This window comes from Gossypium hirsutum, chromosome A05 (assembly GCF_007990345.1).
Source record: "Gossypium hirsutum isolate 1008001.06 chromosome A05, Gossypium_hirsutum_v2.1, whole genome shotgun sequence".
Classification (NCBI taxonomy): domain Eukaryota; kingdom Viridiplantae; phylum Streptophyta; class Magnoliopsida; order Malvales; family Malvaceae; genus Gossypium; species Gossypium hirsutum.
Genome location: NC_053428.1, coordinates 27,049,408 through 27,193,586, shown reverse-complemented (window position 1 = coordinate 27,193,586; position 144,179 = coordinate 27,049,408). Strand labels below are relative to the sequence as shown.

Sequence of the window (144,179 nt, the reverse complement as noted above, 5' to 3'; positions counted from 1 at the left end):
AGCATATAAGATATCCAAATTAAACAAAATTCAGAATTCTGCAAAAATGTCATTCATCAAGGCAACAAAGTCACAGCAATAAGTGCAGAGAAATTTATAGAACTTCATTGACAGGTGAAAGTGCATCTAGAAAAGAACATCAAGTAACTTTTACATTACTTAGGTAGGTAACATGTGATGTTTATAACCTAGGCAAATATTGTTCTACCTCCAGAAAGATTCCAATGCTTCACAAATGCAAGGCACCCCAAGATTCTAATATAGGCAAGGCAATGCATAGGAGAAAGGTATTATGAGAACTATGGAGAATTTACAGAACTAAACATTCAATGAAACCATATTAAAGACAATAATTTGATGTTCATGACTTATGGCAGTTTGCCAACTCCTAAATAATGAAACGATATAGAATGAGAGATTTTTGTTCTCATCACAGAACCCCGGGCCTAAGTTACTATTCCTTTAAAATGTAATCCTCAACCTGAAGAATTCAGTCAAACTACTTTCTACTCAACTTCCAAAGACCTTTACAAATATTTGGCCCCATCTTTCAACCTAAAGCTGATACTGCAATCTAGCTGGTACTTAGCAAAACTCATCCTACCCAACTGGTTCGGTTCAGACCCAAAGCGATTGAATCAAATTCAAAATATTAAAAACAAATTCAAGATTTTTGTTCTAGTCACAGAACCCCAGTTTTAAGTTACAATTCCTTTAAAATGTAATCCTCAACCTGAAGAATTTGGTCAAACTACTTTCCACTCGACTTCCAAAGGCCTTCTTCAAATATTTGGCCCCATCCTTCAACCTAAAGCTGATATCACAACCTAGCTGCTACATTACAAAATTCATCCTACCCAACTTGTTCAGTTCAGACCCAAAGCAATTGAATCAAATTCGAAATACTAAAAACATCAAGAAAGAAAAAAGATGAGAATCCAAAATTTTCAAGCAGTAACCTTTGAGTCTCTATGATCGGAAGCCGGACAGCAATAAGCTCACAGAACAGTTCAAGGATCTCCTGAGCAGCCATCATGTTCTCTTCCCTTATTATATGCTCCACCTGAAATGTAAACCCCCAACCATTGCCTCATAAGAAGCTATCGACTCATTTTTCAAGTAGTACCCAAAAGAATTAGAATACCTTCTAAAAACAGCAAATTTAGAATGTACCAGAAAACCTAAATCACTTCACAAAATGCCAAAAAAACAGCATATTTCGAGTATCAAATATATATATCTACTTCGATAAACGGTGAATTAAAACATATATGTATATATACACATACCCGAATTCGAGCAGTAGCTTCTTGGCCAGTCTCAAGAAGCTTGGCAATGTCGCGGCGCATCTGCTTTATCTGAATCTCTCTCCTATTCCTCAATAACTTTATCCGCGGAATCGTCAACTTCAGTAAAGTTTTGCTGCAATTTTTTCCCCCCAAAGAGAGAGAGAGAGAGAGAGAGAGAGAGAGAGATCAAACTTGAAACTAATTAAGCTAAATCATCAAACTGATCAAACTAATAATTATGAAAAAGAAGAAAGAAATTATTCATCAAACAAGATCAACAACAGAGAACAAGAAGCAGAAAAATCGATCAATTGAAAATTGAACGTAAACATGAAAATGAGAATACGGAGAAATTGACAAAAAAAGAATATACCGAGAACGAAAAAAAAAGAAAAAAAAGAAGTAAATACCATTTAGCAGCTTTGAAGCCTTTGTTGAAGAATGAATCCATGATGGTAAGACGAGATCGCACAAATTAAAAAATGGAGACCTAAATTTTAGGAAAAAGAAATATGGCTTGAAGGGTTTAGTATTTTATATGATTGGATTAGAACAGGAAAAAAAAAATAGATTTGTTTTTTTTTTATTTTACTTGTATTTTGGTTGCGGGGATAAGACGCGTCATCTCGTCGTTACAAAGCAGCTTGCTTATGTCCTAAGGCTTTCATTTAAGGTCAAATGTTGTTATTAGTCATTGTACTCTGTATAAATTATGAATTTAGTCCATATAATTTAATTTGATTCATTTTAGTCCTTTTCTTTTTGAGTTGATCAATTTTAATCTTTGTATCTTTTTAATTTCAAAATGTCAATCCTAAATTAAATTTAGTTCATGTTCTACACTTTAATTATTCTTAATCCCTATATTTTTCAAAATTTGAAATTCTATTTTTGACATAAATAATAATCGTTAAATCTATTAATTGATTTTTTAATAATATATAAAAATAACAAGTTGATATGGCATAACACATATAATAATATGTTTGTCACATAAGATTTTGAAAATAGAGTAATTTAACTTAATAAATTTAATGACTTCTTTTTTGTTGGGACTGACATTTTAAAATTTAAAATATATAGAGATTAAAAATATCAAATTAAGCTACAAAGATTAAATATATAATTTAACCTTTGTTTAACTCTTTTAAAATTAAATAAATAAGTTGACGGTAGCAGGTGGAATCGAGGAAGATACTAAACGCGGGGTGGCTGCCGTTTCGCGTCAGGATGGGGTCACAAAATGCTGGCATGTGTATTTACAAAAATATACTCTCTTTTTTAATTCAATTATTTAAAATATTATTATACACACTCATTCATATATAATATAATATACTCTTATATAAATTTACATAATTAAAATTTTTTAATTAGATTATTTAAAAGATAATTTGAAAAAACATGAATAAAAAAAAAACAAAGTTTTAATGGATAAAAATTTAAAAAGCTTAAACCAAAAACCATAATAATAATAGTAAAACTTAATAATGTTATCTCATTACTTTTTTAAAGACATTATTTTGCTTATATCAAGTTTTGTTTCAAATTATGTAATTAAGAAAATGATTCCATAGCCCATACCAGAACCACCTTAACTTTTCTAGTATTCATTTTGCTTCACAACAACATGCTAAACAAAGCATTAACCCCGGATAGAGGATATGATTACTTTTGATGAGATTTAAATTAATAGTGGTGATAAAATTAATTATTATAATAGTAAAATTAAAATTAATGATGGAATTTTTGTTTGGATCTAATTGCTACCCTAATGGTAAATTGAAAATGTAAAATGACTATTAAAAATATTATATTAATGTAGAAAATTGAAGAGTGAATCGTAATCTTTGAAAGTGAGATTTGATGGAGATTTTTTTTATGTCATCATACTTTTATTTTATATTATAAAGAAAATATTGACAAAATTTTATGGGCCCTTAGATTTGCTTAAATATAGAGAACCAATCTTAGTCGTAGATTAAAAAAAAGGTGATGGATAAATTATTATGTTATAATATTTTATATTGTTAAATTGAAATAACATAAATGTTATCAATATCTCAACCCTTAGATTTAACAAGAAATTGAGAATAAATTGTAATAATTGGATTAAAATCATTAAAGTTAGATTATTATATTATATTAGTATATTATATTTATTATTTTAATTAGATATTATTGTTAAGTATCACTTTTATTTTAGTCAAATTTGAGAAATAATCTTCTAGTTAAATTCTGCTTATTTGTTTCAATCAAACACTAATTAGTTTAGATTATTTTATTATTATTTGACCTATGAATTTTGCCTATAAATAGGCCCTTTTACAACCTTAGAAACATTTAAAGAATTTTGTGTTTACGTTTCGAAGGTTCTTTGTTTTCGGGGTTTAATTTTTATCTTCATCTTTTGTACTCTTCGTTCTTTTACCATTATAGCAAAATTATCTTTGCCCGTGGTTTTTTATCCTCTTTGGTGGGGTTTTTCCACATTAAATTTGTGTGTTCAATTTCTCAATTCATTCCGCTATTTTTTTTTACTTGTTGCTTAATTGGGTCTATCCTAACAAGTGGTATCAAAGCTAGTTCAATTTTTATAGATCAACACATTAAGATATGGCAGTAATAAGGTTTGAAATTGAGAAGTTCGATGGTGAGACAAATTTCAATCTATGGCAAGTTCGAATGATGGAAATTCTAGTTCAAACCAGCTTTAAAAAGGTAGTTACCGGAAAAAAGCCTGAGAATCTAGATCAAACAGAATGAGAAGAGCTTAATGAAATAGCCTTGTCTGCAATCCAGTTGTGCCTCGCAAATACAGTATTACAGGAGCTATTGATGGAGAACACCTCATCCGCCTTGTGAAAAAGGTTAGAAACTCTTTATGCGACTAAGTCTCTAGCTAACCATTTAGTGTTGAAACAACGTCTATTTAAATTTTGCATGAACGAATGTGAGCTTCCTAGAGATCACACCAGTCAATTCATTACTCTTTTAAATGATTTAAAGAATGTTGAGGTTCATATTGACCCAGAAGATCAAGCTATGCTATTATTGTGCTCTTTACCCTCTTTATACAAGTCTTTCAGGGAGACCTTAATTTATGACAGAGACAAACTCTCGTTCGAAGATGCGAAGGGTCATTTTTTGAGTAAAGACAAATTCGACAATGAGTTTGGTTTAGATAGCAAGGTAGATAAGCAAGCTTCTGTTTTGGTAGCAGCAAAGAAACGAGACAAATGGTGTTGCTATTGTAAAAAGTTAGGTCATGTCAAAGCAAATTGTTATAAACTGCGAAATAAAAGAGCTACTGAGAGTAACGAGGAAGATGTAGCTGATGCTAATTTGGCCGATGAAAGCTATGATAATTTCTTGTTAGTGCCAACGAGCGATAACTCCAAGCTCACGTCCGAGTGGATTCTAGATTCGGGATGTTCTTTCCACATGTGTCCCAATAGAGAATGGTTCTCCACATACAGTTTGGCTGAAGGTGGAGTTGTACGTATGGAAAATGATTCATCTAGTAAGGTAATTGGTATTGGTACTGTTAAAATTAGGGTACAAGATGGGACGATTAGGATACTCTAAGATGTCAGGCATGTACCTGATTTATGAAAGAATCTCATCTCATTGAATATTTTAGACTTGAAAGGATGCAGAATCAACATTGAGTCGAGTGGCATTAAAGTATCTCGTGAAGCTTTTGTTTTATTAAAAGGTAAAAGAACTGGCAATTTTTATATTCTGGAAGGTTCTACAGTGATCGGTGAAATTAGAAATCCCTCATCCGTTACAGAGTCAAAGTCAACTCGTTCGAAGTAAAAACAACTTGGTCATAGGAGGGAAAAATGTATGATCGTTTCGTTGAAAGGAGGTTCTCTTTTGGATGCAAGTTTTGAAAAGTTAGGGCACTGTGTTTGTGAAAATCAAACCCGGGTTAATTTTGATTTGGCAGTGTACAAGTTGAAGGCTAGAAGTCTTCTCGTTTCTAAGTATAGATTCGACTCAGTTAATTCCCTGCATAGTTCAAGATAGGCTCGTGGCGGGCTTTGGCAAAGATGGCGTTATGGAAATATGAGTCAAGGTGGAGATTTGTGATCGTGTGATGTGATACGTGCAATAAGTTTTATAATTTATGAATGTTCGTTCTTGAAAACTAACTATTATCATGACAAAGATCTAGACTTACAGCAAGAGAGAATCAAAGGTACGCAGGTGAGCCCCCGAGAAATAGACGTATAGCTTGGGATAGAGTTGGACCCTTTACTTCAACACTTAACAGATTTCATATCGCTTACAAAGCGCACATTATCGAACAGTAGTATAGCTTATAGCAAGACCGAGATGTTGAACCTAAAGGAACTAAAAGTACTAGTATTAACTTTCTTTTTATTATTTAGCCTAAAAATAAAGGGATTTGTTTTATCTAAACTAATTACTAAACTAAGAATGCATAGAAAGTAAATTGGGAAATAATTTTCGGGAAAACTGAATGATTTGGACAATACCTAAGGGAAAAATCTACCTAGACTTCACTTGTTATTGACTCTAAATCAGATGATTTATTCACTTGACTAGATCCGTAGAAATCCCTAAGTTATATTATTATCTCTCTCGAGACTGACAACATCTAACCCTAGGTTAATTAATTGAAATCTCTTTCTAATTAAAACCCCTAGTGTTGTATTAACTCGATCTATGGATTCCCTTATTAGGTTTCACCCTAATCTGACAAAATTATGTCACCCTATCTCTAGGCGTGCAATCAACTCCGCTTAATTATGTTAGATCTACTCTTAGACAGGGACTTTTGCTCCTCTAAATAAACACATCACTACTTGAATCAATATCCTGGAATATTAAAGCAAGAATTAAGAACTCATAATTAAGAACAAGTCAAATATTTATCATATAATTTAGATAATAATAACAAGATCCGTCTTAGGTTTCATTCTCCTTAGGTATTTAAGGGATTTAGTTCATATTTATAAAAGAAAACATCTCAAAAGAATAATGATAACAAAACATAAAGAAAACCCAAGAACTCTTGAAGGGAATTGAAGGGAGATCTTCAGTCTTGAAGGTGAATCTGGCTTCTGAGATGGATCAATTTGCTTTCTTCGAGTAATTCCTTACCTCCTACTCCGTGTGTCTTTTTGATACCTCTTGGGGTGTTTATATATGCTTTAGAATGCTTCTAAACCCTCAAGAGTGGCCTTTTCCGAATAGGACTAGACTTGGGCTCGACAGGGACACGCCCGTGTGCGATTGCTTCAAACCGTATTCAAGTCTGTTGAATGGACACGGGCGTGTGAACTACCCGAATGAGGAAGTCCAGGCCGTGTTGATTTCCAATGTTGACCCATTTTCTCTATTTTTGGCCCATTTTCACTCTTTTTACTCTCATATGCTCTCCTAAGTATAAAACATGAAATTAAAGGATTAGAAGCATTGAATTCACCAATTCTAAGGATAATTCATCCAAAATTATGCTAAGCATGGGATAAAAATATGTATAAATTACGGTTTATTAAATACCTCCACACTTAAGCGTTTGCTTGTCCTCAAGCAAAATCCTCAACTCACAATCAAAATAAATTCTTCTCAACTTATAATTCTCATCGATAGTATCTCAAAATAATCCATAAGTAATCATACATTGAAAATTCAACTCGAAGAACATCAAAGTTTCAAACATTCTAAGTTGAGCATTTTATCACGAAAACCTAGGTGTCTCCCCCCATTTAAGTAATCACCTTTGATTCAAAATATCACAGAGTTTCGCATCCTCACTTAAAGATTCACTCAAATCACCCGAGGTGTTTAAAGACAAGAAATTTAGCACTCAGCAGTCAATATGAAATGTTATTACCATAGGCTTGCGTGAAAATCAAATCTCCACCACTATATATTGACATGGTACATCAATCAACAAGTCTTTAGAGGGTTGTAACATGGGTTTGGTTAGGGGGTGTGGTTACAAGCTGAAAAAGAAGGTTAGAATTGAGATTGAATTGAAGAATTACCTAACTAGAAAAATACTACAACTTGATAAATTACATTTCTAATTAGAAAATCCTAGAATTGAACTTTTCTTCGTGGGATAAGGAATTTAAATACTTAAGCTCAAAAACAAAGAATTACTACTAATATGTATGTATGTTTTTTTTAAGAACAAGTCAAATAACATAGAACTTTGCTAATTATTACAACAAAAAAATAAAACATAGCTAAGCAATTAATTCAAATCAAATCTTGACAAAAATAGGGATCAAATTAGGGGATTTCAACAATAATTGGTTACGGGTTAATATTAAGGGTAAATCAATGAATGGCTTGTTAAGCTCAAAGGGGTTCATTGAGGGTTAGTTATGAGGGTAGGCTTTTATGGAATAAGTGGGTTAAACCTAAGTGCATTTATCATCTCGACATATCAAATCAATGGTGTGGTCTTGACATGCATAATCAAGCAAGTTCTAGAATAACGATTCGATATTGATGCACTCAAAGCAACAATAAAAGTGAGCATGAAAGAAATAATATATGCTCTAAAGGCTCAAGATCTCACAAAAATTATGGCTTTTTGATGTTTAACCTGTGAATTTCAACTCAAAATAATACCTAAACTTGGGGAACCAACCTAAAAATTTTTAATTCTCAAGAATCAACTTTTCATGTTTGATTCCTTAATTCCTTTAAAGTTTAAACAGTTAATGCATAAATGCCTATGTTTTAATTCAAGACATATCAATAAAAATAATAAATTAATCAAAATTCATTCTAATAGTGATATGAGAAGATTATTTGAGAACAAGACAAAATTCAGGGATTTTTCTGATAATGATATAAATATCCCCCCACACTTAAGATGTACATTGTCCTCAATGTACATAGTTAGCTTTACTGAAAAATATAGATATAAGATCATAAGATAGAGAGAGAAGTGAAACTTCCTGAATGATGAATGAAGTCCTTGACTTGGAGTTATGGAAAGTAATCGGCAAAGGCAATGATGGGATTGGAGAAGGATACTCCGGTGGTGGTAGAGGTTGGGTTCCATAACCACAGTGTCCAGCGAAGAGGTTATCATGGTGGTCGGGCAGAACATGGCAGTTGCGGAGAACCTTTTCCAGTGGAGTTTCAAGTTCCTTAGTAATAGTGAGCTTTGGAGCTTTTTATAACTGCGATAGAACCAATAACTCTTTAGGAAATGTAAAGAAGCAATATTACTCGTAAAGAAATGGCCGAAATTATAAATTGTTCAATATAAACTATAAAACCTAATGATGAAATAAAATTAAAAGAAAAGAAAAATAAAATAAAAATAAAATAAAAAGTAGTTTTAAAAAGATAAAAATAAAAACATAAAAATAATAAATAAAAGTCTTTAAACATCTTCATCGCTAGATGGTTCACGAGGTGGGGGCGACAATGAGATGTGAAGATGCTGATAAATCTGATGTAGAGTTGAATCAATGTGATCAAAACAGTGAAAACATTACTGCTCGAATTGAGTAAGGTGCTCAGAGATGTCAGAGAGTGAAGCCGCCGCATGAACTGGACGATGAATAGGTAGTGGCTAAGAGGCTGAATCCTCGTGAGGCGGAGGGACATCATCGGAAATGTCTTCTGGGTCCTCCTGCTCGGCTGACTGTAAAAAGCGGTACTGGGGAGGATCAAATCCACGTCGTTGCTCGATCATCCTCATATATAGCATACTTTGAATACCCTGTGGGGACATCTGACCGATGAGAGTGAGGGAGGATACTTGCACAGTCGTGTTGAGGAGACCGAAGTACCCTGCCAGGCGAGTCACACAAGGGCTGATGGATATGACTCACTTCCTGTACCGCTCTGTCTGATGGCGAATGGCGAGGGTGATGAAATAAGTAAGGTCGAAGACGTGTCCATTCGTCATGCTCCATAAGAAATAAGCGTCGTGAGTGTTGACGACACCAGTGCTCTCTCACTGTCTTGTCAGGATGTGGGCTAGGATGGCATGTAGGTATCGTAGAAATAGGGTGAGAGCCGAAGCCTTGTAGCGACTCGGGTCATAGGTGGCCGAAGTAGAGACGAGGGCCCTCTAGCAGTTTGAAGGAGAGTAGTGGATGTAGCGATAAAGGTTCGCGAAGTCGTCGTCGTCCATGAACTCCTACGTGTATAATCCTAACGCGACTCCGAACTCAGGTACGCTCAACTGACGGACTAAACCTTCGAGACGGAACTGGACCGTTCCAGGATCATCGAACTCTGTCATAACAACTTAAAGGTGAAAGGTTGAACAGAGTTCGAGTGTGAGTTCGAGGTACGTCGGCTCGACAATCTCGAAGAATAGCCCCCATGAGTTAGTCATTAAGAGTGCCCGGACTGCATCAGCCAATTGAATCTGCTCTAAAGCGGTCCAGTCAATGCAATGGTCCACACCTAGGGTTTGGGCCAGTAATATCTAAAAAAGTTCCTCCTGTGGTCCCGGTGAAAATTAGAGGAATGGGTGCCTGATCTCGGCAGTGGGACCCGAGGAGGATGCTGCTCCTTTTCATTTCTTTGAGGCGGGGACAACAGTCTTTTTTTCCTTTTGGGTTCGTCATTGTATTTGCAATGAAAAGACGATGTTATGAAAATAATCCCCAATAATAACATGAAAAAACTATACAAGTACATTAAAACTAAATGGAAATACTTTATAGGGGTTACTGACTAAATAGAAATATCAAATCATTATTATCATTAGGAATACTAGAATAGTGTCAACTAAATACCTAGTGAATGCATATGGGAATATGGAATATGGCATAAAATCTATGAAAACACAAGAAAGAATGAATGTATCACAATGCATTGACTAAAATGGCAATGAAAAACAAGCATAAGCATGACTATAGTTAGAACTATGAATATTAATAAAAAAGCAGCTAAATAAATAAAGAAATGGCATAGAATTAGTGAAAGAAATGAAGGTAATAGGGAGGAAAGAATAGACACACGCAATAGTTCTTGGTGAAGGGAGGAGTTAGTTGTCTGAGGAGTGTTGTCGGCTAGCTACAAGCGTAGGGGTGAGGGCGTGTGAAGAGGTTGTGGCGGCTATGGTAGGGTTTTTGGGGAAGGGGATGATGAATAGTGAGGGGTTTATATAGATATTGAGGCATACAGCCGTGGGGCACGCCCGTGTGCCCTTATTTCAGCCTGTGTATTTCGTGATTTTCAAATTTTGGCGCTTCTGAAATTCGGCACATGCCCTTGTTCTTTGGCCGTGTTGGTGCATACGGCCGTGTCGCACAGTCGTGTCCTGCTTCGTTCGCTTCTCCCACGCCTGTGTTAATTTTACAGTCTGGGTAGTGGGTACAGGCGTGTCGCACGCTAGTGTTAATTTTTCAGTTTCAACCACACCACTCCCGTGTTGTTTTGACAGTTTCGTCCACGGCCATGTCGTACGGTCGTGTCTCCGCCCGTGGTACGAGCACTGCCTAAGACACGCCCATGTGTCTGGCCATGTGGATTTGGACAATCTGTGTTCAAAGACTCAGTTAGTGAATTAGATGTTAAAAACTAAAATTAAAAGAAGTTAACACTGTTAGTGCTCGGCCTGCCTCCCGAAAAGCGCTTATTTATAGTCTAAGCTCCACTTACCTCAATTTCGTGTGATTATGGTGGATTGAGGAGTTGAAACTCCTCACCTCTGCTATCAATTTTATCAAAATAAGGTCTGAGTCAAGTATTATTTACCTTAAAAGTTCCGAATATAGTATGTTTTACCTCGACTGTACCATGTGGAAAATTACCATGAAGGGAGTCGTTCTGTCCGTATTGTGCTCTAGAGTAGCAATTCAGGGGTCATTTTTATCTAACAATACTTTGTCCCCAATTTTAATTTGTTTCGTTCCATCCCTATGTTCATTGTGGTGCCGCTTCGATTTTTCGTGCGCTTTTGGTTTTACTTGACAGGTGTTCGCCACTCATCTAGTTCTTCGATCTGTAGCCTTCGTTCTTCATAGATGGGTCCTTTGTTGTTACTTAAGCAAGGCTCATGTATGCTTTTCGAACATGTTTTCTGCAAAAGAAGGTTGCACCACATGATCAGTATTAGTAAAATTTCGAGCTTGAAGAGTGATTGTTTCATCACCCACACGAAGTGTGAGTTCACCTGTACCAACATCAATTGTAGTTCTAGTAGTTGCTAAAAAGGGTCTTCCTAAAATTAAAGTCACGTTACTTTTCTCTTATATGTCTATAACAACAAAATTGATTGGGAATATAAATTTGTCAATTTTAACGAGTACATCTTCAATAATGCCCCTAGGAAATCTAATTGTTTTATCTGCTAACTGAATGCTCATCCTAATTTGTTTGGGTTTCCTAAGACCTAGTTGTTTAAATATTTTGTAATACATTACATTAATACTGACCCCTAAATCAGCCAAAGCATTACTAGCGTCTAAGCTACCAATTAAACAAGGAATCATAAAACTCCCTGGATCTTTTAATTTGTTGGCCAGCTTATTCTGCAGAATGGCTGAGCAAACTGCATTCATCTCTGTATGCGACGCCTCATCCAACTTCCACTTATTTGCTAAAAGCTCTTTTAAAAATTTAACTGCGTTTGGCATCTGTAAAAGAGCTTCGATAAACGATAAGTTAATATGCAATTTCTTTAATAGTTTAAGAAATTTACCAAATTGTTCATCTGTGCGGTCTTTCCTTGTCGCATTGGGGTATGGCACCCATGGTTTGTACTCTTTACTTACTAGTTGTTGCTCACTGTGGACTACCTCGCCTTTACCTTTACTTACCACCATTCCTTGCCTTGGTTCTGGTTCAGGTTCAACTAACCCTTCCTCGCCTTGAGTGATAATCGCATTGAATTGTTCCTTTGGGTTAGATTCAGTATTACTTGTCAAGCTACCTTGTGGTCGTTCAGAAATTAGTTTGGCGATGTAATGACCCGAATTTTACCGTTACCGAAAAAGTGTATTTTTGGGTCTCCGTTTCTGAAAAATAGATTAGTAAATATTTATTAAAAATATTTACAAAGTTAATCGAGTGGTTAATTAGAGTTTAATTAAGTGAACTAGCTTAAATTAAGGATAATTGGATAAAAGGATTAAATTGAATGAAGTGTGAAAGTTTAATTATAGAATAAAGAAAATTGAAAGGACTAAATAAGTGTTTAATTATAGAATAAAGAAAACTGAAAGGACTAAATAAGTAAATAAACCAAAAAGAGTGCTAAGTATATGGCAAAAATAAAATACAAGTGTAATAAATATAATACACACATTTGTAATACATGTATGTATTTGCTTATTATTTAAGTAAATATTAGTGTATTTATTATTATTAAATTAATATTATATGATAAATAAATAAAAGTAAGACAAATGTGTGGTAATGATTGGGTACAAGTGTATTAATTAAAAAAATACATACACTTGTAATGCTTGTATTTAAGTATTAATAGATATTAATTATTTATAAAAGGTATTTATTAATTAAATAATTATATTATAAGATTTTTATGTGAAAAATAAATAAAAAGTTGACAAGTGTATGGTATGTATAGTGACATGTGTAATATTAGTATATGTACATTTGAAAAATACATGTATATTTACTTATTATATAAGTATATTATTAAATTATATATTATTATTAAGTAAAAGATATTTATATAATAAATACATTAGTGAAAGACAAGTGTAATATTATAAATGGATACAAATGTTAAAAGAATATTTGTTATTAAATAGATTTTTATAATAGATAATTATTAGGTTATTATATTATATATATATAATGGTTTAATGAAATAAAGAAAAAAAATAGAAATAGAAACGGAATAGGCAAAACGAAAAGCAGGGAAAGAAAGAAAGAAAGAAGAAAGGGAAAATTGAAAGTTTGATGCTTGAAGCTTAAATAGGTAAGTTAATTTAGCCCTTTTTACTTAATTTTTATGTTTTAGAAACTTTAGAACAAGGTTTTGATGAAGTTAAGTTGATATATTGTAAGATAGTTGATTATAAGACATTGTTCTTGTTGAACAAAAAGATGAATTAAGGGCTAAATTGATAGAAATTCAAGTTAGAAATGAAATAAGGATTGAATTGTAAAGTGATTCATAAGTTTTATGCTTTAAGGACTAAATTGAAAGAATTTCGAAATTATAGTTTTATGATGAAAAATAGATAATTATTTCTAAGTTTAGTTAAAAATTGAGTAGGAATAAAGTATGAATTAAGATAGAAAAGTAAGTGAATTTAGTTAGGATTAAATTGAAATTAAAGTAGAAAATCAACATTTTGTATTAAGACTGTTTGGGACAGCAGCAGTTGTCTAAGTTTGAAAAATCACCAAAAATAGTATAAATTGAATTAGAGGATGAATAAAATATGGCATTAAATCTTATTGAGTGTAATTTCTTATAGAAGAAACGGTGTAAGCAATTGAATTGTAAATTATGAGATACAATGAGTTTTGTAAGACAAGGTCAGAATGAATTCGGGTTCCCCTGTTCTGAATTTGGAAAATCACCAAAAATTGGAGAAAAATAATTAGAGGCTTAAAGTTATATTTTTAGAATCCCTAATGAGTCTATTTTCAGGAGAAATCAACAGGAATATTATCTGAGTTCTGCACTGTGAGATAATTAATTTTTAGTATAGAAGGGTGGAAACTGTCAAACAACAGAATAGGGGTGAATTTAAAGAATAAACTGTATTTAATGGCTAAACGAAAAATTCTGAAAATTTTATGATAATAAGATTTGTGAGTCTAGTTTCAGGAGAAATTAGCGGATCTTAATTTAGAATTCTGTAACTCAAGATATAAACTAGTAATGTATTAATGATTATGAATTGTATTACTTTCGTAGTTAATGTGGTACCGGAAATCTCGACTAAGAAAGGACAAGACAAAGTCAAAGGGAGTTAGCTCGAAAATTACGGTTTGTATTTCTATAACCCGAACTTAATATTTAATTATTGAATTTATTATTTATTATGTATGGTAGGTGCATTGATTAAATTATTTGAAATAAAATGAATATTGATTGAAATTGAAGGGTGAATTTAATTAATAATTGTTGTATTTTAATTGAATGTTATGGTAAATAATTAAAGTATGAATTATTGGTATTGTGTTTTTATTGAAATGCTTTGATTTGAAAATGTGGTGAAATAATTATGAACATGTGTTTATTGTGAACTTGAATATTTATTAGTGAAAAGTGAATAGAATTATATTGAATTGAAAAAAAATATAATTAATTAATTAAAATATGAATTAATTGAAAACTGAAAAGTGAATTAAATACCCTATTAACTAGTCGAGCTAGTCGGATATAGTTGGCATGCCATAAGATATGAAAGAGTACGGGTTTTTGCCGGCTTACTGATCAGGCACTTATGTCCGACTACTGTTACTGTTACCGTTACTGTTACCGATTCGGTATTTTGTGTGTCAGATATTGTTACTGTTACCGTTACTGTTACTATTTCGGATTTGTTCCGATGAGGTACTCTGTGTACCGTACTGTTACTGTTCCGGATTTGTTCCGATGAGGCACCCTGTGTACCGTACTGCTATTGTTACTGTTACTGTGCCGGCTTCGGCCGATAAGGCACTATGTGCCGTACTTGTGTGTTGGTTGGATCCGTGTATCCGTCTGAGTTCGAGTCATGTTAATAGGGGTAAATAAAAGTATAAAATAATTGATTATTACTGAATAATTGACTGTTACCAGATAATTAACTGTTACTGGATATTAGACTGTTACTGAATAACTGAATATTACTGAATAATTGATCATTACTGAATAACTGATTGTCACTGAATGAATGACTGCTACTGAATAACTTAATTGTTACTGAATATCTGATTTTACTGAATAATTGACTGTTACTGGATAACCGATCAATTGATCGATACTGAATAACTGGTTATTATTGAATAATTGATTGTTACCGAAGAACTGACTGTTACTGAATAAATAATTGTTCTGAGAGATAATGAACATTACTGATTGATTAATTGCTAATGAAAAATAATAAATGATTTTGAATTTAAAGTAGACCAAAACATTAGTTGGAAAGTGAATGTTTGAATTCTCATTGAGTTTGAATAGTTCAATATAAATATAAATTAATATGCTTTATAATTGTTTAAGTGTTTAGATTATAGAAATACCACTGGGTGTATACTCAGCGTATGGTTTGTTTCCGTGCGCAGGTTAAGTTAAGGCTAGACTATTGAATCAGCATCCCAGGCTGATCCCGAATTCAATGAGGTAAAGTATGTTGAGTATTGGTAATGGCATGTACCTAGGATGTTTTATAAGAGTCATTTAGGTTGTAGAAGTATTGATGAAATGAGTAAATTATGGTTGTCAACGGTATGTAGTATGAATTTTGAAATTTACTAAAAACTCGTAGTGATTCTAAATTAGTCCCGAATTGAATTCACTGTTCATATTGGACCGCGAGGGCCCATTAAAGGGACGACATCTTAAAACTAGGATGTGTGTGAATATTTATTTTAATTAATGATCGGAATTGGACTGTACTGACTGGTAATGTCTTGTAACCCTATTTCGGAGACGGTATAGGGTTAGGGGACGTTACAGGCGAGCTGTCCTATCTAAGTTTTGAGCCTTTAGATTGATGCTTGTTGATTCTTAAGTGCTGTTTCGATGTTCTGAAAGCGAGTTTCTTCCGAGATAAACTTTGTTAGTATCTCCTCAAGGTTCGGCTTCTTTTCCTGTTGGTAAGGTGGTTGTTGAAAACCAGAAAGATGTTATGGCCTTTGATTCCCTTGACCACCCCATGAGAAATTGGGATGGTTCCTCCAACCTGTATTATATGTGTTACTTTATGGGTTATCTTGAGATCTAGAATTATTATTACCCATATATTGAACTTGTTTCTCCTCCGTGCTAGGATTGAAAGGTTGATATTCTGTGTGTGCTCCTCCTTCATTTGAATCGCACCTCATCACTGGATGTACCTGAGTAGAACCATATAAATCATAAATCTTTTTGTTTAAAAGTTCTACATGGTTAGATAGCATAGTAACCGCGTCAAGGTTGAAAACATCGGCTGCTTTTTTCGGCTTTGTTCTCATGACTTGCCACAGATAGTTATTCAGTGACATCTCTTCAATAAATCCGTAAGTCACTTCAGGTGTTTTGTTATTGATAGTCCCACCAACAGTTGCATCGATAAGTTTCCTTGTTGAGGGGTTCACGCCGTTGTAAAATGTTTGAACCTGCAACCATAGTGGTAACCCATGGTGAGGGCACCTTCTCAATAAATCATTGTATCTCTCCCATGCATCATAGAGTGTCTCTAGATCCATCTGCACAAAAGAAGAGATATCATTCCTCAACTTAGCCGTTTTAGCCGACGGAAAATATTTAAGTAAAAATTTTCTGTCATTTGTTCCCAAGTAGTGATTGACCCTCGTGGTAACGAGTTCAACCACTATTTAGCTTTGTTCCTCAACGAAAAGGGAAACAACCGAAGGCAAATGACATCATTAGAAACGCCATTGATCTTAAAAATGTCGCAAAACTCTAAGAAATTCGCCAAATGAGCGTTTGGGTCCTCGTCCTGCAAACCATCAAATTGAACAAACTGTTTGATCATTTGAATTGTGTTAGGTTTCAGTTTAAAATTATTTGCAGCAACAGCAGGCCTAACTATACTTGACTCAGTTTCTGTTAAAGTAGGTTTAGCATAATCACACATAGTGCGTGGAGCAGGATTCTGATTTACTGGATTAGCAGCTATCGCAAGAGGTAGCGGGTTTTCCTGATTTTCTGCCATATCCTAGGCTGTGGTGTGAATATCGTCCTCTTACCCTTCCTCTATGTATCTTAAGCTTCACCTTATTTCTCTTCAGTTTCTGCGAGCAATGTGTTCAATCTCACTATCAAAAAGTAATAGTCCTGACGGGTTTCTTGTAGTCATAAAATATAAAAACCTGCCAGAAGAAAAAAGAAAATTTAGTAACAAAAATCAAAATCAAATTTAAATTGCAATAAAATAAATGGCTAAAGTAATAAAAATTAAGTGTTCCTAATATCTTAGTTCCCCGGCAACGGCGCCAAAAACTTGATCGTGTGATGTGATACGTGCAATAAGTTTTATAGTTTATGAATGTCCGTTCTTGAAAACTAACTATTATCACGACAAAGGCAAGCGCACCTTATCTAACAGTAGTATAGCTTATAGCAAGACCGAGATGTCGAACCCAAAGGAACTAAAAGTACTAATATTAACTTTCTTTTTATTATCTAGCTTAAAAATAAAAGGGGTTTGTTTTATCTAAACTAATTACTAAACTAAGAATGCACAGAAAGTAAATAGGGGAAATAACTTTCGGGAAAACTGAATGATTTGGACAATACCTAAGGGAAAATCCACCTAGACTTCACTTGTTATTGATGTAATACCCCTACCCTTATTCATTGCCGGAATAGGGTACGAGGCATTACCGGAGTTTACGAATTAATTTTTTTTTCAATTCAACATATTTTCATGATAGATTCATGCATTTATATAAGATAATGTCATCACATATCTATAATCAGGTTTGTTAACCGTACTAATGGCTAACTTTACATTCATTTCACGTTAACATTTACTTTGTTAGCTTATACATGCCATTGATTTCCAAAATAAAGTTTCTTTATATACCGAAATCCTGAGGTTGACAGTGTGATGTGTCTCCGACCAAATCTGACCTCCGAGCTCTTAACACTACAAAACAGGGAAAAAGGAAACGGGGTAAGCACTTTGTGCTTAGTAAGCTCATGTAACAAGAATTATACTTACCTAATATTTTCAATACAATATAATAAACATTCATATATCCATTCAATGCATTATTACCCTAACATGCACAAACTCAACATTCAAGTTAGTACAATAATTTCCATGTATCAATAATATATATATATACCATGATTGATGTACTCATCAATACCATGATTTTCATTCCCTTATTATTTTTCATATTTATCCCGTTGAATTTATCGGAATTTCGATGGATTTTCAGAGGTACACTTTTAGTGTACAATTCCGGGTCCGTCAATTCATATTCATGTGCGCACATTTCCATTTCAGAGAGCACACTCCCGCGAACCTCAACCTTGCAGCGGGATTACCAGTCCAGGCTAAATCCCCTGCAATATAAACTCATAGAGTATTGTCGGGATTACCAGTCCAGGCTAAATCCCCTGCAACGACAATTACTCTAATGAGCTTGGATCTGAATTACCAGTCCAAGCTAAATTCAGACCCTAATTCGGATTACCCATCCGGGCTAAATCCATTTTACACATATTCTTCGGGAGGGCTATATCAAGATAGGATCACCCGTCCGGGCTAGATCCTTTTTACCGTCGATTCCTTTTCAGAGATCCATCGAATTTTCCTTTCATTCAACCGGGATTTCTTCCCATTTTATCAAATATATCAATGTTTCATTAATTTTCATACAATGAACATTCAAATCATATTCACATCAATAACATACAATCTCAAGCAATTTATGAATATAATTCAAGTTACATGAACTTACCTTGATACTTGTTTGTAAACAGTAAAAATATAATAATCCCGAACTTTTTCCTTTCCTCGATCTAGCTTCGTATTTGAATCTTCTGGATCTAAATAAATAAATTTAATTATCAATTTAATACATTTCATGTTCATATGCAACATTCTCTATAATTCAACTATTATTTATAGTTCATTCAAAGCTGTCTACTTGAGTCATAGTCACTAAATTATTTATAACTTGAGCTACGGAACTCAAAATTAAGATCCGTTAATTTTTCCTGAAACTAGACTCATATATATTTTTACCATAAAATTTTCAGAATTTTTGGTTTAGCCAATCAGTACAGTTTATTCTTCAAAGTCACCCCTATTCTGTTGTCTAACAGTTCTGACCCTTCTTCACTAAAAATAAATTATCTCTTTATACAGAATTAAAATGATATTCTTGTTTGTTTATATTAAAAATAGACTCATTCAGAATTCTAGACATATAAATTTAAGTCCCTAATTATTTTTATTCAATTTTTTATAATTTTTCAAAGTCAGAACAGGGGAACCCGAATTCATTCTGACCTTGTCTCACAAAATTCATTATATCTAAAAATTTACAAATTCATTGCTTACAATATTTCTTCTATGAGAAACTAGACTCAATAAGCTTTAATTCCATATTTTTTTCATCTTCTAATTCGATTCCTACAATTTTTGGTGATTTTTCAAAGTTAGTCTACTGCTGCTGTCCAAACTGTTTTAGTGCAAGCTGTTTATTACCATTTTTCCCCTAAGCTTTTAATAAATGATAATTTCAACCCTACTCAATTAGCCTCTCAATTGAGCTGATTTTTCTCAATTAACATTTTATTCTATCACCTTAAACTAGTTTACAACCTTTATGAATCAGAATTTCAGAAATAGACTTTAATTCCAAACATTTTCACAATTAGGTCCCAAAAATCAATTTCCATTGAAATTGCCTAATAAAATCATCTCATAAACAAATTAAAGCTTTAATTTCATTCTATTTCATCATAAACTTACAGCACTCAACCATGGTGACTTTAAATTTCATCCATGAAATCAAAAACTAATGAATTTAATAGTAGGATCTAGTTGTAAAAGTCTTAGAAACAAAAAAATTACAAGAAAAAGGCAAGGATTAACTCACTTGGTGCAAAAATTATGAAATACCAGCTTAGAGAACTCTCCTATGGCGTTTTTAGCTGCTGGAATTGAAGAGAAATGAAGAGAAATCTAGATATTTCCTATTTAGTCCTAGTTTTATTTAGTTAATTTTGCAATATTCCAATTTTACCCTTAATTTATCAATTTTTCTGCTGATTTCATACCCTTGCCGTCCAGTCCAAATAACTTTTGGGTCTAATTCCTTTTATATCCTTTCTCATTAGACTAATAAGCTATTTAATCACTCTAGCAACTTTTACACCTATTACAATTCAGTCCTTTTCATTTAATTGACTACCAAACATTAAAATTTCCTAACGAAATTTTAATACCACATTAATAACATTTTATAAATATTTATAAAATTATTTTTGACTCGGTTTTACGAGATAGAGGTCCCGATACCTTATTTTACCCAATTTCTTCAATAATTTCTTTTTCTAACTAATCACTAAATTGATAAAATTTTCCTATCAATATTTTCATACGATTTTCCTATCATATAAATTTTCAAGCAAAAATATTGAAATAAATTTCTCTTTAAATCGGATTTGTGGTTACGAAACCACTGTTCCGATAACATTGAATTTACGCCATTACAATTGACTCTGAATCAGACGATTTATTCACTTGACTTGATCCGTAGAAATTCCTAAGTTATATTATTATCTCTCTCGAGACTAACAACATCTAACCCTAAGTTGATTAATTGAAATCTCTTTCTAATTAAAACCCCTAGTGTTGCATTAACTCGATTTATGGATTCCCTTATTAGGTTTCACCCTAATCTGGCAAAATTATGTCACCATATCTCTAGGCATGCAATCAACTCCGCTTAATTATGTTAGATCTACTCTTAGATAGGGACTTTTGCTCCTCTGAATAAGCACATCAATACTTGAGTCAATATCCTAGAATATTAAAATAAGAATTAAGAACTCATAATTAAGAACAAGTCAAATATTTATCATATAATTCAGATAATAATAGCAAGATCCGTCTTAGGTTTCGTTCCCCTTAGGTATTTAGGGGGTTTAGTTCATATTTATGAAAGAAAACATCTTAAAAGAATAATGATAACAAAACATAAAGAAAACCCAAGAACTCTTGAAGGGAATTGAAGGGAGATCTTCAGTCTTGAAGGTGAATCTGACTTCTGAGATGGATTAATCGGTTTTCTTTGAGTAATTCTGTAACACCCCTAACCCGAATCCGTTGCCGGAACAGGGTTACAAGATGTTACCGAAGTTTATAGAATAATTATACATAATTTCAAAAATTTTCCTATGTTCAGAACAAAACTGTCCACCTGAGTCATAGTCATTAAATTATTTATATCTTGAGCTACAGAACTCAAAATTAAGAGCCGCTAATTTTCCCTGAAACTATACTCACATATCTTCTTACCATAAATTTTTTAGAATTTTTTGTCTAGCCAATAAGTACAGTTTATTCTTTAAATTCACCTTTGTTTTACTGTCCAACAGTCTTGACCCCTCTTCACAAAAAAATAATTATCTCTTAGTACAAGATTTGAATGATTTTCTCGTTTATTTATTTTGAAAATAGACTCATCAAGGATTCTAAGTATATAAATTATAACTCATAATTATTTTTTTACAATTTTTAATGATTTTCTCAAATCAGAACGGGGGATTTCAAAATCATTCTGACTCTATCTTACACAAATTCAAATATCTCCTAATATGAAATTCTTTTGCTTACAACGTTTTCTTTATATGAAACTAGACTCAATAGTATTTAATTTCATATTTAATTCAACCTCTAATTCAATTTCCACAATTTTTGGTGGATTTTCAAAATCAGACTACAGCTATTATATAACACTGCTTTAGTGCAAAATATTAATGACTAAGTTTATAACACCTTTATTTCCTTTCACTACAATATTTCCTATCACTTCCTTTTATTTTCCTTCACTATCATATTATGAACATAGTTCCTCATGTAAGAAAACTCTACTTTAACATCACAAATACCTATTACATAATATTATATATCCTTAATTAATATACCATATGGCACATCAATATGCATATTTTTCCTTACCATATTTATACTATTTCATCCATGTGTGTATGAAAACCATTTATAACCTTATGAATTCATATGTTTATAAATATATATATATCATTGCTAGCCATACCAATGGCTAACTTCCAAACATTGTGTAACATTTATTATTTCACTAATTTAGCTATGCATGTCGTTTTCAAAATAAGTAAATCATTATACCAAAATTGACAGGATGATAGTGTGATGAAGTCTCCGACCCGCCTTCCACTTCTTCCAAGCTTTCAAGCACTATAAGACAAGGAAAATAAAATCTAATAAGCATATTTATGCTTAGTAAGTTCATATAACATGAATCAAACTTACCAATCATATTTAATATTTAAATCATATAAAAGCATAATTTCCATTCATTTTAGTTATTTGCCTATTCATAAACATTTCAATCAAACACGTTAGTAACAAACGTACCGATAGGCATAGATGAGCTCATCATGCTATTGTCTCATTCCATCTCATATTTCTCATATTTTGTTTTACTATCTCATCCGTTGAATCATTGGAATTATCGATGGATTTTCTAGTAGTACACACAAAGTGTACATTTTCATATTTCGTTAATTCATATCCAGGATTTAGCCCTTAGGATGTTAAATCATCAAACACTGTCTCGAGTTACATATGAAGTAACCGTAGCGAATCAGGATTACCATTTTAGGGAAAATCCTATTCACCTTGAGTTACCATAGTGAATCAGAAACAAATCCTATCCACTTTATATATTTCTAGTGAATCACGAATAAATCATATTCACTTTAATTTCTTTTAGTGAATTAGGAATAGATCCTATTCACTTTTAATTCTTGAGAAGGCTTTTGTCAGATTTTTCCATCCGAGCTCAATCCATTTCTACAACACATGCGAAACCTCATATATTTCGGGAAATTTCCATTATCCATCAATCACCAATATTCAAACGGAATTTCACCCATTTATTAACTTCCAAACATGTATCATTTCTTTCATTTCACATCTATATAATTCATATATTAAATTTCATACATCATATACAATATAATACAACATTTAAATTAACATATTTATATACTTATTCAAGTTATACGAACTTACCTCGATAGCAACTTGTAATCGAAATTCTTTTAATCCGATATCTTTTCTTTTCCACGATCACTTTCCTTTATCGATCTTTCCAGGTCTATAGAAATAAATTTAACATCAATTCAACATATTTCATACTCATTTGAATTCAACTCATGTTCTAGAAAAAAATACTATTTTGCCCCTAAACTTTTCATAAATTTCATTTTTATCCCTAGGCTCGGAAATTAATATCTATGCAAATTAATCCTTGTTCCAAGCCTATTTGATTTTTCCGTCTCACATTTACAGCACTTATATTTCATAAAATTTAGAATTTTTCTTTAAATTTCACAAGTTTACAAATTAGTCCCTTTTTACACAAAACTTTTAATTTATTCTTCAATTTAATCCTTTACCTAATTCTAACTTGAAATTCTATCAATTTAACCCCTAATTCATCAATTAATTCAATATAAACCATGTCCAAACATCTACTAACTTTCAAATTTTCAACATATATTAAGTAGTATTTTATTCTAGGATTCCAAAAACATAGAAGGAACTAAATTAGCTTACCAATTGAACTTGAAACCTTAAACCCTAATTTCTCCCTTTTCTTTCTTTCCCTTTTTCCTTTCCTTCTTTCTCCCCTGATTTTTTCATTTCTATTCTGTTCTTCCTTTTTTTTTTCTTTCTTTTGTTTACTTATTTAGTTTATGTTTATTATATTTTAGTTATATTATTATATTATAATATCTATAATAAATAAATACATATATGTATTACAAATGTACATATGTATTTATTACACATTTACATCATTATTACCACACAATTGTCATAATTTAATTTAATTATTTATTTTATTTAATTAATATAATATAATAATATAATAATTTTACTTAAATTATATGTAAATATATAATAATTACTAATATATGTATATTATTTATACATATGGAAATTATTTTTACCACACACATGTCAATTTATGGTGTAATGTCTTATTTAGTCCCTTGAATTTTCTCTATTCTATAATTCAACTTTCACCCTATGTTCAATCTAGTCCTTCCGCTCAATTGCTCCTAATTTAACAAATTCACTTATCTAAAACCTAATTAACCACACAACTAACTTCCTAAATATTTTAATAAATATTTACGAATCCGGTTTACTGGAACGGAGTCCCGAAAATGCATTTTTTCTTCAATTAACTACAAAGTCAATAAAATTTTCTTATCAAAATTTTCATGCAACATTTCTATCATAATATAGACCATGCCATAATTTTAAAATAAAATTTTCTTTTTAGCTCGAATTTGTGGTCACGAAACCACTGTTCTGATTTCACTGAAAATAGGCTGTTACAAATTCCTTGCCTCCTACTCCGTGTGTCTTTTTGGTACCTCTTGGGGTGTTTATATAGGCTTTAGAATGCTTCTAAACCCTCAAGAGTAGCCTTTTCTAAATAGGACTAAACTTGGGCTCGACAGGGACACGCCCGTGTGCGATTGCTTCAAACCGTGTTCGAGTCTGTTGAATGGACACGGGCGTGTGAACTACCCGTATGAGGAAGTCCAGGCCGTGTTGATTTCCCATGTTAACCCATTTTCTCCTTTTTTGGCCCGTTTTTCGCTCTTTTTACTCTTCTATGCTCTCCTAAGTATAAAACATGAAATTAAAGGATTAGGAGTATCGAATTCACCAATTCTAAGGATAATTCATCCAAAATTATGCTAAGCATGGGATAAGAATATGTATAAATTACGGTTTATCAATTTGTTAAGTATAACTCCTATTTCAATCAAATTTGAGAAATAATCTTCTAGTTAAACTCTGTTTATTTATTTCAATCAAACATTGATTAGTTTAGATTATTTTATTATTATTTGACATATGAATTTAACTTATAAATAGGCTCCTTTACAACATTAGCAACATTTAAAGAATTTTGCATTTACGTTTTGAGGGTTCTTTGTTTTCGAGTTTTTGGGGTTTAGTTTTTATCTCCATCTTTTGTACTTTTCGTTCTTTTGCCATTATAGTAAAATTATCTTTGCCCGTTGTTTTTTATCCTCTTTGGAGGGGGTTTTCCACGTTAAATTTATGTATTCAATTTCTCAATTTATTCCGCTATTTTTTTACTTGTTGCTTAATCGGGTCGATCCTAATAATTATATTAAGAAAGATGAAGAATTTTTTTCATCATTCATTTTCTTTCACACGCCACTTCTTTTCTTTACAAATTAGTCATCCCTCACCGTTAATGCCCCTCTAAGCCAAGAATCACCAAATTGGCATGAGAGTCCTTAGTGAAACCAAGATACCCACAACCTAGCTAGCTTAGTTTTTAAGATTGAACTGGTGTGCTCATGATAAAGGAGAGAGAAAATCAAATTTAAGTGAAACCCAAAGGATACAAGAGAGAGGTAAAAAAGTTGAATCAAATGGTGTAGACAAAGGTAAACAAGTAGCAAAAGATTGAAGAGAGGTAAGAGAAGGCATAATAAGCTCAATCAAGTAAGTACTCCTAGAGTTCTCTCTTACCAAAATAAATTTAAGCGTGAATTATGTTAAAATAGTTAAATTAATTTTTATATGTTTAGTTCATACATTATTATGATAATATTTAATGTGATAGAGATTAATAGAAGTGATAACATGATTTGAAAAATTAATTGCAAAGTGAAGATGTTATGTGTGAAAAATTTGTAGTAGAAAGGACTAAATTGTAAAGTTTATAACAATGACTATGTGAATTGAAATAAATATGTAAAAGGGTATAAGTGAAGTGTCTATATGAAAATGAATCAAGCACATAGTGTTGATGTATTGATTATTGAAATTAATGTTAATAAAGACTAAACTGAAGAGTGTGTAAAAGTTTTATTTGACATTGAATATATGAATGAATTTAATACAAATATTATTATCATTGCTCATATAGACAAGATAAGAACTTGTTGGATATAGATGACATGCCATTAGAAATTTTTAAGCACGGTAATGAAAATGACACTTCAGTGCAATTTCGTAGTTTCGACATTGTAATGCTTTGATGAGACCTTGCACTCTGGTGCTCTATCGTGATTAAACACATCTGTGCTTATATTTTCAGTGATATTCTGCATATCGTGCTTGTTCTATCAGTCTACTATGAGCCTACATTCAAATAGTAAGGAAATTGGCAAATGAAATAGTAAGCGGAATTTTACAAATAATTATGTGAAAGCTAAAGTTATAATGTATTTTTTAAAAATTGATTTATTATATTGTGTTAATTTTATTTACATGTTAAATTAAATAAAGTTAAAGTAAGCTTGAATTCTCCAAGTATTTACCAAGCTAATGCTATATTGTAACTTAACGCATTATTTTTTAATGCGTAGGTAAATACTCAAGTCGAAGCTCTAAAGTGAAGATATAATCTCAACTCGTCACATCACATCTCAAAGCTTGGAAGAGGGTATGGTTTTGATCTTTTGGCAATAGATTATGGCACGTAAATAGATTAAAATAAAACATGTGTACAAGATTTCTAGTGAAAATTTTTGAAAAATCTTGATCATTTTGTTAACCTTACAAACTTAGTTAAATTTTAATTGAGTTATATATAGAATTATGTAATGTTTTGATAGAGATATATTTTTTATAACGTTTAGAAATGATATGGAATTATTGATGATAGTTTAAACTTGGTTTCAGATGTTTCAAACATGTTTTGGGTAATCTAGTTCTAGGTGTCATGACATTGGACATGTAATTAGAGTAATCTGCCCCTAGTGTTGCAACATTGGACATGTAATTAGAGTAATTTTCCCCTAGTGTTTTGCACACTAGAAGCCAATGTTGTGACATCAGAAGCCAATGTCACAACATTAGAGCATTCTGCCCTCAATTTTGTGTCACCCATTTCCAGTGTCACGACATTGATCTTGTTTACCCTGTTTTAACCCGAATATACCCCGAACACTCCCAATTACAATCAAAATTTAAAGGTAGCTTAGAAATGCCTCAAGCTCCTTAATGTAAAACAAATTGTGTTAAAATGAAGTGTTTAATATGATGTTCAAGTTAAGTGGTCTTAGTGTCTAAATGTGACATTCGTTGCTCGAGTTATCAGTTCAACCCGGGTAAAATGTGTTACATTAAGCATTCAACAAAACATGCAACATCAACATAATTACATTAAATATTATAAGGACTCCAAATTATTTCCCAATGACTTGGGTACATGCTATACGTATTAAACATAGTAAAAACATTACAAAGATGGTTGAGCTAAATATTGATTGCTTGGATGCTAACGACTTACGATCATTATAGAAACCTACAAAACCTGCGGACGAGAACGAACAAATCCGTATGCTAAGTATTGATTACTCAATGGTACTAACATAATTTGATGTTAAACATAAAAGAAATTAAAATAACAAGATTATGATTATCACATTAAAACAAATCATTTTCTGAATGAATTGATATAATCAGAACCGAAATTATTCTTGTTTATCATAATTAGAATGACATTTATTCACAAATTAGAATAACGTATCATTTTCAGAATCAGGATGGCATAATAAATATTTTCTTATAACCCTTATTAATTGGAAGCTGACACTAGTATGAGTGCACGAATTTATCCCGTAAGACTCCACAATAAGCACCATAGTGTTGATCAGGCATTAACGAACTAATCCCCCTACATTCCACAGAATGTAATGCACCGAAGTGCTAGAATGAATCACACCATAGTACCAGAACAAATTGCAACAAAGTGCTAGAATGAATTGCATCGAAGTGTCAAATGCTCCCACCAATACATATACAAATCTTATGTCATGCCAACTATACCTTAACTATATCTAACATCATTTAATAGGGCAATCTTATACTTTTACAATATCAACTCATGCATTATCACATATTTCTCAATATGACGACAAGGTAGTTAATCATTTTAATACCATAAGGAATTTCATGAATTTCATATACATATACATACCTGTCAACTTACATATTAAGTCAACATATAATCCAATATATTCAAACACAGTTTGTAATTTCATATCACAAGCAATTCATCAAGATTAGTTAGTTATTTAGATTAACGAAATAAAAGCATATTATGATAGTACAAATTGATATCGCTAATCCTCAACGATTTTCGTCTTCCATTTATTTTTCAACGGACTGGTTTCGTTTTTAGTTACGTTCGATAAATTAAATACGAATAAAATGTTAAAATCTCATGTTCAAATAATTAAAAATTTAAATCAAACATGTTTTATATTTATTCAATTTAGTGCTTATAAACTCAGTTATTCGAAATGCTCATATTATATAATCTAGCCAATTGAATCACAATCCAACTTTGTAATTATACTAGAGGGACCTCCAACTAATAAATTGTAATAATTTCATTCAAATTTCTCACTCTTAATCTCTCTCTAAAGTTGATTTCTATCCGTTATATCTCAACAAAACTTTATTAATTGAAAAATCTACTAAGTGGGCTAGCTTAAACTAACACTCTTACTACCAAATCTAACAAAAATTGAAGTAAAAAGCTTACCTATCCCTTGTAGTAAGCACCGACAATGTAGGAAAAACTAAGTCAAATTTTTCTTTTCTTTGTTTCTTTGCTTGCCGTGCATGAAGAAGGAAGAAATAAATATCTCTCTCTTTCATGCTTTATTTTATTATAATTATTTAATAATTCTAATTAAAGGAAAATCAATGATCATTAACTCATTAGAAAAGTAATAGTGGAGATCTATGGCTATGGATGGTCTCATCCACTGTCTCAAATTTAATTATGGATTAATAAATTTTGAAGGCCATGCTAAAATTGCTACATCAACCCTTCCCATTTATCCTATCCTGTGATAATTTCTTAATTTAACCTCTGTACTATTTATAACAATCGATCTAATTAAACTATTCATTGATTCTACTTTCCAATTTTGCACTCATCTCACTAATTTATTGGTTTAAAATCTTGAACATTTCGGTTAAGAAAATTCAATCTTGAATTGAATTATTATACATCGAAAAAAAATTGAACCGTTACAAATCAAATTAAAATATAAGTACTGAATTCACAATTTAAATAGTATAATAGCAGAATTGGACTCGGGTTATCTGAAATGAACAAAATTTGAAACCACTTAAATGCCAACTCCTCTTTCTGCCTCTTGATTCCATGCCATATTACTCGTCTAATCGTCCAAAACTTCAATAAAATTTGCTTCTTTTTCTTTCTCCAATTAGAAGTAACCCTAATAAAATAAAGATTTTATAATGAAAGAGTAATATATATATAGTATTGGATTATTATAATATAATATCAGTGTTAGAATTAAATTTTGGTTGGAAGAGGTGGCTTAAGGTTAAACCCGCAGGACATCTATCTGCATTCTGCACTATTCACCTCACATGAATGGGCTTTGAGTGAATAACATCCACATAAAAGAGATGTGAGACTCAGATCAAATGCAAATATGCGACATAACATTTGAGATAGGACATGTTAAGACGTTATCCAAAACCCAAGCATGCAATCCACAAAGAGCAGCAGCATTTCATTCCACATCAGCACCATGATCTGCCACATCAGCAACGCCCTCCTATCAAATTCCAGCATCAGATTTCACGTCTTCCACTGCCCACCAATCAAAACACGCGAACCACAATCCTGAGTGGCCTCTCCACATCCACCAGCTCCTGCTTATAGTATCTATCCTCCCCATTCCCCCTTTCCCCACTACTATTAGATCATCACTCACCATTGTTCCAAGTTTGTTGTAAACCAAGTTAGAACCAGCAGCCAACATGGCCTCATTAGCAGCCTCCACCGCTGCCGCCTCCCTTGGCGTCTCTGAAATGCTTGGTAACCCTCTGAATTTCAGTGGTGGAGCTAGGTCATCGGCTCCAACACCATCCAACTCATCCACTTTCAAGACCGTTGCTCTTTTCTCCAAGAAGAAGGCCGCTCCTCCAAAGCCCAAGGCTGCTGCTGTCGCCCCGGCCGATGAAGAGCTGGCTAAGTGGTACGGTAAGTGCAGTGGACCTACCAATTTAGTTCAAGTTCATCAACATTCTTTTCATTTTGCCTACATAAATAACCAAATTCTAAAAGAGTAAACGCATGCATTATAATAATCTATGCGTAATCAGGTCCGGACAGAAGGATTTTCTTGCCTGAAGGTCTGTTAGACAGATCGGAGATCCCAGAGTACTTGAACGGAGAAGTTCCCGGAGAGTAAGTACAAATTATAATTCACATGACATGAAGACGACTGCAATGTTATTTATTTGCTAAAGATAATTAACTTCTTGTTGCTTTGCTTTTTTATGTTCATGTGTTCCATTTAGCTATGGATACGATCCGTTTGGTCTGAGCAAGAAGCCAGAAGACTTTGCAAAGTATGTTCTGTTTTATTGTGTTAATTAACATCTGATTCATTAGTGTACAACAACAATAATAATAACAATTACTTGATGATTGGAATGCAGATATCAAGCATATGAGTTGATACACGCAAGGTGGGCAATGCTTGGTGCTGCAGGGTTCATCATCCCTGAAGCCTTTAACAAATTTGGTGCCAACTGTGGCCCTGAAGCCGTTTGGTTCAAGGTTAAATTTTACTCACTTTTAATTAAATATTCACCGATATATAAAATGATTAATTTGATATGGTGATACGTGCAGACCGGAGCTCTTCTCTTGGACGGTAACACCTTGAACTACTTCGGGAAGAACATCCCCATCAACCTTGTGGTGGCTGTCGTTGCCGAAGTCGTCCTTGTTGGTGGTGCTGAATATTACAGAATCATCAATGGCTTGGTATGCCATGCATTTTATAAATTATAATAAAATACTACCAAAACCAGACATTGTATATTCTGATCCCTTCATTGGTATGTAAATAGGATTTGGAGGACAAGCTTCACCCTGGGGGACCATTTGACCCACTTGGGTTAGCCAAGGATCCAGACCAGGCTGCTTTGCTGAAGGTGAAAGAGATAAAAAACGGTAGACTCGCGATGTTCGCCATGCTCGGTTTCTTCTTACAAGCTTATGTGACCGGAGAAGGTCCGGTGGAGAACCTTTCGAAGCACCTGAGCGATCCTTTTGGCAACAACTTGCTCACGGTCATTGCTGGAACTGCTGAAAGAGCTCCCACCCTCTGATTTTAATATCTTTGTCTTCTGATTTTCGCCGCTACTTGTTATTGCGTTTATGCATTTTGTTGTACATCAAATCAAACTTATCGGATAATTCCCGAGAACTTTAATCTTGAAGGTCTCACCCTCGAATTTACTAATCTTTCTTGCAAATATTACGACGTATCGACCTAAAACACTTATATAACCTCTCAATGGCATTGCTTAAATCTATTGAGGTGATTTTTGCCTAATGAGCTTCAAGAAGAGAGAATTACTAGGACATCTAAACATTTCTAACAAATGTTGTTGAGATCGATCCTTCATTTAATCTTTGTTGGATGATGTTGAACTGAATTTCTAGATTTTGATTTGTATTTAAATTTTACCATGAAATCTTGATAGGTTAATTAGCTTGTATCTTTGGATTTATCTTTTCTCTCCTTTATGAAAAAAGATTGAGACATCAACATATGTTACTTCTATTCATATCATGCCATGTAATTATATATATTTAAAACAAATAACCATTTATACATATTAGATGTGATTATTAGATGATAAAAAATTAATTAAGCAAATAACTAATGATTGAATCAATAAATAGTTGAATTCCTTCTCTAAAAATGTAAATACATAGCATGATGTAAGTAGAGATAACATATATTGACATGATGTTTTTGCTTTATATAATTTTTTCTCACTTGGTTATTGTATGCCTAAAGTTATCTGATTAATTCCCCATCGGGAGCTAGACAACCTAAGTTAGGTTTATTAAGATAGAAAAAGTAATGGCAATTGGATCAAAAGATAAACTAATTATAGAGGTAATTAGTGAGAGTTAAGCTTAATTAACTAATTAAGGAGCAAGAGTTGAGAGAGGGGATTAGTGGTTAATAGCACGAGATTAAAATGTTATGATACTTTAAATCCAAGGATACTTCAATTTGCATTGAGATGTACATTGCCTATTGTGATATGGGTATACGATTTTTTGGATAGTCCCTTTTAGATTTATGTATTTTTATTTTTTAAAATTCCAATCCTCATTTGTTATTAAATTTATTAAATTAAATTATACTATTTTCAAAATTTTATATGGCCAACATATTATTATATGTATATTGTCATGTCGGCTTACTATTTCTAAATAATACTTTAAAAATCGCATTATTTTAGTTAATGAATTTAACAATTACTTGATTGAAATTTAAAAAATTCTAAAAGTAAAAAAAATTATAAATAATTAAACTAAAGAACATGGCCTAAATCCACCACTTACAAGTAGTATGTGACCAATGGTAGAATTTGACCTACCATATCATATTTGACTGTTACTATTTAGGACATGACTAAAATTTTAAAATTCGAAAAGTATAATGATTAAAATCGAAAAATTAAAGTATATAGATTAAATCTACAATTTACACAATATAACATGACGAATTTCAAAATTTGAAAAGAGGATAAAAAAATTCAATTGCCTTATGGGCTTGAAAGGTGTTGGCCTAAAAAAATTTTTCTTTTTTAAAGATTTACAATGGCCTAAAAGATTTTTATAATCAAGCCAATTTGACTTTTCATATGTAAAAGGAGTTTAGTGGTCCAAAAAGAAAAACAAATGAAGTATTACGGGCTTGACCAATTTGCATCCTTCAATGCTAATCTGACTTTTCACATGTAAAAGCAGTTTAGTGGTCCAAAAAGAAAAACAAATGAAGCATTGTGGGCTTGACCAATTTGTATCCTTCAATGCTTCCTCCACACCTTTAGGCTCAAACTGAAATGTATAATAGGCAAATCTCACCATATCTTAATAATTCTGTTTTGGTTTTTCTTTAGTTCGAATTCCATCATGAATGTCACCAATAATATCACTGGTAAAGTGATTCTTCCTAACTCTAGATGAAGGTTGAGGTAGCTCATTATCAACACTATGATCTTTTGTTAAAGTGTCAACATCAACTTGTTTTTCACCCTCTTTTGAAGTGTCAAAGGGAGTGGGCATTGAGGTTGCCCTTAAGGGTTTCACTACATCATCTTTAATTTTGTTATTTTTAATTGGTCATTTATAATTAACAAACGCGTTAAAGGAATCCATTACCATTTGAGTTAGTTTGTTGTAGACTCTAAAGGCTCTGTTGTTAGTGGTATACCTTAAGAATATTCCTTCATCCAATTTGGGATCAAATTTTCATCGGTACTCACGATCCTTTAAAATATAACAAGTACTTCTGAACATATGAAAGTATTTGGCACTTGGTTTTCTACCCTTCCATAACTTATATGGTGTCATTCAAGTCTTAGGCCTTATGATAACCCTGTTGATCACATATGTAGTAAGTATTTATTGCGTTGACGCAAAATTTATGAGCAATATCCTTGCTATTTAACATCACCCTTGCCATTTCTTGCATTATTTTATTCTTCCATTCCACAAACTCCATTCTGTTGTGGTGTCTTGGGGGTTGATAATTCATGTTTATTCCTTCCTCATCACAATAGTAATAAAATTCTTCATTCTCAAGCTTTTTGCCATGGTCACTTCTTACTTTTATGATCATGCCAATTACTCAACCTTGCTCATTCATCAAGTTCTTATATAGTTCCATGAATTCCTTAAATGTGTTACCTTTATCCCTGAGAAATTTCTATATCTCGAAAAGTCACCTACATAAATAAGCATATAACGTGTACCTCTAATGCTCTCTATTTGCATAAGGCCTATCAGATCCATGTGAAGGAGCTTAGGTGGCTCAGATGTCTGAACTTGAAACAGTTTTTGGTACTTTTCCTTATGTTGCTTACCATTCAAAAAATTATTGCAAACTTTGGGAACAACTCCACTATGCTTTAAGATACCTCTGACAACCTAATATCGAACTAATCTTTGCAATCATTTGTAATGGATATGACTGGCAGCGAATATTCCATCAAGTTTGTTATTGCTTGTGTTAAATTTCTCAAGCATCAATTTGGTTTCAACCAATTCCTTAATGTTAATAAGGTTGTCTAGTTCTTTGGTAAAAAAAGATTCCTTAGCCTCTATTTGCTTGGTTAGGTTCATGTTTTCTTCTTTTAGTTGAAATTTCTCGTGTTAGTTTGATATTAAAATCACATACTTACTCCCATTTTCCCAACATCATTTTGTATGTGTCAGAAAATCTTCCCTAGATCCTCTTTTAGAGTCTCCATCTGTTTCTTCTTCTAATTCAAAAATTACAGTTGAAGTAAAAGCTACATAAGCGTTTACCTAATCCTTATTAAATTTAGAAATGCTAGGAAAATCTTCATCACTCCAAGTAACGCACAAAGACTTCTTTTTCTTTTTTAGAGTGTTAGCACATTCAACCTGAATATGTCCATAGCTAAGGCATTCATGGCATTAGATTTCCTTTTTATTTTCTTACTCAGTCTTATTTTTTATAACCATACCTTTATTCTTGGCTTTTGGGTTGTTCTTGGATGCCTTAAACTTCTTGAGTCTCCTGGCTTACTTCTTAAAGGCTTTGTTGAAATTCTAAGCAAGCAAGACAATTTGCTCTTGAAGATCTTGTATTACAGTGAAATTGGGAGTGGGCACTTCATCAACCACTTGGATTACAATACTTCATTCTCCTTTCGACATGTTTCTTTTAGATTAATCGAGATTCATTTGAATGTTTGTAAGGACCTTACCAACTCATCTATCTTTATACTTTCTAGATCTTTTACTTCTTCAATATTTATAACTTTGATTGAGAATATTTCTAATAGTGATCTTTAAACTTTTCTTTCACAAGTTTTAAATTTTAATATTCCTCTTCTAAAGCAAATGCTTTATTTGACACATCACATAACTTTGCATAAAATTCACCAATAGTTTTTGAATCTTGCATTCTCAATGTCTCAAACTTGGTAGTTAACACTTGCATGTTAGATTGCTTGACAATATTTGTCCCCTCATGAGAAGTTTGAAGAATGTCTCATACTTCATTTGAAACAATACACTAGGAAACCCTTTTGAATTCCTGAAAATTAATACCATAAAATATGGCATATAGGGCCTTAAAGTTAGCATTGCCAACCTTCTATCCTTCAGTGGTCCATTCTACTTCAAGTTTAGGAACTTTCCCTTCTTCAAAATCAAGCATGAGAGCTTGTTAGGTAGTAAGTATAGAATGCCATGCCCTCTCATCAACTGAGTTGATATAAAATTTTATCCTAGCTTTCCAGTAGGGATAATTACCACTTTCCAACATAAGGGGATAAGTAATTGAAGATCCTTCCATTGCTAGCAACCAACGACACTAGGAATTACCATTAATTACATTAAGTGTTTAGCTTTGATGCCAATTGTTGGGACCTCAAGTTGTTAATTGCTTAAATTGTCAACTAGGAATGGAAGTACCTGACTATAGTGTCCATTATGACTTGGCACTGCGAAAATTGTGTAAATAAAATAACAAAGAACACCAATGTTTGTTTACGCAATTCGGTTTCCTTACGTTTGCAGCCAGCTAAGTGAGTAATTCCACTATCTTTAATCCACAATACAACAAGTAAATTGCACTCCATCACTCCCTAATTATAGAAATCTCACCTTTGTACCTAAAGACTAGGATACTCACCTCTAATTCCTCCATTGATAATTTAAACTGTAAACACTTAAGGTTTGCTATTCAATTACACTCACACAATCAACTCCTCAAAGAACAAATAAAGTGCTTTCAATATAATCTCTTTCATAACCTATATAAACCCTAATATATATATATTAATTTTGGCTTGCTAACATAATAGAGATTGAATACAAAGCAACTCCTTGAAATTAGTAGCTACAAGATAACAAGGAAAATATACTAATAATGTCCAATAAATCACAATTTGATGGAGATACAATCTTCTAGCAAAACATCAACTTGACCTGAATAAATCTCCATAATTCAAGGGTTGTATTAATTCAATCCACACCAATCCAATCTTCATAGGTAATGGATTGGTTTCCATAGATAGGGTTTCGTATCATCAAAATATCAACTCAATTAACAACCCAAATATTTTGTTTTCACGAAATTGCCAACATCATATATGGCAAGTTTTGTTTCATTGCCCCAACGATAGATGACAATAGGCACTACTAAGTGCCACTCATAATGGTGTTTCAAAACTTACCTCAACAAAAAAAGATGAAAATTGAGTGAATTTTAAGTGTTGGGAAATGTTGGGATGGTGAGGAGGAATTTGAACATGATTAAGGATGAATAAAAAATCGGCTATACAATTAAACCGAAGTAAACCAAACCATTTAACTAAAATAAGTTGATTAAGTCAATTTTTCTGTTTATTCTGTATAATTAATTAGTTTCAATAGTTTATTTTGTTGGTTTTATATTTTGAATTTACAAACTAAATAAATTGATTAAAAATTTTAATTAATAAATCATAAACCCTAAACATATCTAATATCGCAATACCCAATATCATATAATATCCAACTTTACTCAAAATATAAACCCAATTATCCAAATAATTAATTATTCAAGTAACCCAACCCAAAAATAAAAATAAAAATAAAAAACTTTTAATTAATCTAAAAGAAATATTTAGATTAACTCATGAAACTTTTAATAATTGCAATGATTATTTTTTGTATGAATCAATAAATCTTAAAAAGTAAAATAAAAAAAACCATAAAAAAACCTAAAATCGAAAAAAAAAGAATCAAAGAAGTTTAGTTCATTTATTTCAATTTTGGCTATAGAGTAAGTGTCTTCGGTTTAGTTTAAATAGGTTAGTTAATTTGGTTATTGGAATTGATATATAAAAGTCGAACAGATGAAATGTATACCCTAAATATGATTTGTCATCTATAGGTGGCAAGGTAAAGATAATATAATAAGAAAATGATTATACTAGATTATTGGTAGAATTTAAAAAAAATAAAAATAAACATTAGACCAAAAATGAGCTGGATCAATCTGAGTTGAAAGACTGTCCAACCTACAAACATGTCTATTCTAATCTAATCGAAAGAGGAGGAAAAGGTATTAAGGATAGAGGGAAGAAAAGGAGTTTAATGGACAGAAATGAAAACAATTAGAAACCAAAGGATATTCCTTGAAATATCCAAAAACACCCTTTCTTATTCTCCTTCTCAATCTCTATCTTATCTCTCTCTCAGCCTCATATTCATTAAACATCAAAATTAATTAACATATCGCCAATTGTGCCAGCCAACCCCATCTCCTTATTTCTCAATGCTTTCGATGTAACCTTCACGATTCCAATGTCCATACATTTTTATCTCTTCTCTTTTTTCTCTCCATTATGCTCTTTCATACCTTTTTTTGAACTCAAAATAATCAATCTCCTACTCCCCCAACTTTATCTCAACCTCTATCTATTCCTGGATTATTCGCCCTTGCATTCCCTTTTTTTTTTCACACACTTTCGGCACATGTCCAAGTTGGGCTAATATGCTAATTTCCATTAATATGCTTCCAAACTAATAATATTCTAAGTTAAATTTTTTTTATATAGAAGGATTTTTGTGAAAACAAATAAAAAAAACACAATTTTTTTTTAGTTTTATTTTATTTTGTTTCTCCATTTTCATATTTGTTTTCTCTATTTTATGTTTCTCTCCTAGAGCTATTCTCTCTTCTATCTCCTCGTCTCTTCTCCAATTCAAGTACCAAAATTTTCATAAAAAAGCCACACTCAACTTTCCATGAGTAGAGCTGCTTTACATTGAAGACAAATGAATAAAAAATAAAAAAAATTATATCTTATTATAAGGATTATTTTTTAACACATGTGTAGATTTTTTTTTTTAAATTTAGGAACAAAGTTAAGAAATAGTAATGTGTGACAATATCTTAATTTCATATGTGGAATTACAAACTCCACCAATGATAAAAATGTATTATTTCAAAATGCTAATATCTGTAATTATTTTGTTTGAATAAAGACTTTTAAAAGAAATTTTAAGTTTGTTGAGGGGGTTTTGATCTCATGGGATTGTCACACCTCCTCAATAGGTTTAGTATCGGGCACTAGGTGCCTATTTTCATTTTATCCTCAGGTTTTGCCTCTCACCTTTATCAAGAGCTTCACTGAGTTTATGAAGTAGAATGCTTTTATCTAATTGTTTAATAAGTAAGGTACCACTTGATCTAGTTAAATCTATAAATGAAACCGTAATGAGGTTTTTATTTATTGTTTTTTCTATTGTTATTATTACCAAAGATAGAAATTTATTAAAATTTTGTGTAACAAAAATAAGATGGAAATTTATTAACATAGTAAATAATTTATTTTTATTTTGAGTGATTTAATAGAAGAATAAAGAAAATTGATTTTAGTAGGTTTAAACTAAAAGTATGAAGAAATTTCAAAATACATCCCTGTAAAATCGTTACATTTTGATTTGCAGCTAGCGGCGGAGCTAAGAGGTTGGCAAGGGCCTTGGCTCCCCTAAAATGGAAAATTTTCCATTTAGAACTTTTATAATTTATCAAATTTAAATTAGTAATTGTAAAATTATACTTTGGCCCCCACAAAAATAATAAAAATTTGATTGAATCTTTTAAAAATTATAAAAATATAAACTATTAAAATGATGAAATTGTATTTTTACTATCATAAAAATATTCAATTTAATTCCGCCTAAAAGATACTTTCTGGCTCCGTCATTGTTTGCAATAGTTAATTTTTAAACCTATTGACAAAAATGTGTAAATATTTCAAACTTTATATATTTAAAATTAGAAATTTTAGTTAAAAAAATTTTCAAATTCAGGTACTTTGATTAAGAGAGAGAGTAGAGCCGTAAAACTGATGCCATGGTTAGTTAAAGAAGTTTTTGCCGTTTACTTCAAAAAGAAAAAAAAATCGGTTTTCTTTGTGTGTGTGTGCATTCATAGTGAAAGAATGTTGGATACATTAGTTATAAGTTAAAGAGGCTGTGCTAAATGAATTCTTGAGTTCCACCGTTTTCAAATAAACTCTCCCAATAATAACTATATAAGAGGCCTTTGGTATTTCAGTTTGCCAAGCTAGGTAGCTGATGATAGAGCAACGAAATCTCCTCATATTTATTTAGTGATTGAGAGAGAATTGAAATGGCAGGAAATGAGTGGATAAATAGCTACTTGGAAGCTATTCTGGATGCAGGAAGCAGCACTAAGAAGAGGGATGATTATGTGAAGCTGATCAAGGACGCCAAATTCCAACATGATAATAAGCAACACCAACAGCAACAGCAGCAGCTCCTGAAAGAAGAGAAGCCCTTTAGTACCACCAGGTACTTCGTGGAAGAAGTCATTACCAGCTTTGACGAATCTGACCTCTACCGGACATGGGTTAAGGTAATTCCTTCATTTCTTTCCTCGCATGTATAATTCAAACTCTTGTTCATCTCCACAAATCATCACAAGCAAAGAAGAGAAAATTTAATTCATCAGCCGGGGGACGGGGCGGTGAATAAATTAATGGTGGGCACGTACGTACGTAGTGCAGGTAATAGCAACAAGGAATAGCCGTGAACGCAATAACCGGCTTGAGAATATGTGCTGGCGCATTTGGCATCTTGCCCGCAAAAAGAAACAGGTCTCTCTCTCTCTCCCCTCCTTCCTTTCTACTTTTTTTTTTCTTTTTTACATTAATATTCTCACGCATTCGCTCTTCCTCTTTCCCTTTATTGCTTTTATTTCCACCAATTTCTACACCTATTCATATATTGCATTTTTTTTCATTAAAAAGAAAGGAGAAAATAATATTAGAAGTGTTTTCTTTTTTAAGAATTTAACTTAAAATTTAATCAAATTTCAATATAATTATCTAAAGTTGTTAGATTAAATATATATATAATATATACACTTAAGTCTCAACCTAATAACTATTGTAATTTAATAATTTTTTAATTTTACAGGTTTTTTCTTGTATTTATTTTTTCCTACTTGGACGAAATTATCAATATCAACCTAACAACATTGGATCTAATTGTATGCACAAGTCACCAAATATTCAATTTAAATGTTGGATAGTACACACTAAAATACCAATAAATTGATTCAATTTTAGTAATTAATGCTTAAAAATTCTAGGAAATCATGATATATAAGCTTAATTTATATAGTGTTTGAAATATTTGACTCTTTTATTCTAAATAAATTTATTGTTTTGACATTAACATGAGATATATTTAATTATTTATTTAAACTTCTTTATTAAATTATAACACTATTACTTATATAATTTAGGTAATAAGTCATTTAGTCAAGGCATAATGATAAAGTTGACTCTTAATGTTAGTCATTTTGATTATGAGTTCTTTGTTGAGCTAAATTTGATAATTAACCTTTTAAAAAGAGTTAAGTCAATTTTTTAATGAAAATGTTGATTAAAACATTAATTTTTTAATAATGTTGGCGTGACATATAATTATTTTTCTTACATGTCACATCAAAAATAATTTAAAAATTATAAAAATATTTAGAAAATAAAAAATTAATTTAAAAAAATATTTAAAAAAAACATGATTTACATAGGGCTGCTGTATTTAAAGATTTAAGCATTTTTGTCAGTATTTTTATTAAAAATACAATAATTTAATTTTTTTTAAGATTGAAAGTCAAATTTAATTAAAAAAATCATAAAAGTTAAATTAATAAAAAATAAATATTAAAAATTATATTTATTATTATACCTTTAATAAATTTGTAACTTTTAATTTAATTGCACATTCTCTAATAAACTTGATATATGAAATTACTTTTATTATTTTAGTGATTTTAAAAGCTACATGGGTGAATCTAAGGTGTACAGGACAGGGTTGTAACCCTCTCTACAAATGATTAAATTGTTTTTCTTTTTAAATATTTTTTTTCAGTAAATTGAATTATTAATTTTTTAAATTTATATATAGATATATCTTCTTCTTCTTTATATATATATATACACATATAAAATATTAGAAATCTTATCATACGCGTATGCTATGAAAATGACATATTTAAAATAGATATGTTTGAAATTAATATGCAATAAATAATGAAATATATGTTTTGAAACAAATTAATAATAACACATGAAATATGTACAATATTAAAATGAAAAAAAATTAAATTAAATTATGAGTAAAACGAAATTTAAACACATAAATGCATTAGATTAAAAAACTGTATCCTTCATTGATATTAAAAATAAAAATAAATGGGAAATATGATAGTTTTTTAACTTCATTTATAGAGTTAAAAGTCCTACCCAATATATCAAATAATAACATTTTTTAATATCTATACGTCTATTTAAGTTTTTTATTAAGTTAATGTCACGACTTAACCGGTCACTAATTTAATTAAAAAATTACTTAAATACCCTTCTATATATAATATAAGTTATATTATATGAGAGTACTTTTATTTTATTTTTTATATTTTATATAAAATCAATAAAAATGATAAAATTTAAATTCATGACGTAATGAATTTTAAACATACATTAAATATTCATTTAATTTTTATGAAATCTTTTAATAAATATATTTATTATATAAATTTTTAATATGCGAGTTTGTATTTAATATGGGGTTAGTGAATCACATAATAACACTTGGCGATTGATTTTTAAAATTATTAATAGACAACATTCGCAATCTATGTTCCTTTTTTCTCTGACATTGACAATCTAAAAACAGATAACATTAAAAATAAATGAAATGAGCATATAGTTTGTATAATTACAGATAGCATGGAATGATGCACGAAGGCTAGCGAAACGACGACTGGAACGCGAGCAAGGTCGTAACGACGCCGCGGATGACTTGTCGGAGCTGTCCGAAGGTGAGAAAGAAAAATGTGATCCCGATGTTTCGGAACCAATCAAGAACTTGTCGAGGATCAACTCCGACACCCAAATTTGGTTTGACACTGACAAGTCTAAACATCTCTACATTGTCTTGATCAGGTAACAACGCACCAAAGTTTATTCACTTGTCTTAACAATGGGAAAAAAGTCATTACATTAGCTGTGCTTAATGTTTGATTGGCTGGCTGCAGCATGCATGGGCTGGTCCGTGGAGAAAACATGGAACTTGGAAGGGATTCTGATACAGGTGGGCAGGTGAAATACGTAGTTGAACTTGCTCGTGCTTTAGCAAACACCAAAGGGGTTGATCGAGTGGATCTGCTGACCCGACAAATCACCTCACCCGAGGTTGATTCCAGCTATGGCGAGCCTATAGAGATGTTGTCCTGCCCCTCCCATGCTACTGGAAGTTGTGGAGCCTACATTATCCGCATTCCTAGTGGTCCTCGTGACAAGTAATTACATTACACTAGTCTAACAAAATAAAAATAAAAATTAATACAATATTGATACTTTTTCTTTGCAGGTACATAGCCAAAGAGTCTCTTTGGCCTCATATTCCTGAATTCGTTGATGGGGCTCTAAACCACATTGTGAATATGGCGAGGGCTCTGGGTGACCAACTCAATGGAGGGAAACCTACATGGCCTTACGTGATCCATGGCCATTATGCCGATGCTGGAGAGGTGGCAGCACACTTGTCCGGGGCCTTAAATGTACCTATGGTTCTAACAGGCCACTCTCTTGGCCGGAACAAGTTTGAACAACTGCTCAAACAAGGAAGGCTGTCTAAGGAAGCCATAAATGCCACATACAAGATAATGAGGAGGATCGAAGGGGAAGAGTTGGGGCTGGATGCTGCTGAAATGGTGGTAACTAGCACAATGCAAGAGATAGAAGAGCAATGGGGATTATATGATGGCTTTGATCTTAAGTTAGAAAGGAAGCTTAGAGTCAGGAGACGACGCGGAGTGAGTTGCCTCGGACGATACATGCCAAGGATGGTGGTATACCCCATATTCTATTGCTTAATTTCGAGTTCTACAAAACATATGATCACATTTATTTACAGAAAGACTGACCTGATAAGGGTTAATTAGTGGCAACATTATCTTACAAGCTTAATTTCTTTTATGGAATTAGGTAATACCTCCTGGCATGGACTTCAGCTACGTTACAACACAAGATTCGTTGGAAAATGATGGCGACCTCATGTCGTTGCTTGGATCCGACGACAGAGCTCAAAACAAAACACATCTACCTCAAATATGGTCCGAGGTCAAACACTATTCTCTTTCTCCAACCTGAATGTGATCCAATAACTTTAATCATTAATACATACAATTGTTACACAGATAACCATACTCGCATTGATGCAGATAATGCGTTTCTTCACAAATCCGCACAAGCCGACCATACTTGCATTGTCTCGTCCAGACCCCAAGAAAAACGTTACTACGTTACTCAAGGCTTTTGGAGAGTGCCAGCTCCTCCGAGAATTGGCCAACCTGGTAAAACTAAGCTTGACTTCAAAACAGGATCCAAGTGTATATGCATGATAATTATAAACACCAACTTAATCTGCTTACTGAAACTATATCCTATTGTTTACAGACATTGATACTTGGAAACAGAGATGATATTGAAGACATGTCCAATAGCAGCTCAGTAGTGCTGACGACTGTACTAAAACTCATCGATAGATTTGACCTGTACGGTCAAGTGGCCTATCCCAAGCATCACAAACAATCAGAAGTTCCTGAGATTTATCGCTTAGCTGCCAAGACCAAAGTATGTATATTGCTAAGAATTTCGTGTTTCTGCAACCATAAAACTGTTAAAATTGACCTTTTATGGCAACTTAAACTTGAAGGGAGTTTTCATCAACCCAGCTCTTGTGGAACCATTTGGTCTTACTCTCATTGAGGTAAATACAAAGCTTTGACTCACATGTGTAAGCTGGATCATAGTAACATTCAGATTTTCAGAATTTCAAGGTAACCATTAGATCTATAATTATTAATTCTCATTTCTGATTTCATCTTCGCAGGCAGCAGCTTATGGCCTACCTGTTGTTGCCACCAAAAATGGTGGACCAGTGGACATCTTGAAGGTGAGATGCAATATGTGCCTACAAGTTTGGTTTTTATCTTCCAGTCCAAGTGATATAGGTTACTGAGAAAATATGCAATTTCAGTGAAAATGATGTGTTTCCAACGCAATAACAAACGAGAGTTTATTCACAGGTACTTAACAATGGCCTCCTAGTTGACCCACATGATCAAAATGCCATAGCAGATGCCCTCCTCAAGCTTGTGGCCGACAAGAATCTATGGGCTGAATGCCGAAAAAATGGCCTGAGAAACATACACCGCTTTTCATGGACAGAACACTGTCGTAACTACCTCTCACGTGTCGAACATTGCAGGAATCGCCACCCTACTAACCGTCTTGAGATCATGACAATTCCTGAAGAACCAATGAGTGATTCTTTACGGGATGTGGAAGACATATCTCTTAGATTCTCCATAGAGGGAGATATCAAACTCAATGGAGAGATCGATGCAGCAGCTAGACAGAAGAAAATTGTTGAAGCCTTTACTCGAATGGCTTCTTTAAACAGCAACACCGGCATTGTTTACAGTCCTGGTAGAAGACAGATGCTATTCGTAATAGCAGCTGATTGCTATGATAGTAATGGAGAAACTACAGAGACCTTTCAAGCAATGATCATGAATGTGATGAAAGATGCAGGCTTATGTTTCGGCTTAGGAAAGATAGGCTTTGTATTGCTAACCGGGTCAAGTTTCAGAGAGACCATGCAAGCATTAAGTTGTTGTCCGGTTAACATTGAAGATTTTGATGCACTGGTCTGTAATAGTGGAAGTGAAATGTACTATCCATGGAAGGACATGGTGGCAGATACGGACTATGAAGCTCACATGGCGTACAGATGGCCAGGTGAAAACGTGAGGTCAATGGCAATGAGGCTTGCTAGGACCGAAGACGGAGCAGAGGATGACATCACAGAGTATGTAGCTGCATGTAGTTCCAGATGCTACTCTTATAGCATCAAACCTGGTGCAAAGGTGAAATATGCTTCATACTAAAATACTAATACTATAGAACTACCTACTCAACACATGCATTTCAAATGTAAATTAATGAATCCAAGTTGTGGCAGACTCGAAGAATAGATGACCTTCGCCAAAGGCTTCGTATGAGAGGCTTTCGATGCAACCTTGTCTACACTCGCGCAGCTTCAAGGCTAAATGTGGTGCCATTATTTGCATCAAGAATTCAAGCACTAAGGTCAGATGGATTCTTTTGTACCATTTGCACATAAAACATTGCTACAAATGGGTCCATCTTCTATGCAGGTATCTTTCAATAAGGTGGGCAATTGATGTTTCCAAAGTGGTCTTATTCGTTGGGGAGAAAGGGGATACAGACTATGAGGACCTGTTTGGTGGCCTACACAAGACCATTGTTTTGAAAGGTACCGTAGCGTACGGCAGCGGGAAGCTCCTTCGTAATGAAGACAATTTCAAAAGAGAAGATGCAGTGGATCAAGGCAACCCTAACATCAAGTTTGTAGAGACCAGTGAAGGCCAGAATATAGCAGGAGCTTTGGTCGCTATAGGGATCAAATAACACGCTCTCTCCCATTCATTGCATCTTAGAGCAAAAAATTCTATACATAACCCAGTAGAAAGAATGTGGTTAAAGTACATATATCAAAGCATATACACAACAACCAGCAAAATACATTGGAAAATTTATATATTTTTTAAAGTATAGAAATTGGTGCAACATGAAATATTATACATATGTAATATAAAAGCATATACACATCAAACAACAGTCTCACATCAATCTCTGAAATGAGCTAAATTTTACGTTTTACCTAGAAATTGAACTACTAGTTGAATTCTACCATACTTTGTTTCCTTCTTCAAAGAGAGGGCTTAGTGGTAATGGATTCATTGTTCTAAAGGTAGAAAGGACTGGTCATTATTTGTGACCAAAGCTTCCTCGTGATTTGGGTTTTGAGTAGGTGCCACGTCACCCTAGTTAAACTGACTTTGTTTTCATTTGTCTAATTATGAATTTCATCCTTCTATTTTGTTCAAACTGAAAAGTTATCCCTCTATTTTAATTTTCAAATTATAATTTACTGAGAAGTTAATCTAATTGGATAATATGGTTAAATATTCCCCTTAAATCAATAATTTGAAAAATCAGTAGTTTAATAATTTAGAATTAGAAAAAATCAACATTTTGGTAATTTATAGGTAACAAATTAACAAAAAATCAATGGTTCAAGTATTTGCCAAAACTAAATTCACTGAGACTATTTTAATTTTCTTAAAATAGAAGGATGAAATTCAATATTAGACCATTCTATTATGTAATTGGATTGGGCCTGCAGCCACATAGCCCAGAGCATATGTGTAAGCATAAAATAAGTTGGTGGGAATTGTAAGCGCTAATAATTGAAATGAAACAACCTGTGGGAAGAAGGCGCAGCCATGGAACCTCTCTCTTTAGATTTTCTTCCTTCTATACAAGACTTCGTTTCATCCTTATTCTTCTTGCTTTCGTCGCTCTTTTGCCTCCCGTTTTCTTCCACTTCAAGCTCCGCCGTTTGCATCAGGTTCCGATCCCAATCTTATATTTTCCTGAATTCCTTGGTTTCTACTTGTGATCAGAATAGGAGGTTTATCAATTGATTTTTTTTATGCACCTATAAGCTAAAGATGTGATTGTTTACGAGCAATTATTATTTGATTTGATTTTTTTGAACAAATTTGAAATTCCTCCCTAGATGACGTTGACGTTGGAGACGTAAAGGCTTTCTGAATTAATTGCATTATTTGATTTTTTTTTAACATGTTAAAACATTGTAGCGAATGTTGATAAACTTACACTATAATTTCAATCTAAAGATCTGTCTTTCAAATAAAGAAATATATATACAGATGGGTGTTATTTACTAGTAAAAGTTCCAAAAAAAAAAAAAAGGTAAGTCCAGGATGTTTCTCTAAATAATTTACATGTGATCATATTTGCTTGTAAAAATCAGAGCTTTTGTGATATCTTTCATTATGTTCCCTTGACATGTAGTTAATTTATTTTCTCTTTTTCGTTCTTTTATGACTTTGGCTTATTAATGATTTGAGTTATTGCTTGTGACTGAACCATCTGAAATGTTTCCCATGCTGTTTATATTTGATTTGATATTTGTTAATCCACTATGTGCTATAAATGAAACATATGAACATATAAATGTTTAATTGCTTTAGAACTTGGGTCTAAGTTTTGTCTTCCTTTCATTTAGTCATGGAGAAGATGGAGGTAGGTATTCTGGGTAGTTGGAAAGGAGTGTCTAGGAAACACAGGAAAAACTTAGTTTGGACAATGGTGCCACTTTATTTACTTTGTTGTTTGTGGGGTGAGAGATATATTATAGCATTTGATCGAGTGGAGTATTATGTTCTTAACTCAAAGGCCGAGGTTTAAGGAAATTTTTTCTTGTTTTTTATTTGCACTTTCCTAATTTTGCTGAATTCTTTTATTTCCTCTTTGGATTTCATTTAGTTAAATTTGAGGCATTGTTGCTGCTTTCCCTTTTAGTTTAAACTTGCCTTGCTCTCTCTCTCTCTCTCTCTATATATATATATATATAAAAAAATATATTTATGTAATTCTATGCACGTGTTTCTTTTTCTATATTTTCTTAAAAGACGATAACAAGGCAGTTTCCAAGGATTTTCGAGGTTATTCTACTTAAGTTGATATTCACCCTATGATATTATTGAATAGGCTCCTAAATGATTTAAATACATTTTTTTTCTTCTAAATGGTGAAGCATATGTGGCTTCTATGTCGAAGAAATTTTTTTCCTTTTAAATTCTAATCATGCCAATTTATTTTATTCATCAGTTAAATGGGATAATAGTCACATATATAGGTTCTCCGTTACTAGTATGATTTTATTTTCCATTTTGCAGACGAAATTAAGGAAGTGTGGTTGGCTGAACAATCCTCCCCTTGTGTGTGCTCATGGTGGTGACTCAACCAATGCTTTCCCAAACACTGTAGGCATCTCTTACTTTCTGTAATTGCTTTACCTGGCTATTATGCGTGACTTTCCAAAGAAACAAACACCAGCTATAAAATTTGATATATCTTATAGGGATGTAATGGCCTTGTTCTGTCCTGCACCTGGTTCTAGGTTTCCTTCGGTTTCTTCTGTCCAACTTCTGTTTTTGTACCTTAGAACTTGAACCTATGCTAAACTTTGGCCAAGGCTAAATTAGCAGAAGTTAAATCCTTATAACCCATGATGAACTGGTTATGTAGATTACAATGACCTGTAATTGGCCTAAATTAGCAGAAGTTAAATCCTTATAACCCATGGTGAACTGGTTATGTAGATTACAATGACCTGTAATTGAGCTAGCTTTTTCTTTACTTTTGGGCCTTTACTATTTTTGTTGGTTGATCTGTTCATTTGCTCTTTTTCTTTTTTTTCTGTTTTGACCAGATGTCTGCATATAGTATTGCTCTTCATTCTCAAGTAGACTGCATTGAGATTGATGTCTCTCGCTCATCAGATGGAGTTTTGTTTGCACTTCATGACAGGTATTTTCATCTCGTAATCATATAAGAACTCCCATAAAGGATGTGGTTTTCTAATTCATGTGTACTTTACTTCCTTGAATGGTTTGAGTGGTAATCTATGTTTTGTTTTTTAAATGCTTTATCAGTTTATTGAGTTATTGGCTTTATTCTCTTGTGTGTAATGTTATACTGATTTCAAAATTTTTTGATGAATCAGAATTATATAGAAATATTCAGATATCCAATGCATGCATTGAATTTTGACGTTTAAGTTGTAAGCAACACCATTTCATTTATTCTCAATATTCCTCTCAATCCAGGTCCTCTCATCATTTGATGTAATAAGATATTTATAACTTAGCTAAACGCCCAAGAAAAACGTAAAGATGTCCTAATTCAAGTTCTATGGCAATTATATATTAGTCAAACTTTTTGGAATGTTGATTCCAAGACTTCAGGCTATTCAAGCTTCATTCATTATCTTTCTTTTTTCTTTTTTTTTTTCTTAAATAAAATTAAGGATTGCCCATCATCTCTGCATTTAGTCTTATTGTTGATAATTTGACATATAGATATAAACCTGCTACCAATTGTCTTCATATGTTACCTAATATATCATATTGTATTATTTAAATTGTTGTACTGATAGTTAGTTTAATGCTATGTACATTCAGGACGTGGTTTTGGATCATTCATTAGAGTTGCACTGATTCTGTTTTATTAGATTTCTGCATGATATTGGTGGGTAGTTATACTGATGTTACTTGATTTGTTCCTATATTTGTAACATTATCACTCTTTGATCTTTTTGCCAACTCAAAAAATGGTCATCTTCACTGGTTTTCTAGATTGAGGTGTAAGGAAAACGTTACTAGAAAGGTAAGTGAGTTTTTAAGTGAGCTGATAATGCATTTTGTGTGTGGGTAGGACAAGGAGGCTTAACAAAATAACTAAATAAATCATGTGTAGTACTTGATACAATAACTCCTTGGTTGTGTTAGAGTACAAATCTGGTCTTTTGTCCTACATCTTTATTGCAAACTTATGTTGCAGCTGTTTGGAGACTTGATTTTTACATTACACAGGCAGGGATTTGCAGCGGATATCTGGTAACAGCACTTCTCAAGTTGGGCACTTTAGATCAAACGAGGTGAAAATATTTCTGACTGGATCTTCTCTTTCTCTGTTGAGTTCTAAGGAATCTATCTTTTACATGCATGACTTATGGAAGATAATTATTGTTCTTTGTGTATGCCATGCATATGGGGAGAGACACAGAAGCCAAATCAGAAAGAAAAGATGTTATCTGTTTAATTAAGATATTTTCATTTCTTTCTATCCAATTTGACAATTCAGTTTGATCTTGTTAATATGTTTATTTTCTGGCATGCAGTCTTCCCATCACTAATTATGATATTAAATTTTCTATGATTTTTCCTTGTAAAAAGATTGGATTGAAGAAAATGTGCTTGCCTTAAGCTTAAGCTAGGAAATATGAATTTCTTGATGAATTGCATGATAACCTAACATTCGAGTCTGAGCAAGAAGAATCAATATAACGTGTGGAAAACTCTATCCATATATGAGATCCTAATTGATCAGTTGATTTTTTTTGGGCATTAGTGTGTCTCAAGTATGTGCTTTTTATGGTAGTAAATAGTATCAAAATTTTGGTATTTTTGATGATATGAGTGTAGGAGGAGGATTTAACATGGTTTATTCTATAACATTTTCCTTTTCTGAAAACATAAATTTACTGGTGGAACTTTGTTAGTTTGTGTTTGCATCAGTGGCAACAAGCAATGGATGCTCGCATTGTTATCATTACAGCAGCAGGAATAGGCAGAATATAGTCTCTCTTTTTGTAGTTTCATTCTATTTAGCTATGTTGCGTAAGTGAAGGTATAATTTATTGGTTAGTGATGGTAAGTGATAGTTCAGTTCAGAACTTCAAATTTACAGGCTTGGTATCTTTTTCTTCCTATTCAGAAAAGAAAATGTGAATGGTGAATTTCTTTGGGATATCATTGGAAGTTAAAGGTGTTTTTGATGGTTGCTTTCTTTCCTTTGACAGCATTATTTGTCCTAAAGCATGAATAATCCTATTGATAGAAAGCATAGCATGTTGTTGTTTATGTTAAAACAATGGTAAGATTGTGAACCATAATGTGGCTCTTCTCCATTACTTGAAATTTCTAGTCTTTATTGTAGCCTCTCATTGGAGTTCCTTTTAATTTCAGGAATTGTTATACTTTTTCTTTTTTTTTTGGAGGGGGGGTGGGTGTCAGCAATAAATGATATATTGTATTACAATGTTTGATTTTCATTCATTTTGGGAAAAAGAAAAAGGAGGTATGGTTAAACATTTGAAAATTTATCTTGACAACCATAGGTGAAATTTTACCTTTCTACCTATGTTTGTTCCCATGTTTGTGTGGCCATACATATGTGTATGTATAGTCAAATAGATTATCTAGTTATGAAAGCAAAAAGGTAAAATAGCCTGTAAAATGAACTTGAAATACACCCCCCGCCCACACACTCTTTTTTAATTACTTGGTTTCTTCTTTTGAGCAAATTGGCTTTATTTATTTTATTTCCTCAATTTATTTTGCGGACTTACATGTCTTTTGAGTTGGAAATAAGCTAAGGACCTACTTGTCTGGGGAATACTTGGCATACCTGGTTACCAACACAGTAGCCCCAGTTTCCGTATAGTTGTTAATGTTGTAGGAAACAAGATACTATGCTTTTTGAGATTTAACAGTACACACTTCTTTTTGTATATCAAGGTTTTGTTTCCCTTCTTTGCACTCTTAATATATCATGTGCAAAATGATTAAATGGTCTGTAATTCTAACTTGGCTGAGGGTTACCCTCCCCTCCTAATTGGGCTCACTTTATTGAGTGTTTCTTGAACTTGCTCTATAAACTGACATGTTGTAGCTTAAACTGCGAAAGTGTTTTAAGAGATAGTTGTCTAAGAATGCTAGAGGTAACCTTTGTGAGCATCCCATAGACGATTGGCCCTTTTTCGTAGTTTTCTTATTGTTATAATTGTCTAGAGTTTATGTCATCTATGGGTTGCAAGTCCTTGTAAGGTAGGTCTCCATCTGCCAAAAAATGATCAATTCAGACAATTTACCAAGATGAAATGGTGCCGGAAACAAAAGACTTGATTTAGGTTAACAAGCTCTTTGGTGGATCCATTGTCTCTCCATCAGAATATTTGTTCAGTAGTTTTCAATACCTATCCAGATAAAAGACAGATGTCTAACTTTATTTTAAACCGTCACAATTTCTTGGTGGATTATAATAGTTGTTCTATTAACAATAAACTTTACCACTTATTTGGTCTTCAGCTTTCACTGTTTTAATATTTTGGAAATCCTTGAAAACAATGATCCATTCCTTTCTTTTTCTTCAGCCCCTTTTTTCACTCGAAATCCTACAGTTTTACATAAAATACCAAGCATGATATTTAGAAATGTGGATCTCCTAATTGGATTGAGTTTCTGCTGTTTATAGGACTTGGAGCCATAAAGATCTTGGCTGTTGCTTAAAGCTTTTGCTCTTTTGTGGGCACTATTTGTAAGGGTGAATCTCACCATGAGTTGATACACCAACATGCATGCAATCTGGGTGACTTCCAGACCTTGCCCAATGATTTTGAGAACTTGAAAGTATATTGGTGTGTGTAAATTTCATATTTTAAATACGATAAAAAAAACTTATTGTATTTTTCAGGGGAGTCCTTGAATTGGGACCCTATTTCCTCTTCTGTTAAGATATTGAAATAGAACTTCAAAAATTAATCTTAGTTAATGAAGAAGTTACAGCAAATTATTTCTCAATAGTTAATTCAATCTGAACCATTTATTATGAAGTGGATATATGTCTTTCACCTGAATTTGTATTGAAAATTACTAGGCAAATATTTCATTGCAGCGGAGCTGGACCTTGGTTGGGTTTCTTTATATTGACGATGTACCAATCCAAATGTCCTGGACCATTTTGTCTTTGCTTTAAAGTGCAACAAATTAAATAGTGTTGTATGGTATTTTAGCACTAACAGTTAATGTCATCTAACCTTTGCACCAATTTGGATTGTTCACTGACCCTTGTTAATTTTTATGGAGAAAAGCAAAACCTACAATACAGGGGAAGGGTTCTCTTATTTGTTGGTTAAATTCTTTTCCAACTTTAATTTTTTGTGATGTGGTAGAGTTAAGAGTAATGGTCTATTTGAGCTCAAAAAGTTTAACTTTTGGGGACTGAATATATTGTTTTCAGTGATGTTTATTTTCTCTAGTGTAGGTTATGTGTGATCTATTTTCGGAACTATAAAGAGTTAATCTTTAATTGAAAGGAAATTGCATAGTACCATTCTGAGTTTGATCATGTGAACTACGTTCTGGTTTTATCGCAAACATCTTATATCCATCTCATTTAAGGAAAGCTGTTTGCGAATAATGTTGATTGAGACTGTATGTTATTTGTTGTAGCTCAAAGAACTAGATGTCTATCATCAGTCGGATAATTCAAAGATTCCTACAATTGAAGATGCTTTGAAGGTATGTTCAGGATAGTGTTTCATCTAAATACTATATTCTATTATTGGTAGTTTCTTCTATCAAAAGGTAAATGGTCAATATCTGATTCTGCTTCATCTGAATATTCAGTTGATATCAGCATCAGTTCGGCAGGCGATTCTAGATGCCAAGGTGGGGCCTCCATCATATGAAAAGGGGCTTGCAAATGATATTCTTTCCACTGTGAGTTATTTTGCCTCTCTTCCCTTGTTTTGATTTCTTTTAAATTTTGATTTAGAAATGTGCTAATGAGGCATTAGGCAATACACTTATCTTTCTTCTAAAATTTCAGGTTGAGAAGATGCAATGTAAGAATTGCCTCATTTGGGCTAAAAGTGATAGTTTAGTAAGGGACATAATCAAGCTTTCATCAGATATTGCGGTGAGAAGATAACTGTCCTGAGCTCCTTTGGATTTTCTCTATAAAAATAAACTAGTGTTGAAAGGGTAATTGTGATGTCTGTCTGAATGACTGTCTTATACAATATCAGTTAGATTGTGTAGTCTGCATTCTTTTTAAGGGGAATGAAAATTTTATGTCTGGATGAATTGCAAATTGTCACATGCTACCTGATAGTAATATTTGCGCTATAGAGGTGGCAATAGCTGATATGATTTGAACAATCAAAATCAGACTTACCAAGAAGTTAGACCAGTTGTTTCAAACCCAGGATTCCCTAGCTGCCATAACGAAACACAAAGAACTGTTTACCTTCTGCAACATGTCCTTTCACATATGTGGCCTTGGAACTTTTTCCCCTCTCTTCTGCTTTCCTTTTCCTTCCCTTCCCTTTCCCTCCTTTTCTTACTGATCAATGCTTCAAATTCTAATAGATTTTCAAATTCTGAAAAAAATATGGCTAGGAATAGACTTGGACAACCTGGTAATTCATGTTGGCAAGTCGTGTTTCATGTTGCGTCTTTTTCCATCCTTGTAGGATCCTATTTTTGGCTTTAGAAAAATATTTATTTTGAATTATTATTCTTGAACTTAATATGGATACTGACTAGAGGTGCTTTTGCTCTAATAGTGTTCCATTTCAGCCAAGGCTATAATGTGGGAGTTGTTGAGGTTTTTCTTCTAACCACTTTGTAATGCATTTGATTGGTTTGTGGATGAACTCACAGGTAGGCTATGTTGTTATGGTGGATCCCCATACTGGCGCTCGAACTAACTTGTTGAGAATGAAAGGGCCCAAGGTGGCTGGCGTATACCATCAATTGATTGATGAAAGAATGGTTAAGATTCTGCATGGGTATGAAACTCAATTTTGAGCCTGATTATTGGTGTAATTGATGTGAATGCAGTATGCAATTGTGATCCATTGCATGATCTGTTGGTCTCAACAGGAGAGAGAAGAAGGTATATATGCCTGGACAGTTGATGATGTCGATTCCATGATGAGGATGCTGCATATGCGTGCAGATGCCATTGTTACTAGCAACCCCACTTTACTCCAACGGACTATGCAAGACAAAAGAACACAATGCCTTGAAGAAGGTTTTTCTTTAACACGATGACGATGCTTGATTTTTATCGAATTCAAGACCTTATTAGTGATATGATATTGTTGAACAGTTGCATGTTTTCAGTGCACCTGTCTTTATTTGTTGATTTGCGTTTTTTATCTTTTGAAATTTCGATCTTATAATTTATCTATTCAAGAATATACTTAACCTCGAAAGAAACAGGGAGCACTTAGTTGGGAAGATTACCTCCATTTAGACTACTTAGAATATTAGTGATAATGTCAAATTCTCTTGGTTCAGTTGATTGGAACGTGTAATTTTTGTAATATGCGTGTGTGTGTGGGAGGGCGCGCATGTATGCATATGTCCTATCATCATCTCTAAATGTGTATGCTGTGTATCCAGTCCCCATTTTCGATATAAAATATTAAAATTAATTATATATTAAATAAAAAAATCGGTTAAATTTTGGATAATCGTAATTTTTTAAAATACATTAGTTCGGATCGATTTTTGAGTTTTTTTTTCCACCTTACTTATAACCATTAAATCAGTCTCTTTGTTATGAAGTGGATCAATTTAATTTTTGTATTATTAAAAAAATTAAATAAAGTTAAATTGTAATAAAATTAACATTTACTATTTTAAAAATAATATAAATTTTTTTCATTTGAAGTTCAACTCTAATTAAAAGATTTCATTTGTAAAATCATAAAAAAATTCAAATATTAACTCTATTGAATAATATAAATGATACTTTTTTAAAAGGTCTAGTTATAATTTTTTTTAATTTTTAAATAGGAAGATAAACACATTTAAGTATAATCAAACCCATTATCTTGCATTGGTAACTCCAAGTATCATCTTTTAAAGTATATATATTATTTGTTGTTTAGTAATTTTCGGAAATTTAAATTTAGATTTTAGTATGTGGTGATGTGTATTTAATTCCATCAAAAGATTACATTTCATCACTTTTTTTTTATACAATATCTAAAACTACTTGTAATCCTTACTGAAGTCTTAAATAGCAAGATCAACATGCTTAAATCTACAATTCCCTGCATTAACAATTATACTGATGTTAATCGAGTTAAGACCCATAGTTATTCTTCAGCTCTTAATTCCATTAAAAGATCAGGCATCATCACTTTAACAATAACAATAAATAATGCTAGCATCTTGAACCCATTAATAACATTATAGAAGATTAAGTTTTAAATTTCAATATAAGGAGGGACTAAAATCAAAATTAGACATTAAAAGTTGGTGGCTAAAAACAATACTATACTGTTTAAAATAAACTTATTTTTAATTGAAAACAACACTAGAGTATTTTATAATTTTTTAAAAGGACAAATCTCAAAATTATATATTAACTTTGATTTAATGTGTAATTTGATATATAAATTTTGATTTAGTGTAATTATACACCTAAAACTTTAATTTTAATTTAGGTATACACATTTAAAGAACTAAATATATCAATTATTTTTATATTAAATAAATACAATTATTTGTGTATATAATATATAAATATTAAATGATGTTACATCTATAATTGTGTTAATAATTTATAAGAATTAGATCAAATTAAAATTTAATATATAAAATTAGACAAAATTAAAATTTATATATAGAATAACACATTAAACTAAAATTAATGTATAATTTTAAGATTTATTTTTTAATGAAATTGATAGTGTGCAATATTAAATTTATTTGAAAGACAAGTTGAAGTTAAGACAAGTGAGGTTTCAAAGACATTGGCTTCATTTTTGTTTTTACCATAATGAATTGCGTTCAAGTAATAACAATAAGACAATGGAAGAGACAAGTGTCGGGTGTTGTTGGAAGGTTAACAGATGGCTAACATTGCCATGTTACAACAGCAGGAGTTCGTGTATTCCATGGGCTAGTCGACAACAGAGTGATTTCTTTTACAATAAAATTAATCTGAATTATAGTTCAAGACACAATTTTAGTCGGAATTGAAGGGATTTTTAACCAAATATTTCCTCTTTTTTAAAATTCAAAAATATATTCTTTCTAATTTCTTTATTAATTTATAATAAAATAGTATAACTCTTGCGTTTAAATTAAAAATCTATTTTTGTATAAACAATGATAAGGGAAAGAAATAAAAGGAAATTAAAAATGATCAATGTTTATTTAAATAGTTAAAAGAATATATTATTAAATATCTGACTTTAATTTTAATGTTTAATTTAAAAATTAAAATGTTTCGAGTTTTTTTAATTTGATATTTAAATTTTTTCTAAGTATTTATATTCTTTTTATCAAAATACATTTTTCAAATATTCGTTAAGTCATACGATATTGTTTAATCTGATTACTACGTTAAACATTGAAAATAAACTCATGTATCAAATTAAGGTAAAAAAATTTAAATACTAAATTAAATATTAAAACTAAATTGAGGTACCAAATGATAAATTAACCCATAAAAAATTTATATTAGTAGCGATGGAGCAGACATGAAATAAATTGTTAGTTGTTGAAGGTTAGAGACAATAAGACCCGAGAGTTGGGATTATGCGTCTTATTTACTGGATCACGTGGTGGAATTTTCACAATCACCCTTCTCTCATAAAACCTAGCGAAGAAGAAAACGGTGGCTTGGCTTGTTCTTTTCTTCTTCACATTTTCCAGTTTTAATTCTCATCTCAAATTAATATTATTTAAAGATTTTTCAAAAAAAAAAAGTTTATCTGTCTCAAATCTAGGTCTAGGAAAGGAGAAGCAAATTTCCCCAAAAACCCAATTAAAGAATCCCAGGTTATTATTATTATTATTATTATTATTATCATTATGGCATTGACGCTCTGGTTCAACAAAAAGATCGTGGATCCCCTTATCCAGATCCTCCGCAAGTAAGCTTTAGCTTAGAATGTTATTCCTACATTTTATGTATAAATCTGATTGCTTTGCACTTCCAGGGGAGCAGAACCCAAGCAGTTGGCCTTCTCTTCAGCCTTGGGAATTACTTTGGGAATTTTCCCTATATGCGGTAATGTTGTTTTCTTCCTATTTCTTCTTTTCTTTTCTTTTCTTTTGATTGATTGAGAATTTGATCTGAACGGAAAAAGCCACTGCAGGGGTTACGGTGTTGCTTTGTGGGATGGCAATAGCGTTGCTTGGATCTCACTGCCATCCTCCAACTGTAATGCTTGTTAATTTCTTGGCTACTCCGATCGAGTTGAGGTGATTTACTCTTCTTCTTCTTTTTTTCATTCTGGATTTTTAGCTCTTTTTTTTTTTGCCCCTCCATTTTTTGTGTGCTAATTTACTTGCATTTCACTTTGTTTTATCTATGGATGTATCTATGTTGTCGTCTAGCTTGGTGGTGCCCTTCCTTCGCTTTGGGGAAGCGTTATCTGGTGGACCTCATTTTCCCTTAACTTCTGATGCCTTGAAGAAAGTTTTGACTGGCCAAGCTTCGAGTGAACTCCTCTTTAGTATTGCCCATGCTGTAAGTGCCCATTTTCTGCTCCTTCCTTATGTCACTTGTTACTCCTTGCTCTTTATTTGATTTCATCTTTTAGATTTGATTGTCATTTTATGGTAGATAGGGATAACAGTTTCAATATTGTTGAATAAATAAACTGTTAATTGAACCAATTTGACCTTAGAATGATGGTGTCTGGGTAATAAATAGTAGCACTTATGAATTACTGTTTCATCAATTAGCCATCTGAATTTGTTAAGTTTTTTTTCTCAACTTTGCCTTAACTTGTTAATATGTCTTCACCTATATCTTGTATTCTCAACAATCAGATAAAAAGCGTGTGTGCCTCCATGCAATGGTTTTCTTTTTTCAACTTGTATGAATGAAAATTTGCTTACAGCACACATGTTTAATACAAAACATGGAAACTTTCTTTGTAAAGATTTATTTATTTGATTTTCTTCTGAGTGAAATTCTTTGATCTCGTTGAACATCATCCATCGGGCATGTATCATAACATCATCTAGAATTAGAGATTGGGTGAGCTTGTAATACTGTTCATTTCTATGTAAGAACTTTAAAGATGAAAATCGAAAAACATTGTCTTCTACTTTTTGATGTGGCTAATATGTTCCTATGTAACATTATAGATATTATGATTTTGTATGATTAAATTGTATTTTACCACTAGTTAAATCTCCCATGTCTGCAGCTATCCTGTAGATACAGAGCATTGGTAAAACTCTATGCAAGACTGAACGCATTTTCTTAACATGTGTTTCCTTGTTCAGTTTATGCTAGGCTAGTCCTGAACATAAACCACTTCATCATACTTGATCTTCCACCTCATTGACTATACTTTTTCAAACAATGTTCATTGTTGATTCTGGCCAATGGCTTAGCATGATATATGTTGTTTAGGTTGCATAATATGTAGCTGATGTTGCATAATATAAAAAGGGTCAATTACATATTTTCTAGTTGAACTATAGTGAAATTATCTATTTGGTATCTGAAGAAAATAACTTTGCAACTAAGTACTTCAACTTTTATTCCCCTTGTGTAGATTGAACACCTTACAAACTCAGTTAAGAGTGTAATTCAGTTTCCCCATTCTTTTTATAGTGTAGTTTCAAACAAGCTGCTCTGTTCACTGAGTTGACATTAGTATATATATATTTCGAATAGTTGCTGACAGTAGTATAGTTTGAGGTGGAAAGGGTTCCTTTTTACCCTGTATGCTATAAATACGAGTATTTATGCTTAAGGTGATGGAATTTTATCAAAAGATGGGATTGTGGACTTTATGTAATTGTACATTAGTTGAAACATGCCTTCTCAATATGGAATTACATTTGAAAATCATCTTATGGAAATTGTTGCAGTTGTTGGGATGGCTTGTTGCGGCACCCTTTGTTTTGGTCACACTCTACATTCTATTTTTGCCAATTTTCAAGGTTGTCGTCCCCAAGTTTAGGAGTGTTCCTTTGAGCCCAAGGAAACATCTTCTTTCACCTTCAGAAGTTGGGCTTAAGGTGAGGCAGGTTTGATCGTTGTAATCTTGTATATTTCTTTCACGGAATGGTTTGACTGGAAACTGCAATTATACATGTTTCTCACCTAATGGCATTTGTTGTATATAAGTCATATCTGGACGCTTAATCCATCAATACAGAATGTGGTTTATGAGCCTTATTGTGTTGAGTATTGTTAGTGGGCTTGCATGCATCCAGATACGTATATTTATACATATATGTATATGTGTATTAAAATAGGGAAACTAATGGTTGAGCATAACTTTGAGTCTGAGTTTGAATGACTAATTTTATGCCTTACTTAGCAATGAACAATATCCGGATTCTAATGATTTGTTTTGTGTTGTGTCGTTTGCCATTTAATTTATAAAAGCACCCTCTACTTGAAATAGAATGTCCAATGCGGTTGATTTCTATTCATTAGGTTCTAAGCAAGGTTTTATGGTTTGTTTATTAAACCAACTGAACTCAAATATAATATGTTCAGGAGCATATTCAAAATTTTTTTTTTGTTGTTTTAGTGCTTGTAAACAGTTTTGTTTACTCTAATCAAAATGCGCTTAATTTAAAAACGAATTGGATTTAGACACAATATTGATAGTGATTTTTTAATTACGAATTGAACGCAAACAAATTGGAAAACAGATGAACATTGAATAGAGGACTGTTTGTTGAAACATTGTTCATTTAGAGGCCTACTCTTGTCTTTGGGGAGTGACACAGGCAGCGGCAGCCCAGCAAGAGGAAAGAATCTCACGCATCACCGCTCAACGTCTGATTTCTTGCTTAGAAAAACTATAAATTAGAACTAGAATACAATGTTAATGATCTTGGGATTAAGTTTTGGAGAGGACTAGTAAAATTTTCAAAAAATTATGGAATTTTTTCTTTTTAAAAATGGGAGTTTAACTGAAATTTTTGTGAGATTAATGAGAATTTTTAAAAAAATTAAGAAAGTTTAATTAAAATTTTTAAAGAAAAAGGTATAATAAAAAGTTTAAAAAATCTGAGGGCATCTAATTTAACATTTTCTAAAAACTTAAAAGGGAAAAATGAAAATTTTCAAAAATTTTGAGGGACCTAATTAATAGTAATCAAGATTTCCCCCAAAAAGATCTGCCCTTTGATGTTATTTTTTTGTGAATAATTATAATGACTTCAGAATTATTTCTTTTTTGTTAAATTTATGGATTTGTTTGAATTTAGATGATATATTATATTAAATATTCAATTGTTAGATAATTTTAATTTTGATTGATTAAGTTGAATTGCATACATTCTTTAAAATGTACGTAGTTGCTATGGATTTATTTATAGCATGAACAAGGAATACATCTTCTGTCAGTTCCAAATTATTAAAATGTTTCCATTCAAGAGAAGAGGCTCTACAGAACTGTGGTATCAATGAAATGAAATTAACTAAACTACAGCCAATGGTTTTACTTCAAATTTAATGATTAATTTCAAATATGATCCTTTTAATCCACCAAATAGCTCCAGAATTTTGATTGTCAGTGGAAGGCTGGTTAAAGTGAATTGAGAGGGAATTTGCAGAGCTCTACCAATATAGTAATTAATATATATATATTATATATAAATATACATATACTCACTCAAATTTTGTTGTGTGGAATGAGGTATGTTCAATTTTTATTTTCCTTCATATTTGAAGTGTTAAACACAGGTGTTTCAAATATATGTATAAACAAAGATTCAACCACTCCTAGCTCTAATAATTCAATCAAATATAGGCTTTTATAAGTAATAATTGTATGAAATTGTAATTGCCAACAGCAACAGCAGCTTGGGGTAGAGGTGTTGGGGTCCTTAGCACTGCCCTCCAACTTTTTTAATCTCATAATTCGTTTAAATTATTTTAAATATTTTTATATTAACATTGATGTATTTTGTAATTAAATTTCACCCATAATACTAATTTTATTATTCAAACTTTAGTTTAGACATGTCTGATTTAAATTAAAAATATCAATTTTTTATTAATTCATGTGTTATAATTTGTCCATTTTAATTTTTTATATTTTTTAAAATTTCAAATTTCAATCCTTAATCAACTAATAACAATTATATTTATTAGGTCAAATTCTACTATTAGTTTGTATACTTTTTCGAATATTAAAATTTCGATCTAGTAGTCAGCTTAATCCTTCAACTAAAACATGTTTTTTTGCAAGTATTATATTAAAAATAGTAAGTTGACATAGCATTATAATATGTTTGTCATATGAGATTTTGGAAATAATAAAATTTTATTAGTTTAATAGTTACCATTTGGATATACTAAAATTTCAAAATTCGAATAATAGAAAGATTAAAAATGATTAGATTAGAGTACAAAGATTAAGCCCATAACTTAAGCACGGTATAAAGATTAATAGTATAATTTGAACATTGCACAAGAGTAGATGAAGAACCATATCAGCTAAAGGTGTTGGATCATCCTCGTTATTTGCAGCAGCAAGATTAGGTTGCAGTGTCTGGGATTAACATATGATCACGAAAATCATCTTGGTTAAAACAGAGAGTGAGTGAAAGCGAAAAAGAAAGAAGATAGAGAAATATGATGGATGAGTTTTAGTCTTTATTGGTGAAGACAAAACATTGGATTAATAATTCAACGCTGAAATGTTTTGTTTCTCTTGTAACACCCACGTGAACCCCCCCTCTCTTTCCTTAATAGACCCTTCACCCCTTAGGTCCCTTTCCCTTGCTGTTTCTTTTAAATTACATAAGCCATGTTCAAGACAACTACTTATGCTCTGTTCTTTATTAAATCATATTGTTATACCTAATCACTTTATTTAGTAGTTTCCTCATTGCTAAGACTAACCACTTTTATTGAAAAGGATTCACTTATTAGATTTGTTAAATGTTCATGTGGACCATCACTGGGTTAATTGATTATTATAATTGTATCTTAGAAAATCATGTAGGTTTATATATTTGACTATATAAGAGATTTCTCAAATCACATCTTAGTAGAGCATTCCATGATCCTATTGATAACACTTTATATGACAAAACAACTATTTAATAAGGAACTGACGTCAAACTTCTCTATATAAATCCCTTCGTCTCCAAGAAGACTCCAAACACTCACTAATTACTTTAATTTTATTGAATTTCTTTCGTTATTCTCCACTATTCTCCAACCTCTACTAATAATTTCTTACATTACTATGTGAATCACTAGGGAAACTTGTATCAATATATATACATAATGAAGATATAAAACTAGAAAGAGGGGACAAATGGTGGTGGAGGAGCTTTGGATTGGTCGGTCTAAGAGTTTGGAAGTCTGAAATCCTAGTCGTCTCGGAAGCAAGCACAATGATGGGGGATGGGGCTCCCACATGTTTTCCCAATCCCTACTCCCTCACTTCCCTTCCAACAATAATTGTCAACATCATTTCCATTTAAAATCTCCTAATCTATAAATATATATATACATTAAATGTTCAACTCACTCATTTCCATTCCATCCTACATATATAGACATAGAGAGACATAGAAAAGTTCATTATTTCTGCAAATACACAATGAAGGCTAGGCCTGCATATTTCATCTTATTATGTCTCTTCACAGCTGCTTTCTATCTACTTTCTTCTTCTTCTTCTTCTTCCATCCTGCTTACAGGAAGGAGATCACTAGGGATGTCATTACCTCACCACAAATACATATATCCCAAAGCAAAGGTAACATTGTTTATTTATGAAATTATAGAAGTTTTGCGATTGAAGATGGCTAAGTTTTTCTTTTTTTCTTTCTGAAACGAAAGGAATTGAATGATGTGAATGCAGGTGGCTGATGGTTCATCATGGGAAGGTTCTAATGGGCATATGGATGATGAGATTGTTAATTACCACTTAGATTACCATGGAGTCACTACTCATCCAACTCCAACCCCCAAACATCCTAAGCCTTAATTTTTTTTTTGTTTATTTTTGCCTTTATTTCTCTCGTATAAGCAATGCAACACACTGCATTGATGCTTAATATGTACCTCATCTGAAATCAATACATGGTTTGATTTTTTCTCTTTTATTAGTTTTTTGAGTTTTTATTTACTGAGATTTCTATTACTTTCTTTACTAAGTCGAAGCAAATTCAAATAGTTCAACTTTTATTTTCAAAGTTCAAAATATGAAATACAATTAATCAGGAATCGGGTCTCTAAGCAATGGTTTTTGAATTTAACTCGACTTTCTCACTGTTTCGACTTGGCCCGACTAGGTTTACACATAAAGTGCGAAGAGAAAGATGGTTGATAACTTGAGACGAATGAGGAGATTTTTACAAGATAAGATGAAAAATCACTTCCATTGTATAACATAATATAGATCATATGCAGATGCAATCAAATAGAATGCAGAGATAACATTCCGTTCATATACTGCTTTCTAACCTCCTCATACTTTTCATGCAATAGCTTATAGTTTGCAGTAACGTCATCATATGATACCTCATTACAGAACTTCGATTTCACATCCATGAACACCCTTTCGGCCATCTCTTTGTATTCAACGTATACAGCAAATATATCTTTAATCTCTGTTGATCCAACATCCCAATCCAAATCCCAATCATGTCCTTCAACACTTTCCCTCTCTTGGTTCAGATATCGTAACCACTTGATCTGCTGAAACGGGTCTTCATTTCTCTCAATAGCTGCTTCAACACTCTTCAATGCTTCCTGGAACCTCGGTTCTCGGCTAATTTTGTTGATCAAATAGCTGAAAATGGTTCTTTGGCATTGATCAAGCCAGCTGTTCGTATTTGACTGCGAAGAAGCAGCAGCTACCAAGCATGCCTTACGGAAGGCAGGATCAGAATTACCAATTAAACCAATAACTATATGCAGAAGCCTGGTTGACATGACATTTAAAATTCCAGACAATGACTTTAACGAAGGATGACAATGGTGTTGAGTACGGTTCCAACAAAACAGTGCTATGTGCATAAACCCCTCCCACCTGCGTAAATGAAGGAAAGAGTGTATGAATTCTAATGTCGTATTATAAAAATTTACAACTGCCAAACCACGTAAAACTGAATTCTAATTTAAAGTAAAATAAATCATTATAAAGTAATACAATATGTATATGGCCAAGCATAGCATAGCATATGTTCCAGCCGGCATCCCCAATTAGGAGGGTCTGGAGTTCCCCTAACCCAAAGAAACAGAAAGTACCAAAAGAGAAATAAATTAAAATAGCATCCAAGTAAGATCCGTCATATTATAGAATTATGGCAAAAAAATCGAACTTAATGAATCCGATCCACTCAAAATCATCATAAACTCAATCATGACAAGATCAAATATACAAGAGATGCCCAGAGACATAGACCAAATAAATTGTCCTAATGTCCCACGGACAAATATGTCTGAAGTCTAAACTAAATAATTTTGTCAACAACATGGGTCATTCCACATGCAATGTTCAACTATCAACTTTTAAATGGTCACCACAATCAATCAAAATCATTTTTAATCTATGTAGGAATTTATATTAAAGAGAAGGAAAAAAGGACGTTATTTTCATATTAGCAAGAACCACCTATATTTATCATGGAAGTGTATAATTAATTTAGAAACAATGAAAACTGGAAAACGAAATGTAAATACAAACATCCTTTATTTTTTTTTCTTGATAGGGGTAGGGGTAGAGGTTGTTCAAAGATCGAACTCATGAATGGTCTAAACTAAAAACTCGAATACAAGTCCTTTGCCACTACCCATGTGGTTCAGTTGACAAAAGTCCAATTATTAATACCTGATAAAAACTAGAATTGCTAATCTTGTTAAAAGTGATGAGGTGCCTGCTTTAAAACCGAATTCAAACCTGACCTTAAAATAACTAAAAGAAGGGCGATCAAGTAAAAGAAATAGAACTTTGTCACAATAGCTAAGAAGGTATGCAAAAGAAAAATTGAAAAACTCCAAGAATTACCCAATGGTTTTTCATCATAGAAACCTAAGTTCTCCAAATTAAATGATATGGCAAACCAATACATACACTCATTTTGACCAAACATATCATCAGTCGTTTTCTATTGCTAAAAGCTTCAATATTGCTTCTTTTGCAGCAAAATGTCCAATCAGAAGGTAACTATCACCCGGGCACATGTTGCAATCAGTTGCTCATTCAATAAGAAAATAGATCCTTGCCATGTGCACAACAAGAGGAAAACTGAAGACAAGAAACAGGGACTACATCACATGCCAACTGTCTAATAAAGGAACCTAATCACCAACAAACTATTAAATGGTAATTTTTTCTATGAATTACTTCCCATACAAAATTTCCAAACAGATGAAGAAAAAGGATTTTGGAGTGGTGTGTGGTATATATGATATAAGATAGTTATTTGAAACATGAGATAAACAAGTTACAAGTGTTGTTCAAGTTTATATAAAACATGAAAGACCAAAAATTATCTTCGAGGCACATGATTACAATTTGGATGAGACAAGCAGTAAATGAAAATCTCGGCTTCAATTCAGAGAGTTTAAGTAATAACTTGTCATATCTTAAATGCTAACATTTTTCACTGTTTCTCCCACAAAGTAGACAAACTGCAAAAATTTTCCAAAAACGAGAAAAGCTATAAAACCTGTGTTAATTGAGTAAATTATTACCAGCAAAACTTCGTCTACAATTATAAATTATTCCCTCATTCTTTTAACACACTCTTTTCTCATGGATATATGGTAATCTTTAAGAAACTACAGCACAAAAAAATAGAAAACAAAATAAACAAAAAGTAAAGCAAAGAAAGAGAATACATATGGAACCTTTATGAAAATCTAACACAACATCATACAAGAAATTAAAGCTCTTAGGCCAAATTATCTGCCAAGCAGCAATAATGCCTATTGCATTTATTATGTATCTGATGATAAAGTGAATAATATTTTTCTAGCCAAATCACAATGAAACTAGTGGAGTGAGCTTCAGTCTGTCCTAGAATATACAGATAGCATGTGACACTAGTATCATGAGATAATCTCAGAAACCTAAAATGATTAATCTACATTAAGCACTAAAAAGTGAAGAGGCATTATTATTTAGGATGCAAAGCAAAATGGTTCATGGTAGTGAGCCTATACATTGACTACACAGAATTTAAGAAACACTTATCAAAAGTTAACTTACTCAAATGGAGGTTCAACCTCAACTCCAAGTGTTAAGTGCAGGGAAAACCCAACAGATCCATCTTGCTTATCACAATGTGTACATGCTTCATGAGGACAACCCCTGGGGATATATAGGACATCACCTTCATTAAGAAAAAAGTTATAACAGTCTCTTGTACTATCAATGGTTTCATTATTTAGAATGTTACAAGGGTCATATAATCGAGGTAACTGCCCATTTGGCTGAGAAAATATTTTCCACTGCTTAGATCCAAAAATTTGGCAGACAAATACAAAATGGTCATCATAATGACGAGCCAACCCTTGAGAATTAGGTGGAGTTAAGTACATATTGGCACCTGCCGAAGGTTGACCAAAGATTGAAGCTAATCTGTCTGCAATAAGGGCAACCCTTTCAAAGCGGAATTCCATTCCACGTAAAGCTACTGTATAACCATCATTATATGCTTCTTGACACTTTAACATATCATCTAAACATAAAACATGTGGAGTCTTGACACGGCAAGAATCTGAATTTTCTTGAAAAAAGTGCACTTCTTGTTTAAATTGGTTATCTGTTCTTAGAACCCGTATGTCTTGTTCATTGATAAGAGGACATCCCAATTTATTTCTAACCTCCATCAGGAAATTAAGGATGTCTAATTCATCTGAATCAATGGGCAAGTAGGAAATTAGATCTTGAAGGATAGAAGAAAGAACCGAAGGGAATGAATCTTTAAAATAAAGAGATTGCATAAAGGATGTGAATATTTCATCCACCTCCAATGAAGCACTTGAGAACCTTCTTACAACACAAGGTAAGACCTCCCACTGGTTTAATATGAAATGTTTGAAATCATCCTCACTAGACCAAAATATTCTTCTTTCAACAATATTACTGGACATAAGGGCTGGAAATTGATCAACATTAATGGAAAGCCTAAAAATGCTTTCCGCCAGATCACTGATGGTAATATTGCTGAAATATAAGTTCATCCCTTGACCAGCTCCCAAAATATCACTGTTTATCATTTTTTTGTGAGCTTCTCTCCACACTTCTTTCAAAGAGACAGAAAAACATTCAGATAGTTTGCTCGGGATCTTTCTTAGTTGCTCAATGTTGCATGTGTTTATGAGAATGATGGCAGCATTAAGAAGTAAAACTGGGAGTTTACCTTTCTGAAAGCCTATCCTGAGAGAAGCAATATTTACATCATCTCCAGTGCTTAAAGAAATCAGTGTTGATGATCCCTGAACCTCAAGGAATGCAAACCTAGCAATGATTTAGTACCTCAAGTTATAATTTTTAACAAACCTAAGAGCAATATATGCAAATACATATAGCCTATAACAACATCTTTTCAGGGGGAAAACGAAGGGACAAATTAATAATTGGAGTCTTCTTCTAACATATTGATAAAACATGCCATTCAAAATATAAATGTGAAACCATAAGGATTTTGGAAAAAGAAGTTAAATTGCTTTGTAACATTTCCATTCTGCAAGAATAAGAAGAAACTAAGTCCAAACAATGTATGTCTAAAATTTATTTATTATATGTTTTAGTCACTTAAATCTTACATTTCAGAGGAAATATAAAAAACACTTTGCTTATTATTGTACTCTTTAAGCTGAAGATACTTTACTTATTTTTGTGGCTATATAAGCCAGTGCATATGCCATTTATTCACTATATCACCCCCCCATTTTACAGTAAATGTAAAGTAATAAATACCAAATCAAAGGGCATTGTCCATTTCTATGAATTTAAATGGCTAATTCTAATTTCTCAACATCAGAATGAAGTTTTAAGCGAATATCTAACTACATGTTTACTGATTATTATGTGAATAAGCTATGCAACTGACTATATGAGTTTGTTTATGCACAATGCCAATGTAAAACAAGAAAATACATAATTGTGGTTCACGTTTCTTAGTTTCATCATCTATACCATACTGTTGCGCGGAAGCGTGTGAAAGAGTAAAATTATTGTACTGAAAAATCACACTAAGTTCAATTCCCAGGAAAGAGAGGTGGATCACGAGGATCGCTTACATACCAGATCTTTCCTAGCCAGAATATCCCTCTATCGTAATTTAATAGCACAATAAATCACTACAATGATACTTGCAAAATATGCAGAACAAAAAATAAAGAACACTAGAATTTTAACGAGGTTCAGCAAATTTTGCCTACGTCCTCGGGCACTATCAAATATATTTCACTCCAAAAATACAAGTGAAAGTTTACAAATAGGGAGAGAGAACAATTGCCTTAAGTAGAGAATGGCAAGTGTGGGATGAAGAAAGTAAGAGATGGTTAGGCCTATTTATAGTTGAGGTTTAAGGATCAACTTGCAATGTCCCTATACAATTAGGGACCAAAATTGCAATTATCCCATGCCAACTTTTAACCCAACTTGCCAACCAATCTTACTTTCTACTTTCGGTGCCAACTTTCTGCCACTATTCATCTTTGAAAAGTCAAAGATTGTTGGTATCCAATAATCTCCACCTTGAAGATTTGATTAGGATAATCTTATCTTCACACAATTCTTTCTTCCTTTGACAACAATACTTGATAGTGCCTTCTTCAACTGTTAAACTTGCAGGATATTGATCAAGTTCAAACAATGTTCGAACTTGGTTGTTGTTACCACCTTGGTCATCATATCTGCGGGATTATCTGCAGTCTTGATCTTCTGAAGACAAATTTTCCCCTCTTCAATAATTTCCCGCACAAAATGGAATCGTACGTCGATATGTTTTGTACATGCATGATAGACTTGATTCTTTGCTAAATGAATAGCACTTTGACTATCACAATACACGTTAATATGCTCCTGAACCAACCCCAAGGTTTTAGCCATACCTTGTAACCAAATAGCCTCCTTTACAGCCTCTGTTACAGCCATGTATTCGGCTTCTGTGGTTGACAATGCAACTGTAGACTGTAGTGTAGACTTCCAACTTATTGGTCCTCCAGCAAGTGTAAACACATAACCGGTGGTTGATCTTCGCTTGTCCAAATCACCGACATAGTCAGAATCAACGTACCCAATAACACCTTTACCAAGTGTATTATCCTGCTTGAACAGTAATCCAACATCCACGGTCTTCTGAATATACCGTAGAATCCATTTCACAGCTTGCCAATGTCCTTTTCCAGGATTATGCATATACCTGCTCACTATACTAACTGCCTGTGAAATGTCGGGTCTTGTACACACCATTGCATACATCAAGCTACCCACTGCATTAGAATACGGAACTTGCAACATGTATTCTCGTTCCGTATTCGTCGAAGGAGATAGTTGTGCAGAAAGCTTGAAATGAGAAGCCAACGGGGTACTTACAGGTTTGGTCTGCTCGTTCATGCCAAACTGCTGTAGTACTTTCTTCAAATACTGCTTCTGAGATAAGCTAACTCTGCCATGAGCTCTATCTCTACATATTTCCATGCCGAGAATCTTTTTAGCTTCTCCTAGATCTTTCATCTCAAACTCGAGATTGAGTTGAGTCTTCAATCTTTCAATCTCAACTTTGCTCTTAGATGCTATTAGCATATCATCAACATATAAGAGCAAGTATATGAAAGTTCCTTCTTGTAGCTTCTGAAAATATACGCAATGATCAAATTTACTTCTTGTGTACCTTTGCCCTTTCATGAACTGATCAAATCGCTTGTACCACTGCCTCGGAGATTGTTTCAATCCATAAAGCGACTTTGTCAGTTTGCAAACCCAATTTTCTTTATCAGCAACATTGAATCCATCAGGCTGAGTCATATAGATTTCCTCTTCCAAATCACCGTGTAAAAATGCTGTCTTCACATCAAGCTGAACTAGTTCAAGATCATATTGCGCAACCAAGGCTAGCAAAATTCGAATAGACGAATGCTTCACAACTGGAGAAAACACTTCATTGTAGTCTATTCCTTCTTTCTGAGCGTAACCCTTTGCTACCAATCTAGCCTTGTATCGAATTTCATTTTTACCAGGAAATCCTTCCTTCTTTGCATATACCCATTTGCATCCAATTGCCTTCTTTCCCTTGGGCAGTCTCACCAACTCCCAAGTCCTATTTTTATAAAGAGACTGCATTTCTTCATTCATAGCTTGCTTCCACTTTACACCATCAGAGTTACTTATTGCTTCTGTGTAAGTGGAAGGAACATCATCATCTGCAATTGGAAGTGCATAGGCCACCATATCATCAAAGCGAGCAGGCTTACGAATCTCTCTTCTTGGCCTCCTATATGCAATTGAATCTTGTTGCTGTAGAAGTTCTTGGGTCGAAACTTCTTCATCATTTGTTCTTTCAATATTAGCTGGATCATCATTAACCTTTTCAAACTCCACCTGCTGCAAAGTACTACTGGTTTTGTCATCCTTTTGTGAATCCTCGTTCTTCATCATGGTTGATTCATCAAAAGTTACATCTCTACTGAAAACAATCTTCCTTGTATCAGGACACCAGAGACGGTATCCTTTTACACCACCAGTTATACCCATGAATAATGCTTTCTTTGCTCTTGGGTCTAAATTAGATTCTTTTACATGATAATATGCAGTGGAACCAAAAACATGTAAAGAATCATAATCAGTAGCAGGTTTACCAGTCCACATCTCCATAGGAGTTTTTCCATTTATTGCAGCTGATGGCAATCGGTTAATTAGATGGCACGCATATGTAACTGCCTCAGCCCAAAATTCCTTGCCCAATCCAGCATTGGACAACATACATCGAACTTTCTCCAGTATAGTCCGATTCATGCGTTCTGCCACCCCATTCTGCTGTGGTGTATCTCGAACAGTGAAGTGTCGCACAATGCCCTCATCTTGACATACTTGTAGAAATGGATCATTTTTGTACTCAGTACCATTATCTGATCGAAGTCGTTTGACCTTTCGACCTGTCTGAGTCTCCACCATCTTCTTCCACTTCAGAAATGCATCCAAAACTTCATTTTTTCTTTTCATTAGATACACCCATAATTTTCTTGAATAATCATCAAGAAAAGTGACAAAATAGTGCATACCTCCCAAAGAAGCCACTTTGGTAGGTCCCCACACATCACTGTGAACATAGTCCAGAATTCTTTTCGTATTGTGAATTGCTGAACCAAATTTTACCCTCGTCTGCTTGCCCAGAACACAATGTTCACAGAATTCCAATTTGCAAGAATTTGTACCTTTCAACAAGCCTTGCTTCGCCAAAGTCTGCAAAGCTTTTTCACCAGCATGTCCCAATCGCCTATGCCATAACCTGGTAGCCTCTGAATCTGCATCTTTCGCAGAAGCTGTTGATGTTGATCCAATAACTGTACTTCCATTTAAATAGTACAAGTTATTTCTTCTAGTGCCTTTCATCACCGTCAATACCCCAGCTACTACCTTTAGTAATCCATCTCTCAAAGTGATTGTGAGCCCTTTAGATTCTAGGGCCCCTAATGAGATGAGATTTTTCTTCAAGCTGGGTACATAGCGAACATCTGTCAGAACTTGGATTGAGCCGTCATGGTTCTTCAATTTGATTGTACCTACACCCATTGTCTTACAGGCACTATCATTGCCCATAAAAACAACTCCACCTTCTAGTTCTTCAAGACTAGAAAACCAGTCCTTATTAGGACACATATGGTAAGTACATCCCGAATCCAATATCCACTCATCCGTTTGACATGCCATTGCCATGCCAACCAAGCTAAAGTCTGACTCCTCATCATGCTCCGCTACACATGCATTAGAAATAGACTTGCCCTTTTGTAACTTAGGACAATTCTTTTTCCAATGCCCTTTCTCACGACAAAAGGCACATTCATCTTTGGCGGGTCTCCCTTTGGACTTACCCCTTCTACCAGGTTTGCTGCTGTGTGAACGACCTCTTACTGTTAAGACTTCTGCAGTTGTATCTCTGTGATCTCTTTTATCTTTCTTTCGAGTCTCAGATCTATACAACGCACTACAGACTGCATCAAATGTGATTGAATCTTTCCCATGAAGCAATGTGGTGGTAAGATGATCATATTCATCAGGAAGGGAATTCAACAACAATAATGCATTGTCTTCATCTTCAAATTTCTCATCCAAATTTAGCAAGTCTGCTAAAATTTTATTGAATGAGTTCACATGGTCATTCATCGACATACCGGGTGCATACGTGAACCGAAAAAGTTTCTTTTTCATATAAAGCCTATTTTCAAGACTTTTCGTTAGAAACTTTTCTTCCAATGTATCCCACAGCTTCTTCGCTGATGTCTCCCTCATGACGGAGTACTTCTGCTCTTTGGCCAAACATAGGCGGATTGTACCACACGCCTGTCTATTGATCTTGGCCCACTCCTTGTCATCCATCTTGTCAGGTTTTTCTTCAAGGACTATATCCAGCTCTTGCTGACATAAGACATCCAGGATCTCACACTGCCACATACCAAAATTATTGGTACCGTCAAATTTCTCTACTTCAAATTTTGCATTTGTCACAGTAGTCCTTGCTGATGACGATGCTGCTGCCATTTTTCTCCTCAATCCTAACTACTGTATACGTGAACAGTACCGTATACATGAATAGTGCCGTATACGTGAATAGTACTGTATACGTGAATAGTACCGTAAACGGTCGTATTCCCCAAGTACGAACCTGGCTCTGATACCAATTGTTACGCGGAAGCGTGTGAAAGAGTAAAATTATTGTACTGAAAAATCACACTAAGTTCAATTCCCAGGAAAGAGAGGTGGATCACGAGGATCGCTTACATACCAGATCTTTCCTAGCCAGAATATCCCTCTATCGTAATTTAATAGCACAATAAATCACTACAATGACACTTGCAAAATATGCAGAACAAAAAATAAAGAACACTAGAATTTTAACGAGGTTCAGCAAATTTTGCCTACGTCCTCGGGCACTACCAAATATATTTCACTCCAAAAATACAAGTGAAAGTTTACAAATAGGGAGAGAGAACAATTGCCTTAAGTAGAGAATGGCAAGTGTGGGATGAAGAAAGTAAGAGATGGTTAGGCCTATTTATAGTTGAGGTTTAAGGATCAACTTGCAATGTCCCTATACAATTAGGGACCAAAATTGCAATTATCCCATGCCAACTTTTAACCCAACTTGCCAACCAATCTTACTTTCTACTTTCGGTGCCAACTTTCTGCCACTATTCATCTTTGAAAAGTCAAAGATTGTAGGTATCCAATACATACCATGCATCGTAAAACCCCTAAACAAAACTAAATATGCACTGCAACCACCCTCAATGGCATTCGTCAATTTATTGTTTTAGTTTATCACCAATATTTCTCCACATATTTGTATCTATCATCTAAAGGTTCAAAGTATTAAATATAGACATCCACTTACTTTATTTTTGTTTGCTCTCACGGTAAGTTTGCAGTAGTCTAAACAGCTGCTGATGTTCTTGAAGAAATACATGCTGAGGATGATCGTACTACAGATATGAATGAAGAGAGAAACACATTCTATGACTGCGAAGCTGACGTCTCTTTAGACGACATGGATGTTTCCGGTATGGATCTGCGAGGAGATAGAGATCAAGGGGGTTCCTCATCTTCAAACAAGAGAAAAAAGAAATATGATGCTCGTGATAATGTGTATGCTTCATTTGAGGAGGCTGCCACCTTGTTGGGGGAAAAAATCCAGGCCGTTGGCGATAGAATCAGTATGAGTATTGCCTCCGAGGTAGTAGTTCAGCAGAAGTCTGAAGAAAAGATGGAAGAGAAAGCTTCAAATTTATATTCAGCCTTATGGTCAATTGAAGGTTTAACCGACGATCAGCGGTATGATGCTTTGAGTAAAATTCCCGATCATCCAACTCAAATGATCGTTTTCTTCAGTTTACCTTCTGTTGCCCGATTGGAATGGGTCAGAAGATTTCTTTCTCACCATTAAATATCAATGTTCAAACTTTTTGATGTTGTAAAACTTTTGAACATATTGATTATGATGTACAATTTCATTTTCATCTAACTTTTTCTTAGTATAAGTTAATTATGTTTATGCAGAATATAATTTTCAAGTTATATATTTAATAATAATTATGTTAATTTATATTTTACAGTATCATATATTATGATTTCAGTAAATTAATATAAGAATATTAATTATTAAGAATTTTATTAAATTATATAGTTTAATTAAAATATATTTAATAATAATTATGTTAATTTATATTTTACAGTATCATATATTATGATTTCAGTAAATTAATATAAGAATATTAATTATTAAGAATTTCATTAAATTATATATTTTAATTAAAATATATTTAATAATAATTATGTTAATTTATATTTTACAGTATCATATATTATGATTTCAGTAAATTAATATAAGAATATTAATTATTAAGAATTTCATTAAATTATATATTTTAATTAAAATATATTTAATAATAATTATGTTAATTTATATTTTACAGTATCATAAATTATGATTTCAGTAAATTAATATAAGAATATTAATTATTAAGAATTTCATTAAATTATATATTTTAATTAAAATATATTTAATAATAATTATGTTAATTTATATTTTACAGTATCATATATTATGATTTCAGTAAATTAATATAAGAATATTAATTATTAAGAATTTTATTAAATTATATATTTTAATTAAAATATATTTAATAATAATTATGTTTAAATATGATTAAATTATTTATTATTGATAATAATAATCTTATTATAATTTAAATAACAATAACAATAATCATTTACAAAAACAAATTTATGCTAAGGGTATTCTAGTCATTTTAGTTTTTTCCATTATGCTATTACACCTCTATTCCATTCAACCAAACACAAGATTACTATTACGCCTCTATTCCATTACATTCAACCAAACAGTGGATTAGCTATTACACCTCTAATCCAATACACCTCTAATCCCAATACACCTCTAATCCAATACAGCGAACCAAACGCTACCTAAGTTTGCAGTGGTCTAAATAGGAGTGATAACATGAATGAGTGATACAAGCAAAGCAAAGTAAATAATTGCAATAAGATTACTCGTTGGGCAATTATAAAAGAAAGAAAGAAAGAAAATACTGACATGAGAGTTCCCAAAGCAGAGAAAAGGAGCAACCGTTGTCTTCCCAGACAAGTAGAGCAAATATCCAAAAGGCCATCGCAGGCAGCCATGGAGACGGCCTTTCGAGAAGTGGGTATCAAAGAAATCAAAGCCTTAAGCGTGTGAAAGTCAGAGACGACCTGGTGATTCATTTCAAAGGACAGGAGAGAAACCGCCCCAACAAATTGGGCGGTGAGGGTGGCGATGCGAGGGGATTTGGAGCGGAGAAGGAGAGGGCAAAGGGAGAGAATACAAGTGGCTTCGTGGGGTTGGATTGGATGGGAAAGGAATTTGGTTAAGCAATCCTTCACAACTGTACGAGTATTGGTATTAGTTTGAGAGTGAGAGAGAGCGGCAGCCATTAACAGAGGAAAGGTTAGTGTGTTACTCCTGCGATCAGTATTGCCTGCATTGGAATGGGATTGGGACTTTCTTTTGCGGTTTCCATTGTTGTTTTTCTTCTTAAACTCCTGCAAGTGTTCCATTTCCGCAACTCTAGAGTTTCAACTCACTGTGTATGTGATGTAAATGTTGGATGGTCGGAAGATTTCTTAAATTATAAGAATTCAGCTGCTCGCCTTGCTTCGCATCCGCTTCATTTTGGATTCCTTCCGTCATTTATTTGGGTTTTCATTGTTTTTTATTTGGATTATTCTCTTTTATTTTGAGGTAATTTTATCTATTAATGCTACTGAACTTTGCTAATTATTCTTCGTTGATATTAAACATGTGGCATTGACATCCAAATGTTAAACTTAATTCAAAATAATTTCAATTAAGTCATAAGTTAAGTGAGAGAATTTAGTTAAAAATGATCCATTTTCTAAATGATCCATTTATTTATTTAGCCTAGACCTGATTGGGCTCGAATTGATTAATTTTTTTTTAAAGTTGTTTGTTGTTATTTTAATATTATTTTATTGTTATGTGTTATTTAAGTATAAATTTTTTTTTAATATATTTTCAATATATTTATTTTAAAATTTGTAGTATATTTGATATATTTTATTTTTTAAATTTATTTTTATACAAAAGATAATATAAAAATATTTATATGAACATGCCAAATAAAGTTTAGATTTAATATTTTTTATTTAAGTTAAGTTTAGGTATTATTACACCGAATTCAAGCTTAAAAAATAATCTAAAATTTTAGATTAAGCCAGATCAAGTATCCTAATTTTCAGTATAGAGTAGCTACCAATGCCTACTAGATAGAATCATCAAGTTTTATGGACAGCACTAAAACTTTATTATCATTTAGAAATTAAATGTGAGTTGACTCCATACTTAATTGGAGTTTCACATTTGACTATCGAAACATCTCAATGAAAAAATTAAAAAGTATGGGCAGAAGAATGATAATTTGAATGACCAGCCACCTGGCCAACACAAGTAATAAGAAACCAACCGCACGGAAGCTTGAATGCTTGACAAATATAAACAATGATTCCAAACACGGCCACCATTTATTTTACTTTTTTTTGCTGTAACCATCTCTTTTACTTCTTTCTAGAGAAGGAAGCATAACCTTACTTGCTTTTTCTGGATAAATAAGTGAATATTACTTGTCTTTAATTTCATTTTCTTTTTTTGAACCATACTTTGTCTTTCATTTCAAGTAGACTTGGAACATAAACAGATAAAATTAACTTGGATCAGCTAGTATTATCATCACTCAATTACAGTTACAGTTTCAATATCAATTAGCATTACAATTTCCATAACAAAAGATAAGAATACAAGATGAATTTCTAGAAATTTGTAAAAGAAAAATGGTATCGAACATGTCAGCAGGAAATATCACAAGAGCTATCTTTCTACTGGAAATTCAAGTTCAGGCATGACCACTCTGAAAACTGCATAGTGATGATTTAAGCTTTTCTCACCCTGTAACCTATGAACGCTTCCCAATGCCCCAGTTTCAGGATTCGGTAATGCATAAAATATGCGCCTAATTCTTTGATGAACAAGAGCCATGGCACACCTTCAAAATGCGAAACCAAATGTCCACGTTTCAGATAATGGCATCACATCCAAAAGTAAAATGTCAGCAGTATAGGTAAACAAAAAAATTTTCTCTTGCACAAATAATCATTTCCTTCGGCAAAATTTACAGCTCGGATTAAAAGTTTGTTGATAGCCGCTAGTTAGTGATGCACCAATCAAAGCCTTAAGATGATTTTAATGATCTAAAGAAGAAATGATCAAAAGGTTTTACCAGCCAAGTTTAACCGAAGAGGCTCAAGTGTAAGAAATATTTTCCACCTTAGCTACCATATTTAGCATAATGACTATTTCAACTTATGTTACTTGGACGTGTGTGCAAATGTTGGCATGCGCCAAACATGAGGTATGTTCTTCTAAGTTTTTCCATGTATTGGACAGTCGAGAGGTCATATTTCCATAACCATGTCCAAAAATGTGTTAGACAATACTTCAGAAGGGGAAAAAAAGAGTTGGAGCAACATGCATTTCAACTCCTAAGGACGAGTACTTGGTCGAGATTCATCAAAAAGATTATAGCTAAAATTCAGAAGACACAAAACGGCAGGTAGTTCTTGTTGCTTAACCAACAAGAATGCTCTTGAAGAGAAAAATAGCCTAAAATATAAGGAAAAGCAGACCCCTGATCAAATCTGTTGTGCTTTTATCCAGACACAAGCAAGCAACCACAAAGCAAATCCCATCCATCAATAGAAATTATCAAGGGTTGGTGTTTGCAATTAAATATTTCTAATCTTAATCTCAAATGAGATTAAATTAGCTACATTTAATTTATTCAATTTAAAATTTCTTTGAAATTATTTTATATCAGGTAAAATGTAAAAAGGAAGAGAGATAAGTTCTGTTAACGACTTACATTGCACAAGGCTCCCAGATAAGATAGATGTCATAGCCAGTACACAGATACGGCCTTCCTAAGGAGTTTGAACCTTCAGTATTAGCATCCTGCTCCCCTCTATTTTTGACCTAAAACAAATCATTAGATATGACTTTCGATTTGTCTTGTTATGTAAATCTATATTTCAAATGGTATTCTTATGAAAAACTAGTAAAAACAAACCTTTCAAAGAGCAAACTTAACCTACTTCACGTACATTTGACAATTTGCTATTAATGATCAAAAAATTGTTCTTGTTTAGAAAACCCCAGTTGATATAATTTTTGTTAAAGCCTCAAAGTAAACTGCGAAGAAAAATGAGGAAAAACCATTACATTTGTTTTTGTTTGATAAAAGAAACCTAGAAAAATCATAACATATATATATTTGCATGCAGCAAACAGATACTTCACCAGAATTCTAAAACAAAATTGCAGGATATGCCCCCATCTTAACCTCTGTTTATAAGGATCACCAAGACAGAGGTTCAGAAGCAGAAGAATGTTAACTCACATTTTCAAGGTCGACCCTTTGTCTCTTTGCTAGAGAACCTGAGGAAGAAGAATTACAATCAACTCCATATGACTTCTCATTATGCCCAGAACCAGGGAACAAGTGTCTGTCCCTGGCAGCAGAAGCTTCTATAGCAACAATGGCAGCATGTCGTAATGGGTGACAATAACAAGGACTTGAATGGAATGATTGTTGTGCAAACCACCAAGGGTTTAAACAAGATACTGCCTTGTAACATTGTTGGAGATTGTTAGCAGACCCATTTGAAAGGAAAGTTATATCTTTTGCTGTGATGTTCGCATCATCATGAGAAGTGAATCCTTCTAACTGTTTAAAGTCACAGGTTTCAGTCTTTGCTTTGCTTGTTCCCATATGCCAAGAGCAGACTTCATCACATGCACTTGCAATTATCTGCCCAACTAATGGATCCACTATCATAGCAGCATTGACAATCTGCAGAAAAATGCAGAATTAGACAAGAATAACATACTATCCACAACCAAAAGAAACTAAGGAACGAAGCACCACCGAAAATGGATTACAAGGAAAAGTGACTGATTTCTACTTGGCCTTACTAATTTAGGTTGTACTGTATGTGGTTTATATTAGGGAAGAGCTCATATGCATAGCTTATTCTGCAACATCTGTTGCACTGATCATTGACAATTTGAACTACAGACTTAAGATTTAGACGTTTCCTTCGAGTTTATCCTTTTTCTTTAGCTTTCTTTGTTTTCTCAATCTTCTTTCAATTTTACTATTGACATGGCATTGCCAAGATTGCAATCAACCATGTTAAAATACTAATATTTGAAAAATGATAAATTCATATAAGTGACAAGGCAGGAACTAAAAGCACTTTAACGAAAGCTATCTCCTCAAAGGTGATTTCATAAGAAGCAATAGACAATTCATTAATAATCACATGCATCGAATCTATTTTCTAGTGAACTCTTAGGTCTTAGCAGAACAGCACATCATACCAAGAGATTCTACAAAAGCTAAATCGCACAAAAAAATTAAATCCTACTTAAAGATAAATAACACTAAGGTATAAGTAAAACAATTGTAGCCTTTATAAAGTCCTACATCAGCATAGGCTGAATAGACACCACAATACTACTTCTTTCTGACACTTGTCTTGTTTTACCTTGATACGCAACACAAAGCATTATAAAGACTGTAGCCCCTTGTTTAGGGTGCAAGGCACATTCTTGGTGCTAGAACCTTTATATTGCCTAATGCGCAAGGCACAAGAAAAGCATCCACTTGAGTGAGGCCAGGCACAATAAGTATGTGTGCGTTTTATATGATCTCCAGTTTATCCTACAAAGATGCAAAACTTTCCTTTCTCTTTTGTTGGTCAACACGCAGGATTTCTTTATAATCCTTTGTCTGCAATTGAATACTCAAATATGAGAAGGCAGAAAGTTTGGTACTGTCCTCTTTCTTACTAATAAAGGTGAAATTAATGAAAATAAAAGAAATTAGATATCATCTATGATCTATCATCTTACAAAAGCGTGCGTAGGCTCACCAAGCATGCATCTGACCAAATAAGACCTAGAAAGGGTCTTCAGGACTTTTGTTATTTGATCCTAAGGGACAATGCCTAACTTGTAACAACATTGGTCTAGTGTTACTAGCAGCCTCTGTAGAGTGAAGTGTCATGTCTTGGCCAATGTTGGTAATGAGTGGGGCTTGGGTACAGATTTTACATTCAAACCTTAGCACAATTCTCTCATATACATAGGCTATTTTAGATTTTATTTATATTTATTAGAATTTCACCTATTTTCCAAGTATTAGGACTGTAGGGTTTTATTTCCTAGTGTGCATTTTTTTACGTTTAGTGTTTAGTCAAAAATGTCCAGGTCATTCAGATTAATATATTTTGAGATACTGAGAGTTCAGATATTTTGATATCGAATTATTGGGACACTTGAGAATTTTAACTAAGATTTCAGATTACTGATTGAGTGTTTCGACTTGACAATACTTGTTCTAGGTCAAGCATCTTATGTTATCTTGAGGTCCACTTCAACGAAACAATCATAGGGTCCTACTATTGTTAGCCTACTAGAAATCACTACGAACTCTTATATTCTAAATTACTTATAGAAGCTATCCATTGTATAGGCTCTGTAATTGCAAATGGACTGGGATTCATGCATTCAAGTATCCCACACGTATCCTCAAACAATAAAGCTGGTGCATGAGAAAAGAATTGACATAATTACCAAATGATCACCAGATTTCGCCAACTCTACTGTAGACTTCATAAAATTGAAAACTGCTTTAGAATCCTCCTCACTAAATCCAGTAATGCCAGGAATATTGCTGCAAATGGAACAAAAGGGAGAGAAAAAGTAAGCATATAAGGAACATATTATAGCATGTGGCAGCTGCAAACGACAGACAAAATAATTTTAGCACCACGAATAATTAGAACTAAACATTTAAGAATCCAAGCACCATTTCCAACTCTAAATCCCACCAATTAAAGGTAATGGCCAATATGCAGTTCAAAATATTCCACCTGTAACCGAAGCCGGTACTTACATAATGATTATAATCCACTAAAATATCCCTTAGTTTGAATAAGCACATGAACACCATTTCCCATCCTTCTACATTTATTTTCTCAGGCAAAGCATTTTATGCATTAATATATCAAAAAAAGAAGAAAAATCAATAAAAAACTTTTTAGGCTATTGTTTCACACTATTAAAGTAAGAGCATATTTTGAGTACTAAATGATATTGCAGTTCACAACATTTAGATCTCAAGGGAGTTCCACTATGTAACAATTGCTATTTTTTTCCTCAAAGATTTGACACCATTTTAGCTTCTTATTAAAACTCAATAAACAGTTTTAGTCCTAATAGTGGAGTTGACTAGTCAATAGCCCAAACTTTAAAGCACACATTTAGACTATCGCAGCTTCGTAAGTTATATGATGTGTCTGACTATTGCCTCTTTTCTTTTTTGGTCATCCAACTATCAATTTTTTTTTTTAATTAGGTCACCCAAGTAATCAAGATTGTTTTTTTCGTCCATTTCTGTTAAGTGCTGTTAAATCTCTGATGGAAGGGTGACATGGCAGTTAAAAATTGGTATAATAACAAATTTAGCCCTCAAGTTTTACATATTATTTCGATTTAGTCATAATTTTAAATTATTAACCCTCAAAATTTACAAATGGTCTCAATTTGATCCTCAAATTTAAAAGAGTTTGGCGGACTTTTGTTAATAGCGATTTAGTTGAAGGAAACACAAAGCGAAAGAGTCTTGAGCATAACTGACATTTAGCCTTGTTTGATTCAGCCAACACCATTGTTGTTTTTCCCTCTTTTCTATACATAAAAGGGGTTCCTTTTTCCCTTTCATGCTTCCATCTTTTTGGGGGTTCTTCAAAGAAACAACAATCTAAGAACAAAAAAAAAAATGGAGTGGCATGCTTGTCTTGATGAATATGAAAAGCTTGTTATAAGGATGAGTACACCCTGGTTCGTATTATGTTTCATTTTGATTCTGGGTTTCAAAGCTTTTTTTTTTTTTTACTCATTCAAGCTCCTATTTTGGGCTTTTTTATTTTCATCAGGTTGATAGAGCTAGAAGACATGGAATTTTGTTGAATGCTGTTCAGGTTTTGACAGATCTGAATCTTTCAATTAAAAAGGCTTATATTTTATCTGATGGACAATGGTTCATGGATGGTAAGCTGAATTTTTTCATGATAAAGATTTTGAGGATGAAATTGAAACCATTTGTAAATTTTGAGGGTTGATTTTTTAAAATTATGACTAAATCGATATAATATGTAAAAGTTGAGGGCTAAATTTGTTATTATACCAATTTTTTAACTGCCACGTCACCCTTCCGTCAGAGATTTAACAGCACTTAACAGAAATGGACCAAAAAAAACATATCGATTAGTTGGGTGACCAAATTAAAAAAAAAATTGATAGTTGGGTGACCAAAAAAGAAAAGAGACACTAGTTGGGTGACCTGTGGTGTAGTTTACCCTATAACTTAAAGACCTTGAACCATAAAATTCTACACCTCAAATTTGCAACAGGTCACTAAATGGTTAAATATTTAAACTGAACACCGTTCACTTCTTCACAGTTCATACAATTTCTAAGTAATGGTTATCAGTTGCATACCCTTTCTCAGCTTCATATCAGTGTTTATAAAATTTATGATTAATGCCTACCAGACTTTAACTCAAAAAACTGTAAACCAAAGATGTAGGGCTTACTAGGTTGGCGGATGGTATGAGGTTGGCCATAGTTTGCACTGTTCTTCCCACTCTTCCTTTGATAATGCAGCATATTTGTTAACCTACAAGTCATTTAGGTAAATGTGAAATATAAACAATAGCTTAAAAGTAAATCCAAAAAGCCATGCCTTCAGTAGAGGAAGCTTCAAATAAAAACATTTGACAGGAAGATGTCAAGGAAAAGAACTGTTCAATAAAAAACTTCCAACTTCCCTTGATTTTAGCCATATGAAATTATTAACAAAAGAATGAGAAAATAAATGAGAGATTCCTACAGAATAACTTAGAAAAGCACAATGTGGCAATGGAGTAATAACAACAGCAGACAGTGACAAAGTGGGAGAGAGATAAATATAGAGGTGCACACACAAGCATAAGAGAAAGAATGGAACAAAATATAAAGGGTGCAAACTATGTCCTAAGTTTTGAAACAACAACCATTCCATAAAGAGCGCAAAAAGGGCAATGAAAAAAGCTATAAAAGAAACAAGTTAAAAGAATCAATTGTTGATGGCACCTCCATCGCACATAAAGCAACGGCAGTAAGCCATGGCTATTATTTGTTGTTACACGCAAACTTCAAAACTCTTTTGATTTTGTATTAGATGACCCACTGGTCAGAAATAAGATGAGTATTAGAGAAAATAGTATTACAAAATATAAAAAGAAGATAACCCACTTCAGTAATGAAAGGAGTCAAGTGGTAGGAATTGACGATATCTTCCACATCCGGTGGCATTCTATTAGATTGTGTTTCATTTTCAGAAGCTAAACATAATACGACATACAACTCTGGTTTTCCTGTCACATGAGGCAATTGTCACAAACATATACTCAAAAGAGAAACTTAGCTCCTCCAACAATTGAATACAGCTGGTATTAGTTATTATGAACATTTGAATGAAGGTCTGTTGATATGGAAATGAAATAAAAGGAGAAAATTTCAAATGTACACTTTTGTAAGAATAAAGAAAAGGGATAATATTAGCATTACTAACCCCCTTGAAGTTGCTTTTTCTGAATCCGCTTCAAATGCTGGAGATTTTGAAGGGGTGCAATCTGATTAAGCCGCCTACCATTCCCATTCCATCCAATTCCATTCAAGAAAAGTAATATTAGTAATTACTAATACAATCCATAATAAAAAAATAATTATAATAAAAGTAAAAGAGGTAGTATTATTACCTTACCTTATGATAGTATTGGCATGCTTCGGTTCAATTAAGGCAGCATAAACCTTTTCTGTATAGTGTATATATCAGTAAATAATCAGAAAAAAGAGAAAAAGAAATGAGAATTGATGATCTCACCGGTGGGTTGGTGGGTGGGGGAAACAGGGGGGTTGGGTGGAATATGGATGACTTGCTGCTGCTGCTTGTTCATTGTCAAGGAACCAATATGGGCTTCTCCAACAGAGCAGCTGGTTCCAAGATTTCAACTTCAGCAAAGTTGTGCTGCCCAAAATCCCTAGAACTTTGCTGTAACTGTAATGTAACGAAATAAAATAAAACAGGCTGCATTCACCAGATATAATAAAATAAGGGTTTTTTTTATTAAAGTATATTAGATTATACTGAAAATTTCATTTTAGTCATTGTACCTTACTAAAAAGCACCATTTTGACATTAAAATCGTTATCAAAATTGGTCATTTCTGAAATAGTTTAAAAAAATTATTGTATAAAGAGTGTTAAGATCAAAAACTCAAACTCAAACTTAACAAGTGAAGAAATATTGAATTTCACCAAACGCAACCATAGTAGCTATTTACAATAGACAGACTCAACAAACTAAATTCTCAAAAATCTAAAAATGGGTTCAAAGCTTCCGAATGAATGTTCTAAAAATCTAACGGGACTACAAGATCCCGAGGCTTCGCTTTCATTGCTTTCCGTGATAAGAAAGCTACAAGGGATACTACCGAAGGAATCACAGGTCAGAATATTGACGGAAGGAACATACCGCGGGAAACGGCGGTGTACTTCGAGGAGGAAACGGTGGGTACAACAGCAGTGGAGGAAGCGGAGGATTTGGTGGTCTCCAAGGAAGCTATGACGGCGGAGGCCGTGATGGTGATGGTTACTTAAGAGACGGCGCTGCGGCGGAAATCAAACAGGAAGGTCTTGAGTTTAGGGTTTAAGTGGGCTTGGACTTCAATGTCATGGGGTTTGGATTTAGCGGTTTTCAGGTTCTCTGGTTCCTCAACTGGCTGGCATCTGTTATAACATAAAAATGTATGTAGTATAATACCTTGTTTTAGAGGGGGAAACAAGCTAAAGAGACTTCAGCATGCGATAATGGGAGCTAAGAACTAAGAATTTCGTCAGCAATGGCTTTTCTCATTCTTCATCTGCCGTAACCCAGGCTCTGATTTGCATGGTATATCTGATGATATCAATTTCATTTTTTACCCGACCATATGTCTTAAAAGCATGATTTGTTCAAAGAGTGTACCATTTTCTGATCGTGGTACCTAAATATTTTCTTTTACATTGTCTAAACCAATTCAATCTAATGAAGTTTAAATAAGTTGATACGCCCCTCACGTAATCATCTCAATCAATAAGAATGTGAAATTGGTATCCTGAAATTAAATATATGTATATAAATTCTTAATAATTCTAAAAATAAAAAATTATATAATTTATAAAAATGTTGACCCAAGTTGGCCAACGAATATTAATTTGAATTGCTAATATTTTAAGAAAATTTTAAGAAACATATATTTTTATTTTTTTAAATATCGTCTAATTTTTTTCCTCTAAAATATATATTTTTCGGTATTCATATATTTAATTTTTGTTCTTTCTAATTTTCTTAGTTTTTTATTTGTGTTTTTTTTCAATATATTCTTTGGTATTTTAGCTAAAAAAAAATATTGCATTTTTCTAGAGTGTCTACATTAAATTTTGACATTTATTTTTTATAAAATTTTAACTAAATATTTACTTTTTTTATATTTTGTTTTGAATTTTATAATTTTCTAACATTTAATTTATTTAAAATAATTTTTCTATTTTCTAGAATTTTTCTATATTTATGTTTTTAGAATTTATATATAAATATTAAGGAGAATGTCATATCTCACTTTTTAATTAGCTTAAAATATCGCGTGGTGCATTCTAATTGGATCACATGTTAGCTGTTTTTTTAACACCGTTAACATTAGTGGACTAAACCAATTAATGAAATGTCATTTTAGGTACCAATTCAAGCAAAAGAAATTTATATACCAAAGTGAAAAAAGTTACATATATATATTGGTAACAAGGAAGGGAGTTAAAAAAAATTACCAATAGCTAACAGGTTCAAACACCCAAACATCCTATTCTGACAAGATGATTGAGTAAAGAGGGGGCATTATGAAATATAGGAATACCAACCGACGCTTCCTTCATCGTACCAGCCAACGAATGTGCGACGGAGTTTATCTCTTGTTGGATCTATTTAAAGACAACATTCCAATCAAAACTTAATAACGCCCGAATTATGATAATCAAATCTCTTTGAATACCCTTTTTCAAGTCACCAATGATCTCTTTAAAAATAAAAGTATAATCTATTTCTACAAAGATATCAAAATTATATATTTTAAGAGATGAATAATACTTTAAACTATTTTAGGAATGCTTTAAGCTTTTTTTCACTTCTATTATTTTAAATATTTTAATTAATTATATAAATATATGTTTAAAAACTAATTTCAAACTTCTAAGTTTTTTTTTTAATATATCGTAGAAATGATATCATTAGTTTTCTTATATAATTATAGATTAGTATTTGCTGTATATTCTTCTAATTTCACAAATAAGTTTAAAAATTTATTATATGTGTTATTTTTTAATTTATATTTATGTTTTTTAATACTTTACTATATCTTATGAAAATACTTATCATCATTCTAATTTTACTTGTAAATTTAAAAAACTCTATTAATAGTGTATCAAATATTTTTCCAATAAATATAATCATTAATTGATTTAAATGCTTCATTTGTTTTTGTAAACTCATAAATTTAAATTTTAAAGAGTTGAGATTTCATGAAGTGTCATATTAGAAATATTTTATAACTTTTAAATTTGATTTAAAATGATGTATGTATTACATTTAATTTTTTTAGAATTTACATATAAATATTAATAAAAATGTCATATCTCACTTTTTAATTAGTTTGAAATAAGAAATAACAGATTCGAACACTTAGACATGCTATCCACTCTGACAAGATGATTGACCAAAGAGGGGACACTATGAAATATCTGAGTACCAACCGATACTTCCTTCATTATACCAGCCAACGAGTATACAATGGAGTTTGCCTCTCGTAAGATTTGCTTAAAGACAACATTCCAATCACAACTTATTAGCTCTCCAACTATAAAATTCAAATCTCATTGAATACCCCCTTTCAAGTCGCCAATAATCTCTTTAAAAATAAAAGCACATAAAGATATAAAAAATTATACATTTTAAGAGATAAATAATGCTTTAAACTATTTTAAGAATGCTTTAAGCTTCTTCTTTTTTACTTCTATTATTTTAAGTATTTTAATTAATTATCTAAATATATGTTTAAAAACTAATTTCAACTTCAAAGTTTTTTTTAATATTTCATAGAAATGATATCATTAGGTTTTTTATATAATTATGGATTAGCATTGAGTACATTGACAATATATTTTTTTAATTCTACAAATAAATTTAAAATTTTATTATATGTCTTATTTTTTTATTTATATTTATATTTTTTAATATGTTATTATATCTTATAAAAAAACTTGTCATCATCCTAATCTTATTTATAAAGATTAAAAACGTTATTAACAATGCTACAAATATTTTCCCCATAATTATATCATTAATTGATTTAAATGCTTCGTATGTTTTTGTAAATTTATAAATTTAAATTTTAAAGAATTGAGATTTGATGAAGTGTTATGTTTGGAAATATTTTATAGTTTTTAAATTTGATTTAAAATGATCTATGTATTACATTTCAAACTTGTGAAAATCTATTATCGCATTAGCATATGATGAAATAGGGAAAGCTACATACACTAACAGAGGAGATGATTTCTTCCTCGCATTTTTACACTAATCAACAAAGCTACGTATACTTCAAACTATAATAACAATAATAATAATATTTTAGTGCAAAAGCATAGAAATTATATTCAATGGGGAAAAACAATGGGGGATCCCTTTCCCTTGGCATGGTCATCTGCTTCTAATTCATCCTCCATGCCATCCCCTTCATCCCATTCTACTTTGTTCTCGTTCTCAGTTGATCCAAAAGCCCAAATACATAGCAAGTAATAGAAGACATTAACCACGCTAAGAGCTGCAAGAAGCCAATAATAATAGTCATAATGACCCTTATTAAGGCTGTTTGACACCCAGCTCACTCTTCCATGTGTTTTGGTCACCTTATTCAATATACTAACAATTAGACTCCCAATCAAGTTCCCCACTGCCATGCCAAGGGTAAAAAGAGCCACTCCAATGCTGGCCATGCTCTTAGGGAACTGCGAGTAGTAGAACTCTATCTGCCCAATTGCGTTGAGTCCCTCGGCTAAACCAATCAGGCAGTGCTGTGGCACCAACCACATGGCACTCATGTGCACCACCCCATAGGGATTATCAGCCAATCCTTGTCTTATTGCCGCAGCTCGTCGCTTGCTCTCCACCAACCCTGCCACCGCGGTTGCCACGCAGGATATTACTAAGCCGAACCCCATTCGTTCTTTTAGGCTGAGTCCTTGTGACCGTTTAGTGAACTTGGATAGCAAGGGAACTATGATTCGATCATAGGCAGCGACCCATATCGTCAACGTGATCATTGCAAACACACCGAAGGAACCCGCGGGGACTTTTAATCCTCCAGGAATTAAGTGCCTGTCCATGGAATTAGCTTGGAGCACCGGGAATGACTGTTGGCTTATGGTTACGGCGATGATGATCCCACTAGACCAAATGGGGAGCACTTTGATCAATGCTTTCAACTCTTCCACTTGTTTGACGGTACATGGATTCCATGGATTTAAAGCCCTCCCATCCATGTCTATGTCCTCGGGGCTTCTAATCATACATGCTTTGTTAAGAAACCTGACATGAAATTTGACGTAATCAACTATCTGGTACAGTGTTCACAATATATGTATATGTGTGCGCGTGTGAATGTATGCGTATGGTACCTCAATTTTTCTGTGGGTGTAATAAGCTTGGAGCCTTTGTGAAAGTACCATATGGCTCCACCAGATTCCATTGGTGGCAAAACCAAGTCTCTATTGTTCCAAGCGGCTTCCGTGACTTGGGCAAAGCTTGTAAACAAACTCCTATTCGGCATCAACTTGATGTAAAGTGGTGAACCCAATAGGAACATGACTGTGGAGATGAACATGAGCCCCACAGGAACTCCGAAGCCCACAACCCACCCGGCTTTATCTTGAATATAGACAATAACAGTTATTGAAATCATGATCGCAAGTCCGACCGAAGCGTAATACCAGTTGAAGAAGCTCTGCATGACCCTCTTGTTCTTGGGATTGCTAGGATCATAGAGCTGATCAGCACCAAAGGCCAAGGAACACGGCCTAATGCCACCAGCTCCGATCGACATGAGAACAAATGACCCGAACAGATACGCCAACTGCGCTGAGTTCGCTTTCACACAACTTCCTGTCATGGGACTGTCGCAATGAGGAGGCCGTGCTTGTGGAAAGACTGCAGTTAACCATAATAAGCTCATTCCCTGCCCACAGCAATCATACATAATACGTTAATAAACCCGTCCTTTGTTCCCTTACGGATTTATAAGAAAATACTTCGCTTACAATAAGGCTGGTGACCGTCCCGAGTGCAATAACAAGAAAGCGGCCAAGGAAAGAATCGGAGAGAAAAGCCCCAAGGATTGGCATGAAATTGGAAATTGCAGACCAGATGAAGAGAACGTTAGCTCCTGTGGCAATGGACATGTGATATTCATTCGTTAAGTACAAAATCATATTTGGTAAAAGACCAAAGCTTGCAACTTTCTCAAACGTCTCATTTGCTGCACAAAAACAATCACGATTTAATCAGCATACAATACCCAAATCCCTTTACATCTTAAAAAAACCAAGAAACAAATCAATTCAAGCCTTACATATAACAAAAGGCATGGTCTTAAGACCACCCAGTTTCCTGGTGACATGCTTCTCTTCATCACCACTTTTCGTTTGATCAGGGTTCTCCATTGATGCCATCCCCTGCTGGTGCTGCTGGAAATGCAAAAGCCAGAGAATGAACTTGCATGTGTCTTGTAGGCATCAAATATAATCATCTTGGCTACCTAAGTTTCGTCTTATGCTATTAGGTATCAAGCGGCTCTGCCGTCTCTAGTAATTATTAACCAAGTATATTCAATATTATATTCCTATAAACTTCGTTGAAAATAAGTAGCTCGTTTTGTATTGAATTATTGGATGAAGTTCATGAGACGAAACAAAAGCTTTGTAATGAAATTGTAATAAATACGATATGTTACGTTTGTTGTAGCCAAGATGTTGATGCATTTTTTGTGTGTGCACAACTAATTTTTGCCAAGCACGTCATGAACGAATAGATTACCCGTAAAAATGATCTCGTAAATCTAAATATGAAAATGCTTTAGGATATGATTCATGTATATTATGTAGATTTACCATTACCTCAATCAATTAATAGATTCCAGAATTAACATATTATTTCCTTTAATATCTACCATCTACAAAATCTGTATTGATGATACATTTAAAATCTTACTGCGATCCTAAAGTTAAATAGTATACATAAATGGTTTTTTTTTCTCATTTAATATTTCATATTTTTTTCCTTCCTATTTTATATTATACTGAATATTGTCATTAACTGCTCCATTGTTTCCTAAACATTTATCTTTTTTAGATTTACCTGCCAAATATATCTATCTTAATAATTAATAATTACCTTAAAAATACGTAACACTTACTAATAATTTCTTCAATTCCTATTTATGTAAAATTATAGTTTTTTTTTGACAGATTACATCCTTTATTTGAAGGATTTATTATAATTTCGATAAATTACATTTTTAGTCCTTGCCTTTTTGTTTTTTTAAGGTATTTACTGCTTTTTGTTTAAAATTATTATATGCAAAATATAAAGTTAGATTTTAAATAAATTATCTATATATTAAGATTTTGTTTAATTGAATTAACTTTTAATGTTATGATATGAATATTAAATTGTTAAGTTTAAAATATCGTTTTGAAAAAAAACATATTAACAACATTAATCGAATTAATTTTATATTTTTTAAATATAATAAGAGTTAATTACATTTATTGATTAAAGTAGAGCAAAGATAATTACAAAAAATTAAATATTAACAATTTTAATATTAAAACTATAAAATAAACTCTGAGATATTATTAATAATATTATTTAAATTATTAATAATTAAGAGTCATCCTTCAGATAGTTGATCATACATGGGCGTATGACCACCCATCAAGGGGACATGAATGTCTTCACTCCTAATGGGGATTGAACCCGTGACTTATGGCTTATAGGTCATCACTTAAGAAAAGTGGTACCTTATATGTAAATGACCTATGTGCCTTAAGATTGAGCCTTTTGGTGTGCAGGTTAATGATTTGCATGATTAATGTTATGCCCTATGCTAACATCACTCCCACGAACTTCGTAGGTGATATCATCACCAAATGAGACACTCTCGATTCTATGAACTATGCATCTTTAGGTAGCCTCTTGAGGCACATTGGCTCTTAGTAGAGTACAAGAGGACAAAACCCTCACCAAAGGACAATACTTAACATTGTTAGGAGTCCGGCTGATTACATAATTGATATTACACACAATGTTAACACCTCTCCTGTAAGCTTTGCAGGTCATATCTCCATGATCTCCACCAAATTGAGGCGCTCCCGGCTCTGTAAACTAGGCCTCTTCAGGCAACCTCTTAAGGTTCACTGATTCTTGATAGAGTACGAGGGACAAAACTCTTACCGGGGGACAATATCTTACCATTGTCAGGGGTTCAACTGGCTGCCTAATGAGCAACACTTTGAAGACTTCTCTTGAAGGACTCGAGCCCCTCAATAATTAGCATTCAACATTTTGGAAGTTTCATTCAATTAGTAACAAAAATATCATAAAATAAGTTCCAACTTATTATTTATATTCAAATTTTAATTGTGATTTTGTTTTTATATTATGGTAACTTTAAAATATTTAATATATTATAATCATGTCCAATTTGTAACATCCCTAAAACCCCTTGAATCGTGAACATGGTTAATTCAGGAATATATGAATTAGAATTTTCAAAGTAAATAAAATAAGAATTAACAGTGTTAGTAGAGAAAGTAGATGAATACTAGAGGAAATTGAAAAGACTCATGTGTTTGAGAAAAATAAATCCAAGATATAGACTAAATCATAAGAGAGTGGAAATTGTTGGGGCCAAAATGTGAATAATCAGAAGTTGATAGGTTAAAGTGTAAATTTAGAAAAGTTGAAGGACCAAAAGTAAAAATTATCGAAACCATTTTTATTTATTTGGAAAAACGGGGATCGACTTTAAAAAAACAAAAGCCTGGAGTAGCCACCAATCCTTTTTATTTAGTTGTGATCGGGTCACCTTGTGATCGGTCATTTGAATAAAGCATTTTGGTTTATTAAAATAACGTTTTTGGTCTACGAAAAATAAGAAAAAGGATTCGGGAGTCAGTTACGCTCGAGGAAGGATTAGCACCCTCGCAACGCCCAAAATTGGTACCGTATTGATCAATTAATGTCCTAATGTTGAAAACTTAGAAAAAGATTTTAAACGCAATTCCTTTAAAAACGATTAGATATCTCGAATAGGATATTGAGATTCTCTCGCTCAGAAGGAATAAAGTATCATAACCAGCACGATAGGACACAACATTTCAAACCCTCGATATAAGATCATCTCATAATTTCCAAAACTCATACATTTGAAATTTCAAAAGGATATTTGGCTATCTAGTCAAACGGTAAGTTGAAACCCAGCAGGATTAGGTATGATTTCTCGAATTTCCAAACACAAAATATTGCCTTATTTTAATAATGTCGAAACCCAGCAGGATTAGGCACGATTTCTCAAATTTCCAAACACAAAATATTGCCTTATTTTAATTTAAGAAAACATGGATGAAATTTTAAAAGGATACTTGGTTATTTGGTCAAACGAAAAATCGAAACCTAGCTCGTTAGGGCACAATCCTCCCGAAGATGTCAAATACCAAGTATTGCCTTATTTTGAAAACTTTTGAATAAAATGATTTTAAACTTAAACGATATTAAAACACGACCTTTTAAACGAATAAAATGCGATGGAATAATAATGTACAATACAAAGTAATAACTCATAAACAAAATGTTATAATAATGAATCACAAATAACAAATAAATTTAAAGTAAGAGAATCTAAAATAAAATATAAAACAATTCTAAGCAAATAATACATAAAAAGGATTTAAAATGGATGTTATAAAAGCGATCTAAAGTATATAAAACAATTTTAAAAAAATTAATATCCATTCAAGATAAAATAATATATAAAAACTCTTTAAATATATAAACAACTCAAAATATAATGTGTAAAAAAAGTTTAAAATACATAATATATGAAAATATTAAAATAAATAATGTATAAAAATTTGAAATGAATGTTGTATAAAAAGTTAAAATAAATAATAACAAAAAAAATAGAATGTTAATAACAAGAGTAAAAAACATATATAAGAAAAATAATAATGAAAATAATATTAGTATATAAATAGAAATAGAAATATAATAAATAGAAATATAATAATAGTTGAAAAATAAATAGATAAATAAAAATTAGATAACTAATAATAGTATTAGAATAACAAAATAAATATAAATAGGAACATAATAATAATAGCAATAATATATTCAATTAGTTAATTTGATAATAAAATAGCGAAAAAAAAGGATTAAATCGAACCTTAAAGCAAAGTTCTGGGGCAAATAAAAAATAAATAAAAGGAAATAGACCAATTTGAATGTGCGAATAACAAGGAGGGATCAAAAGGGAAATAATCCCCACCCTCCAAAACACGCAGCTTCAAGGAAGACCAAAATGTAGTCAAAACAAACTTTAGGGCCAAAATTAAGAATAATGAAAACTTAATTGCAAAACAATAAAAAACGAAAGGACTGAAAACAATTGGACGAATTTAGAAAAAAATAAAGAAATTGAAATGAAATGGACAAAATTCTCACGTAATTGAAAGAGAAAATAAAATAATTCAATTCCGATGAAAATAGGAAGAGAGAGAATAATCTAATTCCAAATTGAAGTAGGAGTCCCCCCATTCAAAGAACAAAATACCCCTATTTATATACATGAGATTTACTAAAAATAGCCTAAATAATTTAATAATAAAATAAAATAAAATAAAAACAAAAAAATCATATATTCCTATTTTTAGCCTTTTACCAAGTCGACAAATTTTGAACTCCTTGGCTTTCTCCATCTTTTTTATTTGGCCACAATTTAATGATTGTCTTTCAATTTGGCCCTTTTTGGCTCGTTTTCAACCAATTGCATCATTTGGCTTTATTTATTCAGTTATTATTTTTTGGAGGCCCAGGCCAAAATTAGCCTATTACAAAAATAACTCAAAAGTCCTTGTGATACAAAATTGTTAAATGAGGACCAAATTGAATAAGTTGAGAAATACATTGGACTAAATTGTAATTTTACCAAAAGTAAATACTGATTCAATGATGGAATTGTAGAGAATTATGAAGGGAAAAGTGCTTATTTCTCAATTTGGATAATTATCAATTATTAAGGTGTAATAATTAAGGGTCATTTGGTGTTGAAAGATGACTGGCTGGAATAATTTACGATTATTTTATAATTATTTTATTATTAGATATTTTTATTTATTAATTAATTAATTAATGATTAAGTAATTAGAAAAGATCAAAAGAAATCATCTTCATCATCTCACGCCACTTTCCATGAAAGAAAAAAACTTTTGTTTTCTTTACAATTTGATCATTTTCTTGAAATTAAGATAGAAATCCTTGAAATGACACCAAAAATTTTTAGTAGAATCAAGCCTCCAACAATCTAGTGAACTTTGATTACAAGATAGAAGGTTGTATGTTCATGTTGGAGGAGATAGAAAAACAAACTAAGGTTTGAAATCAAGAGAACAAGGCATGAATATAAAGGTTTTATCATCTTTTCAAGTTCAATCTTGCTAGTAAAGTATAAAAATGATGTTAAACTAAAGATTTTTCATGGAAAGTTTTATGTTCTTGGCATGTTGTTGAATAATGAATTTGAGAAAGTGAATCGAGTTATAAGAAGAAGGGAAAAACAAGTGATGAGAGGTTGGTGATAGGTAAGTACCCTTGAATTCTCTTGTTATCAAGGACTAAATTGTAAACTTTGTAAACTTTATAATTGAAATAAGAGAAGTGAAGTGCCTGAAAAAAATTAGACATGTGAAATAAGATATTATGCAAAATGTTAATAACTAAATCGTAAGATATTTAGAAATGACTATAGGTATTAAAAATGTTGAAATGAATCATTCAAGTGTTACATGAAAGAGAATTTATTAAAGTGACTAAGTAGTGAATATTGAATTTCGTGTTAAAAAATGAGTAAATTAAAAAGCATGTAAAAATTTTACGTGTTATTATTTTATAAATAAAAATGATATAGTGAGTATGAAATATATGATGTATTATGGACCAAGGATTTAGTGAATAAAAATCTCATGATTATTGTAATTGAAATTACAATTATTCTTTAAATTGTGAAAATGAGGACTAAATTAAAGAACTACAAAAGTGTAGTTAAATTGTGAAAATCGTGAAATATCACATTTGTGTATAGATAATGTAAATCCAGTGATATTCGAGTGCTCTTGTAGACTAGTGTTGAACTTTGTGGATATAGTTGCCATGTCATAAGAGCCCGAGCACTCCCATGTTAATCATGATATTCATGATATTGCACTCTGATGCCATTCTATTCTGTTAATGCACTTCGTGCCCGTGTTTCTAACACTCATGTGCTATGTGTATCGTGTTATGTTCCGTGTATCTATCTTGTTCAACATGCCTAGCATGGGCTAAAAAGTTATGGTAAGTGATTTTTTTTATAATAATTCCTGTTAGGCCGTGAAATGATAAAATAGCGAATCAAATTATTAGTGAATTTTGTAAATATTGAATAACCTATTGATTAATATGATACATTCGTGAAATTATAATTGTAATGTTGTTAATATTGAATAAATTAAAGTAATGGTAAAAATTGAATTTATGGGTATTTATTAAGCTATAATGTAGTTTAACGCATTGTTGTTTAACACATAAGTAAAGATCCGATTGAAGCTCTCAATTGTAATAGTGACCTCAACACATCTCATTGCATCACCAAGGCTTGAAAGAGAGTATAAAATTCAGCTTTTGGTTTAAGTTAATGACATATACTTAAATGAAACAATAAAGTAGATGGGTGTTTAGTTGCACTTATACTTGTGATATACGCTATTTTGAATGGGTAATTAGGAGTTTTTGTTAATGTTTGGACTGATTTTGAACAAATTTGGTATGGTTTAGAAATGTTTGAAAGCAAAAATTTCAAGTCCCCTATCTTGAGTCTCGAGACATGCAAATTGCGTCTAAAGACATAAAAATTTTGAAACTAAAAATCTACACTAACAATGCCATGTCTTGAGACAAGTTGAATTTTGTCTCAAGACAATAGCTCATTCGTCTCGAGATAGGGCAATTTTGAAGCTAAATTTCTACATTGCTATGACAATCTCTTGAGGCAATTAGATATTGATCTTGAGACCTACAATTTAAAACTTTTATTTGGATTAAAAGATACCTAAAATAATTTTTATAAGCTATTAAACTTTACCATTAGTCTAATTATGCCCTTAAAAGTGTAATGATACTTTGGAATCATTAATAAAAAGCCCAATTTAGTAAATAAATGTTTAGTATAAAATGTAACATTACGCAATCATTTAAAAATGTTATTTTTAATTAATCATTTGAAATATGATTAATTAAAAAAATAAAGGCTTAACATATTATTTAGTATTTGAGTTCGACATTTTTTTTCTTATGTGGTATCTGTATTTTTTTTATTTAATTTAGTACTTATATTTGCCAAAAGTTACATATTTTGGTACTCAAAAATAACGGCGTTAACTTTTAGGCTTTAAATAATAAAATAGAAAGAAAATTAAAATGATGAAAAATTACCAGATTAATATACATGATTGGAATCAAAGTAAAGTAAAATTAAACTTGTATAAAAATATCAATAGTCGTAAATGAAAAATCCACTTAACCAACTACCTAAAAAAATCAAATACCATAAACATTAAGTAATTACCAAATAATCAAATATGGAGTCATATTAAGCAAACTTGTTGATGAAACAGAAAACATCCCACATGTTCAATCGACTTCATCCGAATTTCGCTGACTTCACAAGTAAGATTATAACCATGTACAACCTTAACAATTTTATTAAAAAATATCCTATTTATTTTTAATAAAAATACAAAAAATAGTATAAAGACTTTATCATTATGTCCGGACAAAAAAGGCCTTTAGTAAATATAAAATCCTTTATATATATATGGAGTTAAAATAATAAGTAATAATTATTATATTGTTTGAGATGTAATTAATATAGCGTAAGAGTTGCTTTAGAAGGCGACAACGAAGGTGGATAGAGAGGTGCATGAACATTAATTTCCACACACTAAAAGTCGGGCCAAAAAAACCATTTGCCATTGGAAATGGCACCTAAACTTCAAACAAATATGTCAACTGTCATTTACACATGCCTGAAAATGAAAACCACGTTGAACGGTTTGGCTAAACAATTAATATATGCCAATCTATTTCTTGCCTTCCTTCTTTTTAATTATGTCAGTAATGACGTCTAGTTTTTTAATTTATTGGTAAAGTTATGCCAGCTCTCCTATGTGTTTTCCTTTTCCATATTTATAAAAACATTAGATTAAATACCAATAAACAAACATTGTGAATATTGTTAATTTCCCAAGGAATGTAGGTCGACCCACTGTCCTTTGAAATTCCGAACAGATTCCACGCGCCAGCCTTTGGCAGCCAAGTTCCCCATGTACGGTGTTAGACCCTCTTCAAATGCAGCGAGTAACGGTGGGCAAAATACTTGCAATTTTATGGATAACCGAAGCAGGAAGGAATGTGGCAAACAGCTGCCGACTCTAATTTGCTGCTTCATCAGTCATGTCTGGGACTCCAGTTTCTCCTATAGCTTCATCCAATGACCAAAAATTATTACACTTTAGATCGTCCCAAGTTCTTGAAATACAACCCCCAACATATGAGTATATTCTCTAGACATTTTCATAATGCGTTAAAAACTGGACATAATAATCAAAAACAAAAGGTTTCAAATGGTCATGTAAATATTTTTCTTACCTTACGTAACTCATACTTTGGAAAAATCGTTGCACTTGAACTTACCTTTTTTCAAATAACAACTTACTTCAATTATATAATTCTGCTCCTTCCATTGCCTCCTCATAAACTTGAAACAAAGAAACATTGCTCAACTTATGGTCAGTGAAAATAAAATATCTCCCCTCTATGGCATTTCATTATTATTATTATTATTATTTTGCACAACACTCAAAATTTACCTCATATGTCTATTCTCTCAACAAATTTGAGCCATTAATTTGACTTTTATTGTTGGGAAGAAACCGAACAACCGAAACAAAGCGAAAGCACAACCGGTGTTCTTTCTCTCCTTATAACTCCTGTAAAAATTATGGCAAGCACAATAGCACAAGATATGTTCTCTAGCAACCTTAATCAACCACAAATCAACTAATGCAACCACAACAAAAATAAATAGAGACACCGATATTTTTACGTGGAAAACCCCTTTAATTCAAGGGTAAAAACCACGGGACTTTAGAGTCCGATAAAGAGCTCCACTATCATCAAATGTTCAACTACAAGATCACAATATCAAGCATACAACAAGCATTCAACTCCGACAAGGCTAACAACATGTAATCTTTAGCAAAAGAGAGAAAAATGAGAGAACATCACCAAAAACGTAGCTGCTGAAAATGGGTATTTCCGACGCTACAAGACTCGGATGAAAAATCCGACCGTACAAAGTCAAGAACACCTTATCACCTAGCTGCTGTCCAAAAATCAGCTCAATCGAACCACGGATGAACCTTCGATCGAAGAGTTGATCACTGCTGCACCAAACTTGAAAAACTGAAATTTTCTTCTCTCTTTCTCTCTGTTTTAATTTGAGATTTTTTTTTTGGCTCTACTAAAATTTCTGCCCAACACCCGTTTAAAAACCCCAAAATGGTTTTTGACAAAACCAAAAGAGAAAGACAAAACATTATGGCAGAAACTATGGGTTTCCCACATAGTGGGACCCATACCCAACAAATCTCCCCCTCCAACTATGTGGGGAATGCCTCCATGCCGGAGGTCAAACAACATGCTTTAAACTTTCCTCTTGGTAAGGCCTTCGTCAACATATCAGCACCATTATCATTAGTGTGTATCTTCTCAAGCTCTAACAGCTTAGCTTCAAGAACATCTCGTATCCAATGGTACCTCACATCAATATGCTTAGATCTAGCATGAAAAGTTGAGTTCTTACCAAGATGAATAGCACTCTGGCTATCACAATACATGACATACTTCTTTTGAGTAAAACCAAGCTCATGCACAAACTTCTTCATCCAAAGCATCTCCTTACACGCTTCGGTTGCTGCAATGAACTCTGATTCGGTGGTGGACAATGCAACACACTTTTGCAGTCTCGATTGCCATGCCACAGCTCCCCCTGCATAAGTGATTAAGTAACCTGAAGTAGATCTCCTCGAGTCAATGTCTCCGGCCATGTCTGAATCTGTATACCCAACAAGAACAGGTTTCTCATTGCCGAAACAAAGTTTCATGTTGGAAGTGCCACGAAGATATCTCATAATCCACTTCACTGCATTCCAATGCTCTCTGCCTGGATTAGAAAGAAACCGACTAACTGTACCAACGGCATAAGCCAAGTCTGGTCTCGTGCAAACCATTGCGTACATCAAACTACCCACGGCTGAAGAGTAAGGAATTTTCTGCATCTCTTCCTTCTCCTTTTCTGTGGAAGGACTATGCTTAACACTCAATCTAAAGTGCATAGCAAATGGAGTATTCACCGCTTTAGCTTTGTCCATACTAAACCTTTGAAGTACTTTCTCAATGTACCTCTCTTGTGATAACCATAATTTCTTGGCCTTTCTATCACGTGTCAGTCTTATGCCAAGAATTTGCTTTGCTGGCCCCAAATCCTTCATTGCAAAGGATTTACTCAACTCTTGTTTCAACTTCTCAATTCTAGAAGCATTCTGACCAACAATAAGCATATCATCAACATAGAGCAAAAGAATAATAAAATCATCACCAGAGAATCTCTTAACAAACACACAATGATCAGAAGTAGTCTTCTTGTAGCCTTGCTCCCCCATAACAGACTCAAACTTCTTGTACCATTGCCTTGGAGCTTGCTTCAAACCATACAAGCTCTTCTTCAATCTGCACACATAGTCCTCTTTCCCTTGTGCAACAAAACCCTCTGGCTGCTCCATGTAAAGCTCTTCTTCCAAGTCACCATGAAGAAAAGCAGTTTTCACATCCATTTGTTCAACCTCTAGGTCATAACAAGCTACCAAACTCAGTATAGTTCTGATAGAGGACATCTTCACAACCGGAGAAAATATTTCTTCAAAATCAACCCCTTTTTTCTGAGTATAACCCTTAACGACCAATCTAGCTTTGTATCGTGGAGATGAAGACTTCTCTTCTTACTTCAACCTGTAAACCCACCGATTATTCAAAGCTCTTTTGCCTTTAGGCAGTTTCACCAATTCAAAAGTATGGTTCTCATGCAAGGATTGAAGTTCGTCTTTCATCGCTTCAACCCACTGATCTTTGCATTCACTCTCCATAGCCTCTTCATAACATTCAGGTTCTCCCCCGTTAGTCAAAAGAACATATTCATCAGGAGAATACCTGACAGAAGATCGTCGATCTCTGGAAGACCTTCGAAGTGGAACTGCTGGTGGAGCTATAGGTGCTTGTTATTGATCATTCACAACATCATCCATGGGAGTATCAAAGTCACCTATAGTCTGATGGTCACCACTAACATCACCATGCACATCATCCTGGATAGGATCTGGTGAAGAGTCTAGGGGAACCGGATTCACATCGATCAAGTCACCACTACCTTGTGAATCCACTTTCTCCGTCTTATCAATGTCATCAATGGTCTGATCCTCAATGAAGACAACATCTCTGCTTCTTACGAGTTTCTTCTGAACTGGATCATAGAGTCTATAACCAAACTCACCATCTAGACCATAACCAATAAAAATACATTGTCGAGCCTTGGCATCCAACTTGGATCTTTCATCCTTTGGAACATGAACAAATGCTTTACAACCGAACACACGTAGGTGATCATATGACACGTCTTTACCAAACCAAACTCTATCTGGCACATCACCTTTCAAAGGAACACTAGGAGACAGATTTATCACATGTGTCACTGTATTCAAAGCTTCAGCCCAAAACGATCTTGGTAACTTTGCATCTGACAACAAACATCTGACTCTCTCAATCAATGTTCGGTTCATTCTTTCAGCTAACCCATTTAACTGTGGAGTCTTTGGTGGTGTTCTCTGATGTCTGATTCCCTGTCGCAGACAATACTCATGAAACGACCCTGTGTACTCGCCACCATTATCAGTACGAATGCACTTCAACTTCTTCCCAGTTTCCCTTTCAACTGATGCTTGAAACTGTTTAAACACCTCAAAGACTTGATTTTTAGACTTCAAAGTGTAAACCCATAGCTTTCTTGAACAATCATCAATGAAAGTCACAAAGTAAAGTGCACCACCATGTGATCTTACTTTTATCGGACCACAAACATCTGAATGGACCAACTCTAGCAACTCTGATTTCCTATGAGGAGGATGGCTTCTAAATGAAACTCTTTTCTGCTTTCCTGCTAGACAATGAGCACAATTCTTCAGTGTAGCATTCTTTAAACCCGAAAGTTGATTCTTCTTCGCTAAACAGCTAAGCCCCTTCTCACTCATGTGACTGAGTCGTTTATGCCACAACTCAGTTGAGTTGTCATTCAGTGTCACATTCACCGTCTCTCGAGAAGTCAAAGCTTGCATCAAGTACAAATTTGAGCTCTTCTTTCCTCGAGCCACAACCAAGGAGCCTTTAGTCAGCTTCCACTGCCCTTCACTGAAAGTGTTACAGAATCCCTCATCATCAAGTTTTCCTGCAGAAATCAAATTCAAACGGACATCCGGTGCATGTCTGACATCCTTGAGAGTTAACTTTGTTCCATTGTTACTTACCAAGCTAACATCTCCCATACCAATAACCGAAACCAAACCATCATTACCCATCTTCAATACCCCAAAATCACCAGGAGTATAAGATGTGAAGAATTCCTTCCTCGACGTGACATGAAGTGATGCACCAGTATCAATCACCCAACTAGTCTCGTCGCATGCTAGGTTGACCAAATTCTGATCACAAATAACTAACAAATCTTCACGAGTAACAGTAGTAACACGCTCGGATTTTTCATCGTCATTCCGGTCGTGTTTATCACCACCACTTTTGTTCTCTTTCTTCCACTTGAAGCAATATTTCTTGATATGACCTTTCTTACCACAATGATGACACTCAAGATTCTTGTATCTCGATCTTGACTTGCTTCGGCTTTTATCTCTACCCTTTCCATCTTTGTCTCTGTTTCTCCCCCTGTTCTCGATAACCAACACCTCGGACTGTGATGTAGAACCCTGAGATCTTCTTCTAACCTCTTCATTCAACACACCACTCTTAGCCAAATCCAAAGTAATAATACCCTGTGGGGCAGAATTAATGAGTGAGACTCGAAAGGTCTCCCAAGAGTCTGGTAGAGTAGCAAGCAACCAAAGTCCTAAAATCTCGTCATCAAATTTGACACCCATACCAAGCAACTGATTCATCATACTCTGAAATTCACTAACATGGTCAGCTATAGACATTCCTTCTTTATATTTCAGCGCCATCATTTTCTTCAGCAAAAATAACTTGTTATTGCCCGACCTCGAAGCATACAAGCTTTCAAGCTTCTCCCACAATGTTCGAGCATGTGTCTACTGATCAATGTGATTGTAAACATTTTCTTCAACAAATTGCCGAATAAAGCCACACACTTGTTGATGCTCAAATTCCCATTCTTCATCACTTTTCGAATCGGGTTTTTGAGTAGTAAAGACCGGAAGATGCAAAGCCTTCACAAACAACAAGTCCTTCATTTTATTCCGCCAAAGTTGATAATTTGTGCCATTCAACATAATCATCTTGCTCGTATTAATTTCCATAATTATCTGACACAATAACCAAGCTCTGGTACCAGTTTGTTGGGAAGAAACCGAACAACCGAAACAAAGCGAAAGCACAACCGGTGTTCTTTCTCTCCTTATAACTCCTGTAAAAATTATGGCAAGCACAATAGCACAAGATATGTTCTCTAGCAACCTTAATCAACCACAAATCAACTAATGCAACCACAACAAAAATAAATAGAGACACCGATATTTTTACGTGGAAAACCCCTTTAAATCAAGGGTAAAAACCACGGGACTTTAGAGTCCGATAAAGAGCTCCACTATCATCAAATGTTCAACTACAAGATCACAATATCAAGCCTACAACAAGCATTCAACTCCGACAAGGCTAACAACATGTAATCTTTAGCAAAAGAGAGAAAAATGAGAGAACATCACCAAAAACGTAGCTGCTGAAAATGGGTATTTCCGACGCTACAAGACTCGGATGAAAAATCCGACCGTACAAAGTCAAGAACACCTTATCACCTAGCTGCTGTCCAAAAATCAGCTCAATCGAACCACGGATGAACCTTCGATCGAAGAGTTGATCACTGCTGCACCAAACTTGAAAAACTGAAATTTTCTTCTCTCTTTCTCTCTGTTTTAATTTGAGATTTTTTTTTTTGGCTCTACTAAAATTTCTGCCCAACACCCGTTTAAAAACCCCAAAATGGTTTTTGACAAAACCAAAAGAGAAAGACAAAACATTATGGCAGAAACTATGGGTTTCCCACATAGTGGGACCCATACCCAACATTTATTACATCCAACTTTTTAAAACTCGATATTTTTACAATATGTAGTCTTCCCACCCGAATCCTCCATACAAAATATTGAAATTTGCAGTTTATAAAGGAAGAAGAAGAAGGGAAATAAAGAAATAAAAGGATGTAAAAAGTTAAAAGAAAATAAATTAAAAAAGAATTAAATTACTCCAAAAAAGAAGGGGTTAGCTGTGTAATTTGACCTAATACTTTTTTTTTTTTTGAAATGATGATATGAGATGCCACCTCAGTTTGTCGTGGCGCCATTAACATTAATTGATGAAAATATAACAAATCAGTAAGGTTTATTGTAACTTTTCAAAGTTTAATGATAAAATCGTAATTTAAACTATAGATAGGTGATTAAATGTGGAATTTACACTTTTCTTAGATTGATTTGATTGGGCAGTCGACGTGTGTTAAGTTAGCACATTAAGGAATCAACTTAGCTTATTAATTAGTATACATTTTTGTTTATTATTTATCCCAAAAGTCTCTTAAATTTCCCGACAATACAAAGAAATCTTTCTCGAGTTCTCTTATCTCTAATAATTTCGTCATACATACTCCTGGTCCTGGCTCTTCTTTCCCTCTTTGATTAGGTACGCGAAATGGAACCTATTTTATTTTTTTCGCCTTTCACTCTACTCTTTTAGATTTGTATTAATTGTTAGATTCTCTTTTCTCTTCAGCACACTCTAACTTTGATTCATTCAACTTTCTTTTTCTCTGTTAAGGTTCAGGAATCTCAATAATCAGCCCAATGGCTTCCTTTGAAATGAACGACCTAAAGAGTGAGCTCTTTTCTTTTCCTTGTTGTTGTTGATTTAATTTGTGCTTTCTTTGCTTCTTTTCATTCGGTTAACGCATCTCTGAATCTTTAATCTGTTATTTTATTTACACTTCTGTTGATTTTGGTACTTGAAATACGGTTCAACGTGCCATTCCTAAAAGTTTTAGTGAGATATGGATTTGCTTCTTCTAGTTACTCTGTAGGTTTTTATTGTTTTTATGACTGCTTTCGAGATAGGAATGTGTTCAAATCCTCATTCTATTTTACGTCGAGTCAATTAGCGAATAATTTGAAGTTTGAAGTGCTAATCTATTTCGAAGTTTCGAATATGTTTGATGAAGTCTAGCGTGAGCTTTGTGCGTACGTTTTCATAAGCCATCTTTTCAAATTGCCTTAAAAGAAGCATTAATGGTGATTCTATGATATTGATGCTAGCCAAAAATCAAATTAAAACCTTGTAGTGGATCACTGCTTACCAAATTTGATTTAATTATACGGTAAAATATTTTTAATTAATATGTATCGTTTCAGCTATGTTTTAGTCTTCTCATTCTTCGAAGTTCAAATGCATTAGACAGTTTGTAGGACGCAGTTCTAATTGTTAACCTTATCATGTATTTATTTATTCTCGGTGACGTATGTGCAATGTGCTTAATTGACAGTGCATATTGTTCAAGACACAAAGTGGTAGACCCTCTTGCATTTGGATTTTCTGTGGAAAATGCTAATCGAAAACAGTTTAGTATTATGGAATTTTCATAGGAGTACTTCAAAATGATAACATTACTTTTATATAGTACATGAGATGATTTGGTGAAAAGTAAGAACCTTACCAATGCCTAAGCTGTATGGCATATAGATTATTTAGTTAATTCTGGATTTTTGTAGAATCTAATCTTTTAGTTTAAAGCTAAACGTGTTTGCTGATAAAATTGTATGCTCAATTACATGGATTCTTGAGATTGAAAATGCTTGGAGGCAAGTAGGAGACCTTTGGTACTCTAGCATTTGATTCACATTGACTTGGCAATTGGAGACATATGGCTTTGTTTGTGATCAATATATCTGGGAAAAAGGCAAAGTGACAACTTCTGTTTTTATTTTCATGCTGTTAACTTTCATACATATTAATTCTAGAATTATGAAAAACAGAAATTGGGCTAGGATTAACCGGATTTGGCATATTTTTTTCATTTCTCGGAATTATCTTCTTTTTCGACAAGGGATTTCTTGCCATGGGAAATGTAAGCTAAATTTTATTACATTCTGTCCTTTTTGCACAACTCTTTTCTATTTCCCCCTTAAATCATACTTGACTAAAACTGCCTTCTTTCCTTTTCTGTTAACCAGATCCTTTTCATATCAGGAGTGGCCTTGACTATTGGTCTGAAGTCTACCATGCAATTTTTCATGAAACGTCAAAATTTTAAGGTTTGATTTATCCTCTCCCTCTCTCTTTGTCTCACACATAAGCACATCAACACACACAATTGTGTGTTCATCTCTTGTTTTCATTACAATTAATTGCTATTGAATGCAGGGAACAATCTCGTTTGGTGTTGGCTTCTTTTTTCTTGTCATTGGATGGCCTATCATTGGCATGGTATTGGAGGCATATGGGTTTATTGTGCTCTTTAGGTTTGAATTTTTCATTCCCTTGATTTAATAAAAATGCTTGGCTTCTATTAATTTTGCTCTTCTCATTTGGCATTCAAAATTTCTTTTGCAGTGGTTTTTGGCCAACACTGGCAGTGTTTTTGCAGAGGATACCTATTGTTGGTTGGTTGTTCCAGCAACGATATATTAGATCGGTACGTTTTGTTTCTAAGTTAAGTACTTTTGTTTTTAACTTGTAAACTTCTGCTGGACATGCATGCTTGTGAAATATTATTTTGTTAGTTCTTGGTTGGTTGTTTACTTGATTAAATCAGTTTTAATTTTTAGCAGCTTCCTAGAATAGCCCTAAAATTTGAAATATGAGCAATAATCTTTAGTGATCTCAGAGTATGAAAGAAAGCCAAAAAGTAATCTAAAACTAAGTTCGTATTGAATATTTTTGACTAGCTGAAAGAAGTTAGGTCTGAAGCCATTTTATTCTGCATTCAACATGTCAGCAACTGAATCAACATCCATTCTTCTTGCTGCAAGTAGCGGGTAAATAGCTATCTATTTCAGTGCGACTGAGATTGGTATATTAGAAAGAACCAGAGCTTGATATTAGATTGTTTAAGTTACTAACTTCATTAAGTGGAATCTTTGTTTGTGATGGTTTGTTCATTTATTGAGATCCTTTTATCCTACCTTCCAAGGGAACTAATATAAACCTTTTGTCCCATCTCTCCCTTTTTCTCTCATGTTATTAGAGGGAATATCTTCACAATATTGCCAAGTGCAAATTTAGGTGTCCAGGTCAAGTGTGTTAAGGCAATGATGACTTAGAAGAAGTGATTGTCATACCTGCCCTTGCAGCTCAAGCGATACAAAAAGTGCTTGTGCCAAACACTTAACTGACTTAATTTTTGTGGAATCTTTTATTCAGCAAATGTCAGTCCACCAAGTTATCAAATCATCAGCTGTCCTTGGGTCCATCTTCTAACAAAAGTTTACCTCAATAATGAGTGAAAGAACTTTAATGGATGGACCATCTTCTTAATTGATTATAAATATTAATGAAAAATATCAATATTTTCATTTGTTTCAAAAACCATCGTTTCCCCTTGACTGTGTCATTTAGCTCAAGTCTATGACCCCTCAACTTCTAGAATCAGTTCCTTGCTTCATGAGTTAGAGCATAACGATGTGTCAGTCTCAACAATTTTATTGTTGTCCTATCTTGACAAGGCATTGACCAAGAATAATATAGGAATAACGTCTTGTTGTAATAAAAATCTCATAATTACAACTTATGATTATTTACTTTTTGTAAAGATTATTTATTCCGTGATTTTATTAATATTGAATATGTATGCAAATCTTGTAGGTAAAGAATCTGCCTATGACAGTGACACCTACTATGACATGTATGATGTATCACATAGTTCAGTCACTCTTAGAGCACATGTTACTAATTCAAAGGAATCTGCCAGTCCAGCATCTGGTTTTAATTTCAGAAGTATAGATCTTAAGCATACAAAGAGCTTGTAGGCACTGAATGGTGTATGGCCATGTGGATATAGACTAACATAGCTTTGGTCTGGTCTGGGGCGAGCTGAAGATTGTACCTTATTACCACTATTCATGTTATGCTCATGCTAATTGCGTGATTATCTGAGGTGCATGATGACTAAAATGTCAATTTAACTGGCATTGACTTGAAATCCTAGGGACGGAAAACAATTATCAGTTTTTTCACATTGTATGCAAGAAAGATACATTTTCTTTAAGACAATGTGATACGAGTCACAAAAGCCCAAATTCTTGAAGGCGAGGCCCAATAAGCAAATTCCCAGCCCAATCAAGAAATCCATCCATACTTAGTTGAAAATCAGGCCAAATTGTCAAAGTGGCCCAAGTTGTAAAGTTTTATTTTTATTTTTATTTATTTATTTATTTATTTACTTAGTTTAAATTTTTATGTCAATATTCAGTCCAAGAGTCCCAGATAAAATGACCTTTGACCGAATTTCTATATTAAAATAATTAGGAGTTTTTTTTATTTTAGTTTTCTAATTAGATTAGGACTAGTTATAAGGCCTATTTAAAGGCATGGCTGTCCACCTTGTTAAACACTTATCATTATTATTAAAATTTCAGATTTGTTGAGAGCAGAATTTTCTTTGAGTTTTCTCCAAGATTTTTCTCTTGAGTTTTCTTTAGAAGTTGTTTTAACAATCTTGTGATTGTGGGAGCCATCTTCAACCTTCTTCTTGCCATTGATATTCTTTGGAGGGGAGATTAGAGCCGTTTGAAGGGAGTTGTGAGATCTTTCGAGATTTCAAGGCTTCTTAGGACTTATCTTTTAATTTCTTACTGTCAATTCTTTCTTTATTTCTACTTGTGCTGAATCATTATCTAATCTATTTTCTGTTCTTATTGTGTTTTCAGCCTTTTTCTATCTTAAGGAATCAGCCCAAAAATTCCCAATTTCTAGGGTTTTTCCATACTCTTTTTGGGTGAAATTAGATTGTCGAAATTTGGGAAAAACTATCTTGGTGTTCAATTGGGCAGAATCACAATCTCCTTGAGGGTTTCAAGAACCCTAACACTTATTTCTATTCTCAATTTGATTTTTTGCTGATTTGGGGATTTTATTTCAGATCTGAAAATTCAAAAATCTAATCTTTTAATTTTCTGTTTCGTTTCAGATCTAATTGTTTAGGGTTTTCGTAGGAGTTTCTCGTGACTTGACAACTCGATCTTGGTCCGCGCGCAACCCCGTATCATTTGGTATCAGATTTTGGGCGTTTTGGGTGTTCTTGGTTGATTTCTAAACTGATCTCTATTTTTTAAAGCATAAACGGCAGTTTTACCCAGAAAAATTGTTTAAAAAATTCATTTGAGTGGGTAAACGTTGTCCGATTGATCTGAAATTTTACATACATATTTTTGGCACTGTGATTGAATACAAAAAAATTATTCCCGCAAAAAAATCAGTCAAAAAAGTCAAAAAAATCAAAAAATACGAAATTCAATAAAAATTTAAAAAAAGATTTAGCGGGTTGAATTTGGTGCCCAAAATTTCCAGATAAAAAATTCAATATATAAGGACACTCCAGATTTAATTTCGTGATTTTTGGAGATCGGGAACACCTCGAACGAAGTTGTCAAGTTACTCCGCAGTTTTTCGGGTTTTCTGTTTTCAGCAATTTTTATTGATTCTTAGCTGTAGGTTTTCATTTGTTTCCCTTTATTCTTCCTTTACGTTATCTAACACCTTCTTGTTTCTTGTGTTAGTAGGATTTAAACGTGTGCACAACTTCTTCCTCGGTGCAACACGAATCAATTGATGTCTCGTCAGTTTTTAGCATCCTAGTGCAAATTAGGATTCTTTGGTAGTTTGGTTCACACTCTCTAATTGGTTGATATAAACTCTGATAAAGAACTCACAAGATTGAATTCGACCTCATTGAGAATTTGATTTTTTCTTTTTGAGTGATTAACGGTGAGGTTTGATAACTTTTATTTTTGAGTGTTGAGTGTTTTGCAGGTTTTAAAAAAAATGTCTACAGGTGATAATACTAGTGACATATTTAAAAAATTTCAACAACAGTTGGACGAACAGGCTGCTGCACTTCGAGCGTTGACTGCTACTATCAATGAGGTGCGGTTGAATCAAGAGCCTCAATATCGAGATCAAATTAAAGACGATGTGGATAACCAGCCTCCTGCTCATAGGCGCGCTCCTCGGCGTGTCCCTAGAACTGATTATGATCTTCATGATCATGGACAACCCTCTTTGGCAAAACCAAAGAGCGAGCAGCAACGAGAACATCTCTTTCATACTCACTGCCATGTACAAGGTAAGCTTTGTAGAGTTATTATTGATGGTGAAAGTTGCTCGAACGTAGCCAGCACGACGATGGTGGAAAAGCTTTGCTTAACCACTACCAAGCATCCACGACCTTATCAACTACAAGGGCTTAGCAACGAAAGCCAATTTAAGGTCACTCAACAAGTGCGCATCGCCTTTTCTATCGGTAAATATCAAGACGAAGTCGTGTGCGACGTAGTACCTATTCAAGCCTGCCATTTATTGCTAAGAGAACCATGGCAACTGGATCGAAAAGTCACTCACGATGGTCGTACCAATAGGTATTCTTTCAAGCATCAAGGAAAGAAACTTACCTTAGTGCCGCTCACTCCGGAACAAGTCCATGAGGACCAAATCAAACTGAGAAATTCTGTTAAAACAAGTGAGGAAAAAGAAAAAGAGAATGAAAAAGAGCAAAAAGAGATTGCGAGTGAAAATGAATGTGAAACAGAAAAGAAATTTGAAAAAGAAGTTGAAGAAAGAAGAGAAAATGAGTTAGAAAAAGAAACAAAAGAAAAAGACGAGGAAAGGCTAGTGAGGAATGTTTCCACTAACCAAGATATGAATTTTTCTTGTGTTGCTAATTTTCAGGTTCCTGAAAGATCGAAAGATAACTTTCAACTTCAATACCTCTCAAATGAAAGACGCTTTCATACGATCAACTTAGGCAAATATGAAATCAAACTACATGATCCCGAAGGTAAGCGAGGTAAGGAAATTTTAGAAACCGAGTCCATTGCAGATTTGAAAATTATTGATAAAACTTTTGGTGACTTAGTTCTTAAAAGATCCCCTCATTTTGATCCGATTAATTGTTACTCTTCGATTGTGGTTGATAAAGTCATTACGAAAAGAAGCGTGATTTGTTATTCTCTTGATTTACCTTGTGTAAAATCCTCGAATTTGTCCAAATCTGTTTTGGAGAATAAGGTAACGAAATTTTCCAAATTTGTTTTCAATTTATATCCGTGCCTTAAACAGTTTATGTGGTTGTATATGAAGTTTGAGTTCCATTTGACAAAGGTTAACTCAACAACGGAGATTCGACTACACTATGCCCCCGATGAGCGAAGGTTTGTTTTAAATGAAAAAGGTAAAATCGACCCTTATTCTTCTGCTTATCGAGGTAAGATGCTTGAAACCTTTGAAACACTTTTGTACTCCTCGGATAGTGATAAAGATCGTGTTGATGAACACTTAGATCGAAACGTGCTTGACTGTCCTATTTTATTTATTGATGATCTATCTGTTTTGATGGTTGATAAAAAGATTCTTGTTTTTGATAATGCATGTGTGAGTGAATCTATAGACCGTCGATTAATGCATGGTATGATTATGCAACTCTGTGAACCATGTGAATCTTTTCAAATACCTACTTGTGACGATTATGTTTACCATTTGATTTATTACTCGCAATTTATTCATGGTTTGTGGGAACAATGTGAGACGACTGAATGCCTTAAAACATGTCCATCTTTGTTTCAAATATTTGACGAGGCAGTGGTGAGTAAATTAGATTGTTTGCATGGTAATCTGAATCTGTCCATTCACATGCGTTATACCTGTTCTGTTATGCTTATGATTGGACTACAAGCTTGTTTCCGTTGCTATTTACTATCTCATGGCTATTCTTTTCAGTGGACTCAATTGCCATTAGTCCCGTTCGATAGAGGAAAGTCGAGTTCATTTGATTTTTTAGATTCGAGGACGAATCTTTTTGAGGAAGGGGGGAATGATACGAGTCACAAAAGCCCAAATTCTTGAAGGCGAGGCCCAATAAGCAAATTCCCAGCCCAATCAAGAAATCCATCCATACTTAGTTGAAAATCAGGCCAAATTGTCAAAGTGGCCCAAGTTGTAAAGTTTTATTTTTATTTTTATTTATTTATTTATTTATTTACTTAGTTTAAATTTTATGTCAATATTCAGTCCAAGAGTCCCAGATAAAATGACCTTTGACCGAATTTCCATATTAAAATAATTAGGAGTTTTTTTATTTTAGTTTTCTAATTAGATTAGGACTAGTTATAAGGCCTATTTAAAGGCATGGCTGTCCACCTTGTTAAACACTTATCATTATTATTAAAATTTCAGATTTGTTGAGAGCAGAATTTTCTTTGAGTTTTCTCCAAGATTTTTCTCTTGAGTTTTCTTTAGAAGTTGTTTTAACAATCTTGTGATTGTGGGAGCCATCTTCAACATTCTTCTTGCCATTGATATTCTTTGGAGGGGAGATTAGAGCCGTTTGAAGGGAGTTGTGAGATCTTTCGAGATTTCAAGGCTTCTTAGGACTTATCTTTTAATTTCTTACTGTCAATTCTTTCTTTATTTCTACTTGTGCTGAATCATTATCTAATCTATTTTCTGTTCTTATTGTGTTTTCAGCCTTTTTCTATCTTAAGGAATCAGCCCAAAAATCCCCAATTTCTAGGGTTTTTCTATACTCTTTTTGGGTGAAATTAGATTGTCGAAATTTGGGGAAAACTATCTTGGTGTTCAATTGGGCAGAATCACAATCTCCTTGAGGGTTTCAAGAACCCTAACACTTATTTCTATTCTCAATTTGATTCTTTGCTGATTTGGGGATTTTATTTCAGATCTGAAAATTTAAAAATCTAATCTTTTAATTTTCTGTTTCGTTTCAGATCTAATTGTTTAGGGTTTTCGTAGGAGTTTCTCGTGACTTGGCAACTCGATCTTGGTCCGCGCGCAACCCCGTATCACAATGGCTCTCTCTATCTCTTTCCTCCCCTTTAGTAGGCTTAATTTTTATTCATGTCAGCTGCTGAAGCAATTGATGGACCACCTTTTATATCTTTCATGTGCAGATCATGTTAACATCATAAAAGTTTATTTTTCATGCGCGCATCAATATTTTGACTTGCTAAAGTTGTTTGAGGAAATTATTGAACTAATTTTGGCCTTCCTTCTTCTTGGTGCAGTTGTTCGACCGATACCGGGGCAGGCGGGTGCCAGTATAACCTCATATGTATAAGAATTTAACACACTCATGGTTAAGAAAAGGTGATAGATGGTTGTTAAATGACTTAAATCTTACTAACTAGGATCCTAAATAAGACACCAATTTCTACAAGTCATAGGATTATCTGATTTTTTTTTCTTTTCCTTCTTTTAAACCAAAGTTCCCTTTCTTTACCATATCTTGCCTCTGTTGTGCAAAGCTCTTTTATTCAATTTGGGCATTTTCTTCCATTTCTTTGAATCCCGAAACCTGCACGTACAGCATTTAGCTAAAACATTTTGAGTAAGAAGAATACAACAGAAGCTTGAATTGCAAAAGCAGTTGACCAAGTCACAACAGGAAGCAAGAGATTTATGTTAAGATATCGAGAGGAATCACTCGAGCAAAGAGATCAGATGGCCAAAATGATGGAAATGATGACAGCTTTGGTCAAAGGAAAAGAACCTATGCAGAACCCTGACACTATAGAGCCTTAGCCAAGAACTAATCATGATCAGGATCCGCTCTATCCCCCAGGATTCACTCCACTTCATGCATATATAATGCAAAGAGAATGTCCTCGAGGAAAACCTGCAAGCTTGGAGCAACGACCCGTACCCCCTGCTCATCTAAGGCAAGGTATATTCGTATCGGACCCCTGAGCTAATCATGCTGATCCCAATGTTCCAGATTTGGATGATCCGGTAAAAATAGCCAGGTTGAAAATGAATGATCATGATGTCCAGGATAAGTATAGGAGCTTGGAAGAAAGGCTCAAGGCGATAGAAGGTGCTGAAACCTTCTCTACACTAAGGGTACGTTTGGTTCGCTGTATTGGATTAGAGGTGTATTGGATTAGAGTTGTATTGGATTAGAGGTGTATTGGATTAGAGGTGTAATAGCAAATCAACTGTTTGGTTGAATGTAATGGAATAGAGGCGTAATAGTAATCTTGTGGTTGGTTGAATGGAATAGAGGTGTAATAGCATAATGGAAAAAACTAAAATGACTAGAATACCCTTACCATAAATTTGTTTTGGTAAATGATTATTGTTATTGTTATTTAAATTTTAATAAGATTATTATTATCAATAATAAATAATTTAATCATATTTAAACATAATTATTATTAGATATATTATAATTAAAATATAGAATTTAATAAAATTCTTAATAATCAATATTCTTATATGAATTTACTCAAATAATAATATATGATACTATAAAATATAAATTAACATAATATTATTAAATATATTATAATTAAAATATATAATTTAATAAAATTCTTAATAATTAATATTCTTATATGAATTTACTCAAATCATAATATATGATACTATAAAAGATAATTTGAAATAATTAATATTAAATATATTTTAATTAAAATATATGATTTAATAAAATTTAAAATAATTATAACTAATAAATTATCTTATATGAATTTGTATAATTTAAAATAATTATTATCTTAGTCAAAATATGACTAATTTTCCGAAGCATGGGAAGAGGATTTGTCTAGTAATTTTAAAATTTATCTCAAAAATGCTTAAATTAATAAATTGCAAAAAGAAAAAAGAAAAAATCGAGAGGTATTTGGGTCAGACTCAAGTTATTTCCAAAATGTGTTCGGATGCTTAAATTAATGAATGAAAAATCACATAAGCGATAAAGTGGCAAAACATTTGCATATTATACAGCTTTAAAGAAACTTAGAATACACAACAAATGATGTTTGCATTCTAAAATATGGTAAAAAATATATTGCTTTAACGAAAATACAACAAAACAGATCCCAATACCATGCCCCATGGTTCTAAATTTACCCACTCTTACTTCGACCAAGCGACCGCATCGATTTCAGCTTGTGCACTCCTATATAATTCCAGTCTCTTCGCAAGAGCGGATCGGCGTTCCATGATTGCTGGATCCTCATTCAGTAATGCCGATAATCGTTTTTGCTACGAAAGAAATTTCTCAGAAATCATTCACTGATCATCTGTTTCACCAAAATAAGTAACAGACGGTAAGTTGACTCTTATAAACCTTGAAGAATACTAAACTCAATGTCAAAAGATAGAAAAATAGCAGGCAAATTTTATTTGGTACATGAACAATATAAGCAAAGATGGGAATATACCGGAGTTTCACTCATAGCCTTGTGAACCAGATCCTTCAGAATGGAATGAGTCTGAAAAATGTAACAAATGAAATCAATCCAATTTGAAACATCAGTCTATGACCAACATGATCCCTAGTAAACCGAGACCTTAATAGCAGTTAAAAATTATCAACATTTTTTATGTAAGACAACTAAATAGTAGAGGATAGCAAGAATATTGATACTTGAAAGAAAAAAAATGTGTTTTAAGAATCACAACTGAACTGATGCTGAAAGAAAAAGAAAACCAGATGATCTTGGCATGCCAAATTGAATATGACAGATATAGCATTTTTCTAAAATTTACTTTCATACCGCATCAACAGCAGCCTCAGCTGGACCTCTGATAGTAACTAAAGTAGATTCAATCAAATGACGGTATCCTTGTTCAGGAGCTATTAAATGTGGTTGATAGCCATCAGCTTCAATAATGAGCTTCCTAATATTCTCCATTGATAGTTACCTGTCAAATTGCAACCTTTTCAAAGCAGCAGGAAGTTGGTTGTCGAAAACATTGTAAACCTTATCACCACCAGTACGCCTGTGAACAACATTGAAAGTCAAGACAAAATCTCTAACAAAATTAGCAAAATTGAATGATGTTGAAGACAGGTGTATTAAGGAAGGTAAAACAAACAAGACGTGATACATACACCCCATCCAAATGTTCTCTGAAATTTTGATAAAAAATACGGCAAATCTCCATAATTGTGTACAACTTCCCCTGTATAAGCATCTCAATCATCAGTAATTCCTAAAGAGCTTATAACTAATAATCAACTGCAAGTGGAATAGCCAAAGAATTCCAAACTCCACACACAAGAGCACACTTACACCCGTATCAGCTGCAATAGGCTTTCCAAGGCGACTCAATTCGATTTCAAGTTCAGCAATTGTTTTATTAATAAGGGACTGAATGCCAGGGATTCTAGACTTGATAACAGTTTCCAAATGCTGAGACATTAACCAGTATGAAAAAGATAATACAACTTAAGAAAAGATAGCAGTAAACCCAGTATCATCTTGTCCTTTACAAGAAAGTATAGGATAAAAAGTTCAATATAATGATCAATAAATAGAATTCTACTTCTTTGAGAGAAAATGTTTAGAAATTAGCTAAAATTGCAAGAAAATGTTTAGAAATTAGCTAAAATTGCATAAGAACGGTAAGTATATGTGAATGACGCATATCAAACTCATTGCAGCTTCAATCTAATTTACTATATCAGTCCCCATTCAACCAAATTATCACATGTAAAATCTTTCAAACCATCAATAGATATCAATAGATAATTATCACATAATTATATTTTCAATAAACTGTGTGCCTGCACAGAATCAACTTACCACAAAATTTGGGCAATTACTCTTCAAAACGTCTCAAACAATGTCTCTTCAAGGAGATCAGTTTCATCAATTGTGTCAAAGTTGAACTTCACCTAAAAACAGATGTAGGTTCCCAAGAATAAACACAATAGCAACCTACAACATCTAATTAACCAAATAGAATGCACAAAATGCATACCAGTACTGTATGTTGGACATTATATTTGTTCTTGCAACATTCACAGTTCTCAGAAGGTGTTGGCATGAACTAGCAAATCCCTTGTGTGACCTAAAGGAAACAAGATTACAAAGTGAAAGTAAAAAATTAATGTCCACCTGTCTAGGGGAATCTCAGTAGCATCAAAGAAGCATCAGAGGAAAATTGGTCTAATCAAACTAGCGAATCACCCTCACTTTTGTGTTACATTTGCTCAATAAGATTCGAGTTACAAACTCCAAATTGGAGTCTCATCCACTAGAACAGTCTAAACACAAAAGTTGAAGAAGTGAATGCACTAACAAGGCAGTAACCTTTACCTTTCGAGAGAGCAATCGGTCGAAAGAGTGTTGAAACCCACTACTTGAGAGCAATCGAAAGAGTGTCGACTGGTTGAGAAGGCCAATCGAAAGAGTGACAGAGAAGTTGTAAAGAAAAAGAAAAGAAGGGAGAAGGTAGAAGGAAATCAGTTGAAACTTGAGCAAATGGGCAGAAGGTAGAAGGAATGAAGACAATGGGGAAGGCAATCGGGAGGGTAAAACAGAGAGCAAATCGATAGAGAGCAAATCGGCCGAAAAAGAAAAGAAATGAAACAGGGGGAGCAAGCTTGAAGGAACGGAAGAGGAACACAGGGGATCGGGGAGGGTAAAACAGAGAGGGTTTGCTGAAGCCGTTCCTAATATGGGCAAAAGGGGGGGAATAGAAATCGGTGATTTTCAGCGATTAGGAAAGTAACCGATTACACCCGTATTACCAATACTTTAAACCAAACACGGGATAGAGAGGGATTAGGTAGAGCCCACGGATTAGGGGTGTATTGGCTTAGCCAATACACCAAACCAAACATATTGTAAGTGCCAAAGAGCTTAGTTTGGTGCCCGATCTAGTTCTGCCTCCAAAATTTAAAGCGCCAAATTTTGAAAAATATGATGGAACGAAATGTCCAAAGGCGCATCTTGTCATGTTTTGCCGGAAGATGACTGGTTACATGAATGAAGATAAATTGTTAATATAATATTTCCAAGACAGCTTGGTCGGATCGGCCATTTGATGGGATAATCAACTTAGTAGAGAAATGATCCGGTCATGGAAAGACTTGGCATCAATATTTTGCGAACAATACAAGCATGTATCCGACATGGTGCCTGATCGACTAACTCTGCAGATGATGGAAAAGAAGCCAACAGAGACTTTTAGGCAATACGCGCAAAGATGGAGGGATATCTCGGCTCAAGTAGAGCCCCCATTAACTAAAACTGAAATAACGGTCCTCTTCATCAACACTTTGAAAGCACCATTTTATGATAAGTTGGTAGGAAGTGCCACGAAAGACTTTGCAGATATTGTAATATCCGGGGAACTTATAGAAAATGCCATCAAAAATGGAAGGATGGAAGGTTCCGAGAGCTTGGAAAGGGAAGCACCTGTAAAAAAAAGAGAGGTAGAAGCCCATATGGTGGGAATTGAGAGCCACCACACTCCTAATCCTTACCCAGTCCAACCACGACCTCGATATCACCCACCTCCAAACTTTTATTATCCTCCCCAAAGCCCTTACTATCAATTACCTCCTCCTTACCCCTTCTACGCCACAGATAACCAAAGATCATTTGCCATGTTCCCACGAAATACCATGCCTGCTCAAAACCAACCCAAAAATGAACAAATACTGATAAGATCCAATCTTGAAAAACCCCAGTTCACCCCAATTCTCGTGTCATACGGAGAGCTGTACCTAAAAATGTTGGAAAAACAGTTAATATTCCCATATTATATGGCACCCCTGAAGCCTCCATACACAAAATGGTACGATTCTGACGCCAGTTGCATGTACACACAAAAACCAGGGGTATTCTACAGAAAATTGTCTAGCCTTTAAAAGGAGGGTTCAAGGTCTTATCGATGCAGGTATTTTATGATTTGATGGTGCTGGCAATACGGTTGGAAATTCACTCCCTAACCATATTGAAGGAAACGTGAGCGCGTTGACAAAAGAAGACAGGTGGTGTGCCAAAAGTTGTGTTTCTGAAATAAAGACACCGCTGCAAAAGATTTGGGAGGTAATGGCTGAAAAGGGGTTGTTCTGTCATCCCAACAGAATTTTCAAAAAAGAAAATACAAAATGTTTTTGTGATTTTCATGGGATCAAGGGGCATGTCATCCAGTCTTGTGAAGGATTCAGAAAACTACTTCAAGATATGATGGACAACAAGGAAGTCGAGATTTTTGACAAAATAGAAGAGGCCGATGAAGGAGAAGTATGTATTTTTGATAATCAATCATCAGGTTTCCCTTATAGTGCCGATCAACCATTAGTGATAATTGAAGTACCATATCCTTTCCCTTACAAAGACAACAAGACAGTACCATGGAAATATGATGTCAACATTATCATACCTAAAGGTGAAAAATCCAAAGTCACGACCGAAAATGTTGGCAAAGTAGGACACTTCACCAGCAGCGGGAGGTGTTATTCTAAAGCGGTCGAACCAATGAAGAAGACTAATGACTTGAAGCAGAAATGAAAGGCGTCGATGCATGAGGCCGAGGTAGAAGTTGATACTCCGTCCGAACAAGAAGTTAAAAGGCCTGTGAATGAAGAGGAAGCACATGAATTCTTGAAGTTCATCAAACATAGTGAATATAACGTCGTGGAACAGTTAAGTAAACAACTGGCACGAATTTCGGTATTATCCCTACTGTTGAATTCAGAACCACATTGGAATGCTTTGCTGAAAGTGTTAAATCAAGCTTACGTGGCAAGCAATATAACTGTCGAAAAGCTTGATAGGTGGGTGAATAACCTGAACGCGGATAATTTTATTTCTTTCAGTGATGACGAAATACTGCCAAATGGTAGAAGCTCCGTAAAAGCATTACATATCACAACCCGTTGTAAGGGTTATATAATACCGAATGCACTCATTGATAACGGGTCAGCACTCAATGTCATGCCTTTGGCCATGCTTTCTAGAATTCTAATTGATATATCTTATCTGAGGCCTTATCACTCTACAGTAAGAGCATTCGATGGGACAAGACAAAAAGTCATGGGAAAAATTAAAATTTCTCTAGAAGTGGGCCATATATATATGACATCGAGTTTCAGGTCATGGACATCACGCCTTCGTATAATTGCCTTTTAGGAAGGCCTTGGATCCACTCTGCTGGGGCAATCTCTTCATCTCTCCATCAAAAAGTGAAGTTTATGATGGATGGTCTTTTGGTCACTGTCGTGGGTGAGGAAGACATTGTCGCATCTATCTCTGCTGATACACCATACCTCAAAGTAAGCAAGGATGCAGTAGAATGTTCCTTCCGTTCCTTCAAATTCATTAATGCTACGTTCGTTGCTGAAGGAAATAAAATTTCCATGCTTAAGCTGTCAAGGAATACCAAGATGGGAATTAAGCTGACTGTGAGAAAGGGAGCCCGAACGAAGAAATGGTTGAGAAGATATCAGCAAGGGATAATTAGAGCATTAAAATCAGTACCCTTCAAGGCTCGATGCGGTTTAAGGTTCAAACCGAATATGCGACAAAGAAGAAAACAGTTGCAGAAAGATCGAGAAAGGTGGATTGCAAGAGCCTTAGGTCGAGAATTAGAATGGGAGCCCATAACGTACCCTCCTTTGTCAAAAACATTTACATCTGCAGGAATGATATACCCCGGGCAAGATAATCCACGAAGCACGCTGTTATTGATTGAAAGGGAACTTCAGAATGTTAGTATAGATGTCATTGACAAAAGAGATGATAAAATTAAAGATGTTTCAATGATACGCCCTTGTCTTCTTGGATTCGTTTTGAATAATTGGACTGCTGTGGATCTCCTTGTAGTTTCTAAGTCTTCTCCAGAGTAATGCTCAATGTTAACACTCTACTTTTTGTGTGTTCCTAAGTAATAATAGGGATTCTTTTGTAAGAGCTTATGATTTGCTCTTTATCATTTAAATGAACATTAATGGAGATGCATTTTGTCATGGTCTTTTCATTCTTATTAACTTCATACTTTTTCCCTCTTCTCACAACCTGTCATTGCATATATCTCACATCATGCCATGCTTGTTGGTCCCAATACTTTAATGCCCCTCTATATTTTTCTTTTCCATTCAACTTTCAGGTGCTCGGATATCAACGATATGAACAAACCCGTTACAAATCTTGAAATCGATTTTGAGAAAGCTATTTGTTTAGGAGAGTTTGAAGCTGAGGAAAATGCTAAAGACTATGTCTCGCCTCCTGACTTGCTAAGGATGGTAGAACAAGAAGATAAATAGATTCTACCTTATCAAGAATTTGTTGAGATAGTAAACTTGGGAAATGAAGAAAAGAGGCAAGAAGTAAAGATTGAGACCTGCATTTCAAACAACACTAAACATGATTTGATCGTTTTGCTTCATGAGTACAAAGATGTATTTGCATGGTAGTATCAGGGCATGCCAGGATTGGATGAGGATGTAGTGGTCCATAGACTCCCACTGAAACTAGAATGCAAACCCATTCAACAGAAACTAAGACGAATGAGACCTGAAATACTGTTAAAGATAAAAGAAGAAGTCAAGAAACAATTCGATGCTGACTTCCTTCCTACAAGTCTCCAAGTACCCACAATGGACAGCTAACATAGTCCCAGTATCGAAGAAAGACGCCAAGGTACGAATGTGTGTGGATTATCGCGATTTGAATTGAGCGAGTCCTAAGGATAATTTTCCTTTGCCACACATCGATACATTGGTAGATAATACAGCCAAACATTCATTGTTTTCATTCATGGATGGATTCTCGGGTTATAATCAGATAAAAATGGCTCCTGAAGATATGGAGAAAACTACTTTTGTAACGATGTGGGGAACATTCTGTTATAAGGTGATGTCATTCGGATTAAAGAACGCTGGGGCAACATATCAGGGGTTCATGGTGATGGTGTTTCATGACATGATGTACAAAGAAATAGAAGTCTACGTCGATGATATGATCGCCAAATCCAAGGGGGAAAGAGAGCATATTGGAAACCTCAGGAAGTTGTTCGAAAGACTGAGAAAGTTCCAGCTGAAGCTCAATCCAGCCAAATGTATGTTTGGGGCTACCTCGGGAAAATTGCTAGGCTTCATCGTCAGCAAGAGAGGCATTGAAGTTGATCCAAATATGATAAAAGCCATACAAGATCTACCACCTACGCACATGTAAAAAGAAGTCAAAGGATTTTTAGGGAGGTTGAACTACGTCGCTCGGTTCATTGCTCAACTTACCAACCAATGTGACCCAATTTTTCGACTTATTTGAAAATATAATCCGGGAGAATGGAACGAGGAGTGCCAAGTGGCTTTTGACAAGATAAAATAGTATTTGTCTAGTCCCCCGGTACTAGTACCGCCAACTCTAGGAAGACTGTTAATATTGTATCTGACTGTGTTCGAAAATTCAATGGGTTGCGTACTAGGGCAACATGATGAATCAGGGAAAAGAGAAAAGGCGATTTACTACCTCAGCAAAAAGTTCACAGAGTATGAGGCAAAGTATTCGTCAATTGAAAAATTCTGTTACGCATTGGTTTGGGTAGCTCGAAGACTCAGGCAATATATGTTGTATGATACGACATGGTTAATTTCAAAGCTGGACCCAATAAAATATATAATGGAATCACTTGCACTCTCAGGAAGAATGGCACGGTGGCAGATCCTACTATCGGAGTACGACATTGTCTATGTGAGTCAAAAGTTGATAAAAGGAGGTGCAATAGTTGACTTCTTAGCAACTCGAACAACGGAAGAATATGAGCCATTCAGATTTGATTTTCCAGATGAAGAATTGATGTGCATTACAGAAAAAGAATGCGAGTCATTAAAAGAAAATTCATGGAAAATGAGCTTTGATGGCGCATCAAATGCCTTGGGGCATGGGATTGGGGCAGTTTTGATATCACCAGAAGTGAAGTATTATCCGTTCACTGCCAGCTGAATTTCTTCTGTACCAATAACATAGAGGAGTATGAGGCTTGTATCATGGGACTTTGTGTAGCTATTGAACGAAATGTCGAAATTCTAGAAGTGTACGGAGACTCAGCACTGGTGATTTACCAAATCCGTGGAGATTGGGAAGTGAGGGATTCAAAATTGGTTAAATACAGTGATCTAATGGCGGAACTAATCAAGAAATTTAAAGAAGTAACTTTTAATTACCTCCCACGAGAAGAAAACCAATTAGCTGATGACTAGCCACTTTGGCTTCAATGTTCAAAGCAAATAGAGAAACAGAAATAATACCTCTCCAAATGAGCATATACGAGGTCCCTGCACATTGTTTTAGCATTGACAAAAAGAGCTAGATGGACGGCCATGGTTCCATGATATCTTAGAATATGTTAAGAATCAAAGGTATCTCGAACAAGCAAATGAGAATGATAAAAGAACAATCAGAAGAATGGCAGTGGGATTTGTTCTTGACGGGGACATCCTGTACAAAAGAGGAAAATATTAAGTGCTCTTGAGATGCGTGGATGATGTTGAAGCTAGAAAAATACTTGAAGATGTCCATGAAGGAATTTGTGGGACGCATGCCAATGGTTTCACTATGGCTAAGAAGATCATGAGACTCGGTTACCACTGGCTGACGATGGAAAGCAACTGCATTAGTTATGCAAAAAAATGCCATAAATGTCAAATTTATAGCGATAAGATTCATGTAGCCCCTTCGCCCCTTCATGTCATGACTTCTCCGTGGCCTTTTTCTATGTGGGGCATGAATGTTATAGGGCCAATTTCCCCAAAAGCTTCTAATGGACACCGGTTCATTTTTGTAGTGATAGATTATTTCACGAAGTGGATAGAAGCCGCCTCATTTGCTAATGTGACGAAGACTACAGTTTGCAAGTTATTAAAAAAGGAAATCATTTGTCGATATGGTTTGCCTAAAAGAATCATTTTAGATAACGCCTTAAACTTGAACAACAAGATGATGAAGGAAGTGTGTGAACAATTTCAAATAATGTATCATAACTCCTCACCCTATCGCCCAAAAATGAATGGAGCGGTTGAAGCGGCCAACAAGAATATTAAGAAGATTATTGGGAAAATGACCGAGACATAGAAAGACTGGCACGAGAAGCTACAATTTGCTTTGTGCGCATATTGCACATCTGTGCGGACATATACGGGAGCAACTCCTTTCTCTCTGGTTTATGGAATGGAAGCTGTGTTACCTATCGATGTTGAAATCCCCTCTCTACGAGTCTTAATGGAGTCGAAATTAGAGGAAGCAGAATGGGTTCGAGCTTGATATGACCAGTTAAACCTCATCAACTAAAAATGTTTAAAGGCAGTTTGTCACGGACAGATGTACCAAAAAAGAATAATCGCGGCCCATGACAAGAAAGTACGGCCAAGAGAATTCCACGAAGGAGAACTCGTGCTGAGAAAGATTCTCCCAGTACAAAAAGACCTGCGAGGAAAATGGGCACCAAATTGGGAAGGACCATACATCGTAAAGAAGGCATTATCGGGTGGAGCTTTGATTCTCACTGAGATGGATGGGAAGGAGTTACCTAATCCAATGAATTCAGATGCTATAAAGAAATATTATGCCCAAAAAAAAGGTCAAGGTGAAAACCCAAAAAGGGCGTCTTGATTAACACAAAAGATTAGGATGAAAACCCGAAAATGCATTCTAATGAAGCAAACACTGGGCTTAAAAAGCAAGGCCTTTTGAACGTAGGTCAAACAACGAGACTACAGTATTTGAAGTATTTCTGAAAACTCGAGATCTTCTACGTAAGAAGCCATGCTTGAAAAGATTATTGATTAAGAAACGTGGAAGAGTTCAGGCGTTGAAAATCTAAGCATTTGTATCCGCTGAATGTGATCCCCTTTTTTTTATTACACTTTTTACTATTCTTGGTTAACTTTCTTTGTTTGTCACCTTTGAAATAAATAAATGGATGTATCCCTTTCGTACTTACATGATCATTTTCATGCATTTAATTGTGTGGTTTATTTAAATAATAACTAGTAAAATGACATACTCTAAACAAAAGAAATGTTAAGCATTGCCCGGATAAGAATTTGATAAGTACAAGAGCCTCAAAGCAAGGACAAAGTTCAACCAGGGGCAAAAGAGTGATATCTGAGAAACGCAGATTGTTTGTGAAGCTTGAGGATAAGTACAGGGCTTAAAGAGAAAGTCAAGAGCCGAAGTAATGAATGCAGATCATCACAAAAATCGTGACGAAAAAGGATACACGACAAACATGCCCAAGGCGCATAGAATAATCATGTAGGCATACAGGTATTTAAGGCAAACATGTGCATATCATGATAACATCATGCATGACATACGCAGGTACACTAGCAGAATGAGAGGTTTTAATGATATTTATACTGGATCAAGGAAAAAGACACATGAAGTTCCACTAGATGATATGTTTTGGTATCCTGATATTTTTATTTCTGTTTTTCAAAAAAATCAACTTATATTGTGAGAGGAGAGTTGAGCCTCGGGTCACACGTCGAGGTATTTTCAATTTCTGTTGTTCAAAAAATCAACTCATATGGTGAGAGGTGAGTTGAGCCTCAGGTCACATGCTGAGGTATCTTCAGTTCCTATTTTTCGAAAAAGTCAACTCATATTGCGAGAAGTAAGTTGAGCCTCAAATCACGCACTGAGATATTTTCAATTTATGTTTAAAAAAAACAAAAAAAAAAGAAAACGTCAACTCATATTGCGAGAGGTGAGTTGAGCCTCGGGTTACACGCTGAGGTATTTTTAGTTTATGTTTCAAAAAAATCAACTCATATTGCGAGAAGTGAGTTGAGCCTCAAATCATGCACTGAGGTATTTTTAATTTATGTTTTAAAAAAAAAACGTCAACTCATATTGCGAGAGGTGAGTTGAGCCTCAGGTCACACGCTGAGGTATTTTTAGTTTATGTTTCAAAAAAATCAACTCATATTGCGAGAGGTGAGTTGAGCCTCGGGTCGCGTACTGAGGTATTTTTAGTTTATGTTTCAAAAAAATCAACTCATATTGTGACCCTCGGGTCACATGCTGAGGTATTTTTAGTTTCTATCAACTCATATTACGAGAGGTGAGTTGAGCCTCAGGTCACGCACTGAGGTATTTTCAATTTTTTTACTTTTTTCAAAGATTAATTCATAATCCGAGGGATGAGTTGAACGTCAGTTTGTATGCAGAGCTATTCTCAATGTTTTTTTTTTCAATAAAGAATAAAGATTAGAGCTAATCAAATATATAGATTTGGCCTCCTTGAAGTTGCAGTGGAGCAGGTTGAAATTACAAGTCTTATCTCTATGAAGTTGTAGCGGAACCCTGAAGTTGTTGTGGAGCAGGTTGAAATTACAAGTTTATCTCCATGAAGTTGTAGCGAAATCCTGAAGTTGTAGTGGAGCGGACCAAAGATATAAGACCTTATCTCCCTGAATTTACAGTGGAGCAGTGAAGCAGAACGAAGCTATGAACCTTAGACCCCTAAAGAAGCGAGCAAAATGAAGCTACGAGTCATATCTCTGAAATTGTGGTGAGATAGATCAAAGCTATAAGATGCAGTGGACTGGGACGAAGCTACAGAAGAGAAGCACCAAAGAAGTCAAAGACTCGGCGAGAACGGGCAAAATTGGCCCTCTTTAAAGTCTTTGCTCCATTCTCGTCACACGACAATGAGCAAAAAGGGGCAGCTGTTATAGGCCAATTTTGGCCCGATTATATTTAAACTCAAGAGCCCAATTACCCATTGACCCCATTTACAACATAAGCCTACTTACCCATTTACCATAACCCATTAAAACTAAACCTACCCAATACACAAGACCCATTAAACCCAAACCAACAAACCAAATCCCCTAGCCCAAATACCACCAGCCCAATACCCAACTAAACTAAACTAGCCCAACATCAGAAAAAAAAAAACAAAACAAACAACAAGAAACCCTAGCCCCTCTAAAGCTGCCAGCCACCCACCTAACCCCCACTTGCCTCTGCCAAAATCGGCCAACTGTTCCACCGCCTGTAGCACCGCCATTGTCTCCATAGCAACTTGCACCTGCAAGCAATTGAAAAGGAAAAGACAGAAAGCAAGAAAAAAAAGCATTGTATGGCTATAAAAGCCAAATCTAAACATTTTGTAAAAGGTTCGGCAGTTGAGATAAAAAAAATACTTGATTTTTAAACACAAAAAAAAGAACAAGTAATTCCAACAACAACAAAATAGATATCCAAAAGCAAAATCAAATAAAAAATCAAAGGTGATTTTTTAGTTCTTTTTTTTGAATCGGTCTTTTTCTTATTTTTTCTATTTTTCTTTTCTACTTATACACATACATATACATATATTATAAAAATACAAAAAAAAATACACGGTGGCCGGAGACGGTGGCGTCGGTGGCCCTTCTGGCCGAAGCTGGACTTGGTCTAGAGAGAAATTCTCTCCCTCTCTTTTTTTTTCTTTCCCCTGCTGCAAAGTGATTTTTTTTGAAAAAAATTGGCCTTTTATAGCCTTCCAAAATGACGTCGTTTTGGGGGTTGCCTTTTAACCCCAAAACGATGTCGTTTTGAGCTGACCTAATCCGTCCGACCCGACTCACCTCAGGATCCGCGTGTTTTTAGAAAAGGGGGAATTTACTTGTGCAGTCCTTCTGCTTTTTCAAGCTTTTGCAATCAAGTTTTTTTTATTTTAAAATTTTCCCCGTGAAGTTGTCGCGGATTTCATTTTAGTCCCGAACCAGGTGCTGCGTTTTGAAGGAAAGGGAAATTTTCCTTTTTGGTCCTCCTTTATTTTCGCTCATTGCAATAAGGCCCTGTTTCCTATTTTTATTTCTAATTGCACCCCAAGAACTCAGTTTTGATTTCGATTTCGTCCTTTTTGCCATTTTTATTTTTAAATATTGTTTGTAATATTATATTTTTGCTATTATCTATTATTATCATATTTATTATTATTTTCTATCCTATTTATTTATATATTTCTTTTTAGTATCAATTATATTATTATTATTACTTTCCTTTTATTATTATCTTTAACATATTGTTATTCTTTTAATATTATTATTAATTATTATATTACATTTAATAATCTTTTGATGTTCTTCTAAAATCGTGTATATATATATTTTTTTATCCGCTATTATTATTTACTACTTTATATTAATATTATTATATCATATTTGTCATTGTATTTTATTATTATTAGTATTACTATTATGATTATTATTTTTAATATTAATATATTTTTATATGTATATACTATTATTATTATTCATAATATATATATTATGTATACATTTTTTAAATACTATATTATATATATATTTTTAATACCATATTATGTACATATTATTATATCTATTTTTATCCCTATTATATTTATTATTAATATTAGTATTATTTTATTATACGTGTATATATATACTTTTATATATAATATTATTTTATATATCATTATATTTATTATTATACTTATTATTTCACTATTGTTACTTATTATTTTATTTAATATTATTACCTATTATTTGGTATACATATATCTTTTTGTACATATTGTTATTTTTACACATACATTATTTTATTATGGTATTAATACATTTTTTCTTTTTCTTTTATTGTAAATATTATTTATTATTACTCTAATATCCTAATATTAAATTATAATATTTTATTAATCACCTCATTATTTTGCATCGTTTATTTACTTATGAATTTTTGTTACAATAACATCGTCAGTTTTTTTATCATTATTTTAGAAACATTTTTTATTTTAATAAATAAGGCGACGTACCGATTTTAACATTAAGTCTGTGATTTCATCGCTATGTTGGGTGAATCACATTGGCTCGTGTTAAAAACGGGACATCCTTAAAAAAAATCAAAAACTTGAAATTTCTCGTGTTTTGGTCGGATCATGATTAAATGTTACATTGAACTCGCATTTTTGAAAATTAAGACAACACATGTTTAACAAGATACCAATTTTGGGCGTCGCGAGGGTGCTAATACCTTCCTCGTGCGTAACCGACTCCCGAACCCTATTTTTCTTTGAACTTTCGACGTAGACCTAAACTCAGCCTTCTTTTTGTTTAAAAAATAAATTTTCTTTTAAAAAAAGGATTTATTGGGTGTCCGATCACACCTAGGAAAAAGGATCGGTGGCGATTCCTTTTTTTAAAAAAAAATTAGTTTTCAAATTTTCAATAAATCGCCTCAATTAGCGGCCAAGTAAAATTTTTACGTCGCTACACAGATCTCCCCTTTGTAATATATTTTGGATTTTATTCATTTCTTGCTTATTCATGGAAACAATCATTTGCTAAGGAGGTGAAGCTAGACTTTAATTTAGGGAGACGGAATTGTGTTGTAAATTCTTTTGTGTGCTCAAAGTGTTATAATTTTATCATTTTTTAAAAAATTAAATAAAAATTATTTAATTTTTAGATTAAAATTTTTATTTATAAAGGGATTAAGGGGCATTTTTTTCTAATTTGCTCTAGATTGGTGGCCTTTAAGTACTTGTTTCTTTCTTCAATCAAATTGTCAATGAAAATGAAAGTTGATTCTGATGAAGGTAAGACAAAAAAATTATTTATGCTAAATAATATTTGAAATTTTATTAAAATATATTAATAAAATGAAAATTCGTTTGGTAAAAATAAAATAAATAAATAAACTTGAATATGCAAAAGTCATTATTCACGTGTAATTAAGAGATACAATTTTGGTGAGGTGTTTCTATGAGCAAAATGTAGTTAGAAATGAGGAGCCCATTTTCTGAAAATTATTTATTTCTGTTATTCAAAGAGAGATCTTTAATATCACGATATGCACGACCATACAGAAGTTAAACTTGGACATGTTTATACAAAACATGTAATTAAGTTCATCATGGCTACAAGAAAAAGGAAAATATTCTCATGAAAACGATTTATTTATATACAATTTCAGACATTGATGGCTAACTAAGTAAAACATGTCAGTCAAACTTGGATCATGTTCCTGGAATTGTAAGAAACCAATGCCATGTTTGTATCATTTTCTAGATCAACGCATTAATACGACCAAAAATGCATGCAATATGTTTTAATTGAACTTTCTAATTTCTATAGCTTTTGACAGCAAACTATCGTACAAGGCAGGCTAGCTGGATAATTTCCAGGTTAATTTATATATCAATCAAACATGAATAATTCATAAACATATCATGTTTGTTTCAAAACTTAAGATATTACTAAACAAGGACAGCAGCAGTGAAAGAGGCTAACCTCCAAACTTGGACAATCCATTCTCCACAAAGATCATGAAAACAACATCAACCAACCATTATAAACATAATCTTACAATCTCTAATTGGGACATAAACACTACAAATCCATATTACCTACTCAAACCATCCCACTTGTTTAACTAACAACGTCTTATGTAATGAATAAAAAAAACACTAGAAACATGTTACGTGATTGTGTGATTTTTTTACCTGAAAATTCAATTTTTATTTTCTGTCTGTTGAGTTTTAACAGCAGAGAAGGAAAACAAAAGCAAGTAATCCGGATGAAATATGAAGCTCTGTCTGGAAATAGAGCAACAATGTAATTAACCCGGATAAAATATGAAAGAAGTTTGAACTTCAAAGACTTGAGACTAGCAGAGAAACTACCAACAAAGCAGAAATTTTTGGAAGAAATGAATTTTTCTTACTTTCCATTTCATCCGGATAAAGTATAAATGTTACAATAAAAATAACAGCTACCTAACATAACTATTCCCATAAATGCTTGTCAAAAGCTTAGCTAAAATTACAAACAAAATGTAGCTGACATACCAACTATCACATTCAAATCTTGACCAAATCCTACTAACTTAAAAGTTAGATTACAAAGCAACCAAATCAAGTTACAAATAAACAAAATGATTTTGCTTCATTTGGTTCAGCTTCAATGCTGGTTTGCATGTTGCATTGCAGGCCAAAGCTTAACACTCCTCCTTGGACTGTATACAACAAACTCCAATCTTTCTTCTCAAAGCTTCAAATCGTGTGGCACCGAGAGACTTAGTTAAAATATCAGCAAACTGATTTTCTGAGCTGCAGTGAACCAAATTTACCTCCTTCGATTGTTCAGCCTCTCGAACAAAATGAAATTTAATCTTAAAATGTTTGGTTTTGCCATGAAAAACAGGATTTTTAGCTATAACAATTGCTGACTGATTATCGACCTTGATCTCAATTGCTTCGACTTGTTCTTCATTCAAATCACACAAAAGTTTCCTAAGCCAAATGGCTTGATTAACAGATGCAGCAGCTGCAATGTATTCTGCTTCAGCTGTAAATTGAGCAACGGTTTGTTGCTACTTTGAGCTCCAACAGAAAACTTCCGAGCCAAGAGTAAAAAAGTATCCAAAGGTGCTTTCATGTCATCAATGGACCCTGCCCAATCACTATCTGAATACCCTATCAATTTGAGCTCTTTTGCCTTCTCAAAATTCACTCCATGATTCAAAGTTCCCTTCAAATATCTGAGAACTCTCTTTGCTGCTTTAAAATGGACAACATCACAGCAATACATGAATCTAGATAGTAAGCTAACACCATACATAATATCAGGCCTAGTAGCTGTTAAGTAAAGCAAACAACCTACCAAGCTTCGATATTCCTTCTCATCAACCCTTTCTTGATTCCCACAACTAGTCAGCTTCTCCCCTTGAGCCACTAGTGTGTTGACTGTTTTGCATTTTGACATGCAAAATCTATTGAGAATCTTCAAAGCAAAGGCATGTTGGCTAATGAAGATGCCTTAATCAGATTGGTTCACTTTCATGCCAAGGAAATATGTCATGACTCCCAAATCTATCATTTCAAAGACTTCTTGCATTTGCACCTTGAACTCATTAATCAACTCTTCCTTGCTTCCAGTTACAAGTAAGTCATTCACATAAAGTGAGACAATCAGAAGAGTTTCATTTTCTGACTTCTTTATAAAAAGTGTAGGTTCACTAACACTTTTCTCGAATCCGAGCCTAGATAGGTACTCATCAACCCTATCGTACTAGGCCCTTGGTGCTTGCTTTAGACCATACAAGGCCTTTTTCAGCTTGTAAACTTTGTCCTCCTCACCAGGAACCTTGAACCCATCTAGTTGTTCAATAAAAATTTCTTCTTTGAGTAAGCCATTTAGAAAAGCAGACTTGACATCGAGCTGGTGAATTCTCCATTGTTTCTGTGCAGCCAAGGCAAACAGAAGTTTAATTGTGTCTAGCCTTGCTATTGGAGCAAATGTCTCCATGAAATCTATGTTATATTGCTGACTGTAGCCTTTCACTACAAGCCTTGCCTTGTGCTTGTTCAATGAGCCATCAGCATTGTACTTAGCTCTAAACACCCACTTGACACCTATGACTTTCTTCTGGTCTGGTCTGTCAACCAATTCCCAAGTGTCATTCTTATGGATCATTTCCAATTCAGCTTCCATGGCCTTCTTCCAACATTTGTCCCTGGCAGCCTCTTCAAAATCTGAAGGTTCAACTATTGCAACATCACATCTTTGGTAAATGTTTGCAATGGTTCTGATGCCTCTCACAGGAGTATTATCAAAGTCTTCATTGCTAAGCTCATTTTCAACTGGTTCTAAGCTGCTATCTAGCTGATTTTCTTCAATCAAACTTGCATCTGCATCACTCCAACTCTAAACTTTTTCTTCATCAAACCTCACATCCCTACTCACCAAAATCTTCTTTGTTGAGGGATCAAATACCCTACAGCCCTTATTGGTGCTACTGTAACCAACAAAGATCGCAGGCATAGATCTTTTGTCAAGTTTGGTTCTCTTTTCAGCTCGTATAAGAGTGTAGCAGACATAACCAAACACCTTTAGGTGTGACACTGTTGGTTTGAGATCATGCCAAACTTCAAAAGGAGTTTTGTCCTTGACAGCAGTGGTAGATAGCTTGTTGATGAGACACACTGAAGTATTGACAGCCTCAGCCCAAAATTTGCTTGGCAATTTACTTTCAAATAACAGACATCTGGCCATATCGAGCACTGTTCGATTTTTTCTTTCACAAACTTCATTTTGCTGAGGAGTATAAATTGTTGTTAGCTGATGATGAATTCCAGCTTGCTCACACAGCTTCTGAAACTTCTCAAACAAATACTCAGCACCATTATCTGATCTCAAAGCTTTGATCTTGTAGCCTGATTGGTTCCCAACTAGAGCTTTAAATTTGCTGAATGCTTCAAACACCTCTGATTTTTGCTTTACAAAATAAATCCAACAGAATCTACTGAAATCATCAATAAGCAGCACAAAGTATTTGCTTTCATTTAAGGAGGAAGACTTCATTGGTCCACAAATGTCAGTGTGAACTAATTCGAGCTTGCCTCGAGCTCTCCATGCCTTATTGACTGGAAAAGGCAATCTTGCCTGCTTACCAAGTTGGCAAATTTCACAAACATCATCACTGACCTCAACTTTAGACATGTATTCAACCAAATTCAATCTATCCAGCAAACTAAGTGACTTGTAACTGACATGGCCTAACCTCTTATGCCATAAACTAGCTAAGTCAGTAGCACTAGTATAGGCCTTCTTCTCTAGCTGATTTACATCCAGCATAAAACACCTATCAGTCATAGCCACTGTAACCAGTACTTGACCAAATGAATCCTTAACAACACAGGAGTTATTCTTGAAAACTAGTGAATAACCCTTCTCAATTATTTGACCATCATTAAGCAGGTTTTGGTCTATTTCAGGCACATAAAGTACATCAGAAATAACTTTGTTACCTGAATGTGAGCTGATCACTGCATCTCCTTTACCTTTGGCCTCAATAAGGTTGTCATTTCCAACTTTGACTTTGGAAGTAAACCTTCTGTCAAGATTCTTAAACAGCCTTTCATCTGAAACCATATGGTGAGAACAACCACTGTCAACTAACCAGTTCTTACTGATTTTATTTGAGGTTGCATAACATGATGTAGAGAAAACATACTCCTCTTGAGCTTGAAGGTCTTCAGCAGCCTTGGCTTGCATTTGCTGTTGACTTTGTACCTTTCTTTTGTTCTTGTACACCTTCTCAACATGACAAAACTGTTTACATCTCTAGTACTTAACATTTGGTCTATGCCAACAGTTCTTCTCTAAATGTGTGGTCTTTTGCAATGAATGCATGGTTGAAAGCTCTTTTTTTTCAACATCCCTTTTTGATTTCTCCCTTTTGTCAAGCCATGGTTTCTTGCCTTTGTAGCTTGAACTTGAGCTTTCTTTGACCTTTGCTTGGAAAGCTCCTTCAGGGTGCTCTTCCTACCTATTAACCCTCCTCTGCTCAAGTGCATACAAGGAATTTACCAACTCAGACAGTGAGATGGCTGATAAATCCCTCAAGTCCTCCAATGAAGAAATCTTTGACTCAAATTTCTCAATGAGAGTTGTAATGACCTTATCAACAACTCTACTCTCACTGAAATCATTACCAAGGAGCCTAATGTTGTTGACTATGGCAATATCCTATTAGAGTACTCCTTGATAGTCTCTAACTCTTTCATCTTCAAGTTCTCAAAGTCTCTCCTAAGGTTGATCAGCTGTTGCTACCGCTACCTTGTCTTTTCTGACCCCATAAACTCCTCATTTAGCTTCTCTCATGCTTGCTTTGGTGAGTCACATGCCATCATCCTAGTAAAAATCACATCGGATACTCCATTTTGTAGGCAGGCCATAGCCTTGTGCTTCTTGGCACAATCTTCACTATGTTTCCTTATCTGTGCAATGATGGGATTGGCCCTCAATGAAGGTGGTTCAGTATCATTCTCGATCACATTCCACAAATCATGTGCTTGGAGGTATATATTCATCTTCACTACCCAAATGTGGTAGTTCTCTCCAGCAAACACAGGTGGTGGTGGTGGTGTAAAACTCATCTTGCAGCAACAAAACAACAACTTCAACTTCTTCCTCTTTAAGTTTTCTCCACAAAGAGAAATACCAATAACAGAGGCCCTCAAAGATGACAGGCTCTTGATACCATTTGTTGAGTTTTAACAGTAGAGAAGGAAAACAAAAGCAAGTAATCCGGATGAAATATGAAGCTCTGTCTGGAAATAGAGCAACAACGTAATTAGCCAGGATAAAATATGAAAGAAGTTTGAACTTCAAAGACTTGAGACTTGCAGAGAAACTACCAACAAAGTAGAAATTTTTGGAAGAAATGAATTTTTCTTACTTTCCATTTCATCCGGATAAAGTATATATGTTACAATAACAATGACAGTTACCTAACATAACTGCTCGCATAGATGCTTGTCAAAAGCTTAGCTAAAATTACAAACAAAATGTAGTTGACATACCAGCTATCACATTCAAATCTTGACCAAATCCTACTAAATTAAAAGTTAGATTACAAAGCAACCAAATCAAGTTACAAATAAACAAAATGATTTTGCTTCATTTGGTTCAGCTTCAATGTTGGTTTGCATGTTGCATTGCAGGCCAAAGCTTAACACTGTCTTTTTTTCCAAAGTCAATGTATTCAAATTATAGCTGCAAAGGAAAATGCTCAAGGAGCACAATCTTCCTTTCCTATAAATTATTGAAATTTATGACCCAAAGATGAGAAAATTCAGGGAAGAACTAAGAGCACATTAGAGAGAAAGCAAAATAAATGGGTTTACAGCAAGGTTTAGTGAAATGGTTTGTAGGGGTTTTATTTCTAGGCACTTTGCTCCTTTGCAATGCAGATGTACACCACTATGATTTCTTTGTGACTTCCCTATTTTTCCTTTTCATATATATATATATATTCTTACATCTCATAGTTGTTTCGTATGGATAATCTTAAACCCCTTATTAAACCGACTTAATTTACTGACATGATCATGACTGTTGCTTGGTTTTGTTTTCAGACAGCAAAATGAGTATTGTTTTCTTTTATAGTTGTTGGTTAATATATAATATTAGTGTTGATTCACTCGGTGGTGATTTTTTATTGCAGGTGCAAGAGTCAAATTTTACAAAGATGTGCAACACAACGACATTGTTGGTCGTAAACGATAGTTATCCAGGGCCTGATATTCGGTTTCGCAGAGGGGACACTGTCTTCGTTAATGTCCACAATCAAGGAAACGATGGCTTCACCATTCACTGGTAATCATAACCTTTCTTTCATTCTTCCCATGGCAATTTCCCCAAGAAATGAAATCATTAGTGATTAAGATAAATTGAACATGTTGCAGGCACGGCGTTAAACAACCAAGGAATCCACGGTTCAATGGTCTTGAGTTCATAACCCAGTGCCCGATTCACCAGGAACCAACTTCACCTACGAAGTCGTATTATCGGAGGAAATAGGGACCCTGTGGTGGCACGCACACAGTGACTGGACTCGTGGTTCCGTACATGCGCCATCGTCATTTTGCCAGCCCAGGACGAAACTTATCCGTTCCCCACTCCGGACGCAGAGCAAACAATCATACTTGGTACGCATATCTTTTGATTTCTCGATTGTGTTACTTGTGTTTAATTATACGCATTTTAATTTGATTTTCTTGTATGTATATACAGAATCATGGTACAATGGGTACTACAAGCAAATTATCGATCAAGCCCTTGCAACCGGTGACCCTCCTCGCCTACCAGATGCTTATGCTATCAATGGACATTTAAGGGACACATATGGATGCCCCAGTGGTACGTTCTCCGCATTAACGAAGCCAGATTGAGTTTGTATTCCTTCGAATCCCTTAAAGTCTATATTATGATTGGGTGTTGCAGATACAATATTCCGTATGGAAGTCGATTATGAGAAGACATACCTTCTCCGCATAATCAATGCTGCAATGAACGAACAACAATTCTTCACCATCACAAACCACACCGTTATAGTCGTCGCACAAGATGCCTCCTATGTTCGAAGGTTCAAGAGCGACTATATATTGATAAGCCCTGGCCTAACCATGGATGTTCTGGTCTCTGCCAATCGAAACGTCGGCCTATATTACATGGCTACAAGGCCTTTCTCTGATTCCGCTGCTCTGCCTGTTGACATACATTTCTACTGGCGTTTTTCATTACAGAAACAGTCGGGGTGGATTGAATGCTTCCTTGATACAGCTTCCCGCAATAGACGATACGGATGCTATGCTTAACTTCGTCAGCCGAATCCGGAACACGAATGTTACCCAGAATATGCCGAAAAATGTGCCGGTAGATACGGATATCAATAGACGAGTGTACATTGCAGTCGCCGTTAACCGCTTGCCTTGCAACACCTCAAAGTGTGTTGTAAGTGAAAGAATTGTTTCAAGTTTGAACAATGTGAGCTTTGTTTCCCCACGTATTGACATTCTCCAAGCATACTACAGGTGGGTGTGTGTATAGCAATTCTGGTACCACTAGAAAAGAAAAGAAAAAGTAATTTGATTACTGTAGCTAATTCTTAAAGTTATGGTAATGTTGCAGGAATATCAGTTGTGTTTTCACCCAAGATTTTCCGCTGAATCCATCAGAATTCTATGATTTCACTGGACAGTTGACTGGTTTCAATAGTGGAACTGAATATAGGACTAGGGCTATTGTGGTAAATTACGGGGAAGCAGTTAAGATAGTGCTGCAATCAACCCATATGGGTGCTGGTGGAGTCACCCAATCCATTTTCACGGTTACAGCTTCTATTGGGTGGGAGCTGGGCTTGGAAATTTCAACAATGAGACAGACCCAAGCACCTACAACCTGATTGATCCACCACTCATTAACACTGTCCACGTTCCTTGTAGAGGATGGGTTGCCCTCAGATTTTTTGCTAACAATCCCGGTAAGTTTTCAGTTAGAAAAAGTAAAATAAAAAGCTCATCTTCTTTCGTCGTGCTTACAACCAAAGCTATTAACTAATTAATTGATATAATATATATAATGTTTTCAGGGGTATGATTTATGCATTGCCATTTCGAAAGGCATAGTTGCTGGGGAATGAACACTGTTTTGATTGTGAGGAACGTTGATTGTGAGAAACGGTAGCACCATTGAAACCAGCATCCGTCGTCCGCGGCCATCTACCATCCCTCGTTGTCATGGAACCTAGAACTACGAGGATAGAATAAAAAGATACATGCATACGTGTATATACATAATATATGAGTAGTTTCTAGATTTACGTTTTTAATAAACTAATGGATGAAATTTCATTTGAAATATTGCTAATAAGATCCCCAAAGTGAAAAAATAGATGTCAATATTCAACTTTGTTTCTCTTCCTACGGTGAATATAATGATTAATGATAACTTTTTAGTTCAAATTAATGTATTTTTACTTTTATAACATATTTGACTCAAATTTTATTTTTTTTTCTTTAAGAGAATATTCAGGGAAAATATTATGAGTCTTCTAAATCGAATTGTATTTTACTCTTTTTATTTAAAAAATAAACAAATTAATCTTTATACCACTATTTATCACAAAAATAAGTGTGCCACTTAAGAAAATTTCTATATATAATTATTTCAAAACTTTGTTATAGATTTTATATGCTCAAATTATTCTTTTAAGTTAAAAAAAAAACTAAATATACATTTGATCGATGATTCATGCTATCATTTTTACGAGTTGGTTTATTGAACAAATTTGAGATCCAAATCATTGTCAAAAAATAATTGAGTTTCAGTCGGAAAAGTTGTTGCTTATTCTATGTTCTAATGTAATGGAACTGTTTTACTGGTTGTGTCATTATGTTAGACTTTGTATAGGTTCTGGTTAAGCTGAATTCTATTCACTTGAGTGTGACATATTTGATAAACACGAAGCATGATTCGACTAAGATTTTAAAGACTCTCAAAGACTTCCAACCAAATTGCTTAAGGTGATTAGATAAATATAAAAGTTTTATTATCTTTTGGTGATTAAAATGTTATTTTTTAGAATAAATGTTGACACCATTTTTTTTGATAAAAACGGGGTCGACTTGGGTTTTGAAAAAAAATGAAACAGGAGTCGCCACCAATCCTTTTTATAAGGTGTGGTTGGATCACCTCGAAAAGCGGTCGTTTTTAATAAACGGTTTGATTTTATTAAAACAACCAGTTTGGTCCGCGAAATTCAGAAAACGGGTTCGGGAGTCAGTTACGCACGAGGAAGGATTAGCACCCTCGATACGCCCAAAATTGGTACCTTAGTTGATTACTTAATGTCTTAATGTCGAAAATTGAAAACTTAGAAGAATTAAAAATACGATCCTTGTATTAAAACGTTGAAAATTTTCAGGAAAAATGGGCATATTTCACATTATTCGAGAAAGAGAATCATATCCAGTAAGTTAGAATACAATGTCTCAAATTCCCAATACGTGAATGAATGCCAGAATTTTACTTATTTAAAAGATATTTTATTATCTCGGGTTTAGGAAAGGGATCATGCCCAGTAAGTTAGGACACGATCTTTTCTTAATTCCCGAGATCGTTTCAAAACTTGAGTTTGAAAAGATTAGTGTGTTTAGATTTATTGTGGAAATCGAAACCCAGTAAGTTAGGGTACGATCCTCCTCGAATCTAAACACAAAATATCATTTTTTTAAACAAATTTTATTATCGAGTGAAATAAAAACATGAAGTCGTAGTAAAAAATGTGAAAGCAAATTACATTGTTATACATGACAAAATCATAATGAATACAAAAGTGTAAAAATGATACGAGCAATAGCAACAATATAAAATAAATAAAAGTCAAACCTACAATCATATAAAATAACAATGTATATAAACAAATAAATTAAACATTCGTTCAAAACAATAATGAAAGTGAAATAAATAAATAGTGAATACAATTAAAATGTAAAGGGATTTATATATATTTATATGTATAGACAAAAACTAAAATATGTGTATATTCATAAATTACAATATATATATAAAGTATATTTTAAAAAAGAAAAAAAAAATATGCATATATATAAAAATATGTACATATATATATAGGTGTATAAAATTATGGAATATGAAAATAATGAAATGCATATATAAAGTAGACACATGAAAATATGTATGTACAAATGAAAGTTTAAAAATAATGAAAATATACATACGTATACAAATAAATACGTTAATTTATATATATATGTTTAAAATATATTGAAAATATGTATGTATATGTCTATGCAAATTAAGATATACAAAAATACATAAATACATACATATAAATATATATACTTATAAAAATAAAATATGTATATGTATATAGATATATATAAAAAGAAATATGAGTATACGTATATATATTAAACCAATTATATGTAAAATATGTACATGTATATATACAAGCCCTTATATGATAATAATAAGACATATATATTTAAAGATACATAAGTAAATATGAATGGAGATATAAAAGAAACAACAATAATACCAATACTAATAATAGTAAAGATGATAATAATAATAATAATAATAATAATAATAATAATAATAATAATAATAGCAAAGTACTAAAAAGAGGACTAAATCGAAGTAAAATAAAAAATACTGGGTAAATTCGAAATAAAGAAGGACTAAAAAGACTAAATTGCAACACGCACGGAAAGGAGAGGGACCAAAATGGAAAATAGACCAAAATCTCAAAACGCGGCGCTTCAGGGGACTAAAATGAAACAGAAATAAAAATTTGTGGTCAAATTAAAACAAAGAAATAGCGAAATAGGACCAAATTGAAACACGCCACAAGTCAGAGGGACTGCGCGCGTAAATAGCCCAAAAATTAAAAACACGCGGATCCTTCGGGTCGGAGCGGGTCGGGTCGCGGGTCCAAAGCAAAACGACGTCGTTTTGGGCGTTATGGAGCTGGGCCAAAACGGCGTCGTTTCACACGCCTATATATTCAAAAAAATTTTCAAAAATTTCATTCTTCTCCCCTTTTCAAAAAAAAAAACCCGAAATGCTCTCTCTCCCTCCCCTTTTCTCTCTGAGCGCCGGCCAAGGGTCCGGCCGAGAGCCACCGCACCGGCCGCCGCCCTCCGGCGCCGGCGCCGCCGTGTACGGCGGCGGGGAGATCAAAAATCTCCCCTTTTCTCTCCGATGACTCTCCTCGGCCTCCTGAGCGCTCCGGCACCACCGGCGAAGGTAAAAGTCTTTCCTTTTTATTCTTTTTTTGTTTTTCGTATATTTTTAAAATAAAAACAAAAATAAATAGAGTAAAAAGAAGTGAAAGTTAAAAGAGACCTTTAGATCCAAATCGGTAACCACCTTCTTTTGTTTCTATTTCTTCTCCTTCAAAATCCTTTTTTCTTTCTTTACATTGGTTGTTATGGCTTTATAGCCATGTTTACAATATTTGATCTATTATTTGTCATTTCTTTCTCTGATTTTGCAGGCAAGTGGGTGGAGTTGGTAATGGCAGAAACGTGACGTGCGGCGCGGCGGTGGCAGGGGGCAGGTGGACTAGGTGCGGCGGCTAGGGTTAGGGGTTAGGTTTTTTCTGACAGTGTTTGGGTTAGGGTTTGTTTGTAATTGGGCTGAGGGTCTATTTTGGGTCTTGGGTTTGGGCTGGTGGGTTGTTTTGGTGATGGGTTTGGGCTGGGTTAAAATTGGGCTTGTACAGCTGCCCCTCTTTGCTCGTTGTCGTGTAATGATAACAGAGCAAAGACTAAGAAAGCCCAATTTTGCCCGGTCTCGTCGAGTCTCGACTTCTTGGTGCTTTCCTTCTTCAGGTAGCTTCATTCCAGTCCACTGTCTTGTCGTTTCAATCCACTCTACTGCAACTTCAGAGAGATATGACTTGTAACTTCAATCCATTCTGTTGTAACTTCAGGGGGTAAGGTCCATCATTCTGACCCGCTTCACTGCAACTTCAGGGAGATCGGACTCATATCTTCAACTTGCCCCACTACAACTTCAGGGGGATAAGATTCGTTGTTTTCAATCCATTCCACTGCATCTTCAGGGAAATAAGACTTAATGCGACCTACTCTGCTGTAACCTCAGAGAGATAAGATCCTTTATTTTAATCCACTCCACTGTAACTTCAGGGAGATAGGATAGTGTCTTCGATCTGCTCCGCTGTAACCTCAGGGATATAAGATCTGAAATTCTTTGGTCTGTTCCACTGTAATCTCAGGGAGATAAGACCTGATGTGATCTTCTCTACTGTAACTTTAGAGAGATAAGATCCTTTAATCCGCTCCATTGTAATCTCAAGGAGATAGGATTACTATCTTTGATCTGCTCCGCTGTAATCTCAGGGAGATAAGATCTGAAATTCTTTGGTCTGTTCCACTGTAATCTCAGGGAGATAAGACCTGTATTATGAACCTAATTATGCCTAATGATTAGGATGACATGATCAAAATGAAACAAATGCTCCTAACTAGACATATGTGAATGGTGTTTGCATGAATGCAGAATTTTATTTTTCTGAGAATGATCTCGCTTAGGTTATCACTACTCGCAGTTTATCAAAGTTTTGTGACTGACGTGCTACAACGCCTTCTCGCTTGACTGATTTTTCTGAAGGAACATTTAGCCAGACTGTCCCCATTGTAAACCTCAAAGTTATATCCACTGGGACGCCAAAATTTGTACCATCATTCTCTCACAGTAATCTAAGGGTAGAAATATGTGGCTTTTCCTCTGTCCTCACAATTCGGGGATATAGGATCTGAACCGTTCTGGTTTCCTACACCATTCTCAAGGTGTCGTACCAAAGTCATATGCGCAAGTGAAGGCTCTCTTCTCCGAGGTAACCTCTTCCTATTGCTTGATGATCATTGCTTGCTTGTTTATTTAAGCTTTGTAATTAACACGACAGCTTGTCATTTTGTTCAATCAATGTTTAAACGACAAAATCTGAAAGGATAGTCTTTAACTTAGACTCTTCCTTCCTAGCTATTTCACCCTTTAAACTTGGTATTTTCTAAACAATAATCATGTTTCAGGTCCCTATATTATTTAGAAATTTTCCAGAGTAATGTGCAAAACCTCTTTCCTGAAAGTTTTATTAGTTCGTTAATCATTATTCCTATGCAATATGTTTGCAAAAAGACCATAACAATAGATAAGAATAAAGCTAGTTCTGATCATAACTCGAATAAAACATCAAAGATGGCGAAAGAAAGGTAACAAAGAAGTGGATTGAGAATGTGCGTTTTCACAAAA

General features: G+C 33.6%; 9 protein-coding genes, 1 long non-coding RNA gene, 1 other non-coding gene and 1 pseudogene across 18 annotated transcripts in view; 7 read left to right on the top strand and 5 right to left on the bottom strand.

The window, feature by feature from the left end:
• The window catches only part of LOC107959555 (IST1 homolog), a 3,636-nt gene extending 1,697 nt beyond the window's left edge, over window positions 1–1,939 (bottom strand). The window contains exons 1-3 of the mRNA XM_016895628.2: window positions 1,700–1,939; window positions 1,290–1,422; window positions 960–1,063 (exon numbers count right to left, since the gene is read on the bottom strand). Of these exons, the coding sequence (XP_016751117.2) occupies window positions 960–1,063; window positions 1,290–1,422; window positions 1,700–1,740 (278 nt within the window). The 5' untranslated portion in view covers window positions 1,741–1,939. The remainder of the gene's footprint in view (window positions 1–959; window positions 1,064–1,289; window positions 1,423–1,699) is intronic.
• Window positions 1,940–16,560: 14,621 nt separating this feature from the next.
• LOC121229745 (small nucleolar RNA R71) lies at window positions 16,561–16,667 on the top strand. The gene has a single exon (XR_005927700.1). It is a non-coding gene; the product is annotated as a small nucleolar RNA R71 (small nucleolar RNA).
• A 12,864-nt stretch (window positions 16,668–29,531) lies between these two features.
• LOC107959556 (chlorophyll a-b binding protein CP26, chloroplastic) lies at window positions 29,532–31,491 on the top strand. The gene is made up of 6 exons (XM_016895629.2): window positions 29,532–30,218; window positions 30,341–30,425; window positions 30,539–30,589; window positions 30,680–30,800; window positions 30,876–31,010; window positions 31,097–31,491. The coding sequence occupies exons 1-6, from the start codon at window positions 29,996–29,998 to the stop codon at window positions 31,355–31,357; spliced, it is 876 nt and encodes a 291-aa protein (XP_016751118.1). The 5' UTR covers window positions 29,532–29,995; the 3' UTR covers window positions 31,358–31,491.
• Window positions 31,492–37,464: 5,973 nt separating this feature from the next.
• LOC107959558 (probable sucrose-phosphate synthase 4) lies at window positions 37,465–45,994 on the top strand. 3 transcript variants are annotated; one of them, XM_016895631.2, is made up of 13 exons: window positions 37,465–39,681; window positions 39,833–39,922; window positions 42,060–42,280; window positions 42,373–42,636; window positions 42,708–43,188; window positions 43,325–43,459; window positions 43,561–43,692; window positions 43,796–43,972; window positions 44,055–44,108; window positions 44,232–44,294; window positions 44,428–45,270; window positions 45,366–45,493; window positions 45,562–45,994. In XM_016895631.2, the coding sequence occupies exons 1-13, from the start codon at window positions 39,436–39,438 to the stop codon at window positions 45,833–45,835; spliced, it is 3,108 nt and encodes a 1,035-aa protein (XP_016751120.2). In that variant the 5' UTR covers window positions 37,465–39,435; the 3' UTR covers window positions 45,836–45,994. The 3 variants fall into 3 exon arrangements, with proteins under 3 accessions (XP_016751120.2, XP_016751119.2, XP_016751121.2); XM_016895630.2 differs by having other exon boundaries at window positions 37,490–39,681; window positions 43,537–43,692; XM_016895632.2 differs by having other exon boundaries at window positions 39,542–39,681; window positions 39,828–39,922; window positions 43,537–43,692.
• A 603-nt stretch (window positions 45,995–46,597) lies between these two features.
• LOC107959559 (glycerophosphodiester phosphodiesterase GDPD4) lies at window positions 46,598–55,174 on the top strand. Its single transcript, XM_016895634.2, has 9 exons — window positions 46,598–46,838; window positions 48,196–48,282; window positions 48,732–48,829; window positions 49,898–49,958; window positions 53,314–53,382; window positions 53,491–53,583; window positions 53,693–53,782; window positions 54,529–54,656; window positions 54,751–55,174. Exons 1-9 carry the CDS (start codon window positions 46,683–46,685, stop codon window positions 54,800–54,802), a joined length of 834 nt encoding a protein of 277 aa, XP_016751123.1. The 5' UTR covers window positions 46,598–46,682; the 3' UTR covers window positions 54,803–55,174.
• A 2,201-nt stretch (window positions 55,175–57,375) lies between these two features.
• On the top strand, window positions 57,376–60,028 carry LOC107959560 (uncharacterized). The gene is made up of 5 exons (XM_016895635.2): window positions 57,376–57,764; window positions 57,831–57,901; window positions 57,990–58,095; window positions 58,231–58,363; window positions 59,725–60,028. Exons 1-5 carry the CDS (start codon window positions 57,703–57,705, stop codon window positions 59,887–59,889), a joined length of 537 nt encoding a protein of 178 aa, XP_016751124.1. The 5' UTR covers window positions 57,376–57,702; the 3' UTR covers window positions 59,890–60,028.
• A 4,170-nt stretch (window positions 60,029–64,198) lies between these two features.
• On the bottom strand, window positions 64,199–76,898 carry LOC107960902 (uncharacterized). Its single transcript, XM_041112098.1, has 3 exons — window positions 76,120–76,898; window positions 67,050–68,303; window positions 64,199–64,865 (listed from the first exon to the last, which is right to left on the bottom strand). The coding sequence occupies exons 1-3, from the start codon at window positions 76,620–76,622 to the stop codon at window positions 64,250–64,252; spliced, it is 2,373 nt and encodes a 790-aa protein (XP_040968032.1). The 5' UTR covers window positions 76,623–76,898; the 3' UTR covers window positions 64,199–64,249.
• An 882-nt stretch (window positions 76,899–77,780) lies between these two features.
• Window positions 77,781–86,317, bottom strand: LOC107959561 (tRNA-specific adenosine deaminase TAD3). 2 transcript variants are annotated; one of them, XM_041112099.1, is made up of 10 exons: window positions 86,069–86,317; window positions 85,130–85,303; window positions 85,010–85,061; window positions 84,818–84,891; window positions 84,499–84,620; window positions 83,799–83,881; window positions 81,775–81,874; window positions 79,535–79,987; window positions 79,001–79,110; window positions 77,781–78,124 (listed from the first exon to the last, which is right to left on the bottom strand). In XM_041112099.1, exons 2-10 carry the CDS (start codon window positions 85,200–85,202, stop codon window positions 77,950–77,952), a joined length of 1,242 nt encoding a protein of 413 aa, XP_040968033.1. In that variant the 5' UTR covers window positions 85,203–85,303; window positions 86,069–86,317; the 3' UTR covers window positions 77,781–77,949. The 2 variants fall into 2 exon arrangements, with proteins under 2 accessions (XP_040968033.1, XP_016751125.1); XM_016895636.2 differs by having other exon boundaries at window positions 85,781–86,283.
• A 2,503-nt stretch (window positions 86,318–88,820) lies between these two features.
• On the bottom strand, window positions 88,821–91,134 carry LOC107959562 (protein NRT1/ PTR FAMILY 1.1). The gene is made up of 4 exons (XM_016895637.2): window positions 90,963–91,134; window positions 90,652–90,869; window positions 90,013–90,569; window positions 88,821–89,923 (listed from the first exon to the last, which is right to left on the bottom strand). The coding sequence occupies exons 1-4, from the start codon at window positions 91,060–91,062 to the stop codon at window positions 88,993–88,995; spliced, it is 1,806 nt and encodes a 601-aa protein (XP_016751126.2). The 5' UTR covers window positions 91,063–91,134; the 3' UTR covers window positions 88,821–88,992.
• Window positions 91,135–105,618: 14,484 nt separating this feature from the next.
• Window positions 105,619–115,273, top strand: LOC107959563 (vesicle transport protein GOT1). 5 transcript variants are annotated; one of them, XM_016895640.2, is made up of 7 exons: window positions 105,619–105,733; window positions 105,869–105,925; window positions 107,077–107,168; window positions 107,275–107,355; window positions 107,465–107,562; window positions 107,654–107,735; window positions 114,337–115,273. In XM_016895640.2, the coding sequence occupies exons 2-7, from the start codon at window positions 105,895–105,897 to the stop codon at window positions 114,373–114,375; spliced, it is 423 nt and encodes a 140-aa protein (XP_016751129.2). In that variant the 5' UTR covers window positions 105,619–105,733; window positions 105,869–105,894; the 3' UTR covers window positions 114,376–115,273. The 5 variants fall into 5 exon arrangements, with proteins under 5 accessions (XP_016751129.2, XP_040968030.1, XP_016751127.2 ...); XM_041112096.1 differs by lacking the exon at window positions 114,337–115,273 and adding an exon at window positions 113,033–113,493; XM_016895638.2 differs by lacking the exon at window positions 114,337–115,273 and adding an exon at window positions 108,905–109,703.
• A 1,198-nt stretch (window positions 115,274–116,471) lies between these two features.
• LOC107961421 (uncharacterized) lies at window positions 116,472–117,304 on the bottom strand. The gene is made up of 3 exons (XR_005926422.1): window positions 117,171–117,304; window positions 116,833–117,058; window positions 116,472–116,547 (listed from the first exon to the last, which is right to left on the bottom strand). It is a non-coding gene; the product is annotated as an uncharacterized lncRNA (long non-coding RNA).
• Window positions 117,305–136,710: 19,406 nt separating this feature from the next.
• Window positions 136,711–139,125, top strand: LOC107961422 (laccase-14-like; annotated as a pseudogene).
• Window positions 139,126–144,179: the final 5,054 nt, after the last annotated feature.

Bases quoted from the DNA above. Each gene is read 5' to 3' on its own strand.
- LOC107959556 (XM_016895629.2), top strand. From the start codon at position 29,996: ATGGCCTCATTAGCAGCCTCCACCGCTGCCGCCTCCCTTGGCGTCTCT. The intron at 30,219-30,340 runs GTAAGTGCAGTG...ATGCGTAATCAG, and splicing joins AGAGCTGGCTAAGTGGTACG to GTCCGGACAGAAGGATTTTC. The intron at 31,011-31,096 runs GTATGCCATGCA...GTATGTAAATAG, and splicing joins ACAGAATCATCAATGGCTTG to GATTTGGAGGACAAGCTTCA.
- LOC107959558 (XM_016895630.2), top strand. From the start codon at position 39,436: ATGGCAGGAAATGAGTGGATAAATAGCTACTTGGAAGCTATTCTGGAT. The intron at 42,281-42,372 runs GTAACAACGCAC...GGCTGGCTGCAG, and splicing joins CTCTACATTGTCTTGATCAG to CATGCATGGGCTGGTCCGTG. The intron at 44,109-44,231 runs GTAAATACAAAG...TCATCTTCGCAG, and splicing joins TTGGTCTTACTCTCATTGAG to GCAGCAGCTTATGGCCTACC.
- LOC107959559 (XM_016895634.2), top strand. From the start codon at position 46,683: ATGAAACAACCTGTGGGAAGAAGGCGCAGCCATGGAACCTCTCTCTTT. The intron at 53,783-54,528 runs GTGAGAAGATAA...ATGAACTCACAG, and splicing joins AGCTTTCATCAGATATTGCG to GTAGGCTATGTTGTTATGGT. The intron at 54,657-54,750 runs GTATGAAACTCA...TGGTCTCAACAG, and splicing joins ATGGTTAAGATTCTGCATGG to GAGAGAGAAGAAGGTATATA.
- LOC107959560 (XM_016895635.2), top strand. From the start codon at position 57,703: ATGGCATTGACGCTCTGGTTCAACAAAAAGATCGTGGATCCCCTTATC. The intron at 58,096-58,230 runs GTGATTTACTCT...GTTGTCGTCTAG, and splicing joins GCTACTCCGATCGAGTTGAG to CTTGGTGGTGCCCTTCCTTC. The intron at 58,364-59,724 runs GTAAGTGCCCAT...AAATTGTTGCAG, and splicing joins TCTTTAGTATTGCCCATGCT to TTGTTGGGATGGCTTGTTGC.
- LOC107960902 (XM_041112098.1), bottom strand. From the start codon at position 76,622: ATGGAACACTTGCAGGAGTTTAAGAAGAAAAACAACAATGGAAACCGC. The intron at 68,304-76,119 runs GTCAGTATTTTC...AATCATTGCTAG, and splicing joins TCTGCTTTGGGAACTCTCAT to GTTTGCATTCCTTGAGGTTC. The intron at 64,866-67,049 runs GTAAGTTAACTT...TCATTTACGCAG, and splicing joins GAGGTTGAACCTCCATTTGA to GTGGGAGGGGTTTATGCACA.
- LOC107959561 (XM_041112099.1), bottom strand. From the start codon at position 85,202: ATGAACAAGCAGCAGCAGCAAGTCATCCATATTCCACCCAACCCCCCT. The intron at 85,062-85,129 runs GTGAGATCATCA...TACACTATACAG, and splicing joins CCCCACCCACCAACCCACCG to AAAAGGTTTATGCTGCCTTA. The intron at 78,125-79,000 runs GTAAGTCGTTAA...CGCATTTTGAAG, and splicing joins ATCTGGGAGCCTTGTGCAAT to GTGTGCCATGGCTCTTGTTC.
- LOC107959562 (XM_016895637.2), bottom strand. From the start codon at position 91,062: ATGGCATCAATGGAGAACCCTGATCAAACGAAAAGTGGTGATGAAGAG. The intron at 90,570-90,651 runs GTAAGCGAAGTA...TGCTGTGGGCAG, and splicing joins GGACGGTCACCAGCCTTATT to GGAATGAGCTTATTATGGTT. The intron at 89,924-90,012 runs GTACCATACGCA...ATTTCATGTCAG, and splicing joins ACACCCACAGAAAAATTGAG to GTTTCTTAACAAAGCATGTA.
- LOC107959563 (XM_016895638.2), top strand. From the start codon at position 105,895: ATGGCTTCCTTTGAAATGAACGACCTAAAGA. The intron at 105,926-107,076 runs GTGAGCTCTTTT...TATGAAAAACAG, and splicing joins TGAAATGAACGACCTAAAGA to AAATTGGGCTAGGATTAACC. The intron at 107,736-108,904 runs GTACGTTTTGTT...CAAATCTTGTAG, and splicing joins AGCAACGATATATTAGATCG to GTAAAGAATCTGCCTATGAC.